Raw genomic sequence first — 144,179 nt, forward strand, 5'->3', positions numbered from 1 at the left:
GGTATGGGTGGGTTGTGCTTCAGTGGGTCGGTGTGGACTTGTTGGGCCAAAGAGCCTGTTTCCACACTGTAAGTAATCTAATCTAATCTCCTCAGAATCTAGGTCCAGATGTAGATGCAAAGAGTATCTAATCTCAATTGACCATTCTCAACTGTTTACCACACTCTAGTTTTACCATACTGCAGGGAGAGTTGTATGGCCATATCTGCAATGGTTTCCTTCTCAAAATCATCATCCTCCACATTCTCATTTTTGTCATAATACAATAAATCAAATTTTCTTCCCTCAGGTTCTGTTCCAGTTGCTAAAGAGGACATAAACTATGAATGGATGAATGCAACATTGTTAAGATTATGTAGATGGAGAAGGATATTATAGTCTATGGCTTTATTCCTGTTCAACAAAGACAATAATAGATGTGCACATGAACGTACCATGTATTCTGCCCCACAAGATTTAATATTTCTCACAGCAAGAGCAGACTGCCTGCCCAGTGACCCTGTAGTCTATTCTATATAGGATTTCAGTTTTCTGATGTGTGGATATGAGTATTTCGAGTAGAGCTGCTCATTTGCCTCCATCATAGAGTAACTATTTATGATGCTAATACAGTGGTTCACCATTATGAATCTTCTATATATCATTTTAACATCTGCTTAACCTTGATTTTTGAGGATGTTTTATTTAAGCAAGAAAACTTACTGAGTATAAAGACATTAGAACTCAAAAGCAGAGGTAACAGTAAGGAACTGTAGTGCACACAAACCTTTGGCATCTTTCACTCTACATTAGAGGAGAGAGTTGATTCTGAATAGTGTGGGATGAGATGAGGAGGCAGCCTCCATGAGATATCACAGCTGGTGCAGGAATCAAAGCCGGGCTTTCGACTTTATCTGCACTAAATCTAGTCATCTAGCTAAACAAACAGAGTGAGAAAGAAAGCATACAAATAAAATTGAACTTTTATTGAGTGTTTCATTTATGTTCAGGAGGGTAAACAAGAGGCATCTTCAAACTAATGGATCATTAAATAGTCATCAGACAGAGAGAGCAAAGGAGAATCAGAGATATTCACATTTATTCAGTCTTACAACAACACAAATTTAAATTTTTATGAAGCCAATGATCCCAAATCCAATACTTATTGTAATGTTGTATTGCCAGGTCCAAAACACTGAAATGTCTTATTCCATTTTCTTTAAACTACATTTTCATAGCAATAATGTACAGGCTTAGATTTATTAGGGAATAACCACATAAAAGTAAATGACTGCAAATTGGGCAAGAATATTTCCAGCATTTAGAAAGACTGCACATAACAAGGAAAAGCAAGACCATTGAAGTTAAATTGAGTCTGTGGCCTTTGGACAACTCACTGCTTCCCGGCTGTTAAAGTAGACGTGCTTGGGTATGAGATGGAGGACAGGATGTATTTCTTGTTGATACCCGGATCACCCTTCTCACAGGATAGCAATGTGTTCAGCCCAGCAGGAATGGCATCCTTGTTTAGTATTGTCCAGTATAGTCTGGGGAAGTGGCAGATTATTAAAACCTAGAAGGTTAAGATCATATGGTGCAAAATTATACACAAAACATTCTTTTTATAAACCTATTCAACATGTACAGGTAAATCACGGAGTAAGACAGCCGTACAGCAATTCATTACATCTCAGATATAATCTCTACTTCAAATCTGCAGCTGACAATTAAAAGCCTTGCCTCAATTACATATTCCTGGAGCTTTATGCATCAAATCATTAGAATGCAAACAAGCATTTGATCATACGCCCCAGGGTGAGCTGCAGATTGGACAAATAGCACCTACTAGTAATCATGTACTTTGGGAAATATATCGTTAAAAATCACACAACACCATGTTATAGTCCAACAGGTTTAATTGGAAGCACATTAGCTTGGAGCGCCGCGGCATCATTAACTTTGTACACCCTAGTCCAACACCGGCATCTCCAAATCATGGTAAATATATCATTATGGTTACATTATGAAACTATTCTACATTAATGCAAAAAATCTAAGAAGACATTTTGCATGCTGACAAATACACCAGTTATTGTTACTATGTATACAAGTATGTAGCCTATTCACCAATTCTATGGTGGCAGCTGGCAATGGACTACGGATGTAACACTTCACAACAGTGCTTACCTTGGCTATTGCTAGCATTATCTCACCATGTTACAAGTTGGCTGCATCTTGTCAATTGCAGCATTTCCCCTCTGGCTGCCTGCTCAAACACGTGTCATTGTGGAGAAAGAAATAATGCACTGAAAGTGCGAGCAACAACAAGTCAGTTGGGAAAATAGGCTGAGATCAGAAAAATGAGATTCTCCGTGTTGAGAAAAATATCTGACTTGGCACCCAAAGCGAATGAGAATCTTGATGGTGAGCGATGAGAAGCCCATGTGCATGCATTCAAATTTCATTATTACCTATTCTTGCCTCATTTACATGCAAATTGCTATTCTCCCAGGTAGGAGAAAGAAACTAAATTCCTGAGATGAAAGTCAGAGCAGCTACCTGGTGCCTCCAGCTCACTGCTTACTCCCCTGGGCCTTCATCTTGAACAGGAGTCCCCAGCATTGTGGACCACACTCTATTGGCAACAACTGTCAGCATCCAGTATCCATGGACACCAGCACAGGACACGCACAAACCCCACCCATATCACTGACTCAGTTAGAATACAGTTCTCCACCTTGAAGCTGCACTTTGGAGCACACTGGCACCTTCACTGGAATCTTTTTGCCAGGACACTTTGTGCACAGGGATGGGCACAATGGACCTGACCAGGATGCATCCCAGAGCTCTTAGTTTGCTCTTTCTATCCTCACTCCCTTTGCACGGACTTTGATGGTCACAACAGCTCTGCTTTGCCTTGTTTGTTTCGTGTGTGTGCTTTGTCTTCTCAGCTGGAGCTTAACAGCTCACAGTACTTCTGTCTTGCCTTGCACTTTGAGGGCAGGGTGCCTCAATGGTTAGCATTGCTGCCTCACAGCGCCAGGGACCCAGGTTCGATTCCCGCCTTGGTAACTGTGTAGAGTTTATATATTCTCCCCGTATCTGTGTGGGTTTCCTCCAGGTGCTCCGGTTTCCTCCCACAATCCAAAGATATGCAAATTAGTTGAATTGGTCATGCCAAATTGCTCATAGTGTTATGGTGCATTAGTCAGAGGGAAATGGGTCTGGGTGGATTACTCTTCTAGACTTGTTTGGCCAGGGCCTGTTTCCACACTGTATGGAATCTAATCTGTTTGCAGCAGACACAAAGTGTGGCAACTTGTCACGGTTGTCAGCAGTTATCTATCAAGGGGATGGACATGTTGCTGTGCAACACCATGCAGTGTCAAGCTCACACCACTAGTACTTCCTCCATTGGTGATAAAGAATATATAATCCAGGAGTGTCATTGAGGCATGGTATATAGCTAGTTGTTATGAAGTTGAAGGCTTTAAGAGAGAGTGAATGCTGAGGGCTTACAAGAGCAGTCTCAGAGTGTACTGGAAAATTGAAAATATGTAACATTTGGTTGTGAAATACATATGAGAAACTGAGGACTACAGATTCTGGAGATCAGAGTCAAAGCGTGTGATGCTGGAAAAGCAGTCAGTCAGGCAGCATCTGAGGTGCAGGAGAATTAGCGTTTCAGGCATAAGCTGTTATGCATACCTAAGTTGGCTGCTGTTTTGACAAAATTCAAATTTAACCAATCATTTAAATTATGCCCCAGGATACTAAAACCCAATCACATTTGAATGTATTGTTTTGCTTACATTGACCCAATGAGACAATCTGATGTTGGGGATATCAAAAAGGCAGGCATTTTGAAAATCAGAGTGGTGCTAGAAAAGCACAGCAGTTCAGACAGCATCCACAGAGCAGGAAAATCGACGTTTCGGGCAAACACCCTTCATCAGGAATACAGGCAGAGTGCCTGAAGGGTGGAGAAATAAATGAGAGGAGGGTGGGGGTGGGGAGGAAGTAGCATAGAGTACAATATGGGATGGCATTTTTGCAGGAGGTAGGGTGGGAAGAGGTGTAATCCAGGTAGCTGTGGGAGTCGGTGGGTTTGTAAAAAATGTCAGTGTCAAGTCGGTCGTCATTAATGGAGATGGAGAGGTCCAGGAAGGGGAGGGAGGTGTCAGAGATGGTCCAGGTTTCCCATCCTACCTCCTGCAAAAATGCCATCCTGTTTTCCCAATTCTTCCGCCGTATCTGCTCCCAGGAGGACCAGTTCCACCACAGAACACACCAAATGGCCTCCTTCTTTAGAGACCGCAATTTCCCTTCCCACGTGGTTAAAGATGCCCTCCAACGCATCTCATCTTCATCCCGCACCTCTGCCCTCAGATCCCACCCCTCCAACCGTAACAAGGACAGAACGCCCCTGGTGCTCACCTTCCACCCTACCAACCTTTGCATAAACCAAATCATCCACCGACATTTCCGCCACCTCCAAACGGACTCCACCACCAGGGATATATTTCACCCCCCACCCTTTCCGCCTTCCGCAAAGACCATTACCTCCGTGACTACCTGGTCAGGTCCATGCTCCCCCCAACAACCCACCCTCCCACCCTGGCACCTTCCCCTGCCACCGCAGGAATAACAAAACCTGCGCCCACACCTCCTCCCTCACCTCCATCCAAGGCCCTAAAGGAGCCTTCCACATCCATCAAAGTTTTACCTGCACATCCACCAATGTCATTTGTTGCATCCGTTGCTCCCAATGCGGTCTCCTCTACATTGGGGAGACTGGACGCATCCTAGCGGAGCACTTTAGGGAACATCTCTGGGACACCTGCACCAATCAATCCCACCGCCCTGTGGCCCAACATTTCAACTCCGCCCTCCCACCCAGCTGAGGACATGGAGGTCCTGGGCCTCCTTCACCACCGCTCCCTCACCACCTGATGCCTGGAGGAAGAACGTCTCATCTTCCGCCTCGGAACACTTCAACCCCAGGGCATCAATGTGGGCTTCACCAGTTTCCTCATTTCCCCTTCCCCCACCTCACACCAGTTCCAAACTTCCAGCTCAGCACTGTCCCCATAACCAGTCCTACCTGCCTATCTTCCTTTCCACCTATCCACTCCACCCTCCTCCCTGACCTATCACCTCCATCCCCACTCCCATTCACCTATTGTACTCTATGCTAATTTCTCCCCACCCCCACCCTCCTCTCATTTATTTCTTCACCCTGCAGGCACTCTGCCCGTATTCCTGATTAAGGGCTTTTGCCCGAAATGTCAATTTTCCTGCTCTTTGGATGTTGTCTGAACTGCTATGTTTTTCCAGCACCACTCTAATCCAGAATCTGGTTTCCAGCATCTGCAGGCATTGTTTTTACCATTTTGAAAATCAGACAGAGCAACTGCCATTGAGAGAGAGAGAGAGAGAGAGACTCACGACATTGTAACACTCTTGATCAAAGGTACCTTTTCGTATGAAACATCTTCACAGCAGCAGCAGTGCTAACCACTGAGCCACAATGCCGCCCTAAGAAAACATGGAGTCCGAGGCAGAGAGGTAAAACATATTAGGGGAATGGGTATACAACAGACAAATTAAATAAATATTCTCTGTGTACCTTGAAACACATATCAGATAGAAAGGAAATCCTCAGGTTAAAAAACTGTGGAATTTACATTAAATTATACCAGATGAGACACAGTATCAGAGAAATGTAATGGTCTCAAAGCTAGCAAGTCCCCAGATCTAAGTGCCTGTTACCTAAAGTTTCTAAAAGATATAGGTGAAGAGAAATTGGATACACTGATTGCAAATTGGAAGCGTACAAATGTAACACTGCTGCTCACGAAAGATAATAGCGCACTACGGATCAATAAGTCTGATGTTAGTAAGCAGTGAAATGTTGGAAGCTGTTATGAAGGAGGGCTTGTCAATATATCAAGAAAATTATAGTATTATCTCCACTGTTGAGGTCCATTTGAGTGCTATAAGCACCAACAATCTGCTTTCTCAGATTTCCTGGAAAGCATAGTAGAAGTGGCCTGTACCAGGAGGACGGATTGCACTTAAATTGGAAGGGGACTAATATACTGGCAGGGACATTTGTGAGAACTGCTTGGGAGGATTTAAACTAGTGAGGGGGGCGGTGGGACCCAGGGAGATAGCGAGGAAAGAGATCAATCTGAGACTGGTACAGTTGAGAACAGAAGCGAGTCAAACAGTCAGGGCAGGCAGGGACAAGGTAGGACTAATAAATTAAACTGCATTTATTTCAATGCAAGGGGCCTAACAGGGAAGGCAGATGAACTCAGGGCATGGTTAGGAACATGGGACTGGGATATCATAGCAATTACAGAAACATGGCTCAGGGATGGGCAGGACTGGCAGCTTAATGTTCCAAATGTTACAGGAAGGATAGAAAGGGAGGCAAGAGAGGAGGGGGAGTGGCATTTTTGATTAGGGATAGCATAACAGCTGTGCTGAGGGAGGATATTCCTGGAAATACATCCAGGGAAGTTATTTGGGTGGAACTGAGAAATACCAAAGGGATGATCACCTTATTGGGATTGTATTATTGACCCCCTAATAGGCAGAGGGAAATTGAGAAACAAACTTGTAAGGAGATCTCACCTATCTGTAAGAATAATAGGGTAGTTATGCGAGGGGATTTTAACTTTCCAAACCTAGACTGGGACTGCCATAGTGTTAAAGGTTTAGATGGAGAGGAATTTCTTAAATGCATACAAGAAACTTTTCTGATTCAGTACGTGGATGTACCTACGAGAGAAGGTGCAAAACTTGACCTACTCTTGGGAAATAAGGCAGGGCAGGTGAATAAGGAGTCAGTTGGGGAGCACTTTGGGGCCAGCGACCGTAATTCTATTAGATTTGAAATAGTGATGGAAAAGGATAGACCAAATCTAAAAGTTGAAGTTCTACATTGGAGAAAGGCCAAATTTGACGGTAGTAGGCAAGAACTTTCGAAAGCTGATTGGAGGCAGATGTTCACAGGTAAAGCTGAAAAATGAGAAGCCTTCAGAAATGAGATAACAAGAATCCAGAAAAAAGTATATTCCTGTCAGGGTGAAAGGGAAGGCTGTTAGGTATAGGGAATGCTGGATGACTAAAGAAATTGAGGGTTTGGTTAAGAAAAAGAAGGAAGCATATGTACATTATGGACAGGATAGATCGAGTGAAACCTCAGATTATAAAGAAAGCAGGAGTATACTTAAGAGGTAAATCAGGAGGGCAAAATGGGGACATGAGATAGCTTTGGCAAATAGAATTAAGGAGAATCCAAAGGGTTTTTACAAATATATTAAGGACAAAAGGGTAACTAGGGAGAGAATAGGGTGCCTCAAAGATCAGCAAGGTGAGCTTTGTGTGGAGCCACAGAAAATAGGGGAGATACTAAACAAATATTTTGCATCAGTATTTACTGTGGAAAAGGATATGGAAAATATAGACTGTAGGGAAATAGATGGTGACATCTTGCAAAATATCCAGATTACAGAGGAGGAAGTGCTGGATGTCTTGAAACGGTTAAAGGTGGATAAATCCCCAGGACCTGATCAGGTGTATCCGAGAACTCTGTGGGAAGCTAGAGAAGTGATTGCTGGGCCTCTTGCTGAGATATTTGTATCATCGATAGTCACAGGTGAGGTGCCGGAAGACTGGAGGTTGGCAAATGTGGTGCCACTGTTTAAGGAGGGCGGTAAAGACAAGCCAGGGAACTTTAGACCGGTGAGCCTGACCCCGGTGGTGGGCAAGTTGTTGGAGGGAATCCTGAGGGACAAGATGTACATGTATTTGGAAAGGCAAGGACTGATTTGGGATAGTCAACATGGCTTTGTGCATAGGAAATCATGTCTCACAAACTTAATTGAGTTTTTTGAAGAAGTAACAAAGAAGATTGATGAGGGCACTGCAATAGATGTGATCTATATGGACTTCAGTAAGGCGTTCGACAAGGTTCCCCATGGGAGACTGATTAGCAAGGTTAGATCTCATGGAATACAGGAAGAACTAGCCATTTGGCTACAGAACTGGTTCAAAGGTAGAAAACAGAGGGTGGTGTTGGAGGGTTGTTTTTCAGACTGGAGGCCTGTGACCAGTGGAGTGCCACAAGGATCGGTGCTGGGTCCTCTACTTTTTTGTCATTTACATAAATGATTTGGATGTGAGCATAAGAGGTACAGTTCGTAAGTTTACAGATGACACCAAAATTGGAGGTGTAGTGGACAGCGAAGATGGGTACCTCAGATTACAACAGAATCTGGACCAGATGGGCCAATGGGCTGAGAAGTGGCAGATGGAGTTTAATTCAGATAGATGCGAGGTGCTGCATTTTGGGAAAGCAAATCCTAGCAGGACTAATGGTAAGGTCCTAGGGAGTGTTGCTGCACAAAGAGACCTTGGAGTACAGGTTCATAGCTCCTTGAAAGTGGAGTGACAGGTAGATAGGATCGTGAAGAAGGCGTTTGGTATGCTTTCCTTAATTGTTCAGAATATTGAGTATAGGAGTTGGAAGGTCATGTTGTGGCTGTACAGGACATTGGTTAGGCCACTGTTGGAATATTGCATGCAATTCTAGTCTCCTTCCTATCAGAAAGGTGTGAAACCTGAAAGGGTTCAGAAAAGATTTGGCCAGGTTTGGAGGATCTGAGCTACAGGGAGAGGCTGGGGCTGTTTTCCCTGGAGCGTCGGAGGCTGAGGGGTGACCTTATAGAGGTTTACAAAATTATGAGGGGCGTGGATAGGATAAATAGACAAAGTCTTTTCCCTGGGGTCAGGGAGTCCAGAACTACAGGGCATAGGTTTAGGGTGAGAGGGGAAAGATATAAAAGAGACCTAAGGGGCAACATTTTCAGGCAGAGGGTGGTACATGTTTGGAATGAGCTGCCAGAGGAAGTGGTGGAGGCTGGTACAATTGTAACATTTAAAGGCATTTGGACGGGTATATGAATAGGAAGGGTTTGAAGGGATATGGGCCGGGTGCTGGCAGGTGGGACTAGATTGGGTTGGGATATCTGGTCAGCATAGACATCTTGGACCGTAGGGTTTTTTTCCATGCTGTACATTCTGTGACTCTATGTCTCTGATTATATGCTTCCTTTGCATATCCATATCACTTGTGAGTTGGAGCCATCGATCATGTTGTCACTGGATGACATTTGTCACCTGGTAGCCAGCCTCTGGTCAGTCTGTGGCAATTGAAATAAAAATTGCAGAGAGGAGTGTACAGAATGAGAGGTCCCTTTTAGTTGAGACACAGAACAAAATTGACAAGAGAATCTTGAAGGTAATGCTTGTGTATTCAATGGCATCATGCTGCATGGATAGGCTTAGGAAAACCCGTAGAAATGCCTACACTTTTTCAATCTGCTTTCCTCTGGCGAAAGTGAATGAAGATGAAATTATCTTCCTTTTGCATCGAGAGTTTCTGGACACTGCATAAGAGATATGCTTATATCCCCAACAGAAACTTGAAAGGAGTCAGGCACATAGAAAATTATTCAGAGTCACCTTGACAGCTAAATTCTGTGCAGTCCTTGTTCGCTTGGCAGTAGCAATTGGTAGAGACTTTAGTGACAGCCTCGTTACTGAAGTGCAGGCATCTCAAGCATTTCCTGTACCTGAGTTTCATATGAGAAACGCTCTGTCATCACGTTTCTGGGAATGGCAATCTGCTGATATCCCTTCTTCCTTTCTCCCCCTTCATGCTATCAACAGCTTGCCTTGTTCTACATGTCCTCTGCTCATTTGTAAAGCCCAAAGACAAGGGGGAGTCTTGTCAGTCCAACCATGTGAGGAAGCATTGGTTTGCACAGAAGACTTAAATCAGTAAAAGAACGGAAGATATTACATTTCCCACGCACTCCCTTTTGACATTTGAGACTTCAGTCAACAATAGAAAACAGCTAAGCCATGCAGAATTGCTACATCCAGATAAAATAAACCAGTAAACAATACTGATGTGTATTTTCATGACAGTTTTTTTTTTCATGTTTACCTGGACCACGGAGCTCAGACTGCTGATAATGTCACCAAGTTAATTGATGCTATAATCTGTCCATTCTCTATGCTTCTGGTCTTTGTCATTTCGTGAAATACTATATACATGGCAATCAGCGAAATATTAAGAAGAAACTGCAAATGCTGGAGATCAGAGTTGAAAAGTGTGGCACTGGAAAAGCACAACAGGTTAGGCAGCATCTAAGGAGTGGGAGAATTGACGTTTCGGTGTGATGTCCTCTCCATTGGAGAGACAGGACGCCAACTCACAGAACATTTCATAGAACGTCTCTGACACACACACCAAACAACCTCACTGCCCTGTGGATGACCACTTCAACTCCGCCAAGTACATGCAAGTTCTGGGCCTGCTCCACTGCCAAATCCTAGCCACCCAATGCCTGAAGGAAGAACGCATCATCTTCCGCCTTACGACCTTCCAACCACACAGCATCATTAATTTCACCACCTTCCCTCCCGCCACCTCATCCCAGATCCAACCCTCCAACTTGGCACCGCCCTCTTGAACTGTCCTACCTGTCCAACTTCCTTCCCAACTATCAGCGCCACCCTCTTCTCTGACCTATCACCATCACCCCTCATCTGCATCTACCTATCGCCTTCCAAACTACCTGTCTCCCCAGCCCCACTTCCCCCTCCTATTTATCTCTCAGCCCCCTTCCCTGCCCCAACATTCCTGATAAATGCCCAAAACGTTGATTCTACTGCTTCTTGGATGCTGCCTGACTTGCTGTGCTTTTCCAGCGCCACACACTTTGTCAGAGAAATATCAAGCTCTAAACTTGCTGTTACATTATTTAAAGACAAGTACATAAATTCCATTGCTTAATGTTATTTGTTCTGCTCCAAATACTTCTTGTATGTGTCTCTCTCTTCCAATCCTATCTAATCCCACCAATTTTGCCACTTATGTCCAATGAGGAGCAATTCTTTTCCATCATTGAAAATTTGCTCCAAGGTCCTAAAGCTCTGAGTACTCACTAGTTCCCTCAACAAACTCCTTAATGAAAATGACATCAAACAGATTTCATGTTAGAAGTGTGCACATGCAGCACTGATGTAATTTTTTGATATTAATTGGTCTTGTAGTTCAAAATAATGAACTCTACAGATTCTAAAATTCCCAGATGCCTGAGTTCAATGACAATAGGAACTTGCACAGTCATCAGGACTTCATTACACTTAGCTCGGAAAACCTGAACTGCAGAGCTGGTTCACTTGTTACCCGGATGAGCCATGCTGCTTAATATGGAAGACAAGCAGCTCTAAAATGATGAAGCTTTCTTTTTCCCAAGGTGTAACATCAGCAGAATAATTCAAAATAGTCCAAAGTAGACATAATACTAATCCCAATCAGCCAGGATATTTACAAGACTTTCAGGCTCAATGTTACCATTGTGTAAGTGGATGGGTTTTGAATGAATTAAAATTTCATTGTTCAAGCTCTGAGCTACAGGGTGTTTTGAATAGTTAGTTTTCCAAGTAAAGAAAATATATGGAAATGTAGTTTGCTTGGAAGTGGAGGACAAATACTGACCTGAGAACATTAACAGAGAATGATTCATATCTTCCTTTTTCTCCAACTGAATTATTTTAACTTTTGTAACCTGTGTCATATCCAAATGCTGAGAACTACAGACTGAAATATTTATTCAGAGGAACACAAGGATTAAAAGTGTTCATTCCTTAATGGACCCAATCTGTAAGTTTCAATCTATGAAGGATATTATGAATTTAAAAGTTGCTGAGAGATGGAATTTTAAATCAGTTGGATTCATTTTGATTACCTTCCTATCATCTCCATGTAAATGCTTTTCAGAGGGATTTTATATGACTGTAATTTCAACTCCATCAGTAGAAATGTATACTAGCTGTAGCAAGAGTAGGACCTCAAGCTGTTCAAAATCTGCTTATCCTTTCATTACCACCATTAATTGTCATTCAAAGTGTGGAGAAAATTAGCAGTGAAGCCTGGAGGCTGAAAGAATTGAAATGTTCATCTCCACAACAGTGTTAATGAATAAAGTGGGTTTTGTAGATCTGCAGATTTATTTAAATGAATGCAACTTTTTGCAGTTTCTCAGCTTAAGAACTACGTTCAAATTCTACTCAGACTGAAAGGATGCCGAGAATTTTCAAAATATTTTTACCCTGCTAGTCATCTATAGTATCAGTCAAACCATCATGGAAACCCTGGGAAAAGAGGCAATTGGCCATTGTTCCCCATTTTTGGGGTTTCAAGATTCTTGACTGAAGTTCTTGCTTGTGAACAAGTAGGAAATATATTGCAGAAACCCTGCCATCACCTCATCTATAAGCTTTGTGGTTTAGGCTTTGGTAACCTGAGTGTCAATGCTGGGAGAAAGGAAATTCTTAATGCCTAATATTAACGTCCATTCCTTACATCCATATCTTGCAAATGACCTAATGGACTTTTCCAAGTTGAAGCCTTTTATTTACCTGTAAATAACTAGTGGTGATACAATTTATATTGTAAATTACAAATACATCTGTGCCAACTTTGATAAAAGACTAATTCTACTTATCCATTTCTTGCCCATGACATCCTAAGCACACATCAAATTTCTTTACAAAAAGTTGTGCTCCTCTATCTTGTCATATAAAATGTTCTGGATCCAGAAAATTGTCAGAGTGAAAACATTTCTCCTCAAGTCCTCTCTCGCTCTTTTGCTGATGATTTTAAATTCTAGCACCACCTAGTTATTGACCATCGTCAAAGTCTATCATTTTTCATCAAAACACTTCATCTTGAAAACTACTATTTGGCCATTTGTTAATTTTTTCTGTTCCAAGGGAGAACAGGAATAACCTTTCCAACTTTTTCTCATAACTCAATAACTTTATTCCTGGAAACATTATGATAAACACCCTCTGTAGCCTTTCTAAGATCTAAACATCTTTCCTGAAGTGTCTTGCCCTTAATTATACACAATCCTCCAAGTAAGGCTGAACTAATATTTGAGAGTATTTATTACAAATACTGCCACATTATTTTATGCTTTTATGGTCAGACATGTTTGTGGGTACAAAGGAGAATTTGAAGAAGCAATCGACTGGCTGTTTGATTTCTCCATAAAGGAACCCTGATTCAACGCTACATTGCAAATCCAGATTAAAAGGTCCCTCATGTCTGAAATTATTTCAACTTATTTTGTGTTGGAAAATGGACACAAAAAAACAAGATGTTATTTGGTGAGGGTAAATTCATTCCAAGCCCCAGTGCCATTAATAGGAGAACTATGTGCATGACGTTATTCAAATATTTGACCATTATATAAGTCTAAGTCCCAAGGACTGGTGCATTGTATTAAGCAGCAACACACTTTGGCTGTTCCCATCAAGCAAGGCTCCTTACTCTACATTTATCCAGTCTGTGCTGGAAGCTCTACTGAAGCACATTTCATTCCATTTTGAAAGATAACAGGAAAAAAGTGTGCTTAGCTTAATTTTGATGCACTTCCTGGAATTGTAACTTTTGGGGATAAAGAAATGTTAGACTGGAGAGATGCACTTTAGCATTCAGCAGATATAAATGTCACTATATCTAAACTTATAGACAACATGTTTTTTTTCCCATTTGCAGTATAACCTTGACTCCAATTCAGTACCAATTAGGAGTCTGTTTGGGGTCCAATAATAATTGCATTGTGGGAATGGAGTGTGGTAAATGAGCTGGGAAGCTTAAACCTTGTAGGTTTCCCCGAGCTCTTGCCAACTTTAACAACTTCAAATTCTTAAATGCCCAGAATAGCCAGCCACATCAAGAAACTAGAATTCCGGATGAGTGATAGGCAGCCAGGGAGTTCAGGTCAATGAGATATGTGGGTCAGGGGTCAGGTAAATGGGGAGGGGCATCAGACATTAGAGGTCAACACTGGTGAACATTGCAAACAGTATGTATATTATAAGGTACTACAGAAATTCAAAATGCGATTTATCACAAAGTTTCTCCATTTCCAGGCACCCAACTATTGCCTGGGAAAGGATTCACAAGCAAACTTTTACAAATCCCTTCAATTAAATGCTGTAATCATCCATTATCCAACTTTTAAAAATTCCTTACACACTGACCTGGCAAGTTAATTTCCAGATGTTTCGTCACCCTACTAGGTAACATCATCTTCAGTGGGCCTCCAGGCAAAGCAGTGTACATGATTCCTGCTTTCTATTTATATGTTTGGGTTTCTTTGGGTTGGTGATATCATTTCCTGTGGTGATATCATTTCCTGTTCTTTTTCTCAGGGGGTGGTAAATGGGATCTAACTCAATGTGTTTGTTGATAGAGTTCCGGTTGGAATGCCATGCTTCTAGGAATTTTCATGCATGTCTCTGTTTGGCTTGTCCTAAGATGGATGTGTTGTCCCAGTCGAAATGTTGTCTTTCCTTATCTGTAAGTAAGGATACTAGTGAGAGAGGGTCATGTCGTTTTCTAGTGGTGGCTAGTTTTCTGCCTGTTTGTCCAATGTAGTATTTGTCATAGTTCTTGCAACAGTATTTTGTAAATGACAATAGTTTTGCTTGTTGTCTGTATAGGGTCTTTCAAGTTCATTAGCTGCTGTTTTAGTGTGTTGATGGGTTTGTGGGCTACTATCCTTACAGGCTTTTTTGTGGTTGAAATTTTAACATAATAAAGGTTATAGGTGGAGAGATTCCAGCACCAGAAAGGCACTTTGACTAGTTAGGGCAGGTGTCTGCAAATGAGTTTTATCCCTGCTGTTATACTTGCCTCCGACAGATTTTCCCAAAGGAATGTCTGTGTGTCACTAGCTGTCCATAATGGGTAGCTATTGAGTTATTTAAAATGGCAGTCAGCCCTTAACTGCACAGCAATGCAATCTGTGTGTCCGGAGTATACTGCAGATGGCCTCCTGATAGGTGTTCAGAAGGATATCCGAAGCTTCCTTCCTTCCTTAGGAAGTCCCATGGCAGCTTTCCATCTCCAGACCTAAGTGTCCTGAGGTGGCTAAACAGTCTGTCAAAGCTACTCAGGATGTTTGGCACCTTTGTGAATGCTGCTTCTCCAACTCGGGCAATCTTGTGAAAAAGATTCCCATCAATCAGTGGGGCTGGTGCATTTCTTCAGGGAGATATTGAGCACATTTTTGAAACATTTCCAGGTTATCACCTATCAGATGAAGCTTAGAGGAAAGACCATGCATTGGAAGTCTTGTGTCAGGCAAGTGGATGGTGTAACCCAGCCAACGCCGCTGATTAGCCCAGTACTGGGGATGTTGACCTAGGTGCTCCCTGACAGAGCACAATACTCATGGAGTGACTAATCTCTCATTGAACGTACATGATTCTGTAGAGGCGTCTCTGGTGATATTTCTCTAGGATTTGAGATGCCTATTGTCTGGACATTGTCTAAGTCTTCTGTGTACAAGGGAGTACAGGTAACAGTACAGACCTATAGACTGAGCTTGGTGCTGGATTAATGGGCTGTCTTATCAAACACTTTGTTGCTCAGACAGCTGAAAGCTGCACGGGAACACTGGAGATTGTGATGTGTTTCACTGTCAATGTCTGCTTTTTCTGAGATGAAGCTCCCAAAGTATTGATACCTTTTTCCTATCCTTTGTGTGTTTTGGTTTTATCTTTTTTGCTGTTTTAGGGATATACTTTATTTTGTCCATTCTTGTTACTCTATCCCCTTTGGCCCTGTAAGACTGACCCATGCATCCTTCAATCACTCCTATCTTTTACCCTATCACAGACCTTCCTTTGACCTTGACCCAACCATCCTTTGAGGAGAAAGTGAGGACTGCAGATGCTGGAGATCAGAGCTGAAAATGTGTTGCTGGAAAAGCGCAGCAGATCAGGCTGCATCCAAGGAACAGGAGAATCGACGTTTCGGGCATAAGCCCTTCTTCAGGAATGAGGACAGTGTGTCCAGCAGGCTAAGATAAAAGGTAGGGAGGAGGGACTTGGAGGAGGGGTGTTGGAAATGCGATAGGTGGAAGGAGGTCAAGGTGAGGGTGATAGGCTGGAGTGGGGGTGGAGGCGGAGAGGTCAGGAAGAAGATTGCAGGTTAGGAAGGCGGTGCTGAGTTTGAGGGATTTGACTGAGACAAGGTGGGGGGAGGGGAAATGAGGAAACTGGAGAAATCTGAGTTCATCCCTTGTGGTTGGAGGGTTCATAGGCGGAAGATGAGGCGCTCTTCCTCCAACCGTCGTGTTGCTATGGTCTCACCTCTGGGATACTTGCGGAACGTTTCAGAGAACACCTCTGGGACACCCAGACCAACCAACCTAACTACCCTGTGGCTCAACACTTCAACTCCCCCTCCCACTCCACCAAGGACATGCAGGTCCTTGGACCCCTCCATCGCCAGACCATAGCAACACGATGGTTGGAGGAAGAGCGCCTCATCTTCCGCCTATGAACCCTCCAACCACAAGGGATGAACTCAGATTTCTCCAGTTTCCTCATTTCCCCTCCCCCCACCTTGTCTCAGTCAAATCCCTCAAACTCAGCACCACCTTCCTAACCTGCAATCTTCTTCCTGACCTCTCCCCCCCCCCCCCTCTCCACTCCGGCCTATCACCCTCACCTTGACCTCCTTCCACCTATCGCATTTCCAACACCCCTCCCCCAAGTCCCTCCTCCCTACCTTTTATCTTAGCCTGCTGGACACACTTTCCTCATTCCTGAAGAAGGGCTTATGCCCGAAACGTCAATTCTCCTGTTCCTTGGATGCTGCCTGACCAACCATCCTTTGCCCAAGAAACATCACAAATATAATTTATTTTGGTTCTGATGAGAGGTCATTGGCCTGAAGAGTTAACTCTGTTTCCCCACAAACATATGCTGTCTACGTTTCTGAGCATTTTCTGCTTTTATTTTTTAAACTCTCAAGGTATCTGGATTGATTCATACTGTCCATTCCAGTAATTTGGGGTGGATCACTGAGGTGGGCCAGAGGGATGGGGATTAGTGCTGGGTGTTGGGTTCAGGCGAGTAGATGACGTTTGATTCCAGATGTTAAGCTTAAGGCCTGTTCTCTCATACACCTCCGTAAATTCATCAACAAAGGTTTGAGGCTCACCCGCTGAGAATGCCCACTTGGGGTGGCATGGTGGCTCAGTGGTTGGCACTGCTACCTCACAACACCAGGGACCTGGGTTCAGTTCCATCCTCGGGTGACTATCTACATGGAGTTTGCACAATCACTCCATGTCTGCTCAGGTTTCCTCTGGGTGGTCCAGTTTTCTCCCACAGTCCAAAGATGTGCAGGTTGGATGGATTGACCACAGGAAATGCAGAGTTAAGAACATAGCACAGTATAGGGCCTTTGGCCCTTGATATTGTGCTGATCTTTTATCCTACTCTAAGATCAGACTAACCTACGTACTTTTCATTTTATTATCATCCATGTGCCTATCCAAGAGTCACTTAAAAGTCCCTAATGTATCTGACTCCACTACCACTGCTGGCAGTGCATTCCACATACCCAACACTCTCTGGATAAAGAACCAACCGCTGACATCTCCCCTAAATCTTACTCCAGTTATGCCCCCTTGTGATAGCCATTTCCACTCTGGGAACAAAGTCTCTGGCTATCCACTCCATCTATGCCGCTCATCATCTTGTACACCTCAATCAAGTCACCTCTCTTCCTTCTTTGCCCCAATGAGAGAAGTGCTAGCTTTCTCAACCTTTTGTCATTAGACATGTTCTTCAGTCCAGGCAGCATCCTGGTAAATCTCCTCTGCACCCTCTCTAAAGTTTCCACATCCTTCCTATAATGAGGCGACCAGAACTGAATACAATATTCCAAGTGTGATTGAACCAGGGCTTTATAGAGCTGCAGCATAGCCTCGCCGCTCTCAACTCAACCTTACTAATGAAGGAGGCAGTGAGGTCTGCAGATGCTGGAGTTCAGAATTGAGAGTGTGTTGCTGGAAAAGCACAGCAGGTCAGGCAGCATCCGAGGAGCAGGAAAATCGACGTTTCAGGCCGGAGCCTGATTCCTGATGAAGGGCTCCAGCCTGAAACGTCGATTTTCCTGCTCCTCAGATACTGACTGATCTGCTGTGCTTTTCCAGCAACACACCCCCTACTAATGAAAGCCAACGCACCATATGCCTTCTTAACAACCCTATCAACTTGGGTTACAGGGGTGGGGTGGTGAGTCTGGGTGGGATGCTGTTCAGAGGGTTAGTGTGGGCTCAACGGGCCAAGTGGCCTGCTTCCACACTATAGGGTCTGGATTAGTGGTGCTGGAAGAGCACAGCAGTTCAGGCAGCATCCAAGTAGCTTGCCTGAACTGCTGTGCTCTTCCAGCACCACTAATCCAGAATCTGGTTTCCAGCATCTGCAGTCATTGTTTTTACCTCCACACTATAGGGATTCTATTCCATATAAAGACTACTCGGCACATTATGGCTCGAAGATGGAGATTATGGTGGTCTTAATAGTGGACTGGAGGTGACACAGGTTGAATAATTTCCTGCAGTGATGTTGATGGAGGAGAAAATTGGTTCATTTTGAGGAGATTGCTCCTGGCTGACAGAATTGAAGGCCTTTGTAAGGCCAAACACCATGTTTAGACATTGCTGCTGCTTTTTGAGTTTTCCTTGGACATACTGGAGGCTAATGCCCATGGCACTATCTGAGGCCACAGCCCATGCCATTCTCATTGTGCCCACAGCTAAAACAGGCACATCCAGAGCCAGAAGCATTTTTTTACAGGCGAGAAATAGAGATGAGGAATACCCTGGCTGATGGCCCTGGCAGTATAGGGCCTTCACATTCCTGAATCACACAGAAACCTTTTGACAGTTCCTCCATTGAGAGGAAACCTTATGTTTACTTTTTTCCTCATTGTTGCTCATCTTTCCGAGGGGAGCTGTTTCACACTGTGTCCTGCCCACTGTCCTTAACTGCACAGCAAATGCTAAAGAAGTCTGGATGCACCTCCAGCGCAAATAGGACTACTAAATGGTCTTGATATCTGGAAATGTTGAGAATGGCATAGAATCGACCTTAAAAAAAAAGCTAATCTTGATGAGAACACTGTTTGATTGTATCTGTGTATGATAATATCTCTCTGCTGAATTATCTCTTGAACTACATTTCCTCACATTTCCTGGACAAGTGGTAGAACTCAAGTTGGTTAAATGCCTTGATGGTATGGTAGTAAATCAATGAGAAATAATGTTGATTTAGATTTAGTTCCACAAATCTAAACAACACATGTTTCTGTACAACGGTAGATGTTCTATTGTCGGACAGATGGTGAGAGATTCGCAATGTCCCCAAAACTAGTCATGCACCTACTTGTGATGAAACTTCTCCACAAATCTCTGCTCTACTCACAAAGACAGTACTTTTTATAGGAATAACACAAAAGATCTATCGTCGATTGCCATTACATTGTTTAAGATGGGCAATTATGATTTTACAAGGCCTGGTGAATGTCGATGTCCTGTGATAATGAGTGAATAGATTACAGGCACTGATTATCATATTCTTCATATCATGTGTTGATGGGAAGAGATTAAAACAGAGGGGTTTTGCCTGTTCTTAGTGGGGGATTCACATACCTATGCTAATATGGAGGGGAAGCAAGATAATGGGAGCAGGAGGCAGTATAACAGGGTTGTGGCCAAGGTTATCAGTCTTGTCTGGGGAGGACAAATACCTTTGCCTGAGGCTGCAGAGGAATCCACATGTGTGGCTCCAATGGATTCCTTCTCTAAGATTCAGTCAGCCTCTTCCCTACTGAAGTGGTCTGTCTATTCTGTAAGAGGACAGACATGCAATCGATACTGTAGCCAGTCTCTTTGGTAGTGCAAAGTTAAAAATCACACAATACCAGGTTATAGTCCAACAGGTTTAATTGGAAGTACACTAGCTTTTGGAGCACTGCTCCTTCATCAGATGGTTTGGGACAGCAGACCAATCAAATACAAAGTAGCCATATTCTGTTAAATTCTGAATAGGTTCGACCCAGGGGATAGCAAAACAGCACTTACTCGTCCCCACATAGGTACCTTTAGAGCGTTTTCCTTCCCGTCTGAAACAAATAGTGTAGTCGATGGTATTGTTGAGAACAACAAGGGAGGAAGGTCGATGCGATTGGTTGTAAATAGGTTGATACCAGTTCCTGAATAAGGTCAGGTTTTACCCTGCGTCATCAGTGTTAGCCGGAAAGGCTTTGACAAAGTAGCATTCAGCCACTTCATGCCAGCAAATAGGTACAGGCCACATAGGGATTCCCCTCCCCCCCCCTCAAATGGGTGGCATTTGGGCATATATGGTGTCTTTCCCTGTTTCACAGGTTGTCTGATAGGTCAGGTGCAAAAGGTATTATGCATAGGAGTGTCAGTTTGAAATCCATCTGTTCCCAAGGCGCCATTTCCCAAAGTCACCATAATTACAAGTATGGAAAATATCTTTGTCCTTCGTTGGTGTCGGTTTCCACGGTGATTCCTTTGCAATCAGTTCTGTGTATCCACTGGGGCTGCCCTTGTATTTGCAGAGCTGTGGGAATGGTCAGCAGCACCTGAAATGGTCCTTTCCATCTCTGTCCCAGCTTCTATCATTCCCAGTCTTTTATCAGGACAAAATCCCCGGCTTGGCAGTGGGGTAGTCCCCTTCAGGCAGAATATCACTCTCTCGGTCAGCCTGGCTTACCTGCGAATGCAAACTTTGGAGAGATTTGGTTAGCCGCTGCAGGTATACCCTCCTCTCCTCTCCTCTCCCAGGGTGTTATATCTAGTCTCTCGGGGAGGGGGTGTCGGACTATCCCAGGTCTCCATGGGGTCCTCATGGCTTCCCATAAACTACCTCAGCAGGGGACAGACCAGTTTTGCTCAAAGGTGTAGCCTTCATGTGGAACAGGTAGGACCTTCCACCAACTTAAGCCTGCTTCTTGTTTCAGCTTTGCCAGCTTATTTTTTAGGGTACCATTTGCTCATTCTAGCCAGGTTTTGGTGGTGAATGCAGTGGAATTGTTGTTCTATTGCTAGTTCCCTGCAGATCCCCTGGTTAATTTTAGCCACAAAGTGTGGCCCATTGTCTGAGCTTATTGTTTCTGGGAGTACATAGCGGGGAATTATTTCTCTCAACAATATTTTTACCATTGTTGCAGCCGTGTTGTCCCTTGTCGGGATTGCCTCAATCCATCCGCTGAAGATATCTACTATTACCAAACATTACTTATAACATTGTACCCTGGGTAGCTCTATGAAATCTCATTGTAGACAGTTGAAAGGCCCACCAGGCAAGGAGGTAGTCCCAGAACTGCAAAGCCTCCCTTTTCCAGCATTTGTCTTTTTGCGGATCACGCATGCTTTGGCTCGTTTCTCAGCCATTGCTTTGGGAATCAGGGTGCCATCAGGTTTGTAGCAAATTGCTGACCATTCCCTCCTTGCCTAGGTGTTTACAGTTATGTACATAATTCACCAAGATTGGTAAACCAAAGAAGGAACGCAGACCTGAGCCACAGTTTGGTATGAACATCAAGGGTACACCCTATCTGTCACCCACAGTCTGTGTTCCTCTGCAGGAGCACCCCCTCTGTAAGTAACGTATCTCACCAAGGTCTGGCATACCTGTCCTCATACCTTTTGTAACGTGGTGTTGCTGTGAGCCCAACGGAACCAGGAAACTGGGGTGTAACGCTGCCTGTTTGGCGGCAGCATCTACTTGTGCGTTGCCCTTGGAGATTCTGTCAGCGGCCCAGTGTGAGCTGAACGTTTGATCACCACTCGGTTGGACGGTAACTGTGAGCCCTGCAAAAGATTATGCACAAAAACAGTGTTACTAATGGGTTAAAAATCCCCTATGCTCCCATAAGGCACCATAGTCATGGGCAACACTGAAAGCATAGCGAGAGTCCATATAAATATTGGCCGCACTCCCTTCCACCAGGATGCAAGCCCGAGTGAGGGCAAACAATTCAGCCTTCTGTGCTGACAGTGGAGCCTCAATGTCTGCACATTCAACCACTTCAGAATCTGTAGCAATCACGTATCCAGAGCATCACTGACCTGTAGGTGAAATAAAGGAGCTGCCATCCACATAGAAAGTGAAGTCCGCATGTTCAAGTGACAGGTCTGTGGTATTCCGCTCCCAATGAAATTCATCAGTACTGGCTGAAGGTGCGTTGTGATAGTGGGGCAGCTGAACAAACTCAGTTGTTGTATGACCTTTAAAGTGCAACTTGGGGTCATTCTGGCCATCCCAGTAATAAATAAGGGCTTTCCTCATCTGTGTCCTGGTGTTCTCAGACCAATCTAATGGATTCCTTCTCTAAGATTCAGTCAGCCTCCTCCCTACTAAGGCGTTCTGTCTATTCTGTAACAGGACAGACATGCAATCAATACTGTAGTTAGTCTCTTTGGTAGTGGAATGTTTAACCCTTGAGTCCCCAGTATGCCTTGAAAGAGAAGTAAAACATGGAACTGATCTCTTTGTGGCTTTCTAACTTCCCCAGTGAATGTAAAGGTTCTGGCAACAGTACATCTTCAATTCCTCTTAGTTATGCAATCTGTTGTTCAAGTGACTTAAAATCGTAACATAAAATGTTCAAAAAGGATAATTTTGATACTTCCAGCAAATCATCCCAGTGTCAATTGTGGAACTATTGTAGAAAGCATTATTGAGGACTTAAAGTGTTTCGCCAGATGAGATAAAGAGATAACGTTTCCATTGACACATGGACTAATATTCAAAAAGAGAATAATTTGCAAAAGAGGAAGCAAAAAGCATGTTCTTCTTTAAATGCAGCAAGTTGTTATCTAGAGTTTTGCCTGTGGGCTGGTAGAAATAGATTTAATCATGAATAGCAGAGAATGGACTAAAGTGGGACTGTAAGGACTGCAGGGGAGACAGCAGATGACTGGGAAGTATTGGATAATTCTTTCAAGCAGCTAGCACAAGCACAAGGGGCTTCTACCTGTAAGCAAAATAGGGAAGATAGAAATCAGAGACAAAATACGCAAAGAAAAGGGGAGTGGGGATATTTTGCATCCTTCCATTCTCAACAATGAATTGAACAATTTCATAAACATAGCCCCACATTTTTTTTTCCTATGCTTTGTGTGTTTTGGTTTTATCTTTTTTGCTGCTTTGGGGATATACTTTATTTTGTCCATCCTTGTCATTCTATCCCCTTTGATCCTGTAAGACTGACCCATGCATCCTTCAATCACTCCTCTCTTTCACCCTATCACAGAGCTTCCATTGACCTTGACCTGACCATCCTTTGACCAAGAAGCTTCACAAATCTAATTTATTCTGGTTCTGATGAGATGTCATTGGGCTGAAGCGTTAACTCTTTTTCCCCACAAACAGATGCTGTCTAATTTCCTGAGTATTTTCTGCTTTTATTTTTCACAAAGAGAATCAATACTGAATTGCTTCATTTGGTCAAAATAGCACAATCAAAAGACCATAAATTAGTTGCTGCACCATAATAGTTTGCTGACAACTTCCTAGAGGTTTTAAAATAAGCTTTCAAAATGTTAATTGAACGTACAATCTAGCTATTGAATTGTGATTACGTATCATGATGCCTGAATTGTATTCTTGAATATTCCAATCCTTGTGTTGGATTCAGGGTTATTTAAAAACATTAACACAAATAAGTTGCAACTTGCAGCCAAATAAGTTTTGTCAAGTTTTGAGAGGCTTTTGTACAAATAGTTCAGCCAAAAATAGTAAAACAAAATAGTTTTTTTTAGATTAGATTACTTACAGTGTGGAAAAAGGCCCTTCAGCCCAACAAGTCCACACCGACCCTCCGAAGAGCAACCCACCCAAACCCATTCCCCTACATTTACCCCTTCACCTAACACTACAGGCAATTTGGCATGGCCAATTTATCTAACCTGCAGATTTTTGGACTTTGGGAGGAAACTGGAGCACCCGGAGGAAACCCACGCAGACACGGGGAGAATGTGCAAACTCCACACAGACAGTTACCTGAGGCGGGAATTGAACCTGGGTCTCTGGTGCTGTGAGGCAGCAGTGCTAACCACTGTGTCACCGTGCTACTGAAATCCAGCCCGCTGAGTGTTTCCTCTTTATTTTTACCTTTTGTAGTCTCCATGCAGCTTCCCTGACCACCCCCAACAACAACCACCCCGCCCCCCCCCCCCACCCCCCGCCTTGCTTACCTTTGCTCTTTGTTGTGTTCAATGGTTTGATTGATCTGTGTTTTATTATGTTAGTCGGGTAACTGATCCTTGTCACTGTACTGTATTGCTTAAACCTGTGGGTGCAGCTAGACAGCCTAGAGAAGCTCTGAGTTGAGGCCATGTCATAGAGTCATACAGCATGGAAACAAACCCTTCAGTCCAACTAGTCCACACCAACCATAATCCCAAACTAAACTAGTTCCACTTGCCTACATTTGGCCCATATCCCTCCAAATCTTTCCTATTCATGTATTTGTATTCATATTTGTGTGTGTGTAGGTGAGTACGTGTGTGAGAAAATCCTGGGAGTTCTGATACATTTTAAAGTGTTTTATAAATAAACCTTTTGCATTGTTGCATTCTACAGTATAGTTCTGCACCCTCCTTTCCACTCTGTTATAATTCTCAACACAATCTCCAATGCTACATCAAACGGAAGAATTTTATAAGAGTCAAAATATCAGCACGCCTTTGCCTTCTGAGCACTATTGTCTGTGTGAAATCCTCTATCCGTTTTTCTAATAAGTGAATGTCTTTGCACAGCTTGATAAAGATTGATGTTAAGCTAATTTCCAAGTTCATAACCAACTTGGTAGATGTTTCATCTGTTCCAGCCACGTCTCTAGTTTTTACCAAGTTAATCACTGCTCCATCTCATTCTCTGCTTTGCTGGTGCAATTAAATCATGCAAACACTGCTTCCTTCCTCAAGCTCCCATTTCAGGTTTTTCATCTTTGCTTTTGTTTCTGCAAAATGCTTGTTCCATCATCTCCTTATTTCATCCAAAACACCTTCTATGCTTTTGATTGCTATTGATTTCAGTACTTAATACCTAGGACATTTAAGCCCTATTGCTTTTGTGTATGTGAGGTCACCCTGTCTATTCGATCCAATTCTTCAAGTATATGACATTGCTGGATCCTTGTGGTGCAGTGGTAGTGTAATAATATCTCCAAACAGGTTAAATAATAATATCTAAACATTGACCTTTTCACATTTTTGTGTGCATTTTATATTTTTCCTTCTTAACTATTTATTTAATTACTTCCCTCCTTCAGTATTGATCTTCTTCCACTGTCTCCAATGCTGCCATCTTTTGCAACATTACAGTTGTAACCCATGGTTTCTTGATCCTTTTTCCTCTTAACCTCTATGTCATTTGCTGTCCCTTCTTTGACATCTTTAGTCTGTATCAATTGTTCATTTGTGTTGTTGCTATCCTTGTCTTTTGGAACCACTCAATGACCATAGGACTGGTATGGCACAGAAAGAGGTCATTCATCCCATTATTTCTGCACCAGCCAAGGTAGAAAAGCTAGCTTTCCGATCTGATCCCACCCTTGCAGCACTTGATCCGTAGCCTTGTAGGTTATAGCACTTCACTTCAGGCTTTCTGACTCAACCAGAAAATCAGGCAACAAATTCCAGACACCCACTACCACAATCAAAGGTTCTTTTTTTACTTATGTCCTCTCTAATTCTTCCCCCAGTCACCTAGCCTTTTGTCTATTTTATTTACAAACTCTTCATTTTTTATTTCAGTCTATCTTGGTACTAATTCTATTTTCTGTGTTCAACCTTGAAACTTCTTCAGCAGGTTTCTCTTTCCACTTTCACACTATTATTGAAATAACTCTACAGAAGCCAGTATCCCATAAGACCATAAGACATAGGAGCAGAAATTAGGCCATCCAGCCCATCAAGTCTGGTCTGCTATTCAATCATGACTGATAAGTTTCTCAGCCTCATTCTCCTGCTTTCTCCCCATAACCCTTGATCCCCTTGATAGTCAGCAAGTCACTCTTCATTACATGTGGAGTCCCTGACACTAATTCAGCTTCCTCAGAGCCAGCTCTCAGAGTGAACAGAACTTCTGACACCCCTGTTTATATCAGTCAGTTAGGACTCCCAGATTGGTGCTCTTAATCTGGTCCAATCAGGGAACTCAGTTGTGGCTGACCTCATTTCAATCACTACAGTTATGATCTGTGTTAGTGTCAACTCCCAAGTGAAACTTCAACTGTAGCAATTGGACAATTATTGAATTGAACACTCCCAAGTGTGCTAAAATATACACTAACAATTAATTTATTACTAACTCTAGGCTTAAATGTTAATAGAACAGAAGTAAAAATAATCATTTAGGTTATAAACATGAGTTAATATTTTAAGTCAGTGACCTCAGTATAACAGTATGCTGTTTTGAGAGGTAGCATAACTGCATACTTGCTGCCACTAATCAGAAAGCTAAAAAGAGAAGCCAGACAACATTAATGACCTCTTACCACAGCTATATCCAGACTAAAAGCCAAGCATTCCTATGGAAAACAGAAATACCAATTCTATAGCAGGTACAGTGGCTCAGTGGTTAGCACTGCTGCCTCACAGCGCCAGGGACCGAGATGTGATTCCAGCCTTGGGTGACTGTCTGTGTGGAGTCTCCCCGTGTCTGCGTGGGTTTCCTCCAGGTGCGCTGGTTTCCTCCCACAGTCCAAAGGTGTGCAGGTCAGGTGAATTGGCCATGCTAAATTGCCCATAGTGTTAGGTGCATTAGTCAGATGGAAAGGGGTCAGGATGGATTACTCTTCGGAGGGTCAGCGTGGATTTGTTGAGCCAAAGGGCCTGTTTTCACACCACAGGGAATCTAATCTAAAGTCTAACCTACTGAAAGACCAACGTTATAGGCATTATGTTGATATTCCTGGTAAATAGATGAATTTGGTAATAGAAAGAATTCTGCCATTGAAGACTTTTACAGTTCTTTGGAAACCTCCTTGGGGAATCAACATCCCCAGATGTAAGTTTTCTTTAAGACGTTCACTTAAAATGTGGCCCATTAAAACATGTTGAAATGGCAGATCTTGAATGAATGCTCCAGGTGCAAATATTTCTGATTTTCTGTTTCCCTCCCTCCAAACCCTCACTGTACTGAGAACACGCAATTACAAAGGAATGGCCAGAGGATAACCTATAGATATTGCAGAAATCATCCTGAGAAATTTCTTTGGAAAGTCTGTCACAGGCAGCACATGGTAGTCTAGCTTCAAACATTTTCAGTTAATTCCTTTGCTGAAAAGCAAGTTGTCAGATATGAAATTAAAGAGCAAAATTACCACTGAAGCAGATGCAAACAATTGAGCAGCTGGTGCATACAATGTCCTCCCTTCAGAGAGAGAACTTAACATTGCATGCCTTTCCCATCTTAATAGGTGCTGTGCACCATAAGGCAAATTAAGGTACACATTAACGGGAGAATTTGCATTTGTACAATGAATTAAATTGCTTAAGTTCACTTGATTGAGATATAAATTTTAGTTGGGAGAGCTCCATTGCTCTTTTCTTAGTAAGATGTGGGATCTTTAATATTAACAGACAGGACCTTGTTTAATAATCAACCAGAATGCAACACTCCTGCACAGTACAAACCTCATTGTGCAAACATTTCATTGAAGTGTGAATTAGTGTTAACTAAATGTTTTAAACTAAAGTGTTTGAAGTTTCTAAAGTAGGGCTTGAACACATAGATTCCGATATTCAAGGCAAAACTGGTGGCAGTTGGATGTAGTGACAGAGATAGAGTGAGTGTGAGCTAGCAGAGAGGAGATATTGCTGCTTACCTTGGCAGAGCGAAGAAATTCATTAACCTTTCTACATTGCTGGATATGACTCCATACCATGGGGACCAAGCGGCCTCAGGTGCTAACCTCAGACCACATAACATTTAAGAAGTATTTAAATGTAATCTTGCAATGCCAATGCATACAAGGCTGGAAAATAGAATTAGAATAGCTAGGTGGTTGGTTTTAACGAGCACAGACTCAAGAGACTGGAGGGCCTTTTGCTATGTAGCAGATCTCTATGCATCAATGCACATTTTGGAGGGAGATTTGCACATGGTGATGTTCCATGTACCTTTTGCCCTTGTCGTTCTAGCTGTGATATCGTGGCCTCCTCTGCCATCCTGAGGGAAGAGGATTTCTCTTCTGTGCACCACCCTGACCACCAGGAGTTCCAAGTCCCTCACTGCAAGGCAGCGCACCAATATTCCCTGGTTTGCCATTTCCAAGGCTTATGATGCAAACTATGAGGGCAGCTGCGGACACTCAGTACTTGACCGGGTGCATGATGACCTTTTAAACATGACAGTGGTGCCAATAGTGTGAGTAACCTGGCAGTGGTGAGTATTTCTGGCTACAGTTAGTGGGAGGAAATGATGCATCATAGGTGCATACGTAATGAAGCAAGTTGGGGAAGGTAGTACAAGGAAACATGCTATGCCTTGCAGAGAGAAGCCTTCCATGAAACACTCCAAGAGGGACACTTAGACAATCTCTGATAAGCTTCAGCCTGTTGATATCTCTTTTGTCATGTGTTGTCTTTTTGGTCCACACCTAAGAGCATGGGGTCAAGACATACCAGGAGAAGAGAAGTCAAGGTCAAGAACTGTTTTCTCTTCAAACTCAATTTAGTTTATTGCATGTGAACATTGTATATAGCTATTCAAGGTAATCTGAGATCTATGAGATGTTGCTGTAATTGTTACATTAGCGTAATTGAATTATCAATTGACTAGTGATCTGGAGTTCCAGACTTAATGTCCTGGACATTGATTCAAATTCCACCATGATAGACCATAAAATGTGAATTCAAATTATGTAACCATTGTTGATTGTCATAAATACCCAGCTGATTCACTAACATCCATTATGGAAGGATATCTACCCGTGGTCTGGCCTTCACATGACTCTAGACAGCAATATGGTTGATCCTTTATTGCCCTCTGAAAGAAATAGCCCACAACCCGGTCAGTTCAAGGGCAATTAGCGATAATTGCAGACCCAGCCACCAATGCTCACATCCCATGAACAAATTTAAAAAAGAGACTGTATCCCAACCTTTAACATTCTCTCATTATTGATCTATTTCTATCTATCTTCTATCTTTATTCTAATTGACTAACTCTGTCCGCACTGTGCTATTTATGTCCTATGGGAAGAAACATTATTACACTGTAAGGTTGCTCCATGCTCCTGAAGCCCTTACATAGCACTCCCCAAGCCTTTCTCCTCCACCTACATTATAAGCATTGATTAATATTGACATACATTCTCAAGTGAGTTTAAGGATTACTTCAGTTTATAACACAGTCCATTTTTGTTTTCTTTCCCTCCCACTTTTGCCCAGATCTTTGACTTGACTCATGTGTGTCAATAGGTGGGTAGAGAAAGTTTATGAAATGGTACAGAAACATCGGAGGGAAATTTGGAGAGTTTTCTTTTTTTCTCTTGGCTTGCATCAGGTCAAAGGTTCAATCATTCTTACAGCCTGACCACATGCTGTGAACAGTTGATAGTCACTAAAGAGTCTTAGATTGATTTCACTGCAAAAGAAGGGGAAGGCAATTTGTTTCATCTTCTCCATCAATAGCATTTGGATGAGGAGATGGTATGACTTCACCAAGAAAGGAGTGTTTTTTTTAACTGTAGCTAGTAGCACCCTACATAAAGACATTTGTCTTGCAGCATTGACCCATTCTTCCAAGTTCTGTTCCAAGGCATGAAAGCGCATGCTGGTGTAGAAATTATTTGATCTGTTGCTTGGTATGTTCTTTAGATGGTAACACCTCTTCAAGAAGTTACCTTTTTTCCTAAATGAACAATTTGTTGGACTAATACTGAGCAGTTTTGTCTTTGCTGACGTTGAGTTTTAGAACCACACGTGTGGCAAAATACTGTAGTATTGGATTGTTTAAAATTTTGCTTTGATGCTGTCACATTCACCAGATTTTTCTGAAGAGTGTTCTATCTTTGGTCAACTGTTCTATTGTGCTTTAAGTAATCAACACACTACCAAAAATTCTGCATTAAGTGGATTGTTTTGCTGTATATTATTTCTTGAACTTTAGCTTCTGTATCTATTGTTATTTAGACTCTTCATTCCACAGTTAGATCCTCTTTTGTTTGAAAAAATATAGTGACTGATTTATCTAGAGACCAACAATGATTCTTTTGCAAATAAGCTCTTGTTGCAACTTTCTATAGGCGCGTGGTTTAGTTGGTACATACAGATAATGAAGCTATCTGCAGTCTCTGCTGGGAGTTGATATCTTCTATTAAAGTGCTATCTTGCTCGAGTTTTATTTATATCCAAAGTGCAATATTGATCAACAGCTTTTATGAGTTTGTCCAAAGTAATTTGCTACTCATAGATCTGTTGTTAACATAACACATGATCTGGCATTTTTCCCATTTAGTAAAGAAGTGTACTAACTTCTTCTGCATTTGACTTGGTGTCCAAAGTTGGACTTAGGGATTGCACTTTCCACACTTGCCTGTTCGCTGACCTATAAAATGCATCTAATGCCTTCAGTTTCTCCAGTAGAAAGATTTGTAGCTAATGAATATTGTGAAATTCACTGATTATTGATAATCACTTAAGATTGCTGATAATTGCCTAAATTTGGATAGTATTGTTAAAGGTTTTGTTCTCTTTGTAGCCTCTTTTCAATCAGGGTTTATCTCATTGGTGTATAGTAAGCTTTTCTTGTTTTGTTTTTTTATTTCCCTTTAAGAGCTTATTTTCCCAAATATTAGCTGGGCAACCCTTCTATTAACATACAGGATTTGTGTTTCCCTGCAGCAGTTTCCTATTCCAAAATGTTTCCTTTACAACTGCTGTTCATCTGTGTGAGTCTTCTCTTTGCTAGCTGGTCTTAAGGTTCTGCTGCTGAGCTTTTAGAAATAAAACTTTGCTTGAGTTCTTCTCCAGAAGAGTTGAGATCTGTTTCTCAATCTTCACCACTGCCACCATTTTCTAGGCAATGGATCAGGGACCCGGGTTCAATTCCACCCTCAGGCCTCTATGTGTGCGGAGTTTGCACATTCTCCCTGTGCTGCATGGGTTTCCTTCGGGTGCTCTGGTTTCCTTCCATCGTCTAAAGATGTGCAGGTCAGGTGGATTGGCCATGTTAAATTGCCTGTAGCATTCACAGATGTGCAAGCTAGGTGGTTAGATATGGGGAATGCAAGTTAACAGGGTTAGTGAAAGTGTTTGGGTCTGAGTGGAATGCTCTTCAGAGGGTCAGTGTTGACTCAGTGGGTTGAATGGCTTCCTTCCACACTGTAGGGATTCTATTCAGTTCCTGTCACAAATTTTGGTCATGTGATTTCAGGGTCACTCTGAAAACTGATCAAGAAAAACCCAAAATCAAGAACTGACTTAAACTTTAGGCTGTTGTAGAACTCTTATTTATTGCATGTTAACACTATACAATTCCAGAGAGTAATCTGAGACACCAGGCTCAGAACTTACTTTTACAATTTAAAAGATGGTTCCCTAAATCTTTCACTTTTGATCTATCTACTTTCTATTTATCTTCTATTTTTGTTCTAACAGACTAACTCTTGCCACATTGTGTTTTTTTATCCCTTTGGAAAACAACAGTGATTTCATCACAATGTTGATCCAGCGTAATAAAGCCCATATGCAACAGCATTTACCCACTGGGCAAATTAGCTGGTTACATGTGGTAAATACTGTGGGAACTGCACATTGAGTAGCATTGCATGACGTAATCTATACCAATGCTTTGGAAATCAAACATGAAGATCTTTTCGAGTAACCTTAGTAAGTTACAATCATATAAAACATAATAGGACTTATCAAACATACTCTTCTGAAACAATATTAATTGAAGAATGCAGAAGAATAAGATATGTACTAAAGAAATAATAACCTGAATCATAAACTGTGAAGTATTATACAAAACCTCTGTTCATCAGCCCGTAAAATAATTTTAACCAGAAACAAAACTACATGAAACCAACAAGTCAATTCTGAGTTCAAACTTCCAAATGGAACTTTTAAATTTCAATCAATGCGTGAACTTTCTGAAACTCAGCATAGAAATGGTAGAGGTTTCAAACCTTTGACATCTATTGATCATATATGTCCACTGTTATTCAATTTGAAGACAATTTGACTTGATAAAATAACTTGACCAGATCTGTGTAGTCCTTGTTGTATATATTGTGAGGGTACTGGTATTGGACTGGGGTGGACAAAGTCAGAAGTCACACGGCACCAGGTTATAGTTCAACAGGTCTATTTAAAAACAGAAACTTTCGTAACGCTGCTCCTTTTGTCAGGTGAAGCCACATCTGACTTTGTTGTATATGGCTTCAATGTGACATCAAGTTGATCCTAATCCATTGTACCAGATCTTCCAAGAGGGCAAAGCTAGTGTGTGAAGAATGGCAGTGTCACTTGTGTTAACTGAGATCAATTTTCTTCATTAGATTATGGTGCAAGACAGAAACAAAACCCTATTTTATTCCCAGCATTATCAATTATTTTTGAAGACTAGCCTGATGTGAAAAAGAAAAGCAGAAGGAAATCTATTCGGCTTTTTAAAATACAGTGCACCATTCCCAGAGGCATTACACAATTACGTATTCATTTTCAATTTAGAATAGAACACTAGGAGAAAATATTTAAAAATTAGTGATGGCCCAAAGAAAGCATGACAATATTTGAAGAGATGGTGAGATGTTTCAATTGTTTGTTTAGAGTTTCAGCATTCAGCACTATTTATTTTTTACCATGATCTCTTGCTAGTTTAATTTTCTGGATACAAATTGAATCTGTTGAGTTCAATTACAAAGCTTTATGATGAAATTACTCTGTCCCAGAAACATAATAAGGATCTTAATTAAAATTTCACAATCCATTTGTGTATGCCCATGGTATCTACAATACAAAATGTTCCTTATTTTAATACTACTGGCATTTCATTGTTAGTCCCCTACTAAGAAGTAATGAGGATGGTTGGAAAGTAAGATGATACACTAGCGCAGTAGAAGATATCATCCTCAAAACACAGCGCGGTTCTCTGTTGGCTGAAAATTTATCCTGTATCCACCTTTTGCTGTTTGATATAGGACTAGTTGATGAGGAAATAGTGTAGCAAACCGAAAGATCAAAGACATTCCATTCTCTGACCTAAACATCACTCACCTTAATAAGCACAAACAGTAGACAAAATATAAGTGAACGTATCTGGATTGCTCTGACACCAGCTAAAGGTCACACAGAAATTCTCCAAGTGGCATTATACTGACTTATAAAAGACCTGCAGCAATCAGAAAATCCATACAGAACTGGAATATTGTTTGTCAGTCACATGGCTGGAACCTCACAGCGCAAGCACAGTCTCTGGATATTAATCTAATCATGCCTTCAGGAGAAATGAAGGAGGATAATATCAAGTGCTGACTTTAATCTGTATTGACCGTCAGCACAAATACAGCGCAGCACATTGCAATCCTCATGTTGAATTAAAGATTTGAACACAACCAAAATGCTCATGAAAAATGTTACAGTATGAAATAATTTGAATTTAATTCCATGTTTCTACAATTTTAATGGAATTGTTAACTTTGTTAACTTAGATTCTGATATTAGTTTGTTCACATCCAGGCATTTTCAAGCTCTTTGTAGCTCCGGGACTCAGCAGAGTAATTTGTTATATTCTGGGTTGTGAGACCCATGAGTTCACTTATTGGAAAAAGCAAATTACTGCCAATGATGAAGATTCGAAACAAGATCATAAAATGTTGGGAGAGTTAACATTTCAAGTCAATAATCTTCCATCAGAAATATCATCAGAACATCAGTATGGGATCTGCTGCAGATGTAGTTGGGTGAAGACTTTTTTGGAGAAGCCCACAGAACAATGTTGATGCATATGTACCAAGGAATGCTTGAAGCTTTGGGGAGCCTGTAAACAATTAAAGGTTTAGAGTCTATCGAGTTATGGGTTCGAATCTCACCAATATCAGAGGCAAGGTTACCCTGGCAGTTTGCTTTCCCTCTGGGTGTATGTCTCTCCCCTGGCTTCTGCTGCTCCCAGTGTTGAAAGGGGTAAAACTGGTGGCAACTTCTGAAAACAGTGAGAGATCCAGCTGTACCACATCTCGTTAGATTCCAGCTGACACCCTGCTTAGAACAGCACCATGGTACACTGGTTAGCACTGCTGCCTCACAGTGCCCAGGGACCTGGGTTTGAGTCCACCTGGGGCAAATGCATTTGTCGAGTTTGCACAGTCTACCCGTGTCTGCATGGGTTTCCTCTGGGAGTTCCAGTTTCTTCCCACAGTCTAAAGATGTGTAGGTTAGGTGAATTGGCCATGCTAAATTGCCAATAGTGTCCAGGAGTGGGCATGCTAGGTGGATTAGTCATGAGAAATGTGGAGTTGCTGCTTTAGGGCAGGGTGGGACCTCGTCAGAGGGTCAGTGTGGACCTGATAGGTTGAATGGCCTGCTTCCACACTAGGGGGATTCTATGAATACCAAGGGAAAAATGGAGGAATTCAACATCAATGCAGCATAGGACTTTGCAAAGACTTGGAGTCCCTTTTTTGCAAGGTAGAAAGGAGATGTCCAATTCCATGCAAATATTTCTGAGCCCAATTATAGTGTAACATGTGATAGTCAATGTTGCAGCTTCTATCAGGCACCCAACACAGTGCTCAGTCTGTTACTGTGCCATCTCAGACTGCTGTTGTCATGGCTGTGTCACAGCAATCCTGCAATTAATTCTCCAACAGATTATTGGGATTGCAGAGGTGCTGTTGAGGGCACTATTAATGGTTCCAAAGAGTAACAATCCTGTTGTCCCTCACAAAGGTAGCATACACCCTGTCACTATAACCATCCCACCTACTTTGTTGCCTGCCTGTTGCCATTCATGTCAAAATGGCACAATCTCAAGCCACAACCTCTCAGCCCAAAGCTGCTCAAGGTCATCCTCCAAGGCCATCTGAATTCTCATCCACTGAAAGTCAGCTGCCTTCAGCCAGCCACAGTGTGTGAAGCGTGAGGAAGCACTAGGTTAGACAAAGGCACTTGGAAGACTTTCATATGATTTATTTGATAAATGTTGTGCTGGTCTTTAATTTTGGGCTGTGGCCAAATTATTGCAAATAATAAAAATTCAAAATGTTGGGAATAATCTGCAGAGATAACATTTCAGGTCAATGACCTTTCATCAGAAATATCACCAGATCATCAGCATGGGATCTGCTGCAAATGCAGCTGAGTGAAGACTTTGTTGGAGAAGCCCACAGAACAATGTTGATGCATACACACCAAGGAATGATTAAAGCATTGGGAAGCCTGTAAACAATTTAAGCTCCAGTGTCTATTGAGTTGTGAGTTTGAATCTCAATAACAAAACTACCAATATCAAAGGTCAAAATTGTGAATAGTTTTGAGGTATCATAGTCAAATTATTTCTTCACAGATAGCATAATCAGGAAAGATCTGTTTAAGTCATCTTTTTTTCATTCTGTTCTTCTTCTTTCTCCTCATGCCTCTCCTCTAATTCTTGATACTCCTGTTCCTAAGCCTCTCACTCCATAAATAGTGGTGCAGTTATCTCCGCTTGATGGCAAAATTATACAGCATGCAGTAGAGTACCAAGGTCTACTAGGTCTTCCTGGGTTCATCCCATGGTCCAGGCTGTTGGTTTAGTTTGGTATTTTAATGATGTGTCAGGTTGGCTTTCATCATATGCACATTTTCTAGTAGCGTGTAGGTTGTACACCGAACTCACCAGCCAAGTTGTCAGGGGCATCAAAATAGCATCCACCATTTGGTCCATGCGAAAGTGAGGACTGCAGATGGTGGAGGTTAGAGTCAAGAGTGTGGTGCTGGAAAAGCACAGCAGGTCAGGCAGCATCCGAGGAGCAGGGAAATCGTTGTTTTGGGCAAAAGCCCTTCCTAATGAAGAGCTTGGCCCAAAATATCGATTTCCTGCTCCTTGGATGCTGCCTGACCTGCTGTGCTTTTCGAGCACCTCACTCTCAACTCCACCATTTGGTCTGCCTATTCCGGTGAATGTAAACATGCACCAACGTGGTATATGAATAGATTTAACTGAAAGTCAATACCTTGCGGCTCTGCTGGCGCTCACAGTGTCCAAACTGCAGGCAAATATTATCCTGAGTTCTCACCCATTCAAGCGTGTGGTTTGTCAACTTCTGGCAGAGTTTACATAATTACCTTGAAGTCTTTTTTTTGCATTGTAATTGTCCTTGTATTAGATGCTTTGTGGATTTACTTTTCATTTATTTTTATAATGTCAGAGATGTCAGATTGTAACTTGAGGACTAATAAAGATGGCAATCATGTGGACAAAGATCATCATCAGTGATCACCAGTGATCAATAGATTTCTAGATATCAAAGGAATCACATGATATGGGGATAGTGTGGAAAAATGGTGTTGAGATGTAAGATCAGCAGCGACAGCCTAGTTAAATGGTAAGGAAGAAGCAGTCGGTATCTTTCCTATATTTCTAGTCATTAATAATGGACAATATAATGAGTGCTAGTAAAGTATTCAAAACTTGGTTTCTACAGCAGATTACCAATATGGAAACAACAATTATTGATATATTGCACCACTTATGATGTATAATGTATACATTTGTCATTCAAGCACTTTCATGATGATTGATACAATAACAGATCAATCTTCAGTAGTTTTATGAATGTGGCATCATAATGTTAATTTTCATTGCCAAAAAATAAATATGTTTTCATAACTTGTCTGTCAATACCTTAATAACTCATTATTAGATTTATATCAAACGCAAGTGCTTCCTCTCATTTGACCTTTTTAAAAAAGCATTCTGGGCAGAGTCAATCTGTGTCCGTTAACTGAATTATCATGTACACTAATCAAATAACAGAAAGAAGTATAGCCCCAACCTTAATGGTGCTGACATTTGCATTGCTTTTTTAATGATTCATACCCCAGAGGAAAAACAATAAAAGTGTGAGCTGATCTTCCAATTACAAGCTGAATGCTGATTACAACAAATGCTACACAAACAGCTGGGCTTGTACTATCCAGCATATTGGAGTCAATTACGGTTCATAATTTAAAATACATTTTGAAACTTCACAAAAGCAATCTAGACCATCACATACACATTGTACGATATGCTGGAGTTTCAGCATGTAACTTTTCAACCAATTCAGTTTTAGCCATGTTAAGCTAAGCTATTACCTGTGTGCAATAAATATTAATGCTGGATCCAGTTCATAAATATACTTCTTTGTCCGTTATTGTATTGTGATGTAAAACTGCTGTGTTGATTGACCTTAGAGATTTTGAACAAATTCTGTTCACTGTGGCATTACCATGGAATTACTTTCTACTTTCCTGATGACTTTCGACAAAAGGGTAAGATCACAAAAATACTTGAGAGTATGCAGATTACCGGGTATACAGAGGAACCTTGATTATCCAGCATTTGATTATCCAAATATCAGATTATCCAGCAAGATCGCAAGTTCCCAATGTTTGGCTAAACTACGTTTTCTGGCATTCGACTATCCAGAATTCGATTAACTGAACAAAATACTCTCCACCCATGTCCTTCAGATAATCGAGATTCCTCTGCATTTGAGAATCAAAGCTTCAAAACAAGAACTAAGTAGCATTGCTGACATTCTAATTCAGATGATCGGAAGATGGATCAAGCTTAAAGAAAATAACAAACATGAAAACAATGCAGTTTAATTTATTTCATGCAATGATTGCTAACTTCAAGTAACTTACCTCCTGACTTCCCAAAGCCTGTCCACCTTCTACAAGACACAAGTCAGGGGTGTGAAGGAATACTCCCCACTTGCCTGAATGGGTGCAGCTCCAACAATGCTCAAGAGGCTTGACATCATCAAGGAATAAGCAGCCCACCTGTTTGGCATCACATCCACAAGGATCCACTCCCTCCAGCACGGACGGTCAGTAGCAGCAGTATGTACCATTTGCATGATGCTCTGCAAAAATTCACCAAAGATCCTTATACAGCACCTTCCAAACCCATAACCATTTCCATCTAGAAGGACAAGGGCAGCAGATACATGGAAAACCACCACTTGCAAGTTCCCCTCCAAGCCACTCACCATCCTGACTTGGAAATATATCGCCATTCTTTCACTGTTGTTGGGTCACAATCCTGGAATTCCCTCTCAATAGACAATAGACAATATAGACAATAGACAATAGATGCAGGAGTAGGCCATTCAGCCCTTCGAGCCTGCACTGCCATTCAATATGATCATGGCTGATCATTCCTAATCAGTATCCTGTTCCAGCCTTATCTCCATACCCCTTGACTCCACTATCTTTAAGAGCTCTATCCAATTCTTTCTTAAATGAATCCAGAGACTGGGCCTCCACTGCCCTCTGGGGCAGAGCATTCCACACAGCCACCACTCTCTGGGTGAAGTAGTTTCTCCTCATCTCTGTCCTAAATGGTCTACCCCGTATTTTTAAGTTGTGTCCTCTGGTTCGGCACTCCCCCATCAACGGAAATATGTTCCCTCCTGCCAGAGTGTCCAGTCCTTTCATAATCCTATACGTTTCAATCAGATCCCCTCTCAGTCTTCTAAACTCAAGGGTATACAAGCCCAGTCGCTTCAGTCTTTCCGTGTAAAGCAATCCTGCCATTCCAGGAATTGACCTCGTGAACCTACGCTGCACTCCCTCAATAGCCAGAATGTCTTTCCTCAAATTTCTCTCTAAGTGCATTGTGAGTCTACCTACAGCACAATGATAACTGTAGAAGACAGCTCACCACCACCTTCTAAAGGGCAACTAGGAATGGGCAATAAATGCTGGTACAGCTGGTGATGCCCAAGTCCCACGAGTGAATTAAAACAAAAGGATTTTGAAAATTGGGTCATGGTCTTGCCTGTTGTTCTGACACAAGAAGTACATACAATCCTCATTTATAGTTTGACATTTTTTTTAGGCATATAGACTATCTGAAATTGATGTTCAATTAATTATTAAGGACTTGTTTTGGACTCAAGTACAACTTTCAACAACTTAAATGAGCTATTTATCAGTTCTGTCAGAGATCAACATATTATGGGAAGGAACAGTTAAAAGCGACACTTTGTGTGCTATTCAAATTGATCATCTGCCACTCTCATAGAAGATCACTGGCTTGTTCATCTTGACTGTTTAGTTTGCTGCTTTTGCCTCTCTGGCTGTGCTGAGATTGACAGTTCGAAGGATTGATCTCCATGAATCAGTATGGTAGTTTTGTCCAGAGGTTCCTTCAGACTGTTGTCCCCAGCGTGATTATTGGAGTGTCATTGAGGTTGGAAGATGAGCACAAAGAGGAGTAAAAGGTGCAGAGAACTGTAGCTGCAGACAGAACAAAAGGGTTATTGAGGGGTAGAGAGGCCTCACCGCTCTCAAATGTACACTACGTGCCACAGCTTAAAGAATAGCAATGCATGAGAAAGCTGTGTTTTATCAGACACGTTCTCCTTGCAACTGCAGACCTATGGCAAGTCACACTATTCTTACCTGTTTCTATGAAAGGAGATGTAGCCCTAACAGCATACAGCAACAGTTGATATCAGTAAAATTAGTCTATCAACTGCACGTGCATCCATCAAGAAAATTCTGGAGTTGCTCTTTGTGAAAACCAATGATGTCATCTCTTTCTTAATGGAGGCCGTGAAGCCAGATTTCAGGTTATACAGTCATACAGTCACAGAGTTGTATAGCACAGAAACAGACCCTTCGGTCCAACTCATCCATGCCGACCAGATATCCCAACCCAATCTAGTCCCATATCCTCTCCTTGGAAAGTCTCCAGAATCTTCCAGGTTCACAGGATTACCATCAAGTCAATGCATTGAGGAAGTGAGCATCACTTTATGTTCTAATGAAAGGACCAGGGGTTGAGATGTGATGATAGCATTACCACTCATTAGGTGTACAGCCCATGTGTGATAACCAAGAGCATTTCATGCAGGTCTGCACCAGCTACCCTGGTGACTGCAATGTTGCCTTCATCCTATACCTGCCTTCAATTTCCCTTTAATTTCATCCAGAACATCAAATTTAAGCAATAACCACCTAGACTTGAGGCTATCAACTGAAAGAGAAAGTGAGGACTGCAAATGCTGGAGATCAGAATCCAAAACGTGTGGCGCTGGAAAAGCACAGCTGGTCAGGAGAGTCGGTGTTTCGAGCATAAGCCCTTCATCGGCTAATGCTCGAAACATCGACTCTCCCGCTCCTCAGATGCTGCCTGACTGGCTGTGCTTTTCCAGTGCCACTTATGATCTATATGGACTTCAGTAAGGCATTCGACAAGGTTCCCCAGGGGAGACTGATTAGCAAGGTTAGATCTCATGGAATACAGGGAGAACTAGCCATTTGGATACAAAACTGGCTTAAAGGTAGAAGACAGAGGGTTGTTTTTCAGACTGGAGGCCAGTGACCAGTGGAATGCCACAAGGATCAGTGCTGGGCCCTCTACTTTTTGTCATTTATATAAATGATTTGGATGCGAGCATAAGAGGTATGGTTAGTAAGTTTGCAGATGACACCAAAATTGGAGGTGTCGTGGATAGCGAAGAAGGTTACCTCAGATTACAACAGGATCTTGATCAGATGGGCCAATGGGCTGAGAAGTGGCAGATGGAGTTTAATTCAGATAACTGCGAGGTGCTGCATTTTGGGAAAGCAAATCTTAGCAGGACTTATATACTTAATGGTAAGGTCCTAGGGAGTTTTGCTGAACAAAGAGACCTTGGAGTGCAGGTTCATAGCTCCTTGAAAGTGGAATTACAGGTAGATAGGATAGTGAAGGTGGTGTTTGGTATGCTTTCTTTTATTGGTCAGAATATTGAGTACAGGAGTTGGGAGGTCATGTTGCGGTTGTATAGGACATTGGTTAGGCCACTGTTAGGATATTGTTGCAATTCTAGTCTCCTTTCTATCAGAAAGATGTTGTGAAACTTGAAAGCATTCAGAAATGATTTACAAGGATGTTACCAGGGTCAGAGGATTTGAACTATAGGGAGAGGCTGAAAGGCTGGGGCTGTTTTCCCTGGAGTGTCGGAGGCTGAGGGGTGACCTTATAGAGGTTTACAAAATTATGAGGGGCATGGATAGCATAAATAGACAAAGTCTTTTCTCTGTGTAGTGGAGTACAGAACTAAAGGGCATAGGTTTAGGGTGAGAGGGAAAAGATATAAAAGAGACTGAAGAGGCAACTTTTTCACGCAGAGGGTGGTACGTGTGCGGAATGAGCTGCCAGAGGAAGTGGTGGAGGCTGTACAATTGCAACATTTAAGAGGCATTTGGATGGGTATATGATTAAGAACAGTTTGGAGGGATATGGGCCAGGTGCTGGCAGGTGGGACTAGATTGGGTTGGGATATCTGTTCGGCATGGACGGGTTGGACCGACAGGTCTGTTTTCATGCTGTACATCTCTATGATTCTATTACTCTATGGCTACCAACTGAAGACCTGACTTATGAGAATTGTCAGAACCCCAAGGCGTGTCTGTGCTCAGATGAAATACAATCAATGCCATATCTCCATCCTGATAAAAGAAAGAATCAACTTCCTCAGGTTCTGTTTGACTTCTGTTATCTCAGACAAGTATGTGGTGCCTGGATGGCTTCAATACGGCCTGCAGTATTGTACTCAAATAATCTTTAGGTTAGCTATTTGCTGCATGTTCCACACCTTTGTTACATGAAGGGCCCAATAACATGGGAGAAGAGGAGCTGGAGGAACAAGAACAAGTAGAGGTTAATAAATAAGAACAAGGCCTGGGGATCCAAGATGGTGGCGACCCAGTAAGTCTGAGTCTATAGTGCTCTTCCCAAGCCTTGGGCAAAGTGGGTCACCCACCCCCACCACACTCACCAAATCATTCATACTAGCTGTTAAATTTAACTAGTTGCTTAGTAGTACATTTAAATAGTCTAATATTTAGTAAAAATGACCAAAGGGAAGGGAGCCCGCAGCTCTCAGCAAGCAGGACCCCCTCCCCCACCCTCTCCCTCTTCAGCTGCAGCAGAGGTGTCCACAGCCGCCCCGGGGGACTTACCTACAGTAACAAGCCTTGTGGAGATGATCTGCAAACTGGACGGGAAGATCGACGCCTTTATCGAGGAGTCCCAAAATCGATCGGACTCACTCTCGGCCGCGCTACAGAAGCACGACCGAGACATCGAGGAAATCGAGCGCCGAGTCGGAGGGGCGGAGTTAAAGGCCGCGACCTCCGAAACTACAGTGCAATTGGCCGTGGATCAGGTCTGGACTCTCGAACAGCAAGTCCGGACCTGAGAGAATTACATTGACGACCTCAATAATCGAGGTTGTCGAAAAAATATTCGTTTGCTGGGCCTTCCCAAACGGGAAGAGGAAGGCCAGCTTACAGCATTCCTGGAGCAGTGGCTGCCACAGCTTTTAAATCTGGAAGCTGGATCAGGCCAGGTAAGGGTAGAATGGGCCTACCGGGTCGCAATACGCGGGCCCAGCTCGAACCAGCGCCCTCACCCGGTCCTGTTCCAGCTGCAGAGCTATAGGGAGAGGCAGATACTCCTAGAAGCTTCTAGATACCTTGGAAAAGACCCCCAAGCTATGATCTATAAAGGATCCAAGATCATGTTATTCCAGGGCTTTTCCCCAGCTCTGGTCCGAAAGAGGAAGGCATTCGATGAGGCAAAGAAGCGTTTAAGGGACTTAAATATTCAGTACTCCTTACGATACCCAGCGACGTTACGCTTTAACCATGAAGGATCCGTATATAACTTCGGATCACCAGAAAAGGCTAAGGAATTCTTGGACTCTCTTAGATAAACTGTAAGAGATAATGGATGTTGGTTTGCCTTTCCCCCCACTTTGGTCTATATCCCCCCTATTTTCTTCTTTTTTGTTACTTTACTGTTTAATATTATCATGGGGGGTGGGGAGAGGGATTTGATTTTCTCCCCCCCCCCCCACCTTGGGGTTGTTTTCTTTTATTACTTTATGTATATATGTGGGTATTTTTGGTTAATGTTGGTGGGGGGAGGTGGTTACCTTATTATATTTTACCTCTGTCTTTAGGAGCCGGGTTGTTTCTCCCTTGTTATTTTTTTAAGATTACTTAGATTAGATTACTTAGATTACTTAGATTACTTACAGTGTGGAAACAGGCCCTTCGGCCCAACAAGTCCACACCGCCCCGCCGAAGCGCAACCCACCCATACCCCTACATCTACCCCTTACCTAACACTACAGGCAATTTAGCATGGCCAATTCACCTGACCTGCACATCTTTGGAGTGTGGGAGGAAACCGGAGCACCCGGAGGAAACCCACGCAGACACGGGGAGAATGTGCAAACTCCACACAGTCAGTCGCCTGAGGCGGGAATTGAACCCGGGTCTCTGGCGCTGTGAGGCAGCAGTGCTAACCACTGTGCCACCGTGCCGCCCGTGTATTATTATATTTTTTGTATTATTATATTTAATTATTATTTCTTGAGGTTGTAATTTTATAGTTATATATTTATATATGGTATTAACATTACCAAATATATCCAGGTGTTGGTGTGGGCGGGGGTAGGGTGCTCACTGTTAACTCTAGCTTTGTATTATATCTGAATTCTCCTCATTTTATTGAGGAGCGTCTGGGTCAAGGGTGGGGCATTGGTTGGGAGAGGATATGATGGACTTTTGGAGAGGAAGTGACACCCCCTGGGAACAAGGGGGAAAATCTCCACTTAGGTACGTTTTATTGTTTTTTATTTAGAAATAGTTTCTTATTATACTGTTGTGAGTGTATTAGAGAGCCTTTATTTTTGTAAATGTTATATGCTCTATGCTCGGGATGTTCTAGATAGGGTTTCCCCTCCCGAGGGGTCTCGGATTTTCCCAGATGATTATGGTTGATCAGTCAGTTAAGTGGTGCACCTGGAATGTCAAGGGGAGTAATTCGCCAGTCAAAAGGAAGAAAATATTATCAAATCTTAAGAAAGAGAGAGTCGATATAGCTCTCCTACAGGAGACACATCTGTCGGATAAAGAACACTTGAAATTACGACAGAGTGGATTTGATCAGGCCTTTTTTTCTTCTTTTAGCTCAAAAAGCAGGGGAGTTGTTATTCTTGTTCGGAAGAATTTCCCTTTCAAAATCCTAAATCAGATAAAAGACGAATCTGGACGATATATTTTGATCAAAGCCCTCATAAATGGAGAGGAATATGGGATTTTAAATTTGTACTGCCCCCCCGGCACACCCCTTTAAATTTATAATGGAAGCTTTTTCAAAATTGATGGCTTTTGGTGCCCGTCATACAATTATAGGGGGAGACTTTAATTGTATTATGGATCTGGAAATAGATAGGATTCCCAAGAGTACTGTAGGAGTATCTCCCAGATCTAGACAATTGGTGGATCTGAACAAAGAATTAGGATTAGTAGATCTATGGAGATGTCTTCATCCACAGGGCAGAGATTTTTCTTTTTATTCCAATCCACATAAATGCCATACCAGAATTGATATGTTTTTTGCCCCCTCGATTTTTTAAAATTCCATATCATCCTGTAAAATAGGTAGTATAGCAATCTCCGACCACGCTGCTGTATATATGGAAACTAAGGCGAGGAACAATGGGACATCCCCTCGGCATTGGCGTATGGACCCCTTCCTAATGAAAGATAGTAAATTTGTAAAGTACTTCTCTCATGAATTTAAAACTTTTTTAGAAATTAATTCAGGTACGGCTAGCAACCCATCAATGATGTGGGAGACCATCAAAGCTTACACGCGAGGTTTGATCATCTCCTATTCAGCGACCCAGAAAAAGATTGAAGGGAGAACAACAGCGTCTGCTCGAAGCTCGCTTAAAAGCAGCTGAAACAGCATACGCTGATAGACCTTCTATTATTAAATTGCAAAGGATTACGGCTCTTAGGACAGCTCTAAACACTACACTTACTCAAACAGCTAAGAGGGAAATATTATTTGCAAAACAAAGGATATATGAATATGGCGACAAACTGGGTAGATACTTAGCATTTCTTGCAAAGAAAAAGAAGGCTCCTCAGTCTATTACGTCTATCAAGGAAAGTACGGGTATTTTGACTCATGTTCATAAAAAGATTAGTGCGATCTTTAGAGAATTTTATTCTGAGTTATATAAATCACAGGATTGTGAAGATAGGACTAGGGGGATGCAGTCATTTTTAAAAAATTTGACCTTTCCGGGCCTAACTCCGGAACAGGTATCGGTCTTAAATGCTCCTCTAACAGTCCAAGAAATACTTGACGCAATCAGGCAACTTCAGAGCGGTAAGGCACTTGGCCCAGATGGTTTTCAAATTGAATTCTATAAAGAATTTACAGGAATATTGGCTGGTCCACTTATGGACATGTATAACTATGCATATAGTCAGGGCTGTCTCCCGCCTTCGCTGAAAGAGGCAAATATCTCTCTTATCCTTAAAAAAGGAAAGGATCCACAAGGTTGTACGTCATACAGACCAATATCTTTGCTAAATGTAGATTTTAAAATCCTTTCAAAAACGTTAGCACTGAGACTAGAAAGGGTACTGCCACATATTATAAAGGAGGATCAGACGGGGTTTATTACGGGCCGTAGATCATCCAATAATATTAGAAGGGTTTTGAATATGATTCATGCCTGTCATCAGGGAAAGATACCAGGAGTAGTAGTTTCATTAGACTTGGAAAAGGCATTTGATAGTGTTGAATGGTCATATTTATTTTACGCATTGGAAAGGTTTGGTGATGGAAAGGTGTTTACCAAATGGGTCTCAACATTGTATAGTGATCCCAAAGCAGTTGTGGTTACCAATGGATTAGGTTCAGATAGCTTCAGTGTGGGTAGGGGCTGCTGTCAGGGATGTCCTCTCTCGCCATTGTTATTTACGCTAATAATTGAACCACTAGCAGAAGCTATACGGGCTGATCCTAATATAACTGCCCCGAGGATTGGTACAGGTAAACATAAAATTACCCTTTATGCAGATGATGTTCTTTTATTCCTCAGTAATCCTCTGATGTCTGTACCTCACCTAATCCAAGTTATTAATACATTCAGTGCATTCTCAGGTTCTAAAATTAATTTTTCAAAATCGGAGGCTATGCCAATGGTTGGCCTTGCTATGACACCCCACTTAGTGGACGGATCCCTTTTTTCCCTTTCGTTGGTCCCTGGAGGGCTTCTTATATTTAGGCATTTTTATTACTCCAGTATTTGGTCAGTTGTATAAGGCTAATTTTGTGCATTTACTGGAAAGGATAAGGCAGGACCTCCAGCGATGGGGAGACCTTCCAATTTCCTGGCTGGGTAGAATAGCACTAATTAAAATGAATGTCCTGCCCCGTCTCCTATATCCTATGAGAATGCTTCCGGTGATGCTGTCGAGGATGGCTCTACGTAAATTATATGGCTGGCTGGGTTCCTTTATCTGGAATCATAGACGGCCCCTCATTAAGCTGAAGAAGCTACAGCTGCCACAGGCAAGGGGAGGATTCGACTTCCCAGATTTTAGGAAATATCAGTTAAGTTCCCTATTAGGTTACATAGCTGATTGGGTCTTGTCTGATCCACAATCAATCTGGTTGGACATCGAGGCTTCTCAAGTAAAATACCCACTTATTAACCTCTTATTTTCAGACAAGAGGAAAATCACTGTAAAAACCCTATAATACTAAACACAATTAAGGCTTGGAATATAATGCGGCAAAATGAGGGTAATTAACATAAAACATCCCTCTATGCACCGATAGTAGGAGCATTGGGATTCCAACCGGAGTTTACAGATGCCACTTTTAAACTCTGGAGATCCAGGGGTATCTCATGTCTAGGGGACCTATTTAAAGAAGGGGTCCTGATGTCTTTTGAACAGCTGCGTCAGAAATTCGGATTACCTAATGGAGACCTCTTTCGATACTTCCAAATTCGAGATTATATACAGAAGAAGACTACGTTATTAGATAGTCTTTATAAATCAGATAGAGAATGTAGTGTCCTACGACCAGTGGGGGTATCTTCCGTCAGCACTATTTATCACCTACTACATGATGAAGTATCGGGAGATATGGACAATCTGCTTAAAACATGGGATCAGGACTTGGGACTAGAAATCTCTATAGAAACGTGGAAAGATATTTGGGAAAATGCTAGAAGAATTACTATCTGTAACAGAACCCAGGCTATCAAGCTGAAGATACTTCATAGGGCTCATATAGCACCGGATCGATTGGCAAAATTTAAGGCAGGAGCATCTCCAATGTGTCCCAAATGTAAAATAGAGGTGGGCACTCTGGTACATTGCCTATGGACCTGTCATAAGATCCAAAGATATTGGACTAAAGTAGCAAGTACCCTGACAGAAATTTTAGGAACGGAAATTAAAGTGGACCCTGTATCTCTCCTTTTGGGATTTTCGAACTTTCCCTCCCTAGACATGTACGGGAAGAGACTATTTTCTATTCTCTCTTTCTGTGCAAGGAAAAATATTTTGGTGAACTGGGTGGCTGAGGGCCCCCCTGGACTTTCAAATTGGTACAGATTAATTATGGAATGTATTCCCCTTGACTTCCTTACAAATATGGTGCACCGAAAGACCAAATTATTTTATAAAATATGGCAACCCTTCTTGAATTACATAAATATAGATATTTCGGCTATCCTAACAAGGGCTTTTATTTATTTGAGATCACAAACCTGGCTGGTCCAGGGCCCCTTAGGAGAGGAATCCCGCACGAATACGGGTTTTATTATATTTGATGTTAACACATTCCGAGCATGTAAGAGACTTAAATATACACTCTGGTTAGTTGTAGGTTAGATTAGTAGAAAGTTAAGTTTTTTTTTTCTTTCTTTTTCGGTATTCTTTTTTCTTTTGTTAAATTTTGGCTATTGTATATTTGATTTAATTGTATATCAATGTTTGTATATGAGAGTTTTGTTTATTTTTGTAAACTTGTAAAAATGTTAAATTTCTAATAAAAATATCTATATTAAAAAAAAAGAACAAGGCCTATTCATCCTGTTGGCTTCAAGTCAATTTGACAAGAAGACATCAAGGAGCATTTTGACTAAAAAGAAATCCCTATTACCTTGTGATGATCTGTATCTCTAAATCAGTCCTATTCATTTCATCATCCTTCAGTGTTTATGTTTGAAACACCAGCATGGGGTTCTGAGTCAATATTGACTGGTCAACAATAACTCACCAAAAATGGTCAACAGAGAGTAAGGTTGTGTGAATACACCATTAATTTCTCAATAAACTGGTTAGAAAAGAAAAACTTGCATTCATGACCACTAGATGTATCAACATGCTTCACAGCCCACATTTTGATGTATAGTCAGATAACGTACATGAAACAAGACAACTGATATCTTCTCAACAACCTCCCACAAAAAGGAATAGGATAATGCCCTTCAGGCAGGAAATCTACTATCCTCATGTGATTCCAAGTCTAGTCTATACACAATTCCATGGTTGACTCTCAACTGAAATGGCCCAACAATCCACTCAGCTGTATCGATCGCTATGAAGTCTCAATAAAGCAGCACCTGGACTACAGTAGTTCAAGAAGGCAGCTCACCACCACCTTCTCAAGAGCAACTATGATGGATAATAAATGCTATCCAGCCTATAATGCTATATCCCATGAATGAATATGAAGTAAATCTGTCTTTTTGATGCTGATTGTGAGCTAAATATTGGCTGGGATACCAGGAACACCTTGTCTCCAAGATAGTGCCATTTGATCTGTTACATCATCCTGATCCGGCAAATGGAAGGTCTTGGTTTAAAATTCCATCCGAGAAATGGCATCTCTGATGAAACAGTGCCCACTCAGTACTGAAATGAAGTCTCAGTCTTGATTTTTGTGCTCACGCCTTGGATTGGGACTTGATCCCAGAGCCTTGATTCAGAGGCAGCTGTGGTATCAACTTAGACATGACTGAGACACAGCTAGGAAAAAATTGCTATTATGTTCCTTGATTCACGTGGAATAAGGAGAGCTGATTTGTTACTAACATCAATGGAGTTTAAAATCAGGCAGCGTGGAGAACTGGTGTCTGAGCCGAACCTGCCCCATCTCCACCAATGGGTGAGCTTGAAACTGGGGTTTAAGGAGAAACATTGTCATTGGCCTTCACTCCCATAGATGAGGTCAAGAACAGATTGTGAGAAAGACCAAAAAGTCCAAGGGAATTCAGGCTGGTTGAATTTAGGGAGGGAGAATTGTTTCAGCCCCCATCTCTCTCTCTCTTGCAAAGCTTACTTTCTCTGATCATATACAGGAGTGACAGTGTAAACCCTTCTTTTCAAACTTAACAATGAGAAGGAACAACTTATCTAATGCAAAGACAATTTCTGCACTGAAGCATTGCCAGCCAAATTCTAATTAGTATGTCATTTATTGATTTAAATTTGTGACATAAAAAAATCAATCTTGTATTTTTCAGATAAAACACCAATAATAAACTCAAATGGTACACATATCTCACATTCTACACAAAGCCAGTGACTGTTTCAGCTCTCAGTTTTGTGCTGTAGAAAATAAGCTGCAAATCAGTAAAGTCAAATGACAAATGAAAACATTGGCTATTTAAATAACATTGGATTTGGACTTCTTATTTTGCAAATCTTTCAGATATCTGAAACCCAAGCAACATAGAGCATAGAATATATAGCAATATAGCACAGGAACAGACCCATGATGTTGTGCCGAATATGACACCAAATCAAACAAATCCTTTCTGCCTGTCCTAGTTCATACACTTCCAGCACTTACATATCCATATGCTTATCTAAAAGTCTCTTAAACACACCTATCGTTTCTGCCTCCACTGCCATCTCTAACGTTCCAGACCCCTACCACTCCCTGTACAACAAAACTTGCCCATCAGATCTCTTTTACCTTGAATGCATGCCCCTAGTATTAGACATTTCAACTCTGGGAAGAAGATTCTGACTGTCAACCCTGTCTATGCATCTCATAACTTTAGAGACTTCAATCAAATTTCCCATCAGCCTCCACCGAATTTTACTAGCTTCTTCTTAAACTCACACCCTGTAATCCAGGCAGTGTCCTGGTGAATCTCTTCTGCACCCTCTCCAAAGCCTCCACATCCTTCCTGTAATATGGCAACCAGAATTGAATGCAATACTCTAATACTCTAAGCCTAACCAAAGTCTTATAAAGGTGCAACATGTCATCCTGACTCTTGTACTCAATTCCCTGACCAATAAAGGCAAGCACGCAAAGTGCCTACTTTATCACCCTATCTATTCGAGTGGCCACTTTCAGAGAGCTTTGGACTTAAACCTCAAGATCCCTCTGTACATCAATGTTGTTCAGGACCATTAATTGTACACTTTCCTTGAACATTTGATCTCCCAAAATGCATCACCTCACAATTGCCCAAAATGAACTCCATCTGCCGTCTCTCCACCCATATCTGCAACTAATCTATATCCCACTGTATCCCTTGACAACCATCTACACTATCCACAACTCCACCGATCTTTGTATCATCTGCCAACTTAGTAACCCATTCGTTGGTATTTTCATCCAAGTCAATTATATATATCACAAACAGCAGAGGTCCAACGTTTGGAAATCTTAAATAAGTATAAGCTTATCTTTCATATTCTCAATTTGTACTTGCATAACTGCTCAAACTGTAACTATCAGCAGACAAACTCGCTTGAGGAAGTTGTAAGTATGCCATAGACCATGAGGAACCACCTTTCTGTTGGAAAAAAAAATACATATCCAGCATGCACTGAAAGAACTATTGGAGTCAATGCTAAACATATGCAAAACAAATAAAATATAAATAATTCCAGATACCACTGTGGGCAAGATTTAGTCAACTCACAGTAGGAGGCAGCGATGTGCTTGGTTACAGAGAGTGAAGTGTAGTCTGGGTGTCTTTCACATTTGGCACCTGTCATAGAGTCATAGAGATGTACAGCACAGAAACAGACCCTTCAGTCTAACTCATGCTGACCTGATATCCTAACCTAATCTCTTCCCATTTGTCAGCACTTGGCCCACACCCCTCTAAACACTTCTTATTCCTACACCCATCCAGATGCATTTTAAATGTTGTCATTGTACCAGCCTCCACCACTTCCTCTGCTTCATTCCACACGTACCACACCCTGTGAAAAAAGTTGCCCCTTAGATCCCTTTTAAATTTTTCCCCTCACCCTAAACCTATGCCCTCTAGGGATGGGGAAAATACTTTGTCTATTTATCATATACGTACCCCTCATGATTTTATAAACCTCTATAAGGTCTCCCCTCAGCCTCTAACACTCCAGGGAAGGCAACCCCAGCCTACTCAGACTCTTCCTGTAGCTCAAATCTTCCAAGCCTGACAACATCCTTGTAAATCTTTTCTGAACCTTTGCAAGTTTCACAACATCCTTCTGATACGAGGGAGACCAGAATTGCACACAATTTTCCAAAAGTGGCCTGACCAATGTTCAATACAGCCACAACATGACCTCCCAACTCCTGTACTCAATGCTCTGTCCAGTAAAGGCAACCACACAAAACGCCTTCTTCACTATCCTATCTACCTGTGACTCCACTTTCAAGGAACAATTAACCTGCACTCCAAGGTCACTTTGTTCAGCAACACTTCCCAGGACCTTACCATTAATTTATAAGTCCTGCTCTGATTTGCCTTTCCAAAATGCAGCACCTCACATTTATCTAAATTAAACTCCACCTACCCATTGGCCCATCTGCCCATTGGAGCCTGGAAGATCCCAGTGGAACTTAGAAGTTCCTTCCCATAAAATTTGGAATTTTACCTGGGCATTTCCGTGCAATGAACTGACAAGAAAGTAGTATGAGAAATCCCAAACAGCCTCTAAGTGGAAGTACTGACTGCTTTAAGGTTCATTCCATGCTGACTCTCAAAGAAAAGCAAGATTCTGTGCCCAGTGACTGAAAGGCACGAGGCAAAAATACTGTGGAAGCCAGAAAGCTTAAGTGAAAACAGAAAATGTTGAAAATACTTAGCAGGTCACTCGACATCTGTTTAGAAAGCAACAAAGCCAAATTACTGAATTTTTTGAGATACCTGGAAGTCTCAGTGCCAGGGTCAAAAGCAAGACTTGACACCATACTGATGGAGAGCAGGACCCAGGAGTGCCATATCACTTGCATACATTGGAGACAAAATAAATCTTAAGCGACCATTAAACAGGGATTGTGGGGAAGTAACATAGAAAACACAAAATAAAGGAGCAGGAATCGGCCATTCAGCCTTTCAAGCCTGTTACACCATTCATATGAACAAGCCTGATTATCCAATTCGGGTCCTCATAAACGCTGTCTCCTCTTTGAACCCCTTAGCCCTGAGAACTACATCCAACTCCTTCTTGAAAACAGTGAATATTTTGGTCTCAACCACTTTCTGAGGCAGAGAATTTTACAGGCTAAGCACTCTGTGGGTAAAGAAATTTCTCTTCTTCTCAGACCTATATGGCCTACTCTATATCCTTAAACTACAACCCTTAGTTTTGGACTCCCTGTTATGGAGAACATCTCTCCTGTGTTTACTAGTCCTGTTCGAATTTGGTAGGTTTTTGCAAGATCCTTCCTCATTCTTCTAAACTTGAATGAATATCGTCTGAACTGATTCAGTCTGTATTCATATTTTCAGTTGTGCCATCCCAGAAATCAGTCTGGCAACCCCTTTGTTAAACTCCCATCAATCAGAAGGGAGATAAGATTCCTCAGATAAGGAGGTCAAAACTGCACACAATACTGCAGGAGAAGAACTGATGGGGTGGACTGTGATAATGAGGAAGGCAGGAATGATGAAACAATGAGGCATTTTTCCTATATTTTCCTTGAACTTCATTAGAACAGTGTAGGATGTCAAGGGCAGAAGGAGATCAATATCAGACAGTGAACTAAATGGTGAGCAAGCCAAAGAATCAGGATCATGCAAGCTGTTTTAACAAAAATGCTTTGCAAGGTCATAAGCCAATTTGCATGGTGAAAATTATTCCTGGTGAATAATTCAGTGCAATTGAGTGATATCTATCCCCTCACAGATATTAAGATGCAGCACTAAAAGGTGCAGTGTCCCGAGGATAACTGATTTACATCAGGCATATTGTTAATTGAACAAATGTAGACTCTGCCAATCTTATCACAATTAGCCTTACGATCTAACAAGCAAACTATCACATATAATTGTAATTGACTTTCAAAAGCATTTACCACGAGGGTCCTGTGGCACTATGTATGAGATGGGTCAAAAGTGAGCTGAATTATTTTCTGAATTAAAATTACATGAACAAACAAATCAAGAGCAGGAGTAGGCCATTCATCCCCTTGAACCTGCCCTACCATTCAATATGACCATAGCTGATCTTCTCTGAATTGCCTCCAATGCATTCACATCCTTCCTTAATATGATGAATAATACAATAACACAGTTTTCCAGAAGCAGTCACACCAGCTGAAGCATAATGTCCCGACCTTTACCTTCAATTTCCCTCGCGTTAAATGATAACATTTAGCTTTCCGAAAAACAAATATTTGCCTTCATTTTCACCACCTTCCCTCTCCTGAACATGGTGAGCCCTTTGGATCTGATTCTATAGCTGTCAAAATATTTTACACCTTCTTCAAGGGGCTGTTTTTCCTGGAGGGTCAGAGGCTGAGGAGGTGTGGCCTTATTGAGGTTTATAAAATCATGAGGAGCATGGATAGGGTGGAATAGGCAAGATCTTTATCCCCAGGGAAAGAGAGTCCAAAACTAGAGAGAATAGGTTTAAGTTGAGAGGGGAAAGATTAAAAAGAGGACCGAAGAGGCAACATTTTCATGCACAGGGTGGTGCGTGTATGGAATGAGCTGCCAGAGGAACTGATGGAGTTTGGTACAATTACAACATTTAAAAGGCATCTGGATGAGTGCATGAATAGGAAGGGTTTAGAGGGATAAGGGCCAAGTGCTGGCAAATAGGACTAGATTAGGTTGGGATATCTGGTCAGCATGGATGAGTTGGACCGAAGGGTTTGTTTCTGCACTGTACATCTCTATGACTCTATAATCCTAAAGAGCCTCTTTTCTCTCATGAGTCTGAACAGTGAATGTTAATAACATTACTCAGTCGTGCAGCTCACTGTAGTCCAGCTTAACCACTCATCATTCACAAATGTCCCCATTTTCCAGAAGCTAGTAGTAGGAGCTCTGGCTGATAGTTGTTCCTTTCCAACCTTTGCTCTAGCTGAAATCATTTAATTGATTGACTGTGCTCAGACACAATAAATGTGATGGTGGTGTGTTGGGTTGGAGAGAATCTTCAAAGAATTTTCGAACTAACAGCATTCGAAAATAAAATTTCCATAACCTTGGCCTGCTTCTTGGAATTCTGTGGGAGATGTTTCTCCAGCAGCAATAGTGGTCATCACTCCCCTCGCTAGTTTTCTGCTGTACGTTTTCTGTAACCCTCAATATATACTGTCCAATGTTATTTGAATGCATTGAAATGATGGGTTTCTTAAAAATGCAGTTGGATTTGGAGAGATACCATTTAAAAACAATGTAGTGAGGCCAAGTTTGCTTTTCTTCCTCGTCAGTGGGAGAAAGTTCCAGGCCTCACTGTGCATCAGTTATTGACTGATTTCATTTTAAAGAGAAAAATTCTGGTATCCAATATATTTTTCAAGAGTTCACTGTTCAGCCAGATAAGGAATAAAATCAGGTAAACCTGAAAACTTCAACACTGTTTGGTACATCTCCAGTATTTTTTGCCATCCTACAAAATTTGCAGGATTTAGATAAAGAATGATAAACTAATGAAAATACCTTAGGCTGGTATCAAGCATTTTTATGATTTTAAGATTAAGGAGCTCATTCCTATTCCTTTGAAAGAATCACTTGGTACAGAGAAAGGAACAGTCTTCACACACGATTCACACGATTATGTTCCCTAAAGGTGCTCCTGAATTATTTGCTGGACTGTTCACAGTTTTGTTGTGAAAGAAGTATGCTCACTTAATTGGAGTGCTAGATTAAATTTAATGAAGGGTCACATTTTATATCAACCCAGACCAATTTAAGTTGACACTGCTCTCCTGAATCTCAATATTCCATTCTTATTTTAATTCAAATCCATGCACAATAATAGGGATGGTGGTGAACTTCGAGTGCACTTGTTTATGGCAGTGTGAACGGAACTCAGGTGATAGCGACACTAAACGCATATTGGGGGCAAGTGTTCACAGGTAAAGGGATGGCTGGAAAATGGGAAGCCTTCAGAAATGGGCGGCACGGTGGCACAGTGGTTAGCACTGCTGCCTCACAGCGCCAGAGACCCGGGTTCAATTCCCGCCTCAGGCGACTGACTGTGTGGAGTTTGCACGTTCTCCCCATGTCTGCGTGGGTTTCCTCCGGGTGCTCCGGTTTCCTCCCACAGTCCAAAAGATGTGCAGGTCAGGTGAATTGGCCATTGCTAAATTGCCCGTAGTGTTAGGTAAGGGGGAGATGTAGTTGTAGGGGTATGGGTGGGTTACGCTTCGGCGGGGCGGTGTGGACTTGTTGGGCCGAAGGGCCTGTTTTCACACTGTAAGTAATCTAATCTAATCTAATCTAAAATGAGATAACAAGAATGCAGAGAATGTATATTCCTGTCAGGGTGAAAGGAAAGACTGGTAGGTGTAGGAAATGCTAGATGAATAGAGAAATTAAGGGTTTAGTTAAGAGAAAGAAGGAAGCATATGTCAGGTATAGACAGGATAGATTGAGTGAATCCTTGGAAGAGTATAAAGGCAGTAGGAGTATATTTAAGTGGAAAATCAGGAGGGCGAAAAGGGGACATGAGATAGCTTTGGCAAATAGGGTTAAGGAGAAACCAAAGGGTTTTTACAAATACATAAAGGACAAAAGGGTAACTAGGAAGAGAATAGGGCCCCTCAAAGATCAGCAAGGCGCACTTTGTGGATTCACAGGAGATGGGAGAGGTACTAAACAAATAGTTTTCATCAGTGTTTACTGTGGAGAAAGACATGGAAGATATAGAATGTAGGAAAATAGATGGTGACATCTTGAAAATTATCATATTACAGAGGAGGAAGTGCTGGATGTCTTGAAACACATAAAAGTGGATAAATCCCCAGGACCTGGATCAGGTGTACCCTAGAAATCCGTGGGAAGTTAGGGAAGTGATTGCTGGGCCCCTTGCTGAGATATTTATATCATCGACATTCACAGGTGAGGTGCCGGAAGACTGGAGGTTGGTTAACGTGGTACCACTATTTAAGAAGGGTGGCAAGGACAGGCCAGGGACCTATAGACCAGTGAGCCTGATGTCGGTGATGGGCAATCCTGTCAGATGGAATCCCTAGGGACAGGATTTACATGTATTTGGAAAGGCAAGGACTGATTAGGGATCGTCAGTATAGCTTTGTGCATGAGAAATAATGTCTCACTAACTTGATTGAGCTTTTTGAAGAAGTAACAAAGAGGATTGATGAGGGCAGAGCAGTAGACATGATCTTTATGTACTTTTGTAAGACGTTCAACAAGGTTCCTCATGGGAGGCTGGTTAGCAAGGTTAGATCTCATTGGATACAGGGAGAACTAGCCATTTGGATAAAGAACTGGCTCAAAGGTAGAAGGCAGAGGGTGGTGGTGGAGGGTTGTTTTTCAGACTGGAGGCCTGTGACCAGTGGAGTGCCACAAGGATCGATGCTGGGTCCTGTACTTTTCATCATTTATATAAATGATGTGGGTGTGAACATGAGAGGTATAGTTCGTAAGTTTGCAGATGATACCAAAATTGGAGGTGTAGTGGACAGCGGAGAAGGTTACCTCAGAGTACAAAGGGATCTTGATCAAATGGGCCAATGGGCTGAGCAGTGGCAGATGGAGGTGCTGCGTTTGTAAAGGCAAATCTTAGCAGGACTTATACATTAACGGTAAAGTCCTAGAGAGTGCTGCTGAACAAAGAGACCTTGGAGTGCAGGTTCATAACTCCTTGAAAGTAGAGTCACAAGTAGATAGGATAGTGAAGGTGGTGTTTGGTATGCTTTCCTTTATTGGTCAGAGTATTGAGTACAGGCGTTGAGAGGTCATGTTGCTGCTGTACAGGACATTGGTTAGGCCACTCTTGGAATATTGCATGTAATTCTGGTCTCCTTCCTTTTGGAAGTATGTTGTGAAACTTGAAAGGGTTCAGGCAAGATTTATAAGGATGTTGCCAGGGTTGGAGGATTTGAGCTATGGGGAGAGGTTGAATAGGCTGGGGCTGTTTTCCCTGGAGTGTCAGAGGCTGAGGGGTGACCTTATAGAGATTTATAAAATTATGAGGTGCATGAATAGAATAAATAGACAAAGTCTCTTACCTGGAGTCCAGAATTAGAGGACATAGGTTTAGGGTGAGACAGGAAAGATATAAAAAGGACCTAAGGGGCAACGTTTTCATGCAGAGGGTGGTACGTATATGGAATGAGCTGCCAGAGGAAGTGGTGGAGGCTGGTACAATTGCAACATTTTAAAGGCATCTGGATGGGTATATGAATAGGAAGGATTTGGAGAGATATGGGCCAGGTGCTGGCAAGCAGGACTACATTAGGTTGGGATATCTGGTTGGCATTGACAAGTTGGACCGAAGAGTCTGTTTCCATGCTGTACATCTGTACGACTCTCTGATGTACCCCTTAATTCCCTTACTGATTAAAAACCTATCTACCTCAGCCTTGAATATTCTTAAAAATCCACCCTCGACATCTCTCTGTGGTAAAGAATTCCATAGCTTCACTACCATCTGAGAGAAGAAATTTTTCCCTATTCACCTAAAATGGATAACTCTTTATTCTGAGATGATGCCCTCTGGTCCTAAGCTCTTTGACATGGGGACACAACCTCCCAGCATCCAATCAGTCCAGAACCCGAAGGACCTTACGTATTTCAATTAGGTTATCTTTTGTTCTCCTCAACTCCAATGAGTTTAGGAGAAGTCTAATCTACTTAACTCCCCTTCATGATAAAATCCTTCCATATCTGGGATCAATCCAGTGATACTTCCTTTGACTGCCTCCAATGCCAATATCTCTCTCCTTAGATAAGGAAACCAAAACTGTTCAGTTTTCTCGGTGTGATCTGAGTAGTGCCTTGTATGGTTATTGCAAGACTTCCTCTTTTTAACACTCCATTTCTTTTGAAATGAAGGCCAACAGTCCATTTGCCTTCCATATTATCCACTGAACGTGTATGCTCACATTTTGCAATTCATGCATGAGAACCCCAAATCCTTCAGTCCTGCAGCTTTCTGCAGTCTTTCTCCATTGAAATGATATTCAGTTTCCCTATTCTCCCTGCCTAAGTGCATAACCTCACATTTTCCCACTTTACATTCCATCCGCCAAAATTTTATCCATTCAATTCACCTGTCTCTATCCCTGTGCAGACTCTTTATGTCATCCTCAGCATTCGTCATCCCATCAATTTTATGCACAAACTTGGCGATAGTACATTCATTTTCCTCATCCCCAGTCATAATTGCAGACCCATCACTGACCCTGTGGAACTCCATTAGTTATAGGGTCACCAGCCTCAAAGTGGCCCTTTTATATCGAGTCACAGACTCATACAACATGGAAACAGACCCCTCTGTCCAACTTGTCCATGCTGACCAGATATCCTAAACTGAACTTGTTCCATTCCCTTAAGTTTGGCCCATTGCCCTCTCAGTGTTTCTTATTCATGTATCTGTCCAAATGTCTTTTAAATATTGTAATTGTTCTTGCCTTAACTACTTCCTCTAGCTGTTTATTCATATACACACCACCCTCAAGTCCCTTATAAATTTTTCCCTCTCACCTTAAACTTATGTCCTCTAGTTTTGGACTCCTTGACTTTGGGGAAAAGACTTTGGCTATTCACCATATCTTTGTCTTCTATTAGCCAGTCCCCTGTCAATGCTAATATGGGCAGGTAGTGGAATAATATTAATGTCGTTGGACTTAAAAATCCTCAATCCATGGGTTTGGATCCCACTATGGTATATGATGAAATTTGAATCCACTAAAAATCTGGAATCAAAAGTTAGTCTGACAATGACCATGTAACTATTGCCAATTATTCTAAAAATCTATCTGGCTGACCAATGTCCTAAGGAAATCTGCCATCATCACCTGCTCTAGTTTATATGCGACTCCAGACCCACAACAGATTGGCTGACTCTTGACTGCCCTCTGAAAATGGCTTAGCTAGCTATTCAGTTCCAGCTTTAATAGAGGTTGGCAATAATTGCTGACCTAGCCAGCAACATCCACATTCCATGAATAAATTAAAGAAAACTACCCACAACAATATAGGCTCTTATTTTAGGCTGACATGTTGGATCATATCAAACACATTTTATGAATCCAGATATTTTACTTCCACCAGTTCCCCTTTTATCTACCCTACATGTCACTTTGTCAAAGAATTCTAAAATGTTTGTAGGCATGATTTCTCCTTCATGAAGCCATGCTAATATTAGCTGACTACATTCTATGTTGCTAAATACTCTGCGATTACATCCTTCCTGATAGATTCTAGTGTTTTTCAACTGATTAATGTTGAGCTACCTGGGCCATAGTTAACTGATTTTTTTGACCCGGGCCCTTTAAGAACAATGGTATTACATTGGAAAGTTTCCAATTAAAAATATTAAGGTTCTTGGAAGATTACTTCATTTAAGATTCTAGGATGCAACCAATCAGGTCCAGCAGACAAATCAGCCTGTAGCCCAATTAGTTCCCCAAGTACTTTGACTCCAGTGATAGTGATTGAGCTTATTTCCTTTCCTCATTTTGTCCTTTGATTGTTTAATGCTTTTGAAATGCTATTAATGAAAACTGATCCAAAGGACCTGCTCATCCATTTCCTGGTTCACCATTATTATTACCCAGCCTGGTTCTCTAAAAGCCTATGCTCATTTTGGCCTCTCTTTTCTTTTCATATGCTTATAGAAGCTCTTTCTGTCTCTTTTTATTTTACTTGCTTGTTTACTCTCAAAGCTGATTTTGTCTCTCTTTTATTTTGGCTTTTAAAACTTTCCCAATGCTCTGGTTCTCTATTAATCCATGGGTTTTTTTTTCCCTTCAGTTTGATACTATCCTTAACTTCCTTAGTTAATTCTGGGTTTATCCCCTCTCCATAAACTGTTTTCCTCACTGGAGGGCAGTCAATCCTGTACCCACCAAAAGGAAAAATGACCCTCTCCCATCTGCAAAGTAAAATTTGACATGGGACAGAGTCAGGTATATTGAAGCAAAGTTCAAGTTGTCCTTCAAACAGCTCCCTTTTACCTCTCACTTGTGTAGCCTGGGCCTAGTGACTTTTGCAACAGAGTCAGGGCTGTTAAGTCTTGATGAGCCTCACTGGGGTATTGCGCTGAAAATTAAGCCCTATTATTTCTGGAATCTTCACAAAAGTTAAAGATGTTTAACATTCACAGAATTCCTCAATTTAACCGATTTTTCAGACTTTGGTTGGCAGAAACCAGATTGCTTTACTAAACACGAATTACTAATTATCAAAAATAAATAGACTCTACCTATAGGCAAACAATCATCACCTGCCAGCATATAACACTATTAGTTAAAACACCCCTTATAAACACCTCCTCAACATACCCATTCAGGCAGACACAGACCAGGGAAAAGAATCGTGCATGTTACAGACAGAGGGGAAAATGTGGGAAAGCAGTTCAGTGATCTCTGTTCACAGGATTGGCTGAGATGATTCTTCAGCTGATCAGAATGCTGCTTCTTGGTCATCATTCTCTGGATACTTTCACTGGATTGCAAGAGTTATAAGGTGACTGGTTCACACTTATGAAAGGTTTTTGACTTATTCATTAAGTCACTGCTTACAGAAAATGCTGAAGGAAAAAATAAACTGGTTTTCTTCAAAACAAAAGTAATTTTTACTGCAGAGAACAGATGCACACCTCTGCTTGAAGAGATCTGATCATTTCTCCCACTCTCATTCACAGCCCCAGTACAGTACTGCTACCTGGGAGCCAATCACATCGTTGTTGGTAGGCAAAAGGCTGTTGTCATTGATAACAGTTCACTAGCCCACATGCCATACACGTTGCCAAATGAATCTCCACTTGTACACAGCTCTGAGCTCCAGCTCATCTGCAAACTTTCTACTGCTGCTTGAGCAAGCAGCATGGAAACAGTACTTACAATGAGAGCCAAGTTACTAGCTTTGAAAAAGTACAGAAATCCCTCAAAATCATTGGCTTTAGCAAAACATTATTTTTCCATTTCAGCTCACAACTAAAAGATACAGAAAATAACAACACAGTCTTTATAGCTGTTTATGGGCATTTGAAATATTGGGCTGGAATTTGATGAAGCATAGCTTTAAAAAAAGGAAAACTAAAAATAATAAGGATGCAGGCCATTATTAATGTGCAAGGTAGACAGGCAGGAGGCTGGAAGAACACAGCAAGCCAGGCAGCATCAGAAGGTGGAGACATCGACATTTCAAGTGTAATCCTTCTTCAGGACTCAGGTTACACCCGAAATGTTGACGTCTTCACCACCTGATGCTGCCTGGCTTGCTGTGTTCTTCCAGCCTCATGTTTGTCTACATTGGGTTTTAGCATCTGCAGTTTTTTTTTGTCTCTAATCATTATTAATATGCAAAACAGCCAGGAGATACAGTGTGCATCACACATTGCCACATTGCTTGGAAATTTGTGCCAATTGATATTAGCATCTTGAAGACAACATTGTGCCCTTCAATGCCCCATGAGTTTCATGAATTTACTGCATTTTTACACTAATTCCTCACTGTGGAAAGCCAAGTCTAATAATGAAATCCATGATGTGCAAGGATCTGGAAGCGAAGGCTGAGAATTTAGTTACAGGTAATTTTTCGGCGGCCTGTTTTCATGGTTATATGATTGTGTTGATTGCAAGTTGTCAATCTCACATATCACTGGCTACTCTTGATCCAATGGATTTCAATCCACAATTACACACATTCAATTTTATAACCTTCTTATGATTAATCCCATTGTTGAGATTCAATGTTGAAGACTGCAACTTCGAAAATCTTTAAGAAATGTAATGATCAAAATTGTGATTCAGCACTGTGTACCCTGTGCTCCTCATGATGTACTATGAAATCATTTCCCACTTTGTAGAGCCAGCCTCAGTGTCAGCCAAGGTCAGTTCACCCAAATGTTCCACCAACAGCCATTTCATTTTTTTTTGCTTAACGTCATTTTTTTTCCCAAGTGGTTTTCATTCTTTCCCACGCATTTTAGTTCCCATGCTTTATAAATTGTTGAAATGACTGTCCCACCAGTCTAGTTCTTAATTTTATCACTTGTCAGTGAAAGATGCAAAACATGTCTAAAGATACGTTGGGAACATAGGCATCAAAGAAATACTGGCCATGCCTTCATTATGGCACCAGCCATAACTATAAACCAGGGTAAAGTGGTCTGGCAAAGAGGGAACATAAACATCATGGGCTCTAGTTCAGTAGAGATGCATTTACAATGGCATTTTATCTCCAAGTACATTTTCCATCAAGTTTGTTTCTTTTAATTTCAACATGAAATGTTAGCATTGCTGGCTATGATTTATTGCCCAAATGGCAGTTAAACGTCAACCACATTGCTGCAGGTCTGAATTCACATGTATCGCAGCATAGAATCGTAGAATCCCTAGGGGGTGAAAGCAGGCCATTTGACTCATCGATTTCGCACCAAGCATCCAACCCACCCACCCTATTCCTGTAATCCTGCATTTCCCTTGGCTAATCTACCTGCCTGCACATCCCTGGACACTGTGGGGCAATTTAGCACAGCCAATCCACCTAATCCGCACATCTGTGGACTGCGGGAGGAAACCAGAGCACCCGGATGAAACCCACACAGACATGGTGAGAACATGATAAACTTCACACAGACAGTCACCCGAGGTTGGAATCAAATCTGGGACACCGGCGCTGTGAGTCAGGAGTGCTAATCACTGAGCCACTGTGCCACTCAGGATGTATGCCCGACCAGGTAAGGATGGCAGATCTCCTTCTCTAAAAGTTCATTAGTTGAACCTGGTGGGTTTTCACAACTAGCTAGTTCTTTTTATTCCAGATTCTTCTCTATTGAACTCGAATTGCACCACCTGCCATGATGGGATCAAACCCATGCCCCACAGATTGGGTTCTGGATTACTATTCCATTGAGATTACCACCATGCTACCTCCCCTAGGATCTTCCCCCTTGAAGCAGTGGTTGAGATACCATTAAGAAAGAAAAATGTGAAACTGGCACCAGCGTTTCGGGGTAAACACAATGGGAGTGACTGCACGCACTCCGTGTGCATGGATCTTGGTACCTGCCATATGCCAGCCTTACTGCATCATGGCATATCACCAATTCACTTTGGCCATACTTCTGTATTTCAGTGCTGCACTTTGGAGAGCACTAGCACTTTGCACGGGATGCTGCCACCCAAACACTTTGCACACGTGAACAAGCATTCAGTTCATACATCAGGGGGTGCACCTCAGGGCTCCATGCTTTCTCTCTCAGCATTCACTCACACTGAGCTCACTTGGATGCTCACAGCATCTCTGCCTCGCACAAAAGTGCTTTGTCCCTCAGCCAGAGCTAACAGGCTCATAGTGATTCATTGTGCCTTGCTGTTTAGCGCAGACAAAAAGCCAGGTAGTTTGTCATGACAGTCAACAATCATAAGTCAAAAGGTTGGGCGTGCAACTTGATGGCACTTGCGCTATGTAAATCACATACCTGCACATTGCCAGCAACATGCACAACAAAGTGACTGCACGTGCTTCAACCAAATGGTCATGTCTCAAATTCCTGACTTAGGTCAAGGGGTAGCTCCATTGGTAAGGGGTCACAGCACTGTAATCCAAGGGCAGTATATGACATCAGACTAGGGGCATGGGTATTGTCAGATTGGAGCTTAGAGCGGTCACAAACAGGATCTTCACCACACGGGTCACTCTCATGACTTATTTTGTGGGCCATTGGAGTGAGACAAAGAGATGTATTGAGCGAGATGGAAGGGACTGGCACAGTTGTTAGTACTGGTGCAGGGAAGATGTGGTGATATTTCCCCAGTGAGTGAGTGAAAGGGCAGAGCGGAAGTCATGCAGAGCAGTAGTGAGAGGTGGTTTGGATAGGTGACAGTCAGTGAGGGAGGATGGTGCAAATAATAGTGAGAGAGGTAGAATATGAGCTTTGGTGGGACATGTGTACAGGAGCAGAGACAGAGTGAGTGTCAGGTGCCAGATAGAAGATGGCAGCACCTACCTTTGTGGAGCTAAGAAAATCCTTGACCTTCTTCCACATTCAGTCAAATGCAACCTTGTCAAGGCTATCGCTTTCCCCTCTTGAATTCAGCTCTTTTGTCCAAGTTTGAACCAAGGCTATAATAAGGTCAGGAGCTGAGTGACCTTGGCAGAATCCAAACTGGGTGTTACTGAATAGGTTATTGCTGAGCAGGTGCTGCTTGACAGCATTGTTGATGACACCTTCCATCACTTTATTTGATGATTGTGTGTAGATTTATGGGGTGGTAATTGGTCAGGCTGGATCTATCCTGCATTTTGTGTACCTATGTATTTTTCTTTTCACATTGCTAAATAAATGCCAGTGCTGTGGCTTAGCTAGGGCCACGGCAAGTTCTGGAGCACAGGTCTTGGAGACTATTGCTGGAATGTTGTCAAGCCCCATAACCTTTGCAGTATCTGATGCCTTCAGCTGTTTCTTGATATCACGTAGATTGAATCAAATTGGCTGAAAACTGGTATCTAGGGACCACTGGTGGAGGCTGAGATGGATATGCCACTTGGTAATTCTGGCTGAAAATTGCCATGAATGCTTCAGCTTTATCTTTTGCTCAGCACTCCCATCATTGAGCATGGGGATATTTTTGGAGCCTCCTCCAGTGAATTGTTTAATTGTCCAGCACCAGTTGTGATTAAATGCGACAGTTCTGTAGAACTTAGATCTGATCAGTCAGTTATAGTACCACTTAGCTGTGTCTATTAGTTGCTGTTTATTCTGTTTGGCTGCAATTGTGTTATTTGGTAGCTTCATCAGATAGGCACGTTATTTTAGATTTGCCTGGTGCTGCTCCTGGCATGCCCTCCTGCACTCTCCATTGAACCAGGATTGATCCCCTGGCTTGATGGGTAATGGTTGAGTGGGGGATATGATGGGCCATGACGTTGCAGATTGTGTTGGAATATGATTGTTTTGCTGTTGATGGCTCACAGTGCCTCCCGAATGACCAGATTTGAGTTGTGAGATCTGCTTACACTCACTTCCACTTACCACGGTGATAGTGTCATATCATGTGATGGAGAAATCTCAATGGGAAGACTGGGCTTTGTCTCGACGAGGACTGTGCAGTTGTCATTTTATCAATACAGTCACAGACTGATGACATTTGTGATAAGCAGATCGGTGACGTGAAGATCAAATATCTTTTTCCCTCTTGTTGGTTCCCTCACAATCTGCTGCAGATGCAATCCAGCAGCTATCACCTTTTGGACTTGGCTAGCTTGATCAGTAGTGCTGGTGCCAAGCCACTCCTAGGTGACAGGCCTTGGAATGCCTCTCCCAGTGTACAACCTGTGCCCTTGCCACTTTCAGTGGTCCCTCTAAGTGGTGTTCAACATAGAAGAGTTGTCATTTATCAGCTGAAGTGTGGGAGTGGGTGCAGTACATAGTAGTTCGTAGGAGACTTCCTTGCCCATGTTTGACCCGATATCATAAGACTAATGGGATCTGGACTTTGGGTCAGGACTCCCAGGGCAACTCCCTCCCAACTATATACCACTGTGCCATCACCTCTGGTGGATCTATCCTGCCAGTGTAACAGGACAAACACACGGATGGTGACAATGGTTACTGGGGCATTATCTGTAGGGTACAGTTCCTTCAGGGTGATTATGTCAGGGTAAATCCCCAGGACCTGATCAGGTATACTCTCAAACTCTGTGGGAAGGTAGGAAGGTGATTTGTTGGGTCCCTTGCTGAGGTATTTGTATCATCGACATTCACAGGTGAGGTGCTGGAAGACTGGAGGTTGGTTAACGTGGTACCACTATTTAAGAAGGGTGGTAAGGACAAGCCAGGGAACTATAGACCAGTGAACCTGATGTCAGTGGTGGGCAATCCTGTCAGATGGAATCCCTAGGGACAGGATTTACATGTATTTGGAAAGGCAAGGACTGATTAGGGATCATCAGTATGGCTTTGTGCATGAGAAATAATGTCTCACTAACTTGATTGAGCTTTTTGAAGAAGTAACAAAGAGGATTGATGAGGGCAGAGCAGTAGACATGATCTTTATGTACTTTTGTAAGACGTTCAACAAGGTTCCTCATGGGAGGCTGGTTAGCAAGGTTAGATCTCATTGGATACAGGGAGAACTAGCCATTTGGATAGAGAACTGGCTCAAAGGTAGAAGGCAGAGTGTGGTGGTGGAGGGTTGTTTTTCAGACTGGAGGCCAGTGACCAGTGGAGTGCCACAAGGATCGATGCTGGGTCCTGTACTTTTCATCGTTTATATAAATGACGTGGGTGTGAACATGAGAGGTATAGTTCATAGGTTTGCAGATGATACCAAAATTGGAGGTGTAGTGGACAGCGGAGAAGGTTACCTCAGAGTACAAAGGGATCTTGATCAAATGGGCCAATGGGCTGAGGAGTGGCAGATGGAGTTTAATTTAGATAAATGCAAGCTGCTGCATTTTGTAAAGGCAAACCTTAGCAGGACTTATACACTTAACGGTAAGGTCCGAGAGAGTACTGCAGAACAAAGAGACCTTGGAGTGCAGGTTCATAACTTCTTGAAAGTAGAGTCACAAGTAGATAGGATAGTGAAGGTGGTGTTTGGTATGCTTTCCTTTATTGGTCAGAGTATTGAGTACAGGCGTTGGGAGGTCATGATGCTGCTGTACATGACATTGGTTCGGCCACTCTTGGAATATTGCGTGCAATTCTGGTCTCCCTGCTATGGGCAGGATGTTGTGAAACTTGAAAGGATTCAGAAAAGATTTACAAGGATGTTGCCAGGCCTGGAGGATTTGAGCTATAGGGAGAGGCTGAATAGGCTGGGGCTGTTTTCCCTGGAGTGTTGGAGGCTGAAGGATGACCTTATAATGGTTTATAAAATCATGAGTGGCATGGATAGGATAAATAGAGAAAGTCTTCCCTGGGGTGAGGGAGGCCAGAACTACAGGGCATGGGTTTAGAGTGAGAGGGGAAAGATATAAAAGGGATCTAAGGGGCAACTTTTTCATGCAGAGGGTGGTACATGTATGGACTTAGCTGCCAGAGGAAGTGGTGGAGGCTGGTTAAATTGCAGCATTTAAAAGGCATCTGGATGGGTACATGAATAGTAAGGGTTTAGATGGATATGGTCCAAGTGCTGGCAAATGGGATGAGACTTGGTTGGTCAGCATGGTCGAGTTGGACTGAAGAATCAGTTTCTGTGCTGTACATTTCAATAACACTATGACTCTATGCTGCTTGACTAGGCTTTGATTCGGTTTTCCTTAGTGTGCCATCATCAACATTGAGCATCTCTCTGTGGGGATCTGTGGGTATACTATCCTCTCAAAGTGCAGTCAAGCAAGGCCGAAGTTGACCTTATAAATCATCTTGTCACATAAAGAGATTATCACACTGAGCAGCTTCACTGAGCAGTTAGTCACTGAAATAAACTGCCTGTGCTCACATGGCCCTATTCCACAGTAAGCTTGATGGCAATATATAGCAGCTTCTTTTTTTCACTGTATTTCTCTTGCAGTTGCTGTAGTGAAAACGTGACGTAAGTTATCGATCTTCCAGTTCTGAAAACATGCTTGGAATTGGGGTGGATGTATTCAGCCAACATTTTCTGCCTGACATTTCCCACAATGCTCACCAGAGAGATGTCTAAATTTCTGCAAGCACTGTGGTCACCCTTTTTCTTATACATGGTCTCCTACGGGCACAATCTTCACATCATTCATATCCTGGGGTACAGCCCCCTCAATCCAGAAGAGATAGAGAAAATTGTTCAAGTGTTGCATCATTATTGATGTGTTCAAGCAGTATATTAATCACCCGGAACTTGGGCCACAGCGAATAAGTCAACAGCTTTGTTGAGCTCTTCTACTCTAGGCTCAATATCCAACAGAGCTGTTGACTCACTTCCAAGGACGTAGCTCTAGATGATGATGCTGTAAAGTTTGGCAGCATCAAGGGATGTAGAATCAGCAAAATGACTTCCTGTCCAATGCTCCAGTGATGTCTGATCCCAAGATCTACTCAATATTGGGTGGATAATGAGAGCAAAATTGACCAGAACTTTTCCCGAGATAGGCTGATTGATAAGTGGAACAGTTGCATTGAGTCTGAGATAACACAATTTAATCATTTTGCTCACTGCCATAATTTTTCAAATGAGTCTTTTGACATGAACTTTCATAATTTTCAACTTTGCAGGATGAATACATAAAACTGACAGATGCTGTAAATATTGACAATTCATACATAAGATGCGACACCCAAAAAGCTATTTGAACTTACTTATCAACCTACCCATACCCTAAAGAGAAAAGTCTCAAAAGAAGGATCAAGCTCATATATTAGTGGTGTTACTTATATTAGTTTGTTTTGGCTACACAGTCAATTCAAATTATGTGAAGCAGCTGTAAAACTTTCTAAATTTTTAAGAAGTTCTAACAATTCCACTTTGGTGTGAGCTTGAGAAGGAGAAGGAGAAGGAGCCATTAATACAGCTACAGTTATCAAGAGAGAAGGATACATGCTGACAAGAAATGCTACCCTGTCAGAGTGTGAGGCAGCATGCAATTTATGTTTCCATTATGCAGGTGATTCTGTTACCTGCATCAACATTTCCCCATGAACAACTGAAAGCAAAATGATAAGATGCTGGGGAATTAAAGTAAAAGATCCATGGAAATAAACATTGGAAAAGCTGTAAAACAGGTTTCCGATTTGCCATAAACCATTTTATACAAAGTCAGCATCTACTCATTGTGTTTTACAAGCTGCTGAAATTAGTACTTCATGTTTTAATGCTTTCTTAGCATTATGTTCAAACATACTAATTTGTTAAGGGAATGACAAAGATTTTTGTATGAGACAATCCATCCCCAATGCAAGGCTGCCCCTGCTATTAGGCTGCAGATTGGCTGATCTGTGGATGAAATAACTCCGTACAGGGTATATCCGATCAGAAAACCACCCTTTATTTACATGTAAGCAGTTTGTATTGTCTCATCCAGAGGCAGGTACCAGAGTTTCAGTATCTCTGATCCTCATCCCTTTTACATGTCAGCCAGGGCTCCCTGATTGGACCAGATTACCAGGGAACTTATATTCTGTGATGTCCAGCCTCATTAAAATCACTACAGAGGAGACTGTTGGATTTATCCAAGGTCCAAACATAATCTCTAACTATTCAATCTCTCAGTCCATCCCAAGTGACTCCAGTATGCACCAATTGTGAGAAATGTTGGTGCAAGCTGCACCTTTTAATAAGATGACCACCATATCCTTTATTGACCATTGATGGCATGCGCCATAAGTTGATAATGAATTCCTCCATATTCTCCACATGTTGAAGGCCTTTCCACCAGGCATTCTAATGCAAGCAATGCAAATAAAACATCTTTATGCTGAAGTCTAGGGTCTTAAAGTCTGCATCTCTGACTTCTTCAGCAGAACAACAAGTTCTCTGACTTCTTCAGCAAACTTGATCTCAGGTGAGCTGTTTATTGGCTGAAGTTTTTCTTAAGTGCTGTTTTTAATTCATTCATGGGATGAAGGCATTGCTGGCTAGTTAAGAGTAAACCACATGTAGTCCACACCAAGAAAGAATGGCAGCTTCTTACCCTAAAGGACATTAGGGTATGAACCCTAGATGGGTTTTTCCAACAATTGACAATGGATTCGTAGATGTTAATTCCAGATTTTTAGTTATTCACCATCTTCCATGGTGAGATGTGAACCCAGGTGCCCAGAACATTACCCGGGTCTCTGGATTAACAGTCCAGAGACAATATCACATATGTACTTGGATAACCACCTTGGGCTGATTCTCTCCACCAATGTAGGATGTTTGTATCAGTGCTAGAGCTTGGAAGAGTGAGAGGAGAAAGATTTACCTCTTCGAGAAGCTTTGTCTCATGTTGTGTGCTTGCACAGTCCAGTTGTATTAAGTGAAAGGATGGGAATTAAAGGGTAAATGCAAAATAGCAGAATATTGAGGAGTGTGCATAACAGTATCAGGCAGTCACATATGTGTGTGGGAAGCAGTAGATATGGATAAATTAGGGAAAAGAGGTTCAAACACCTTGCTCTGTTTGCCATCCAGCGTGGCTATTCCATTATTGTTTTCATGACTTGTGCTCTCACTTCTGTGGTTCAGCTTCTCCTGAATGCTAATGGGGTAATTTGTCCACCATTGAAGAGATATGAAGACATTTGAGCCAGTCTAGCATAGCTTGCACACTGACAATAAGGTGCAGCAAAAACATAATTGGGGAAATAACTTGAGATGAATGTGTGAATAGTTTTTAATAAAGGTGTCTATTTTTGTTTAAAGAGAACCATAGGAGATGGGGGAGAGAGCTTGACAATGCGGTTGATACAGAGTCATAACATAACAAAGCTCACAAAATCTTTTTTTTTCTTCAGTGCATAATACAATCTGGTCTACGCAATATTATAAAATTTATTTGCCCAATACATGCTCTCCATTGTTGCTGACTAACTTAATGAGTTACCATCAATCAAAAAAGGGAACAGAAATGTCCTAGCAATTGTTTACTTAAAGGGTGCAATTATCGCTTTAGGTATGTATTGATTTGGGAGGGTGCAGCAAATTCTCCATATATTGGATACATTCAGTGGGATGTCTCATTGTAGCTGACCTCCAAATTAATCTGTTTTATGATATGTATCTTTTTAAACATTGCACAGAAAGGTCCCTTGAATGCACCTTACTTAGTTCCCACTACATTTTGCCAACATTACTCAGAAAGGCTCTGGTTTTGTACTTGATTTTCCTTCCCCCAAACAAAAGATTAGAAGCTCTACAGCCAGACATCCATCTGATTGGTATTGTAAGAGGAACATTTCTGTATGAATTCAGTGGTAATAATTCAATCCACTGACCTTGTGTAAGGTTGATTGGCTATATAGTGGCAGCTTTTAATTCCCACATGGTACCGATGCTCCAGCTAAAAAGATTGCTGTCAAATCAGACCACTTGGTTTTACACACAAGCCAGTCTTGTTCCAACCTCAGGCACAAAGATTATCACATTAAACAAATAATTGACTCATCAGACAAGCGTGGGTGACAAGTGAATGAAGGAAATGTTTGTAACGGATGTACATCAGAACAGACCATTAGTATCCAGTACTTAAAATAGTAAGTGACTCCTGACATCAATTTCCTCACTGAAGCATTACAATAAATTAAACTACATTGGGAGCAATTGCTGACTTTTAATGTTCTATCGGACAATGTTTTATTCACTTAAGTGGAAATTAAGAAAGGATTCATTAGTCACCTCCTCTCTATAGTTCATGAATAGTAAAATGAGAGGACATTAGCCCCAGCACACTATCGATGCTTAAGAAAAACACAAGGGCTTCATCACTCCTGAGAGACAGCTCCTGACACACAGCAGCCAGCACACACAATGGCTTACAAAACAAGTATCTGGGAGGGTGCAGATATTATATTTGGCCAGGATTTGCAATGGCCCCTGAAGAAGAGAAAAAATATTAGCACTGTTTATCTCTCCGCCGACGCTGCTGGAACTGCAGAGTTGCTTCAGTACTTTGTGTTCGGTTCAGAGCTCCAGCATCTACTTTTGTTGGAAATAGTTTTGAGGAGTTGACACAGATGGGAGCTAAGTGAATTCATGGAAATTCAGAGAATATATTTCTGCTGGGAAGGGGGCAATACATTCTAGAACTCCTATGTCATGGTCATGTGTGAGAATCAACAGAAAAGTCTCATTCGTCTCTTGTTTCAAGCTTCAATTCCTGCCACGGCAGTCCTCCCTCTGTAAGTAGCCTTATGTGAAAGGGAAAAGTGGTGCAGCAAGCAGCAGCATACTATCACAATTCTTAAGATGTTTAGAACACTATAACACAGAATGGTGTCTAATTACACCAAACACGTAATATGTGTTTTCAACTCCAACTTGTGCATGTGTCAGTTTGCAGTCTTAAACCTGTCACTGATGGTGAGTGGGGATGAACCAGGACATCAGAGTGAAACATGGAGCTGACCGAAACTGTCTTGGGAGAAAGACACCCATGGTGGAGAGGGACTGCAGAACTGGTTCAACATGTGACAAATCTCAGTCAGAGTTTCTTTCAGAAAGCAAGTTCTCACAGACATCATTTCCAGTCCTCAGAACATTCCTGTCTGTATTAAGGAGTGGCATGGTGGCTCAGTGGTTAGCACTGTGGCCTCACCGCGTCAGAGACAAGGGAACTGTGTTCAATTCCATCCTCGGGCAATTGCCTTTGTGGAGTTTGCATGTTCTCCCGTGTCTGTGTGAGTTTACTCCGAATGCTCCCGGTTTTCTCCCACATCCCATTAAAAGATGTGAAGGTTAGATAGATTGGCCAAAGGAAATGCAGGGTTCCAAGGATAGGGTAGGGGGGGTGGGTGTGGGTGGGATGCTTTTCACAGGGTCAGTGTGGATTCAATGGGCCAAATGGCCAGCTTCCACACTGTAGCAATTCCATAAGTAACTGATATACAGATTATATGGATTGGACATCTAAATTTCCCCATAGTGTACAGGGATGCACAGGCTAGATGGGTTAGCCACGGTAAATATGGCATTATGGGAATAGGATAGGGAATTCTTTGGAAGGTCAATGCAGACTCGATGGGCCAAATGGCCTCTATTTGTAAAGTAAGGATTCTATGATTTCAGTGTCAATTGGCATAGTCTCTTGCAATTCTTTTTTTCAAGATACAAACATCAAAATTTATCTAAAAATGTAAAGTCAGCCTGGAGTTTCCCACGGACAAACAGTTGTTATAGCAGCATAGGTGGGAGTTGGGCAGAAGGACTCTGCGGAATCCCCACCATAACAGAGCTCAAAGGAAATGCCCCAAAAATGGAAGATTCTGCTGAACAATTGCTCAACGCAGGAAATGTTCCAAAAGTATCCATTTAAATCAGAGAATTCAGAACATTCCAATAAAATTAAGTCAAATAGTATTTATAAACTAATGTTTCCTGAGTAATTAAGTCTGACTCCTTAATAACTATGGAATAGACCCCACTCTTACCTCATACACATCTCAACTCCATCAGACCCTGAACCAACAACCTGACCCCTATCCACACTGGACATCCCTCCCCTTCCACTGGATAACCTCCTCACTTTACCCACACTGCAACCAACGCTATACCATCCCCACTCCATCCCTAACCACCACTACCACACCCAAGCTGTCAGCAATTGAGCCAACGCTTGGCATGCAACCCCACTGCCCCCGAACCTGAACCAACACTGCTCTGGATCCTGTCCAAAGTGGCACAAAGTCAGTTGATGCAGTTAGCAGCTGGTGCTCCTCTACATTTTTGCTTCCATTTTTGAGCTGGATGCTCTAGATTGGTAAAATGTGGCTCCATGCACAGTAAATGTAAAAGTTTCTATGGGTATGTGAAGAGAAAAAAGTCAAAGACAAATATAGGTCCCTTAAGACAAAAACAGGGGAATTTATAATGGGGAACAAAGAAGTGAATGACCAACTAATTGATTCCAGCTATACATCTCACTGCCTTGGACAGGCAGCCAACATAATCAAAGACTGATCCCACCCTGGTTACAATTTCTTCCAACCTCTTCCATTGGACAGAGGATAGAGAACCAACAGAATCAAGAACAGCTTCTTCCCTGCTGTTATTAGACTTCTGAATGAGCTTGTCAAATTTTAAATTTTACATTGATCTCGCTCTTGTGCACCTTCTCTGCAGTCCTAATATTGTATACCTCACTCTGTTCTATTACACTAATGCACTTTGTACAGTATGATCTGCCTGTAGTGGACGCAAATAAAATATTTTCACTGTTGATAGGTATATGTGACAATAATATATCAAACAAAATCAAATCAAACCAAACCAAACATACCTTGGTTCTGTGTTCTCAAAGGAGGATGTAGATAATAAACCAGAAATGCTAGGGAACACAGGGTTTAGTGACAGGAGGAGCTAAAGGAAATCATTTAATAGGGAAATGAAGTTGGGGAAATTGATGGAATTGAGAGCAGATAAACCCCCAGGGCATGATAATCTATATCCTGGAGTACATGGAAGTGATAGTGGATGAATTGCTGGCCACCTTTCACAATTCTATAGATTCTGGAAGTTTCTACAGATTGGAGGGTAACAAAAAAGTGAGGCACCTAGAAAACCAGGAATAATAAACCAGTCAGCCTGACATTGGTAACATGGAAAATGCTGGAGACCATTATAAAAAAAATTAATAGCTGAGCATCACGGAGAACAGTGGCAGAAGTGAACAGAGTCATCGGGATGTTATGGCATAGTGCGACTGACACTGGTTTAGTAATCCAATGTCCCTAATGAGCTGGTGGTGTCATTTCAAATCCCATCACAGCAGATGATGAAATTTAAATTCAATTTGGATGCCCTTGTGGCACAGTGGTAGTGTCCCTAATCCTGAACTGGGAGGCCCAGATTGAAGTCTCACCCAGTCCAGAGGTGTGTAATTAATCTCTGAACAGGGTTATTAGAAAAGTAGTTTGAATAGGGTCAGGATGGGTTTATAAAGGGAAATCACACTTAACAAATCTACTGGAACCTGTGAAAGATGTAACTTGTAGAGTTAATAAGAAGGAGCTGGTAGATGTGATTTACTTGGATTTTCAGAAGGATTTCAATAAGGTTATATATATGAGAGATTAGTGTGTAATATTAAAACAAACGGGTTTGGGAGTAGTATATTAAAATTGATAGACAATCAGTTGGCAGACAGGAAATAAAGAATAGGAATAAATCAGTCAGGCCATTGAGTATAGAAGCTGGGAATTTATGTTGCAGTTGTACAGGACATTGGTGAGGCCGCACATGGAATATTGGCTGGTAGCATGGCCGATTGGTCTAAGGTGCTAGATTAAGACTCCAGTCTCTAAGGAGGTGTGGGTTCAAGTCCCATTGCTGCCATTAGGGCATGACACAGTGGCTCAGTGGTTAGCACTGCTACATCACAGTGCCAGGGACCCGGGTTCAATTCCCGCCTTGGGTGACTATCTGTGTAGAGTTTAAACATTCTTCCCATGTCTGCATAGGGTTTTCTCCAGGCATGCTGGTTTCCTGCCACAATCCAAAGATATGCAGGTCAGGTGAATTGGCCATGCTAAATTGCCAATTTAGGTGCAATAGTCAGGGGTAAATATATGATCGGGGAAATGGGTCTGGGTGGGTTAATCTTCGGAGGGTCAGGATTTGTTGGGCCAAAGGGCCTGTTCCCATACTGTAGAGAATCTAATCTATTGTGTTCAGTTTTGGTCACCTTGCTATAGGAAGGATGTTATTAAACTAGAAAGAGTGCAGAAGAAATTTACGAGGATGTTGCCAAGACTCAATGGCCTGAGTTATAGGGAGAGGTTGGACAAGCTAGGATATTTTTCTTTAGAATTTAGGAGCCTGAGGGGGGATTTTATAGAAGCATAAAAGATCATAAGAGGCATGGATAGGGTGAATGCACTGAGTCTTTTTTCTCATGGTTGGGAAATCAAGGACTAGAGGGCATCAGTTTAAGGTTAGGGGGAAAGAATAAAAGGGAACCTGAGGTGCAATTTTTTTACACAGAGGGTGGTATGCATATGGAATGAGCTGCCAGTGAAAGTGGTTGATGCAGGTCCATTAACAACATTTAAAAGGCATTTGGACAGATTAGAAAGGATTAGAAGGATATGAGCCAAGTGTAGGGAAGTTGAGTTAGTGTTGATGGACATTTTGGTCGGCATGTACCAGTTTGTCTCCATGCTGTAGTACTCAATGACTCTATGCGTCTTTTTTTCAAATAGCAGGCAGTGACTAGCCATTGGGTGGGAGGATGAGCTGTAAGGAGGATGCAGAGATGCTTCAGTGTGATTTGGACAAATTGACCAAGTGGGAAATACATGGTAGATGCAGCAGAACGTGGATATATGTGAGGTTATTCACTTTGGATGCAAAAATGGGAAGACTGATTATTATTCAAATGGCTATAAATTGAGAGAGGGGAACGGGAAATGAGACATGGATTTCCTCATGTACCAGGCACTGAAGGTAGGCTTGCAAAAGGGTTTGAGTACAGGAACAAGGCTGTCTTGTTGCAATTACACAGGGCCTTCGAGTGAGGCCACACTTGGAATAATGTGTACAGTCTTGATCTCTGGAGAAGGACATTTTTACTTTACAGGGAATTCATTGAACATTTACCAGACTTAGCAGGTTTTGAGAAGATTTGTAGCTCAGGTTGAGGTTTTGGATGCATGTTTGCTCGCTGAGCTGAAAGGTTGATTTCCAGACATTTCATTACCTTACTAGGTAACATCTTCAGTGGACTTTATGCAAAGCAATGCTGAAACTTCCTGCTTTCTATTTATATGTTTGGGTTTCTTTGGGTTGGTGATTTCATTTCCTTTGGTGATGTTATTTCTGGTGGGGAAGGCACTTCCTGTTCCTTTTCTCAAGGGGTGGTAGATGGGGTCTAACTTGATGTGTTTGTTGATAGAGTTCTGGTTGGAATGCCATGCTTCTAGGAATTCTCATGCATGTCTTTGTTTGGCTTCTCCTAGGATGGATGTATTGTCCCAGTCGAAGTGGTGTCCTTCCTCATCCATATGTGAGGATACTAGTGAGAGAGGGTCATGTCTTTTTGTGGCTAGTTGGTGTTCATGTATCCTGGTGGCTAGTTTTCTGCCTGTTTGTCCAATGTAGTGTTTGTTACAGTCCTTGCACGGTATTTTGTAAATGATGTTAGTTTTGCTCATTGTCTGTATAGGGTCTTTCAAGTTCATTAGCTGCTGCTTTAGTGTTTTGGTGGGTTTGTGGGCTACCATGATGTCATTTCTGAGATATCTTTGATGTAGAGGAGAGTGGTTAGGGTTTCTGGACGTGTTTTGTCTACTTGTTTGGGTTTGTTGCTGAGAAATCAGCAGACTGTGTTCATTGGGTACCCATTCTTTTTGAACACACGGTATAGGTGATCTTTCTCTGCTCTGCGTGGTTCCTTTGTGTTGCAGTGTGTGTTGGCTCATTGAAATAATGTTCTGATGCAGCTTCGTTCATGGATGTTGGGATGATTGCTTCTGTAGTTCAATATTTGGTCTGTATGTGTTGTTGTTCTGTAGACGCAGGTTTGATATTCCCCATTGGCTGTTCGCTCTACTGTGATATCTAGGAATGGCAGTTTGTTGTTGTTTTCCTTCTCTTTGGTAAATTTTATGCTAGTAATGGTATTATTGATGGTCTTGAAGATTTCCTCTAACTTGCTTCGTTTAGTGATGACAAAGGTGTCATCCACGTAGCGGACCCAGAGTTTGGGTTGAATGGTTGGCAGAGCTGTTTGCTCAAGTCTCTGCATTACTGCTTCTATTAAGAACCCTGATATTGGAGATCCCATGGTGTTCCATTGGTTTGTCTGTAAGTTTTGTTGTTGAAGGTCAAGTGGGTGGTAAGGCATAGGTCCGCTAGCTTGATGATATTCTACTTGTTGATGGAGTTAGTGGTGTTTGGTGTCTGTGTCTTTGGGTCTTCTAATAGTGTAGTCAGTGGTTGATGTTGATTGAGGTAAACAGGGCTGTTACATCAAAGGAGACCATTATTTCATCCTCTTCTATCTTAGTGTCTTTAATGGTCTTCAGGAATTCTTGGGTGGAGTGGATGGAGTGGCATGAGCCTTCTGCTAAGTGTCTTAGTCTTTCATGTGGCTCCTTGGCCATTCTGTAAGTTGCTGTTCCAGGTAGTGAGACTTTGTGAATTTTGGGTAATACCCTTACTGGAATAAAATTCACCAAAGAGAAGGAAAACAACAACAAACTGCCATTCCTAGATGTCACAGTAAAGCGAACAGCCAATGGGGAACTTCAAACCAGCATCTCCAGAAAAACAACACATACAGACCAAATATTGAACTACAGAAGCAATCATCCCAACATCCACGAACGAAGCTGCATCAGAACATTATTTCAATGAGCCAACACACACTGCAACACAAAGGAACCATGCAGAGCAGAGAAAAATCACCTATACCGTGTGTTCAAAAAGAATGGGTACCCAATGAACACAGTCTGCTGATTTCTCAGCAACAAACCCAAACAAGTAGACAAAACAGGTCCAGAAACCCTAGCCACTCTCCCCTACATCAAAGTCATCTCAGAAATGACTGCCAGACTACTCTGACCCCTTGGCATCATGGTAGCTCACAAACCCACCAACACACTAAAACAGCAGCTAATGAACTTGAAAGATCCTATACAGACAATGAGCAAAACTAACATCATTTATAAAACGCTATGTAAGGACTGTAACAAACACAACGTTGGACAAACAGGCAGAAAACTAGCCACCAGGATACATGAACACCAACTAGCCACAAAAAGACATGACCCACTCTCACTAGTATCCTCACATACGGATGAGGAAGGACACCACATCCATCCTAGGAGAAGCCAAACAAAGACATGCATGAGAATTCCTAGAAGCATGGCATTCCAACCAGAACTCTATCAACAAACACATCAAGTTAGACCCCATCTACCACCCCTTGAGAAAAGGAACAGGAAGTGCCTTCCCCACCGGAAATAACATCACCAAAGGAAATGAAATCACCAACCCAAAGAAACCCAAACATATAAATAGAAAGCAGGAAGTTTCAGCATTGCTTTGCATAAAGTCCACTGAAGATGTTACCTAGTAAGGTAATGAAATGTCTGGAAATCAACCTTTCAGCTCAGCGAGCAAACATGCATCCAAAACCTCAACCTGAGCTACAAATCTTCTCAAAACCTGCTAAGTCTGGTAAATGTTCAATGAATTCCCTGTAAAGTAAAAATGTCCTTCTCCAGAGATCAAGACTGTACACATTATTCCAAGTGTGGCCTCACTCGAAGGCCCTGTGTAATTGCAACAAGACAGCCTTGTTCCTGTACTCAAACCCTTTTGCAAGCCTACCTTCAGTGCCTGGTACATGAGGAAATCCATGTCTCATTTCCCGTTCCCCTCTCTCAATTTATAGCCATTTGAATAATAATCAGTCTTCCCATTTTTGCATCCAAAGTGAATAACCTCACATATATCCACGTTCTGCTGCATCTACCATGTATTTCCCACTTGGTCAATTTGTCCAAATCACACTGAAGCATCTCTGCATCCTCCTTACAGCTCATCCTCCCACCCAATGGCTAGTCACTGCCTGCTATTTGAAAAAAAGACGCATAGAGTCATTGAGTACTACAGCATGGAGACAAACTGGTACATGCCGACCAAAATGTCCATCAACACTAACTCAACTTCCCTACACTTGGCTCATATCCTTCTAATCCTTTCTAATCTGTCCAAATGCCTTTTAAATGTTGTTAATGGACCTGCATCAACCACTTTCACTGGCAGCTCATTCCATATGCATACCACCCTCTGTGTAAAAAAATTGCACCTCAGGTTCCCTTTTATTCTTTCCCCCTAACCTTAAACTGATGCCCTCTAGTCCTTGATTTCCCAACCATGAGAAAAAAGACTCAGTGCATTCACCCTATCCATGCCTCTTATGATCTTTTATGCTTCTATAAAATCCCCCCTCAGGCTCCTAAATTCTAAAGAAAAATATCCTAGCTTGTCCAACCTCTCCCTATAACTCAGGCCATTGAGTCTTGGCAACATCCTCGTAAATTTCTTCTGCACTCTTTCTAGTTTAATAACATCCTTCCTATAGCAAGGTGACCAAAACTGAACACAATAGATTAGATTCTCTACAGTATGGGAACAGGCCCTTTGGCCCAACAAATCCTGACCCTCCGAAGATTAACCCACCCAGACCCATTTCCCCGATCATATATTTACCCCTGACTATTGCACCTAAATTGGCAATTTAGCATGGCCAATTCACCTGACCTGCATATCTTTGGATTGTGGCAGGAAACCAGCATGCCTGGAGAAAACCCTATGCAGACATGGGAAGAATGTTTAAACTCTACACAGATAGTCACCCAAGGCGGGAATTGAACCCGGGTCCCTGGCACTGTGATGTAGCAGTGCTAACCACTGAGCCACTGTGTCATGCCCTAATGGCAGCAATGGGACTTGAACCCACACCTCCTTAGAGACTGGAGTCTTAATCTAGCACCTTAGACCAATCGGCCATGCTACCAGCCAATATTCCATGTGCGGCCTCACCAATGTCCTGTACAACTGCAACATAAATTCCCAGCTTCTATACTCAATGGCCTGACTGATTTATTCCTATTCTTTATTTCCTGTCTGCCAACTGATTGTCTATCAATTTTAATATACTACTCCCAAACCCGTTTGTTTTAATATTACACACTAATCTCTCATATATATAACCTTATTGAAATCCTTCTGAAAATCCAAGTAAATCACATCTACCAGCTCCTTCTTATTAACTCTACAAGTTACATCTTTCACAGGTTCCAGTAGATTTGTTAAGTGTGATTTCCCTTTATAAACCCATCCTGACCCTATTCAAACTACTTTTCTAATAACCCTGTTCAGAGATTAATTACACACCTCTGGACTGGGTGAGACTTCAATCTGGGCCTCCCAGTTCAGGAATAGGGACACTACCACTGTGCCACAAGGGCATCCAAATTGAATTTAAATTTCATCATCTGCTGTGATGGGATTTGAAATATCCATTTCCATTTACCTATATCCATTTACCAGACTGATTCCTGATTTGGAGGAATTAAATATGAGGAGAGTTTGAATCAGTTGGGATTATATTAGAGGGAGTTTTGAAGAGTGAGAGGATCTTATTGAAACCTAGAAAATTCTAACAGGACTAGACAGAGTAAATGCAGGAAGAATGTTCTTGTTGGCAGGGATATCAAGAACTAGGGGTCACAATCTAAGGATACAGTGTAAGCTTTTTAGGATGGAGATGAGAAATTTCTTCACCCAGAGATTAGTGATCTGATGAAATTCACTGGCACAGAAAGCAGTTGAGGTCAAAACATTGTATGATTTCAAGAAGGAATTAGATATAGTACTTGGGGCTAAAGGGATCAAAGAATATGGGGGAAAACAGAAAGAGGTTATTGGGTTGGATGATCAGCCATGATCATAATGAATGGTGCTGCAGGCCCGAACGGTTCAATAGCCAACTCCTACTCCTATTTTCTATTTCTATGGTTAGATCATAAGGCATAGTATAAAAATTGGCATGGTCATCATGAGACCTGGAGATGAGGTTTGAAGTGCAATAATCAAACTTTAAATTGATAGTCACTAAACAAGAAGAATGCATGGCTGAGGAGCTGGTGTATGGGAGAAGGATTGAGATTTTTGGATCATTGGAATCTCTTTTGGTACATGAGTGACCTGAACAAGAAGGACAGATTGCACCTAAACTAGAAGGGGATTAATATACTGGCAGGGAAATTTGCTGGAGCTGCTCGGGTGGATTTAAACTAGTAAGGTGGGGGGGGGGGGGGAACGGGGGGGGGTGGGGGGAGGTGGTGGGACCAAGGGAGATAGTGAGGAAAGAGGTCAAGCTGAGACTGTTATAGTTGAGAACAGAAGTGAGTCAAACAGTCAGGGCAGGCAGGGACAAGGTAGGACTAATAAATTAAACTGCATTTATTTCAATGCAAGGGGCCTAACAGGGAAGGCAGATGAACTCAGGGCATGGTTAGGAACATGGGACTGGGATATCAGCAATTACAGAAACATGGCTCAGGGATGGGCAGGACTGGCAGCTTAATGTTCCAGGATACAAATGCTACAGGAAGGATACAAAGGGAGACAAGAAAGGAGAGGGAGTGGCATTTTTGATAAGGGATGCTATTACAGCTGTGCTGAGGGAGGATATTCCCAGAAGTACATCCAGGGAAGTTATTTTGGTGGAACTGAGGGAAATTGAGAAACAAACTCATAAGGAGATCGCAGCTATCTGTAAGAATAGTAGGGTAGTTATGGTAGGGGATTTTAACTTTCCAAAAGTAGATTGGGACTGCCATAGTGTTAAAGGTTTAGATGGAGAGGAATTTGTTAAGTGCACTCAAGACAATTTTCTGATTCAATATGTGGATGTACCTACTAGAGAAGGTGAAAAACTTGACCAACTCTTGAGAAATAAGGCAGGGCAGGTAACTGAGGTGTCAGTGGGGGAGCACTTTGGGGCCAGCGACCATAATTCTATTCGGTTTAAAATAGTGATGGAAAAGGATAGACCAGATCTAAAAGTTGAAGTTCTAAACTGGAGAACATGTATTTGGAAAGGCAAAGACTGATTCAGGATAGTCAACATGGCTTTGTGTGCGAGAAATTATGTCTCACTAACTTGATTGAGTTTTTTGATGAAGTAACAAAGAAGATTGATGAGGGCAGAGCAGTAGATGTGATCTATATGGACTTCAGTAAGGCGTTTGACAAGGTTCCCCATGGGAAACTGATGAGCAAGGTTAGATCTCATGGAATACAGGGAGAACTAGCCATTTGGATACAGAACTGGCTTAAAGGTAGAAAGCAGAGGGTGGTGGTGGAGGGTTGTTTTTCAGACTGTAGGCCTGTAACCAGTGGAGTGCCACAAGGATCGGTGCTGGGTCCTCTACTTTTTGTCATTTACGTAAATGATTTGGATGCGAGCATAAGAGGTACAGTTCGTAAGTTTGCAGATGACACCAAAATTGGAGGTGTAATGGACAGCGAAGAGGGTTACCTCAGATTACAACAGGATCTTGACCAGATGTGCCAATGGGCTGAGACGTGGCAGATGGAGTTTAATACAGATAAATGCAAGGTGCTGCATTTTGGGAAAGCAAATCTTAGCAGGTCTTATAAACTTAATGGTAAGAAAGAGACCTTGGAGTACAGGTTCATAGCTCCTTGAAAGTGGAGTCGCAGGTAGATAGGATAGTGAAGAAGGTGTTTGGTATTCTTTCCTTTATTGGTCAGAGTATTCAGTACAGGAGTTGAGAGGTCATGTTGTGGCTGTACAGGACATTGGTTAGGCCACTGTTGGAATATTGTGTGCAATTCTGGTCTCCTTCCTATCGGAAAGATGTTGTGAAACTTGAAAGGGTTCAGAAAAGATTTACAAGGATGTTGCCAGGGTTGGAGGATCTGAGCTACAGGAAGAGGCTGAACAGGCTGGGGCTGTTTTCCCTGGTGCGTCGGAGGCTGAGGGGTGACATTATAGAAGTTTACAAAATCATGAGGGGCATGGATAGGATAAATAGACAAAGTCTTTTCCCTGGGGTGGGGGAGTCCAGAACTAGAGGGCACAGGTTTAGGGTGAGAGGGGAAAGATATAAAAGAGACCTAAGGGGCAACTTTTTCACGCAGAGGGTGGTACATGTATGGAATGGGCTGCCAGAGGATGTGGTGGAGGCTGGTACAATTGCAACATTTAAAAGGCATTTGGATGGGTATATGAATAGGAAGGGTTTGGAGGGATATGGGCTGAGTGCTGGCAGGTGGAACTAGATTGGGTTGGGATATCTGGTCGGCATGGACGGGTTGGACCGAAGGGTCCGTTTCCATGCTGTACATTTCTATGACTCTATGACTTTAACTTTCAAAAGTTGATTGGAGGCAGATGTTCGCAGGTAAAGGGAAAATGGGAAGCCTTTGAAAATGAGATAATGAGAATCCAGAGAAAGTATATTCCTGTCAGGGTTAATGGAAAGGCTGGTAGGTATAGGGAATGCTGGATGGCTAAAGAAATTGACGGTTTTGTTAAGAAAAAGAAGGAAGCATATGTACAGTATAGACAGGATAGATCGAGTGAACCCTTAGAGTATAAAGGCAGTAGGAGTATACTTAAGAGGAAAATCAGGAGGGCAAAAAGGGGACATGAGATAGCTTTGGCAAATAGAATTAAGGAGAATCCAAAGGGTTTTTACAAATTCATTAAGGAGAAAAAGGTAACTAGGGAGAGAATAGGGCCCCTCAAAGATCAGCAAGGTGGCCTTTATGTGAAGCCACAAAAAATGACTATTTTGCATCAGTATTTACTGTTAAAAGAATAGGGAAGATATAGACTGTAGTGAAATAGATGGTGACATCTTGCAAAATGTCCAGATTACAGAGGAGGAAGTGCTGGATGTCTTGAAATGGGTAAAGGTGGATAAATCCCCAGGACCTGATCAGGTGTACCCGAGAACACTGTGGGAAGCTAGAGAAGTGATTGCTGGGCCTCTTGCTGAGATATTTGTATCATCAATACTTACAGGTGAGGTGCCGGAAGACTGGAGGTTGGCAAACATGGTGCCACTGTTTAAGAAGGGTGGTAAGGACAAGCCAGGGAACTATAGACCAGTGAGCCTGACATCGGCGTTGGGCAAGTTGTTGGAGGGAATCCTGAGGGACAGGATGTTCATGTATTTGGAAAGGCAAGAACTGATTAGGGATAGTCAACATGGTTTAGTGTGTGGGGGAAATCATGTCTCACAAACTTGACTGAGTTTTTGAAGAAGTAACAAAGAGGATTGATGAGGGCAGAGTGGTAGATGTGATCTATATGGATTTCAGTAAGGCATTCAACAAGGTTCCCCATGGGAGACAGATTAACAAGGTTAGATCTCATGGAATACAGGGAGAACTAACCATTTGGATACAGAACTGGCTTAAAGGTAGAAGACAGAAGGTAGTGGTGGAGGGGTGTCTTTCAGACTGGAGGCCTGTGACCAGTGGAGTGCCACAAGGATCGGTGCTGGGCCCTCTACTTTTTGTTATTTACTTAAATGATTTGGATGTGAGCATAAGAGGTACAGTTAGTAAGTTTGCAGATGACACCACAATTGGAGGTGTAGTGGACAGCGAAGAGGGTTACAACAGGATTACAACAGGATCTTGATCAGATGGGCCAATGGGCTGAGAAGTGGCAGATGGAGCTTAATTCAGATAAATGTGAGGTGTTGCATTTTGGGAAAGCAAATCTTAGCAGGACTTATACACTTAATGGTAAGGTCCTTGGGAGTATTGCTGAACAAAGAGACCTTGGAGTGCAGGTTCATAGCTCCTTGAAAGTGGAGTTGCAGGTAGATGGGATAGTGAAGAAGGCATTTGATATGCTTTCTTTTATTGGTCAGAGCATTGAGTACAGGAGTTGGGAGGTCATGTTGCAGCTGTACAGGACATTGGTTAGGTCACTGTTGAAATATTGCATGCAATTCTGGTCTCCTTCCTATCGGAAAGGTGTTGTGAAACTTGAAACGGTTCAGAAAAGATTTGCAAGGATGTTGCCAGGGTTGGAGGATCTGAGCTACAGGGAGAGGTTGAATAGGCTGGGCTGTTTCCCCTGGAGTGTCGGAGGCCGAGGGGTGACCTTATAGAGGTTACAAAATTATGAGGGGCATGGATAGGGTAAATAGGCAAAGTCTTTTTCCTGGGGTTTGGGTAGTCCAGAACTAGAGGGCATAGGTTTAGGGTGAGAGAGGAAAGATATAAAAAAAGAGACCTAAGGGGCAACTTTTTCACACAGAGGATGGTACGTGTATGGAATGAGCTGCCAGAGGAAGTGATGGAAGCTGGTACAATTGCAACATTTAAGAGGCATTTGGCTGGGTATATGAATAGGAAGGGTTTGGAGGGATATGGGCCGGGTGCAGGTAGGTGGGAGTAGATTGGGTTAAGATATCTGGTCGGCATAGACGGGTTGGACCAAAGGGTCTTTTTCCATGCTGTACATCTCTATGACTCTATAATTAATGGAACTGGTATCCAATTGCTAGAGCACTTGAACCTCTCCATTAAAAGACAAGGGTTTAAAGAATTAGAACAACAAACCAGGTCATTTGTCCTCTTTGTTCCTTTCATTAAGTGTAGATTGCCAATTTTGTTTTTCTAAAATATTGCAAATTAAGAATGCTAAAACGTGCATCTGATACAATTTGGACAAATTAAAATTGGTTCTTTGTGATTCTAGAAATGAAAAGGGTCTCAAGGAAGCCCAAGGAGACTTGGAGAAATCTCCATGTTTAAGACAGTACAGGCATATTTACTTTTACTACCTTTGATAGAAAATAAATACAATAATGATCATTTCAAACTTATTATTCTAGTGAATGATATCAACAACATAAATGACATGCCATTTGTTTGTCAGGAAAATATCAAACGAGTCACCTAAACATCCAGCCTGGATAAATTCAGCTGTTACATTTGATTTAAAATTCACTACTTCAGGTTTACCGGTCTTTATCGTTCATTCATTGTTGTCAATAGCTTCCTCAGGTTACTTCCCTTAGTCTACCTTAAGATTGGAATTTTATCCCTACATCTCTATGTCCTTCAACCTTATTTTCCTCCTTTAAGATGCTCCTTGAGCCTCATGTCCTACACCAAGCTTTGTTTATCTGTCCTAGTGTCTCCTTAGATAGCTTGCTGTCACTTTTTGTTTGGTAATCCCTCTTTGACATGTCATTAATTTTTTATTATGTTAAGTTCACCAGATAAATAAAAGTTGTTGTTGTTAATCAATTTTTCCAATATCTAATACCCAGGCAAATCTATTTGCATTTTTCATTGACAGCACTTATTACGGAGTAATTCCCTGGAGATTGCATTCATTAAAATGTGTGAATACTGCTTTCTTGTTTTCTCTCAGCTTGAGTGAGCTATTGAATTTATACAGCTAATTAAATGAGGCAGGGAAAAGAGGTTTTGTTGTTTCTGACATTGCACTGACTACTTTAAAGCTTCTTCGATCACTGAGAAGCGTTTTAGGGCAATGTGTTTGTGAGAGATTCAAAATAAGTATAGAAGCCGTGAGACCTAACAACACTCCTGCTGTGTAACAGGCACAATGAGTCCAAAGCATCCATTACAACAAGTAGCAGCACAAGCATATTCTAAGCCAGGAAAACACCATTCTCCCAATTAGCTCAGAAGAGGTAACGAGGATCCATTTGTCAACAGACATTGAACCATTTGACAGATATATATAAAATGTTTGTTGACGTTTTCTTAACCAATTGGTTTTCCTCAAATATAGATTAGAGTTGTGCTGGAAAAGCACAGCAGGTGCTGAGGAGCAGGAAAATCGACATTTCGGGCAAAAGCCCTTCATCACAAATAGAGGCAAGGTGCCTGCAGAGTGGAGAGATAAATGGGGGTGGGGGTGGGGAGAAGGTAGCTTTTCATTTTCATTCCAGGTCATTTTCATTCCAGTCTCCCATTATCAAACTTGTAATCCATATTCTTAGAAGAATTTGTATTGTATTTAGTCTCATGATCAGTATGTTAATATAACTAAAATAGGCACAATATGCGAGCATATCTTTAACAGACATACTCATGACAGTTTACTGTAACCTAGCATGTAACTTGAGAGTACAAGAATCTCATTAGTTTCTATAAGTACAGAGTGATGTACTGATCTGCAGATGGAGCATTAACCAAAAAGAAAATGGAGTAAATTTCTTTTGACTGGAATGTCAGCTTTTTGAAGATAAAATTAATGTCTAACATTTCCTCAGTCAAACATTAAAATGCTGCTGTTTATTTTTGAGCTAAGACACAGTGATGTTCAATTCAAAGAACTGTAAGTCTAGTGAGCTCTGCTCCTCACAGTTGTTACATCAGTAGCAATGTTTCCGAACAAAATAGTGCATAATCTTTGTAACTAAGTGAAGAGTATTTTTAATTTACACTGACTTATCATCTTTAAGGATGAATCCTCGATAGCTAATACCTCACTATGGAACTAGCATGTAGTTACACCTTTACTGAATTATACCTATTTAAACAAAATGTGTATTACATTTTACAGATCAAGCCATAAATGATCATGGGAAAAGAGCTCAAAAAATCTTGCTTGCCTTTGACAAGAAGGAGCTTCAAAGAATTAATATGTCTAACAGAACTAGAGAACATCTGGAATATTTTCAAAAACCAACTCAGGATTAGCAGACTCCAACTCATGTTATATGGACAGCAACTGCAAGAGTCTATCGACCAGTGTGTTGGAAAATTCTGCAGTAGAGGGCATAAGTATAAATTTTCTGAAGAGGAACCATTGGAAAGGCTTATTGAGTTAGTCATTGCCTCCAAGTCAATTCAAGCCTGTAGAAAAGATCTCTTGGACAAGGTAAAGAAGTGATTTACTTGAAGGTGAACACAAGTATTATACCATTGTCACAGGCCAACAACCAACAATATTTCTACAAAGCATTCCAAATCAACAAAATTTGTAACAGATGTGATTGTTACACATATCCAATAGCTATCCAACATTTTTTGGTATTGATAAAGCATGAGTCACCAAGGGACATGCATGTGCAGAAAATCTGAATCTGAAGACCAAGCCGGACTCCAGAATAAATGCAGATGATTAACAGGATGGTATAACACTACAATATCTTAAATAAGCAACATTTTAAAAAGTCAAGGCCAAATGCAAACACATCAGTGAAGGTCAGCTAAAAGCCGAAGTCAACATAGAAATTAGCATAACACATTACTGCTCTGCATTCAAAAAGACACATACCTCAATAAGTGGTACTCCATGGTACAGCTTATGGGAGGTCATCATATAGTCTCGGATAACTAATTCCATGCATTCAAGCAATCTCATGGCTGAGCCAATGTGCAAACTCATCTTGGTTTCCTGTAATCCTCTACCTGGTGGTTATCAATGAACCAGAACTGACAGGATTATCAATGTGCAGAGAAAGTGCTATAGTCACAATTCAAGAGATTCAAACCATACTATGGTGGAACAGACCAACCTTGATGGAAATGGATTGGACAATGAGCTCAAACACCCAAACCCACATTAATTTGTCACAATCAGTTATCTTAAGGTATTACAATATTGCATCTTATTGCCCTCCAAGAAAGGGCAGCTTGCACGTACACCGCTGAAGCTTCCAACAAAAGTGATCGAGGCGGAGTGAAATGGTATAATTCAGAAGGTTGAACACCAAATAGACTCCATCTCATGTGTTTCAAAGGAAGATGACACTATAAGGGTAAATCCGAGCTGCTTCAACTTCTCATTTAAAAGGTGTCCACACTAAATACTAATGCTGGAAAAGTTAAATCCTACATTTTCTAGAGAAAAATTATTTACCAAGCTGGATGTAAAGCATGGATACAGGTCTGGAGGAGAAAGTGAGGACTGCAGATGCTGGAGATCAGAGTCGAGAGTGTGGTACTAGAAAAGCACAGCAGGTCAGGCAGCATCCAAGGAGCAGGAGAATCAACATTTCAGGCATAAGCCCTTCATCAGGAATCCTTCATCAGGAACCTATCATCAGGAATCCTCAAAACGTTGATTCTCCGACTCCTCAGATGCTGCCTGACCTGCTGTATTTTTCCATCACCATACTCTCGACATGGATACAAGTCTGTTCTTTTTCACAGAAGAATCCCAAGAGCTTAAAATATTTAGGGTGCCATTTGAACCATATTGTTTCTGTTGGGCTATTGTCAGTCAAGGCCGATTCTAACAGCAGAGTCAAGATTATTGTGAATGTGCCTGACATTTTATTACATAACTCCTGATAACATTGTCATGGGTAAGATAAAGGCAAAACACGATCACAACCTTCACCTATTGATGAGAGTAGAGTATTGGCATTTAACAGTATGAAATGCCAGGTCAATGTCATTAATCATTAAATACTAGAAAAACTTCTTTGGGTCCTTTTACTCCAACACCATCCAGGTAAGCTTGATGATGTTAAAAGAAAATTACCAAGCCCACAGGATAACACGGATCTGCCGCATTTCCTTGAATTTTTTAAATTACCTCTCATACATATTCCAAACTTCACAAACAGATTATGCCCAGTGAGAAATCTACACAAGAAGGACTGATGTGTCAAAGTGATCATCAACAGGTTTTCCAATCTCTCATGCAGGTTCTTTCAGGAAAGTAGTGAAAGCTGACAAAAGGCACGATTCTTGAAGTCGATACATCACAAAAATGCCTAGGCACTTGTTTTTTCCTTCCATGATGCTAAATCTATTGCTTGTAGTTTGATCCCTGTTAGTTACATAAGTCAGCAACTCCAAAACAGAGCACAAAACATTAGCTCTGGTATGTAGTTTCACATGTACTTATCTGTTAAGAAAATGACCACTGAAACAGATCATAAGTCATTGGAAGTGATCTGCTGCAAGTCACTAATGAGTGGACCACTATGTTTGCAACCTCTACTTGGCAAGGTGCAAAGATATAACTCTGAAATGAGGTGCGAGGCAGGTACCAGCTGATTATACCTGACACACCGAGCAGATTGCCCAACTCACACAAGATTTTTCTTGAGATACAGTTTGATGCTTTTGACTACAACTTTGAAGATATTCTCAAGGTTGATCTGTTTCAACTTGGGCAGAGCCAGTCTGAACAGTTGCAACCTACAACTGCTGAAAATGAGTAACTATAAGAATTGTAAACCTCATCATCCAGGGATGACCTGACACCAATAAATAAGTACCTGAGAAAAGTTTCATTTTTTGGCCTTATAGAGAGGACATTATTATGTTTGCAAGGTCAAACAAGTCCCAGTACAAAAGCCATGATGTGGAGGGGCTGATGTTGGAGTGGGTAAAAAAAATCATACAATGCCAGGTTAAAAATCACACAACACCAGGTTACAGCAGCGTTCCGAAAGCGTGCACTTCCAAACAAATCTGTTGGAATATAACCTGATGTTGTGTAATTTTTAATCTGATACAAAGGGATAACATCAAGAGATCATGTCCATGTTACAGCAGAGACACGTGGATACTGAATATACTAGGTAGCTGACACATTAATCTATGGACTGGAATACTGTGGATATTGTTCCAAAGAAGCTACAAACCTATGAATTAGAAGTAGGAGAAAGCCACTAGTCCCCTGAGCCTACCCTGCCAATTTGAGACAGTCCTGGTTGATCTAATAGTGGACTCCACGCCATTCAAACTAGCTTGAGGAACAGAATGTCATCTTTTGATTTGATATTTTAGAGTTTTCTTGACACAATATTTTAAATATTTCAGATCACAGACTCTCTTCCTTTTCTCCTTTTTCAAGGAACATTGTTAGGTATGTTACTCTTTCCACAGTTGCACCTCCTCTTTACCTACCTGTCTTTTACTTGCCCCAATACCATTTCCTTTGCCAGATACCATCATCCCTTACACCGCCATTTAATCTTTCCTATCTTTCATCCTACCATGATCTTCGCTTCTGTTCTCTTCTCCATTTCCTTGCTTCCACACTTGCTAGAATCCTGTAACATCATTTTTTTTCCCCAGACCTGATCTGATCTCATCTATTTAACCTACTGAGCTAAAATGATAACACTTCTGTCTCCTTCCATGGATACGCTCACACCTTCTCAATATTTTCAACATTTTTTGCCTTTATCACAAAAGCAGCATTTTGTAAAACTGCAGTTAAGAATTTATTGTGTAATAAAAGCAATATTTTTTTCTTAGGACAATTCTGATACTTCCAGTACATTTCATTATCAAACTATTCAAATGGCTCCAAACATTAGCCATTGTCCATTCCTTAGTGAAAAAGATGGTAAGTGATATGTACAACTCTACCTTAGATGCACTTAAGGACAATGATAGATAAGCACAGATTACTGTCAGGTGAACAGTGGTATGGGGACACTTTTGCACAGTACCTACACCAGCACAGCCTGGTTGGGGTTAAATGGCTGTTCCCATATTGTTAGTCCAACAGCTTGGGAGGACTATTGGTGGACACAGCTGGTTACATAAGAAACTGTATCCCAACAACAGAAGAGAACAGGGAAAAAAAGTTTTAAGAGAACCAATTCTTTTTTAATGCTCTTGAAGAAAGTTCACTGCTGTTGTTGACAAAAATCCAAAACCACAGCAAATCTCCACTCCTTTCCGCACAAGTGTGAATAAATTATATTGAAGTGGGCAAATTCCATGGTTCGCGTGATGCACTAGGAAAGGTCATGCATCTCAGAAGAAAGTTTGTTGTTGGAAAATACTATGTACAAAGCAAAATGAATTTTTAATTGCTATATTTTCAGTTAGAAAAGTAAGTGAAATCAGTTCTAAATTGATACACAAGAGTGCAATGTTATTCTGGATACAAGAGCTGCTGGAGTAGCTTTTATCTTATTTATTCATAAGATGTGAGCATCACTGGCCAGCCTAGCATTTATTGCCCAACCCTAATCAGAGGCAGTTAAAAGTCAACATGCAGGCCAGACCAGGAGTTTCTATATGGTTGCTATTAGGCCAGCTCATTATTTCACATTTTATCAAATCCAAATGTCGCCATCTGCCATCATGGGGTTTGAACCATGCCCTGAAGTTCTGGATTGCTGTTCTAGTGATAGTAGCATTAGGCCACTGCTTCCCCTATTTCAGAGAACAGAAGATAAGGCAGTTTGCAGGATGTGAGGTTGTTGCTGGTAGGAGACATTAGTCAGGAAAGCCAAGAATCTCTTTCTTGGATCTTGGTTGAGATTGTGCTTCATCAGACAGGTTTTCTCAAACCTCTGCATCATCCTGAATAAGGACCTGCTAGTCTATTGGATCCAGGACTAAGATTTGTCAGTGACTCTAAACATAACTGCACAGTCCTTAACAACAGATCTCTTTAGCATGCTACAAGGGACATTAGCTGCCAGCCACAGACTGCATTAAACAGCTGCTTTAAACAGATGACTGGCATCCTGTTTACCAGGATGGAGCAGAATGCCCCCATTGCTTATAACTGTCAACATGATAAAACTTGGAAATACCCATGACAGGTTGATTTTCTTCAGGGAGTCCTCATTTGGCCATGATGCTCCAGAGCACCAAACATCAGCCAACAGCATTCACCAATAACAAAAAGGTGTGCACACAATTGCCAGCTACAGCTAAATGTAGATAATTACTCCACTATGTGATTTTCTGCAAGTTACCTAAATAGTTACCATATCACACTTATCTCCAGACAGTCTATCAGCCCACTGATATTTGACCATCGGATGGATCCAGTTGGACGGTGGCTAGGAGAACCAGGGATTAATCCCACTAAATGCTCCCTTCATGACTTAGCGACTCCCCTTCCATCTTGCCCTACAAACCTTTGAAAACTCAGAACGCCTTCAAATCTGGCTTCTTGCAAATCCTCAATTTCCTTTGGTGGAGATATCTTCAGCTGCCTAGGCCCAAGATCTAGAATTCCTTCCCCAAAACTCTCTCTCCCTCTCTCAACTGTTTTAAAACATTACTTCAAACCCACCTCTTTGTCCAAGCTTCAAGCAACCTAACCTAATATTTCCTTACGTAGCTCATATTTTGTCTGACAACTGCTTATGTAAAGTAACAGGAATTTTTATTATCTTAAAGACACTATATAAAAGTAAGTTTTTGTGTGTATAGACGTGGCAAATTATTCACCTGGCAACTCCCATGGTGCCCAAGCTGCATTGACATCATAAAGCCAGAGTCAACAAAGATGTTGATTATTATCTCAGGCATTTCAGTCAGGCAGGCTCCCTACTCTATTCCTCAAATTGCATAATGAAGAGAGACACCCTGTTACTTGATGGGTTGTGGTGGCAGCTCAGTGATAATTATGTACTTTGATATGTAGTCAAAGGGATCACTCCTGCTCCTTTCAGTTGTTTGTTCTATTAAGCTAATCACCTTTGCCATTTGCAATTGATCCCTGGGCTTTATTTGTCTGAATGTATTCAAAAATGTGACTAGCTGCATCACAGCAAACCACGTGTATGATTTGGGACCTGAAATAGGCAATAGACCTCTTATTGTGGACGTCAAGGGACTCAAGGCTGTTTTAGCTCTGAAAAAAGGATGCCTCTTGCTTGAAGAGTCACTGGACTCGAAACATTAACTCTGCTTTCACTCCTGAAATGCAATCAGACCTGCTGAGTTTTTTCAAGCACTTTCTGTTTTTGTTTGTCTTTTGCTTTGTCCTTACTCAATAGAAATGTTGAAAAATTTCAGAGCTTCAGTTGGCCATGACATACTTAAAAATAAGGCCCAAGTAGCCCACTTTGTAGGTCACAGAATTTTCCAGCACACACAGAAACTGTTCATCTCAACAATGTCTGAATTTGTTCTCCAAAAGACTTGAAGAATTAAAAGAAAGGGAAAGTGTAAGAAAATTGAACTTATTGATTCAGCGCCAATTTTAAAACCTATTAGAGACTTTGATTTCAGCACTGATTGTAGAATATATTCCTTGATCAATCAAACATTCCTCCAAAGGAACTAAATTCTCCCAGCTTCATCTTTCACTTTAGTGCTGATTCCGTATTTATGCCAGATCAGTGCACTGGAAGTTGAATTGGGTTAAAATTATGTTTTAACCATTCTCATGTTTAAATGCAGGGAACACATAATACCAGGACAGAGTGAATCATTTCCAAGTCAAACTTGCCATTGGATAAATGGTAATGTCCAATTTTTTTTGTATGAGTTGCAATTCTGTGATTCTATTCATGTCTCTGAGCTTGAGAGGATAGAGATGTGTTGTGCAGGAGAACATTTTAATAAACAATTTCACAGTTGCTGGATTATTGTGCCACTAAATCATACATCATTCAAGCTCATTTTTCATGTTGCTTGAGTATGTTTTATAGAAAATACATCCACCACCACCAGATGTTACAACAGATCAGCTCCAATATAAAGATGGCCAAAGAAAGTGGTATGCATTCAATTATGCATTTTCCATTGTTCCTAAGAATTAAATGGCAATTTAATGGCACAGTACAGGAGGGTGTTGATGCCTAAGAAGAATGACAATCTGTGCTTTTTGTTAATCAGCAGAAAAAACCTGGACAGGCAATATCCAAAAAAGGTACAGTTATATAACAATCCCTTCGGTTACTGAATTACAAAGCATGCATCTTTTCTTAAACTTTGTTCGATACAACAAAATTGTGCACTGTACAGTTCTATTGTCATAATTTTGAGCAGATTCAGGCAAATACACGCAACTCTCCAATGGAGAACAACAATATTGCCTATCTATCAAACACCATAATCAAACTTTGTTGATTTTTGAGTTAGCTGAATTGTGTAAATAAACACTTATGTTCATTTGCAACAGCGGCATGTTTTATTTGTACGATAACTGTGGGTCCAGTGCCCGATTCCACCCACCCTGCTCCCCACCGGGATATATGGTATTTAATAATTCCTAAGTGTACTTCAAAGCTGAAATTCAGATCATTTTGAAATGCTCTGGCCTTAACCTGCAAAACCATATTGTGTAAGCTGTTGATATTGTTGATGGGGCTTGCTGCCTTATGAACACTTGGCCACTGAGGGAACCTGGTGCATTCCATTCCAATCAAGCAACAGATTTCCAGAGGAGATGTAAACCCAATGCCCTCGTAATTTCTGGCTTCTGACCCCTTCTGCAACATTATTTTAAAATCAAGTGCTGTAATATGGCCAAAGTGAGCCCAATTAGCCTGTTCCCCAACTAGTGGAACCAGGAATCTCCAAAAAGTGACAGCTCCCTTGTGGAGTCGGAGTGGCTGAAGAAGACAGCGCTCATGATGTGGTTGACCTTTGGTCTTGCGAAAAGGAGTAGATAGCTCCTTGCAAAATCAGCAGCATAAATGCTCAGACAAGTGGACATAACAGCAAATGATGGGGAATGCATATGATTTAACATAAGATCCCAACTTATGCACCTTTCAGTGCATAAAAGAAACTTACGTTTCTCCCTGCTTCAAACCTAAACAGCTGTGCACCAAACTGGGCACTGCGTTAAGATTTTCAAATTTCATTTCACCTTCCCAGCCTGGTTAACAAGCTCCTGAAGGAGGTTAAACGCTTTTAATTTGAAATGAGAAGATACCTTTTCCCATCCCTCTTACCTTCTCTTTGAACATCCAAGAGAATCTCAGAGGTGTGACGGTCCAGAGATACATTCCCAGAAGACAGTTTTTAAAATCACATCCCCACCTCTTTCTGATTCACTAGAAATTGAATAATCAGCTATTAAGTACAATAGGAAATACACTTATTCTGGTGTTTACAATTCATGCATAGGATTTATATGAAAGAATTCTATTACTAATAACAACCTTTAATGCAAGTTAAGTTTAAATCATGCAGTCAACAATATATGGCAGTATTCCTTACCTCAGTGAGCTTGGAACATTTAATAAGAATATAAAGATATTTAAGGATAAAATAAAACTTCCAACTAAATGAAGCATATCAATTCTGGTTTAATTATTTTCAATAGAACTATACCTATTTCCCATTTTAACTAGTCTTGAATAGTATAATTTTATTATGTGGTGGTAGTCAATAAAGTACTTTTGAATAGTGTTATTTTTATAACATAGGAAAGACAGAGCAAGATTCCAACCAGCGATGCCAGATAATACCTCTTTGTAAAAACCAATTGAAGGACAAATAGTGGCCAAGGCAGTGGGGGTACATCCCCTGCCCTGGTTGGAATAGTGTCCTGGATCATTTACATCTACCTACAGGGAAGTCACAGGTTTTAATGTCTTATGTAGCACTTTTAAACCATTTATTTGTGGGATGTGGGCATCGCTGGCCAGAATTTTTGAACACTCCTCATTACACTTAAGATGATGATGTCGAGCTGCCTTCTTTGTCTGCTGCAGTCCATCTGCTCTTGGTTGACCCACAATGCCATTAGGGAGTGAATTTAATCTGACAACAGTGAAGGAACAACGATATACTTCCAAGTCAGGATAGTGACTGTCTTGGAGGGGAACTTGAAGATGGTGGTCTTCCCATGTATCTGCTGCCTTTGTCTTTCTAGGTGGAAGTGGTCATGTGTTTGGAAGGTACTGACTGAGAATCTTTGGTGAATATCTGCAGTGCATCTTGTAAATAGTACACGCTGCTGCTACTGAGCATCAGTGGTGGTGGGATTGGATGTTTGTGGATCTAGTGCCAACCAAGAGTACTGCTTTGTTCTGGATGGTGTCAAGCTTCTTGAGTGATGTTGGAGCTGCACTCATCCAGGCAAGTGGGGAGTGTTCCATCACACTCCTGATTGTACTTTTTAGATGGAGGACACACTATGGGGAGTCAGGAGATGAGTTACTCACTGCAATATTCCTCGCCTCTGATCTGCTGTTGTAGCCACTGTGTTATGAGATGAGTCCAGTTGAGTTTCTGGTTAATGATAACCCTGAGGATGTTGATAGTCAGGTTTCAGTGATAGTAACACCATTGAATGTCAAGGGGTAGTGGTTAGATTGTCTCTTATTAGTGATGGTCATTACCTGTCATTTGTGTGGCACGAATGTTACTTGCCACTTGCCAGCTCAAGCCCAGATATTGTCCAGATCTTGTTGCATTTTAACATGGACTGCTTCAGTATCTGAGGAGAGGCAAACGGTGCTAAACACTGTGCAATCGTCAGCAAACATCCCCACTTCTGACCTTATGATGGAGGGAAGGTCATTGAGGGAAGCAGCTGAAGATGGTTGGGCTTCAGCACATCGGTGCAAAAGGTAAGGCGAAGGAACTCCTGCAGAGATTTCCTGGAGCTGAGGTAACTGACCTCCAAAGACAACAATCATCTTCTTATGTGCAAGGTATGACTCCAACCTGTGGAGAGTTTGCCCCATGATACTCATTAATTCAGTTGTGCTAGGGCTCTTCGATGCCACACTCAGTCAAATGTGACCTATATGTCAAAGGCTGTCACTCTCACCTCACCTCTGGAATTTAGCTCTTTTGTCCATTTTGAGACAAGGCTGTAATGAGGTCAGGAGCTGAGTGGCCCAAGCAGAATCCATACTGGGCATCACGGAGCAAATTATTGCTGAGCAGGTGCTGCTTGATAGCACTATTGATGATGCCTTCCATCACTTTACTGATGATAAAGAGTAGTCTGATAGGGCAATAATTAGTTGGGTTAGATTTGTCCTGTTTTTTGTGTACAGGACACACGTGGGCTATTTCCCACATTGTTGGGTAGATACCAGTGTTGTATCTGTACTGGAAGAGCTTGGCTAGGGGAGCAGCAAGTTCTGGAGCACAAGGCAGAATCTTGTCAGGCCTATAGCGTTTGCAGTATCCAGTGTCTCCATCTATGTCTTGATATCACAGAGTGAATTGAATTGGCTGAAGACTGGTATCTGTAATGCTGAGGACCACTGGAGGAGGCCGAGATAAATCATCTACTCGGCACTCCTGGCTGAAGATTGCTAAATGTTTCAACCTTACTTTTTTCACAGAGGTGCTGGTTTCTTCCATCACTGAGAATGGGGATATTTGTGGAGCATCCTCCTCCAATGAGTTGTTTAATTATCCACCATTCTCAACTTGATGTAGCAGGATTGCAGAGCTTTGATTTATTTGTTGTGGGATTGCTTAGTTCTGTCTGTCACTTGCTGCTTCTGGTGTTTGGCATGTAAGTAGTCCTGTTTGGTAGTTTCACCAGGTTGACACCTCATTTTCAGGTGTGCCTGGTGCTGCTCCTGCCATACCCTCCTGCAATCTCTATTTAACCAGGGTTGATCCACTGGCTTAATGGTAATGGTTATGCTGGGCCATAAGGTTCCAGATTGTGCTGGAATACAATTCTGCTGCTGTTGATAGTCCACAGCACATCATGGATGCCCAGTCTGGAGTTGCTAGATCTGTTTGAAGTCTGTCCCATTTAGCATGGTGATAGTGGCAAGCAACACGATGGAGGTTATTTTCAATGTGAAGATGGGACTTCATCTTCAATAGGACTGTTGTGGTGGTCATTCTTACCAACAGTGTCATGAACAGATGCATCTACAGTTGGCAGATTGGTAAGGATGAGGTCAAATATGTTTTTCCTTCTTCTTGTTTCCTTGCCACAGACCCAGTCTGGCAAATATGTCCTTTAGGACCTGACCAGCTCAATCAGTAGTACTTGGTGAACATTAAAATCCCCCAGCCAGAGTACACTTTGTGCCCTTTCCATCCTTAGTGTTTCCTCCATGTATTTTAAACATGGAGGAGAATTAATTCATCAGTCGAGTGAGGACTGTACACTGTTCTCGGCAGGATGTTTCCTTGCCCATGTTTAACCTAAAGCCATGAGACTTCAAGAGGAACAGAGTCAATGTTGATGTCTTCCAGGGCAACTCTCTCTTGACTGTACTCCACTGTGCTGCCACCTCTGCCTGGTCTCTCCTGCCGATGGAACAAGACCTATCCAGGGATGGTGATGGTGGTGTCTGGGACATTGTCTGTAAGGTATGATTCTGTTAGTATGACTATGTCAGACTGTTGCTTAACTGACCTGTGAGACAGCTCTCCCAATTTTGGCAAGAGACCCCAGATGTTAGTGAGGAGGGCTTTGCAGTGCTGACAGGGTTATTTTTGCTGTTGGTTTTGCTGGTGCCTAGGTTGATGCCAGGTGATCCATGCAGTTTCATTCGTGGCTGGTACAGCTGAATGGCTTGCTAGTCCATTTCAGAAGGAAATTGAGAGTGATCCTCATCACTGTGGATCTGGTGTCACATGTAGGCCGGACCATGTGAGGATGACAGATTTCCTTCCTCAAAGGACATTAGTAAGCCAGATGGGGGTTTTCCAACAATCAACAATGGTTTTATGGTCATTAGCAGATCCTTAATTCCAGATTTTTAAAATTGAACTCAAATTCCACCATCTGCCGTGGCAGGATTTGAACACAGATCGCCATAAATTAGCTGAATTTCTGGATTAATAGTCTAGCGATACTATCACTAGGCCATTGCCTCCCCTTTCATCACACTGAAGAGTCAGCCTAGAAGAATGCACTCCAGTCTCTGAAGTGCAACTTGAACCTGCAACATCCTCAGTTAAAGCCAGGAGTGTTATCATTGACTCACAGCTACCTGTAATTTGACAGAAACACTATTGTCATTGGAAGACAGTAGGAAAGTGGAGAATAGATCATTAGCTCCAGCATAGAAAATCTACTCCGAGCATATTGCAGTACTGTTCTCCAACTTCACACTGTAAACTACCATCCCACACAGGCCAAGAGAAGTGTTCACTGTTCCTCTATACATTGTAAGACCCTTAAAAAGTTTCTTCATTCACACTAGTTTCAAAGGACTTTTAGATCTGAACCAAAGTTCCAGTATCAAAGTGCAGTGGAGGGATTACATGCAATAATTTGTAAAATGTCATTCAGACTGTCCCAGGAGCAGAATGCTCATTCACATGAAAAACCAATATTTTAAATTTTCCAAATAATGATATTCTGTGAAAAACAATGTTCCTGCCACTATCAATAATATCATTTATCACATTTGCTGGCTCTGAAGCAACAACCAATATAATCACAGCAAAAGGCAATAAATGATTGAGCAAGTCAGCACAATATCTCCTCAATGCTAGCTGTGAAACCCAGCATAGACATTTGGCCAAAATTGTGGTCTAAGCTCTGACAGGGTTTATTCTGAAAAGTGCCAGAGGCACCACTCATGGCAAGGATGTCAACGGACTAATGAACATCGTAGGATTGGGAAGGAGTGATACCGAATGACTGATCCTCCTCAAAGGTCCCTCTTACAGTGTCTATCACATCAATGTAACCTAGTTGCTAACATGCAGTGAACCAAATCTTGTTAATGACAAGAGAACCTTCTAGTTAGACCAGGGAGTGGTTTTCCTCAACCTCATTGGACCAAAGAGGCCCTGTAATTTCCTATGCTTAAGGAGGATGGTTAAGAAGAACCTTCATCATGAATAGCAGCTCAGACATCATCATGAGCTGGCCTGCCCATGTGACAAAAATGTTTCTTCCTTTAATGTTTGTTAAACATCCTGAGTAAACTAATCTTGGAAATTCCTAACCTATATCTGGCAAACCTGGTGTAGTGGACATTGCAGAACTGACCATTATTCAGGAGGCATTAAGAAGGAAACAAAACAAAAAAATCAAAACATATGGAGGAAACTCATTGCTTCATCATATCAGAGCAACAAACTTTCTGCATGATAGACCAGACAGATGTACTGGCAAACCAAACTATTTTGTAGAATGGGACATATTTGCTATTATTGTACGTTGTGTGAGAAGGTGATTTTGTGGCACACAATTGTATTTTAGGCTCAGGAAGTCAATTAGAGTAACATCATTGTTTTAGAGGACAATAAACATATCAATGTGAAACAGATTTCTCAAATGGTCCAAAAGCTGGGCATGGTTTTGTCATGAAAATAGTGAATGATCCAGAAAGGCTATTTTTCAAAGCCTACATTACAAATAATTGTGGAGGAAAAACAGTCTTCCTGTATATCATTGCACTGTAATTCATTCAAGTTATTAAACAGCAATTTAATGCAAAGACAGTAAACACTAAAAGGCAAACTTCACATATAAAGTACTTTCATTTATATAGTACCTGGAAGCAATTCAGTGGAAGACTGGCTCTTTTTGCTGTTTTGAAAACATCAGGCAGGATTCTAGGCTTGGATCAGGACTTCTAAAAGAATTATACAAGCAAGTTGGTAATGTTATTTTGTTTAGAGCAGAATTTGTTTTCCGATCAGGTATGCAATTATCTCAGGGAACCGTATTGCATTTACATTCTTTGAAAAGTTCATCAGTTTGCGCATGCTTGACACCTTCAGCACATAATGCAATCTTTGGCCATTGAAAACAGTGTTAGGAAAAGCAGAGCAAAGTTAGCAGTGCAATGATCTCCTTCACATATGCAGACACTTGAGAGAGCTTGATTAGAAACAGACACAATGTGTTCAGATTCAAGTCACATTTACACTGCAAGAAAACTGAAATGATATTAATATGAAGTAGACGCTACAGAGATTTGATTTTCAAACTGCATTATATAGGCTTTTGGCAGGCTAGAGTAGGAGGACAATGAACTTGTAAAATTGGAATGAAAAATGTATACCAATAAAATTAATTTACTCCTTCTGCTTCTGACTCCAATTTAAGTGATTTAAGTGGATTGAAACTGGAAGGAGCGCTGCAAATAAGGTGATGATGGTGTTGTGGTAGTGAGACTTCATTAGCAATCCAGTAAATTGAGGTCAATGATCTCAGGGTATAGGTTCAAGCCTCATAAGGCAGTTGGTGAATTTTGAATTAAATTAACAATTCTGGAATGGATAGTTAAATTTAATAATGGTGACTATAAAGCTATCATCAATTGGTAGGTTATATTGTTTAGTTTAGAAAGAGTTCCTTTTCAAGTCAGGTATGCAACTATCTCAGTATTGCAATTACATTCTTTATCAGGTTTACCAGGTACACTGTGCACTTAGAGTCACAGAGATGCACTGCACAGAAACAAACCCTTTGGTCCAACTCGTCCATGCCAACCAGATATCCTAAATTAATCTTGTCCCATTTGCCAGCACTTGGCCCACATCCCTCTAAATCCTCCCTATTTATATACCCACACAGATGTCTTCTTAAAGTTGTGATTGTACCAGCCTCCACCACTTCCTCTGGCAGCTCATTCCATATATGCACCACCCTCTGCGTGAAAAAGTTGCCCCTTACATCCCTTTTATATCTTTCCCCTCTCACCCTAAACCTATGCCCTCTGGTTCTGGACTCCCCCACTCCAGGGAAAAGACCTTATCTACTTACTCTATCCATGCCCCTTATGATTTTATAAACCTCGATAAGGCCACCCCTCAGCCTCCAATGCTCCAGGGAAAACAGCCCTAGCCTATTCAACCTTTCCCTGTAGCTCAAACCCTCTGACCCCGGCAACATCCTTTCGGGCAACCCTGGCAAAAATCTTTTCTGAATTCTTCCAAGTTTCACAACATCCTTCCAATAGGAGGGAGACCGGAGTTACATGCAGTATTCCAAAAGTGGTGTAACCAATATCGTATACAGCTGACTTAAAAATTATGTAGCTAGCTTCTGCTGTGCTGTGAGCTCTCCCCCACAGGTTTCTCTAAGGTCACCGGTGAATTTCACTGTTTGTTCATTTTGCTTAGACGCGCTTCAATGTCCAGAGATACATGAACTCAAACAGCAAAGGCAGTAACTGGGCAAATTCACTGCTGTGTCTTTTTCTGACCATCTGGTTTCTACCATTGTCTCTCTTCCCCCTTTTTAAAGTGCCGTTGTCTTCTCTGAAGAACTCAGGAGATGCAAGGGTTTTTGTCCCCTCTCATTCTCATAGTCTCTTCTTTTACGTGTCATGTTGTACTGTAAAAGAGAGAACTAAATGCCAGTTGCTGCGTTTGGGTGATGTGCCAGCTAATGTTGAATAGGTGTCGGTATGTGAAGCAAGAGAAAGTTAGACATAAGGCTTGCTGTACTGATGGGTCTGTGGGTGAAGGTAAGCTGCATTATCTGGATGTTAGGCCTGAGTCCTGAGTTTCAGGGAGTGCGACTGAGTGAGTGATTGGAGTGTAGTGAAGAGGGCAGCATAAGAGACTGGTGTTATGGTCAGTAAGAGATAGCAGGAGAATCATTGATGATAGCAACCCATGTGAGGTTGTTCAGACATTTTTTGTGGCACTGCTGCCCGAACATCAGATTCAGACCCGGCGAGTTGACCTCCCGATCACCTGCTCTCACACCCTGAGAAGAAGGTTCCTCACAAGCCTCTTGTACCCCGGGCAGCCCCAAGGGAGTTTTCCCATTGCTCACATGGACAAATGATGCCTTCAGTTTTGTGGCTATCACTCTGACACCTTGTCTTTGCCCTGCCATCTGTTCAGATTAATATGCACTACAGCCATATTTTCTTTTAACTTCAACGTGAAGGAAGGTGCAGAACCAATGCAGAGCTTAGAAGAAGGATGGATAATAGCCAGAGGGAATTAGGTGAAGATGAATCAGGTGTTAACAACAAGAATGAGGGGAAAAAAAACTCAAGATGCTGCATTCTACTCACTCTTATGTAGCTTCAGAAACATAGGCAATAAATAAAGATCAACGGAAGAAAATAGATGGATCACAGATGTTGAGAGACATGCCAGAAACGAGCTGAAAATGTGTTGCTGGAAAAGCACAGCAGGTCAGGCAGCATCCAAGGAGCAGGAGAATCGACATTTCGGGCATCAGCCCTTCTTCTTGATTCCTGAAGAAGGGCTGATGCCCGAAACGTCGATTCTCCTGCTCCTTGGATGCTGCCTGACCTGCTGTGCTTTTCCAGCAACACATTTTCAGCTCTGATCTCCAGCATCTGCAGTCCTCACTTTCTCCTCAAAGACATGCCAGAAAATCCACTTATACCTTCAAGAAATAAAGAGGCTCTTGATATTGTGAAAGCAATATAAACTCTAAAATGTGATATCTATTGCATAATGACATAGGGGTCCAAAGGGACTAATGGTAGGAATGTTTTAATCACCATACAATACGATTGCATCCTAAGTGCTCAGAGCAGGGGGTTTGATGAGGACTGGGAGAAAGTGAGATGCTGGAGATCAGAGTCAAAGAGTGGTGCTGGAAAAGCACAGCCAGTCAGGCAGCATCCGAGAAGCAGGAATATCAATGTTTCAATCATAAACTCTTCATCAGGAATGAGGGGGTGGCCCAAGGGGGCTGCGAAATAAATAAGAGGGAGTGGGGCTTGAGGAAGGGAGCTGGGAATGCAATAGGTAGGCGAAGTAGGTGAGGACTAACAACTTTGGACCTGAAAGGAGTAACATCAGGGTCCCCCTCATAGTTACAGTAACAATGACTATCAGGTCAGTATAATTTGTACCTAGTTGCTGACATACAATAAAGTACAAGAACCTCTTCTCATTTAATTACCAGGTAGCTTTCTTTGTACAGAGCTGAAAATGTGTTGCTGGAAAAACGCAGCAGGTCAGGCAGCATCCAAGGAGCAGGAGAATCGACGTTTCGGGCATAAGCCCTTCTTCAGGAATGAGGAAAGTGTGTCCAGCAGGCTAAGATAAAAGGTAGGGAGGAGGGACTTGGGGGAGGGGCGTTGGAAATATGATAGGTGGAAGGAGGTCAAGGTGAGGGTGATAGGCCGGAGTGGGGGTGGGGGCGGAGAGGTCAGGAAGAAGATTGCAGGTTAGGAAGGTGGTGCTGAGTTTGAGGGATTTGACTGAGACAAGGTGGGGGGAGGGGAAATGAGGAAACTGGAGAAATCTGAGTTCATCCCTTGTGGTTGGAGGGTTCCTAGGCAGAAGATAGCAACCGTCGTGTTGCTATGGTCTGGTGATCGAGGGGTCCAAGGACCTGCATGTCCTTGGTGGAGTGGGAGGGGGAGTTGAAGTGTTGAGCCACAGGGTAGTTGGGTTGGTTGGTCCGGGTGTCCCAGAGGTGTTCTCTGAAACGTTCCGCAAGTAGGCGGCCTGTCTCCCCAATATAGAGGAGGCCACATCGGGTGCAATAAATGATGTGTGTGGAGGTGCAGGTGAATTTGTGGTGGATATGGAAGGATCCCTTGGGGCCTTGGAGGGAAGTAAGGGGGGAGGTGTGGGCGCAAGTTTTGCATTTCTTGCGGTTGCAGGGGAAGGTGCCGGGAGTGGAGGTTGGGTTGGTGGGGGGTGTGGACCTGATGAGGGAGTCACGGAGGGAGTGGTTTTTTCAGAACGCTGATAGGGGAGGGGAGGGAAATATATCCTTGGTGGTGGGGTCTGTTTGGAGGTGGTGGAAATGACAACGGATGATACGATGTATATGGAGGTTGGTGGGGTGGTAGATGAGGACCAGTGGGGTTCTGTCCTGGTGGCGATTGGAGGGGCGGGGCTCAAGGGCGGAGGAGTGGAAAGTGGAGGAGATGCAATGGAGGGCATCGTCGATCACGTCTGGGGGGGAATTGTGGTCTTTGAAGAAGGAGGCCATCTGGGTTGTACGGTATTGGAACTGGTCCTCCTGGGAGCAGATGTAGTGGAGACGAAGGAATTGGGAATATGGGATGGCGTTTTTACAGGGGGCAGGGTGGGAGGAGGTGTAGTCTAGGTAGCTGTGGGAGTCGGTCGGTTTATAGTCAATGTCCGTGTCGATTCGGTCGCCCAAGATAGAAATGGAGAGGTCTAGGAAGGGGAGGGAGGAGTCTGAGACGGTCCAGGTGAATTTGAGGTCAGGGTGGAAGGTGTTGGTAAAGTGGATGAACTGTTCAACCTCCTCGTGGGAGCACGAGGCAGCGCCAATACAGTCATCGATGTAGCGGAGGAAAAGGTGTGGGGTGGTGCCAGTGTAGCTGCGGAAGATGGACTGTTCCACATATCCGACGAAGAGGCAGGCATAGATGGGGCCCATGCAGGTGCCCATGGCTACTCCTTTGGTTTGGAGGAAGTGGGAGGATTGGAAAGAGAAGTTGTTCAGGATGAGGACCAGTTCAGTCAGTCGAAGGAGGGTGTCAGTGGAAGGGTACTGGTTGGTTCGGCGGAAAGGAAGAAGTGGAGGGCTTTGAGTCCTTCGTGATGGGGGATGGAGGTGTACAGGGACTGGATGTCCATGGTGAAGATAAGGCGTTGGGGACCAGGGAAGTGAAAATCATGGAGGAGGTGGAGGGCGTGGGTGGTGTCCCAAACGTAGGTGGGGAGTTCTTGGAGGGGGACAGGACTGTGTCGAGGTATGCAGAGATGAGTTCGGTGGGGCAGGAGCAGGCTGAGACAATGGGTCGGCCGGGGCAGTCAGGTTTGTGGATTTTGGGCAGGAGGTAGAAATGGGTGGTGCGGGGTTGTGGGTCTATGAGGTTGGAGGCGGTGGATGGGAGATCCCCTGAGGTGATGAGGTTATGGATGGTCTGGGAGATGATGGTTTGGTGGTGGGAGGTGGGGTCATGGTCAAGGGGGCAGTAGGAGGAGGTGTCTGCGAGCTGGCGTTTAGCCTCAGCGGTGGAAAGGTCAGTGCGGCAAACTACTAGCGCGCCTCCCTTGTCTGCCGGTTTGATAGTGAGGTTGGAGTTGGAACGGAGGAAGTGGAGGGCTGCACGTTCCGAGGGTGAGAGTTTGGAGTGGGTGAGAGGGGTGGAGGCGGTTAATGTCGCAGCGGCAGTTGGCTATGAAGAGATCGAGGGCAGGTAAGAGGCCAGCACTGGGTGTCCAGGTGGATGGGGTGTGTTGGAAGTGGGAGAAGGGGTCGTCAGAGGGTGGGCGAGAATCCTGGTTGAAGAAGTAGGCGCGGAGGCGAAGGCGGCGGAAGAATTGTTCGATGTCACGCTGCGTGTTGAACTCGTTAATCCGAGAGCGTAGGGGAATGAAGGTGAGGCCTCTGCCGAGGACTGATCTTTCATCCTCAGAGAAGGGTAGTCTGGAGGGATGGTGAAAACACGGCAGGGCTAGGAGCTAGGACCTGGTGTGGGGCTGGAGCTGGGAGTGGGGGCGGGGTTAGGCGTGGGGGCGGGAATCAGGGCAGGGATGGAGATCGGCGTGGGGGTGGGGTTAGGCGTGGTGACGGAGATCTGCATGGGGGTGGGGTTAGGCGTGGTGACGGAGATCAGCGTAGGGGCGGAGTTAGGTGTGGTGACAGAGATCGGCGTGGGGCAGAGATGCATGCACCGTGGTCATTGTGCAGGTTAGTGATGTCACTGGGGGCGGAAGTGGCTGCGGCGATGGCAACCAAGGGGGCAGAAGTGGCTGTGGCGACGACAGAAACAATGTTATTTCTGATAGCCGCGGAGGCCCCAAATCCATCGGCGATGGTCTTCCTTGCGATCGTGGAGGCTGCAAGGTTGGTGGGGGCGGAAGTGACGTCATGGTTCGCGGTGGTGGTTGTTGCCGCGGGCGCTGTAGCAGCCGCGTGGTTAATGGCGCCGGAGTGATTTCGGAGGCCGATGGAAGCTTTCTTTGTACATGCAAGACTGATCTGGTCCTGTCAGGAAAGAAAACGTTAGCAGAAAAAGGTGGTTGCTCAGTGGGCTGTGATGAGGATCCATCATGCACCAATATCCAGAGAAAAGAAGGCAGTATTTCAGCCATTTGATTGAAGGTGAAAGGTTACACAGATCACCTCTTGAGGGCAAGGTGGGGTGCAGCAGGATGAGGGTTTGACTGAGATGTGCTGGGATAATGCAGACCACAGAGTGTGCTTCCAGCTGGGTTAGAGTGAATGTGTAATAATTGTGACAAGATTGGTCAGCATGGTATACCTTGCAGAGGTTCTCCTGGTGCAAATACCTACAATCAGCACAACAACCGTAACATTTTGATGTAGCTTGCCTTCAAGAAGAGTCAACTGGCTATTCCAGATGCTTGCAAATAAAACCACCCTCTTCCCCTCACTTATATCAACCCCAACTGTATACAGTGGTCACAGGCAGCTCAAAGATATAGAAATTCTATGACGTGCTCACTTTAGACCACTGAACATATGATGTAGGAGCAGAAGTGGGCCATTCGGCCCATTGAGTCCACTTCACCCTAATACGTTCATGGTTGCCCAAGTCATTCTCAACTCCACTTCCCTGTCATTTTCTCTTAACGTATGATTCCCTTATTGTTTAAAAATCTGTCTAACTCAGCCTTGAATATACTCAATGACCTAGCCTCAACAGCTGTCTGTAGTAAAGATTTCCACCTCAATCTGCATAAGCAGATCACAAATTTTGAACCACCCTCCCCCCTCAAAACAAAGGCTACCCAAATTTGTCCAAGGTATCTGAAGTTGCAGAAATCTGGTTTGAAAATTTACATTGTTTCTAATGTTTGTTTTACATTGTTCTTTGCTGTTGTAATACAAGATTTAAGTGTACAGAGTTCCCAAAGATTATGAAGTAGGAATCTTTTATTTCACTGACATCAAGTTTTTACAAACATGACAGGAAATTAAGGAGCAACTCAAAAAACAGCAGTTCACATCTGGTTGAGTAAATATTTTGTTTCTACCTCCTTCTCTCCATGAAGCTTATGTCTCCAAAGACACCATTTCTTCTAGAAAGGGTCAGCTTATCTACTTAAGCTCCCCTGCTCGGTGCCCTCTTTCACTGCTGCCATCTGCTACTAGAGGCCCCTTTATGCTATGGACTTTGTATTTGCTGGTGTGCTAAATTAAAATCATTTTCCATTGTGCACACTAGCAAGAGGAGTTAGAGAATGGGTAAAAGCAAAAGCATAGCCATTCAAAAAATCTGCAATATTTTCCTTAAATTCAAACAAAAATAACTTTTCTTTTGCTGTGCAAAACTAGTTTTAGTGGTTAATGTAGCCATCAAACTCTCTCTTTAAGACACATTTACCTCCAATAAGTAAATACCCATTTTAATTGGCTGCTTCTAAATATAGCAGGCTGAGTGTCCGATTATGCATGTTTGGAAACTTTTAAGCATCCAAATCTTGACACAGTTACAACATTTCAAAGATTCCAGAAAGAAACCAAGCTGTTATTGGCTTGTGACTATTATAATCACATTCGAGAGCAATGTTTCCTGTGATTCAAATATTTATTTCCATCATATTCCACATCGCTTTTCAGCAAATAAGTATGTGCTGATATGTAGGCACCTGCTCTGAAAAACTGGGAAAATTTGTAATCTGTCCAATGCACTATTTATAGCAGTTGGATGCTCAAGAATTACGAGTATTAGTCTTTCCTGATTTGGAGATGCCGGTGATGGACTGGGGTGTACAAAGTTAAAAATCACACAACCCCAGGTTATAGTCCAAGAGGTTTAATTGGAAGCACTAGCTTTCAGTGTGCTGCTCCTTCATCAGGTGGTTGTGTGATACAAAAACCTGATGAAGATGCAGGGCTCCGAAAGCTAGTGCTTCCAATTAAACCTATTGGACTATAACCTGGGGTTGTGTGATTTTTAAGTCTCTCCTGGGGTTGCTGTCACAACAGCTCAGCTGCCATTTTACATTTATCGGGAAGTAAATTCCAAAATTCTTTGAAGAATTGCACACATAATGGCACAGCTTATTGGAGCTTCACAGAGCATGCAAGACAAAATTGTTGATGAGCCTAACCATGCTGTAACATCTTCATGAGCAGTTTTCCATCAGGGACGTTTAATCTCTTCTAGCAGGTTAACATGTCAATAAAAGTTTGTCTTGCATATTATTGTAAATAATCATGGCCTGGTTACCTAACTGTGTTAAAATGAAACACAGAAGAACATTACAAGACCATATTTGCCAATTAGTTAATTTTCCTCACTCACAAAAGGAAGTAAAATTTAAATAGGATCGTTCACATCCTCTGTACATCTCAAAGTACTTTACAGCCTATTAAGTAGATTTGAAGTGCAGTCACTGTTATGCAAGAAGGCAAGAGTTAATCTGCATGCAGCAAAGTCCCACCAATCGCAATATGGTAACCATTAGAGGTTTTGTGTTTAAGCATGGGTCAAGGAGAAATATTGACCAGGATTCCAGGAAGGCTTCCCTACTCTCTGAAATAGCACCACTGGAGCTCTTACATCTCCTTGAGAGGCCAGACAGGTCCTCAGCCAATCCTCTTCCCCAAACGATAAGCTGCCATTGTCCCAGAAGTCATGATTTGGAGATGCTGATGTTGGACTTGGGTGTACAAAGTTAAAAATCACACAACACCAGGTTATAGTCCAACAGGTTTAATTGGAAACACGCTAGCTTTCGGAGCGTCACTCCTTCATTAGGTGGTTGATGAAGGAGCAATGCTCCGAAAGCTAGTGTGCTTCCAATTAAATCTGTTGGACTATAACCTGGTGTTGTGTGATTTTTAACATTACCCCAGAAGGCTGCTCTTCCATTTCAGAGAGATGACTGGTGCTGAATTTAACCTGAGTGTCACCTGAGTGAGGTTGAGAAGGTCAGGCCTTCATAGTGATATCAGTCAGTACGGGAATTGAACCCACGCTGTTGGCATCACGCTGCATCACAAACTAGACAACTGAGCTAGCCAGTCACAAAAGGCAGCACCTCCAAAGACACAATGGTCTCTCAGTACTGAAATGAAGTGGCATTTTAGATGATATGCTTAAGTCTCTTGAACTCACAAGTTTCCATGCACTGTGTCTCAGATAGGCAGGGAGGGTGGGGGTTGTTTGTTGAAGCAAGTTGAATGAGCTATCAAAAGTGCCAATTAAAAATAGAAGTATAATTATTGCCAAAAAAACAATAATTGCAACACTTTTTTCCATACAAACCATTTGGATGATTCATGTCTCATTTTGGATAAATGATACATGAGAATATGATAGCCTGTATTGCACATTACAGCAAAAAAAGGTCACAATTTTCACTATAACTTCAATTAGACATGTTCCTTTGGTCTATATTGGACTTAACCATTTTGTATTGAGCACTTTATTTTGATAAAGAACATATTAAACTTGCATTAGCTGAAACCTTTCAGCTTAAAACTAATTTCTACAGAGGTCTTCCTAGATTTGTTTTAATAGTGAATCAGTAAGAACTAATTTCATCCCAAATTTAATGCCGAAAAATTAGATTTCTTACTGGTCAAGTGTTGGCAATGCACAGGTATCACATCTGTAGTATTAAGGACATAAAGAGCCCTTGCATCTATTCTGTGGCTATTAGGACTTCAGTACATTCCAATATGATACACAGTGAATTTGTTTTGAAGGATGGGCATTGATGAAACATAGAGGATACAATGGACTGGATTTTCTCTGTGAGGTAGAAAACAGAAGTAAGGATGTTTTCCACATCCTGAATCTGCCTTTGAAAGGAAGAAGTCACATATTGGTATTTTCACCATGGAGATAGGTTCTCTGCCCAATTAATAGCAGTGGGCAGGCTTTCAAAGCTGGAGCAACAATCAGAGATCTGCTAGCTTGAGAGGAGCAGCAGGTGATGAGGATAAGTTAATTTGGATTGTGGTCTTCAAATGTTTAATACTTTGATTCTAAAATGGTTCTTGCAGCCTGGTTGTGGATGTGAAGGGCGAGATGCCATATCTTTCCAGAAGATGGACCCTGCTGCTCTTGCCCCAGGACAGGCAGGAAAATGCATTACTCCAGCAACCACTCCCCTCATTTGCATTCACACACAAAGGTTAGTACAAATCTAGAACTTGCTGTCCCAGAAGGGTCTGGATGCAAGGGTATTTGACATTTTCAAACATGAACTTACTAGTTGTCTTGTGTGACAGCATCAAGTAATATAAAGAAGAGGCGAATAAATGGAGTTGAGGTACAAGTCAGCTGTGATCTAGCTGCATAGCAGAACGGCTCATGGCACTGAATGGACTGCTTGTTGTCTAATGTGTTACCCACACTACTTATCTTCCCATCTATTATTTTATGTTATGTGGAAGCTTGGAGACAGTACATTCATTTTCTTCATCCAAGCCATTAATATAGATTGCAAATAAGTCTGTCTCCGTGTGATCATTCTACTAGAACACAGGTTGCCATCCTGAAAATGCCCTCTTATCCCACCTCTCTGTCTTTTACTAGTTAGCCAATCCTCTATCTACAGTAAAACAAAAGGTCATCATGGTGCAACATGGCAGTAAGCACTAGTAATTGTTTATAAAATATTTCTCACTGAAGATTAAACAGTCCTGGATTCAGGAAAAAAAAATCTACAGTGCATTTACATGAGTATAGACATCCAATTTAAATGGCCAAGAAGTAGTCTTATCTTCTTTCTCCTTAAAATTCAAGAGCTATCTATTTCACAAAAATAAAAAAAACACAAAGCATCAGCCTGTTTCCTGACATTAATGTTAAAGTATGGCAGCTATAACTTTTTATAGATTTAAAAGAAAACTCCAGAGCTAAAAGCCCCCAATAGACTTAAACTTCATATTGGTTGTCAAAGGATACTTTCAGTTTAATGATAAAGCCATTGTATTCTTTTTAAAAAAGCATCGTAAGCACTACAAGTGATGGTCTAGCCTATCGAATCTGACCTGTGTGCAGTTATTGGTTGGTTCTGTGATTTTGTTACTTTATATACAACACCCAAGCTGGTCTGATTTCATCATTCCTTATTTGGTGGCCAACCCCTTCTAGTGGCTGCAACCTGCTACTACATGAATTTATTGTTTGATGCCACTGACCCAATCAGCAAATTATCTTAAAGAGGCTGCAACTATGTAAAACAAGGTAAAATTGAAATAAATAAATGCAAAGTAAGCAGACAGAACAGGAAACCATATAAAACAAAGAAACAAACAAGACACACACTCTACTTCAATGAAACAAAAAGCCATAGACTTCAACAAATAATGGAAGGCAAACATTTGATTATGAATTGTGCAGCTAGTGAAGCAACATATACATCTTCATTTTACAGGTCAAGCCATAAATGATCCTGAATGGAGATATCAGAACATAGTACCTGCAATCGCAAGAAGTGACTTCACAGAATAAATAAATACATTTGCCCCTTTTGCAAATGGTAAGAAAGATCTACAGAAAATCTGGAATGACTTGAAGATAAGCTCAAGATGCAAATCAGCTTCCAGGTTAATAGACTTTGCCTTGTGTCACACAGACAGAAACATCAAGAGTGCATTGATGACTTTGCCACCAGATGAGTGTGATTTCATTGAAGAGGACATAGTGTTAAAGGTTTAGATGGAGAGGAATTTATGAAGTGTGTACAAGAAAGTTTTCTGATTCAGTATGTGGATGTACCTACTAGGGAAGGTGCAAAACTTGACCTACTCTTGGGAAATAAGGCAGGGCAGGTGACTGAGGTGTCAGTGGGGGAGCACTTTGGGGCCAGCGACCATAATTCTATTCGTTTTAAAATAGTGATGGAAAAGGATAAACCAGATCTAAAAGTTGAAGTTCTAAATTGGAGAAAGGCCAATTTTGACGGTATTAGGCAAGAACTTTCAAATCCTGATTGGAGGCAGATGTTCGCAGGTAAAGTGATGACTGGAAAATGGGAGCCTTCAGAAATGAGATAACAAGAATCCAGAGAAAGTATATTCCTGTCAGGGTGAAAGGGAAGGCTGGTAGTATAGGGAATGCTGGATGACTAAAGAAATTGAGGGTTTGGTTAAGAAAAAGAAGGAAGCATATGTACATTATAGACAGGATAGATCGAGTGAAACCTCAGATTATAAAGAAAGCAGGAGTATACTTAAGAGGCAAATCAGGAGGGCAAAATGGGGACATGAGATAGCTTTGGCAAATAGAATTAAGGAGAATCCAAAGGGTTTTTACAAATATATTAAGGACAAAAGGGTAACTAGGGAGAGAATAGGGGCCCTCAAAGATCAGCAAGGCATACTAAATGAATATTTTGCATCAGTATTTACTGTGGAAAAGGATATGGAAGATGTAGACTGTACGGAAATAGATGGTGATATAATGCAAAATGTCCTGATTACACAGGAGGAAGTGCTAGATGTCTTGAAATGGTTAAAAGTGGATAAATCCCCAGGACCTGATCAGGTATACCCGAGAACTCTGTGGGAAGCTAGAGAAGTGATTACTGGGCCTCTTGCTGAGATATTTGTATCATCGATAGTCACAGGTGAGGTGCCAGAAGACTGGAGGTTGGCAAACATGGTGCCACTGTTTAAAAACAGCGGTAAAGACAAGCCAGGGAACTATAGACCGGTGGGCCTGACCTCGGTTGTGGGCAAGTTGTTGGAGGGAATCCTGAGGGACAAGATGTACATGTATTTGAAAAGTCAAGGACTGATTCGGGATAGTCAACATGGCTTTGTGCATGGCAAATCATGTCTCACAAACTTGACTGAGTTTTTTGAAGAAATAACAAAGAGGATTGATGAGGGCAAAGCAGTAGATGTGATCTATATGGATTTCAGTAAGGCATTCAACAAGGTTCCCCATGGGAGACTGATTAGCAAGGTTAGATCTCATGGAATACAGGGAGAACTAGCCATTTGGATACAGAACTGGCTCAAAGGTAGAAGACAGAGGGTGATGGTAGAGGGTTGTTTTTCAGACTGGAGGCCTGTGACCAGTGGAGTGCCACAAGGATCGGTGCTCAACCCTCTACTTTTTGTCATTTACATAAATGATTTGGATGCGAGCATAAGAGGCACAGTTAGTAAGTTTGCAGATGACACCAAAATTGGAGGTGTAGTGGACAGCGAAGAAGGTTAACTCAGATTACAACAGGATCTGGACCAGATGGGCCAATGGGCTGAGAAGTGGCAGATGGAGTTTAATACAGATAAATGCGAGGTGCTGCATTTTGGGAAAGCAAATCTTAGCAGGACTTATAAACTTAATGGTAAGGTCCTAGGGAGTGTTGCTGAACAAAGAGACCTTGGAGTGCAGGATCATAGCTCCTTAAAAGTGGAGTCGCAGGTAGATAGGATAGTGAAGAAGGTGTTTGGTATGCTTTCCTTTATTGGTCGGAGTATTGAGTACAGGAGTTGGGAGGTCATGTTGCGGCTGTACAGGACATCGGTTAGGCCACTGTTGGGATATTGCGTGCAATTCTGGTCTCCTTCCTATCGGAAAGATGCTGTGAAACTTGAAAGGGTTCAGAAAAGATTTACAAGGATGTTGCCAGGGTTGGAGGATCTGAGCTACAGGGAGAGGCTGAACAGGCTGGGACTGTTTTCCCTGGAGTGTCGGAGGCTGAGGAGTGACCGTATAGAGGTTTACAAAATTATGAGTGGCATGAATAGGATAAATAGGCAAAGTCTTTTCCCTGGGGTTGGGGAGTCCAGAACTAGAGGGCATAGGTTTAGGGTGAGAGGGGAAAGATATAAAAGAGACCCAAGGGGCAACATTTTCACGCAGAGGGTGGTACATGTATGGAATGAGCTCCCAGAGGATATGGTGGAGGCTGGTACAATTGCAACATTTAAGAGGCATTTGGATGGGTATATGAATAGGAAGGGTTTGGAGGGATATGGGCCGGGTGCTGGCAGGTGGGACTAGATTAGGTTGGGATATCTGGTCGGCATAGACTGGATGGACCGAAGGGTCTGTTTCCATGCTGTACATCTCTATGATTCTAACTCACTGGGAGACTAACTGAGTTAGTAATCGCCTCTATTGCAACCAAAACACTCAGGATGGTCTGGTTAAGATAAAAGACCAGACTATTGATGCCTTGTTTGAAGACAGACATCAAGATGAGGCTGCATTAGCAGGCCAATATCAATTATATGCTTTAGGTGCTGTTAACACTATTGCCTCAGTCAGTGAAATGCAGTCAACCAATAAGATGAGTCATAGATGTGATTGTCACCTCACCTCTGAAGTTATGATTTGGAGATGCCGGTGTTGGACAGGGGTGTACAAAGTTAAAAATCACACAATACCAGGTTATAGTCCAACAGGCTTAATTGGAAGCGCTAGCTTTTGGACCGCTGCTCCTTCACAACTATCTGATGAAGGAGCAGCGCTCCAAAAGTTAGTGCTTCCAATTCAACCTGTTGAAATATAACCTGGTATTGTGTGATTTTTAACTTTGTACACCCCTGAAACTGACTGTCATTTCCTTGTTTCTGCAATGCAGATAGAACTTGAGGACATTGGAATCCATATGCAAGATGGATGGCTTCAAAAACCAAACCAGACCCTGGAACAAGAGCCAGGAGATCAACAAGGTAGTACAACACAAACTTGACATCACAGAAAAACATGCAAACATACACAAACATGTCAACAAAGTGACCAGCCAACTAACTGAACAGCAATGACGAGTTCTTCATATTGTCAAGTTCATGCACTAACTCAATGACATAAGACTGTCAGAAGATTTTATGACCATCAACACTGCATGTCCCCAAAAGCAGGTCCACAAACCCTAAAAGGCAAAAACGATCCAGGACCAAAGTCAACTTATTACCTTTACTCATCCAATATAAAACATGTAAACTCAATAAGTGGTCCTGTAGGGTACACCCCATAAAGATAATCTCACAGCATGAAGATTAGATTACTCACAGTGTGGAAACAAGCCCTTCAGCCCAACAAGTCCACACCGACCCTCCAAAATGCAACCCACCCAGACCCATTCCACTACATTTACCCTTTCACCTCACACTACAGGCAATTTAGCATGACCAATTCACCTAACCTGCACATCTTTGGACTGTGGGAGGAAACCGGAGCACCTGGAGGAAACCAATGCAGACACGGGGAGAATGTGCAAACTCCACACAGACAATTGCCCGAGGTGGGAATTGAACTTGGTTCTCTGGCGCTGTGAGGCAGCAGTGCTAACCATGTGCCACCCCATAAAATGGGTCCTCATTCTGTAGTGCCAATGTGCAAGTTCAGCTGTTAGATACTCATGTCCAGCAGTGAAGGGACAACCTTTATGCATAGGTTTCAGCATTATACCATTCATGAAATTCAAAGCATACTTACAATAATGAACATGGAGGAAGCGTGGAACATTCCTCTTCAAAGACAGAGAGAAACATCACAGATACACCAACAGTGAGCACGTAGAGAACCACCACAAGTATGCATTGGACAAGAGTGAGAGCAAGTCAGAAATCCAAGTGCAAATAGTTGGATAATAGCATGGGTTTCTAAGATATGTAATCAGCCCAGGACACATAAAGCCAATATAGATCACAGCACTACACTGCAAAGAGTATATCACACACCAGTCAGACACACAGAGTGTGAGGAAGGAAACTCCAATGCTGATAATGATCATGTGATAATGCAACATCAACCAGGAGCTAGACCATAATGCTGGGAGCCAAGGTCAATTGTAAATAACACACATAGCTATCTGGATGGGTATGCAATCACCAGACTGAGATGAACTGTCAAAACATCAAAATATTATGTTGAAGTTTGAATGATTCATCTTGCTAACTTTATCTTGATATGGCAATGTAATTGTTGGTTCAGACAACATGTGCTGATGTGCAATGATGTATATCTGTTTGGGATTTCTTTTTGGAAAATGGGGGTGTTGTATTATGTCGAGCAGCAAATATGTGATATCCCATGAAGGGACCTGCCCATGATGTCATTATCACAGCATGTGAGGTCATCAGTTTCTGTGTTCTCTGGTAGCTTCTTGCTACAATACATCCACATTGCATTGCTGGATCCTAGACAGTTCCTGTGATCATAATGTACATATCTAGATACAGGTCATTCTGTCATGATACGTTTCATTAACACGAATTGTCTATCACGTGACTGACAAATTGTGAACATTGTTTGGATGACGTAAACTTTCTACTGAGGGATTCAATAACGAGAGGTCACATGTTCAAGGTGAAAGGAGAAAAGTTTAAGAGGGATACACGCAGAAAGTAATTTACGCAGAGGGTGGTAGATGCCTGGAATGCGATGCCAGCAAAGGTCATAGAGGCAGGCACAGTAGATTCATTTAAGGTGTGTCTGGACAGATACATGAGGAGGTGGAGAGCAGAGGGATACAGATCTGAACGGGTATAGTAATTTTTTATTAGCCATCCTCAACAGTGTGATTTTCCATAGCAGTTTTCCATAGCGTGATTTTCTATAGTGCAAGGTTGAAAAGGAACATAGCTGTCACATTATAGCAGAATGACCTGCATGCATATATGATTAGGTGCTATCATAATGTTCATTGAATTTTTACCTTGATCAGCCTCCAATGTTTCAATTACTAGGTATATAATTTAACCCGCCAAGCCCCCTGTAATATTCTGGTAACCTGCATTGCAATTTCCTCAAAAAGTCAACATATTTTTTTCCTGTCATGCATTACCCAGCACTGAACACAATGGTCCAACCGACATATGACAAAGGCTCTATACAGCTGAAGCATTACTCCCTCATGTTTAAAGGCTATTTCCCTTGAGAAAAAGTCAAACATTTAATTAGCTGTCTCAATTACATTTTGCATGTGTGCACTCAATTTTCTGCAGTAATCATGGAAGGTACATTTCATTACTATCTTGTGAAAAGTAGAATTGAATGCATATCGATAAGATGAATTCTCCCTTTCATGTACCATGTTCATTGGCACACATCTGAAAGCATTGGATAATTTTTAAAAGTACAATCTCATTACAATATTTGTAAAATATGACAACAATCCACTTACAAAAATCTAGCTGTATTAAAATGTCTTTGACACGAAATACACTTCGCAAGTTAAATCTACTCAAGATAGATGTTTGGAAAATAAGATAAACAGGACAGGATTCTTCATCTCGTTGGGTGGAAACATTGTTTCTTTAAATTATACTGTGTGAACTTCTATACCAAATGTGACAATTCACTGCTTTTTTTAATTTCATGGTGCTTAGTCCCATATTAAGTGTTCAGTTTGTGAATTCCTTGACAATTGAAGAGAGAGTTAATATTCCAGTTTTGAACTGGTTAATGATGAAAATGAATCTGGGGGACAATTTTGAGGTTTCATTAATTTGCAAGCAGAAATTAAAATATTAATAATATCAATCACAGACACTGACATGAAGATTTAAACAGTTATGCAACCATCGCATGTCAATTTACAGCAAAGCACAAAGTCACCTCAACAATTAACAGGCTTGTCAAACTATTTGCACCTGATTTGATTCAATAAAAAAGAATCAGATAATAATAAAAGAACAAACAAAGAAAATTTACAGCCCAGGAACAGGCCCTTCGGCCCTCGAAGCCTGTGCTGATCCAAGTCCATTGTCTAAACCTTTCGCTCAATTCCTAAGGATCTGTATCCCTCTGCTCTCCACCTACTCATGCATTTATCCAGACATACCTTAAATGAATCTACCATGCCTGCCTCTACCACCTCTGCTGGCAATGCGTTCCAGGCATCTACCACCCTCTGTGTAAAGTACTTTCCACGTGTATCGCCCTTAAACTTTTCTCCTCTCACCTTGAACACATGACCTCTTGTTATTGAATCCCTCACCCTGGGAAAAAGCTTATCTCTATCCATCCTGTCTATACCCTTCATGATTTTGTAGACCTCAATCAGGTCCCCCCTCAATCTCTTTTTTTTCTATTGAAAAGAATCCTAACCCACTCAACCTCTCCTCATAGGTAGCCCCTTCCATACCAGGCAACATCCTCATAAACCTTCTCTGCACCTTCTTCAAAGCATCCACATCCTTTTGGTAATTAGATTAGATTAGATTACTTACAGTGTGGAAACAGGCCCTTCGGCCCAACAAGTCCACACCGCCCCGCCGAAGCGTAACCCACCCATACCCCTACATCTACATCTATATCTACACCTACCCCTTACCTAACACTACGGGCAATTTAGCATGGCCAATTCACCTGACCTGCACATTTTTGGACTGTGGGAGGAAACCGGAGCACCCGGACGAAACCCACGCAGACACGGGGAGAACGTGCAAACTCCACACAGTCAGTCGCCTGAGGCGGGAATTGAACTCGGGTCTCCAGCGCTGTGAGGCAGCAGTGCTAAACACTGTGCCACCGTGCCGCCCACTCTTATATTTACTTCTGACTAATCCACCTAACACTGCGGGCAATTTAGCCTGGCCAATTCACCTAACCTGCACATCTTTGGAAGGTGAGGGGAAACCGGAGCACCCAGAGGAAACCCACGCAGACACGGGGAGAATATGCAAACTCCACACAGACAGTTGCCAAGGACAGGAATCGAACCCGGGTCTCTGGCACTGTGAGGCAGCAGTGCTAACCACTGAGCCACCATATGAGTCAATATGAGCCATAATGTGGCGAGCAGAACTATACACAGTTTTCTAAATGTGGCCGAACCAAAGTCTTGTACAATTTTAACATGACCTGCCAGGTCTTATACTCAATATCCTGTCCGATGAAGGCAAGCATACCATATGCCTTCTTGACCACTCTATCCACCTGTGCAGTCGCCTACAGGGTACAATGGACATGAACTCCCAGACCTCTCTGCTCCTCAACTTTTCCCAAGACTCTTCCATTTATAGTATAGTTCACTCTGGAATTAAACCTTCCAAAATGCATCATCTCACATTTGCCCAGATTGAACTCCATCTGCCACTTCTCCGCCCAACTCTCGTCTATCTCCATTCTCCTGTATTCTTTGACAGTGCCCTATGCTTTCTGTTACTCTACCAATCTTCGTGTCATCTGCAAACTTAGTGATCAGACCAGCAATGCCCTCTTCTAGATTATTTATGTATATCATAGTCAAATAATAATAAAAGAGAACTATGAATAGCTCAGAGATGCTTCAAAATTGCATGTTAAACAATAGAATGGCCCAGCAGTACAAGATAGTTATACGAAATTATACTTCAGCACAGTTTTGTTTCTTTGACTATTTCATTTTCTACCTTTCTCCTGTGTGTTCAGTTGTTAGGTTCAATAAATATTAAAAAGTACATGGTACAACATGTGGACTAGAATACTGAGTTTCATAGCAGAGCAGGCTATTTAGCTCACCATGCCTGTCACAGGTTTATGAAAAACCTAACCACTCTGTCACATTTGACCAACATTTTCCCAAAGTACTTTAAATGTTTACTTTTCAAAAATGTGTCCACTTCCCTTTGTTGTACAGAAATACTTTTTATGTCACCAGCTTTACTACCATTTTAAAAAGATATATGCAAAGGATCCAGGAACCAGGACGTAAAGTAGTTTGTGATCAGTTATAGGAATTTCAGACCTCACTGTAAGTGACATTTGCTAATGGCAGGAGTGAGCTTACTTAAGCCATTTGATAACATGTCAGTTGAAGCATTCGAATAAATCAAATCTTTATAGTTTATAAATCTTGTGCATGAGATTGGTGAGTTTGCAATTTATTTAGAGTTGCTTTTAAATCTATAATGTCTGTTTACAGTGGCAATAGACATTTCTGTTGGAACTTAAAATGGTCAATTCAGTAAGCCATTTTGGACTTGGGACTCATATGTCTATACCAGCTGATACAAATGAAATGAAACGTTAGCCTCCTTTCTCTGCTTTGTGAAAACACTTGGCTTCTGTTCTATATAATGGAAATATCATGACTCAAAACTTCCAATCATCAGTAGAACCACTGTTTCCAACATTGCTCAGACAGAAAACTTACAAAAATAGATTTTCTCTGGCCAAATTTTCTGATGCAGAAACCTACTGAAAACTCACCAGTATGGAACTAGATGGAGAAACCAGCAAAGAAGCCACTGGGATGTGTAGACTAGGGCTCCCAAATCCCTCTGCACTTCGGATTTCCAAAGCCTTTCCATGTTTAGAAAATAGTCTGTATCCCTGTTCTTACCAGCAAAGAGCATAATCTCACTGTTTCCCACATTGTATTCCATCGCCCACTGTCCTAGCTTGTCCAAGTCCTTCTTCAGTCTCCCCACTTGCTCAAAACTATCTGTCCCTCCATCTCTCTTTGCGTCATCTGTAAACGTAGCAAAAATGCCGTAAGTTAGAACATAAAACAATACAGCGCAGTACAAACCCTTTGGGCCTCGATGTTGCGCTGACCTGTGAACTAATCTAAGCCCATCCCCGTACACTACCCCATCATCATCCATATGCTTTGCAAAGAACTGTTTAAATGCCCTTAGTGTGACTGAGTTAACCTCATTGGCAGGCAGGGAATTCCATGCCCTTACCACTCTCTGAGTAAAGAACCTGCCTCTGATATCTGACATAAATTTATCACCCTTCAATTTGCAGATATGCCCCCTCGTACAAGCCGATGTCATCATCTTAGGAAAAAGACTTTCTCTGTCTACCCTATCTAATCCTTTGATGATCTTCTTGTATGTCTCTATTAAATCCCTTCTTAGCCTTCTTCTCTCAATGAGAACAAACCAAAGTGCCTCAGCCTTTCCTCCCAAGACCTTCCCTCCAGACCAGGCAACATCCTGGTAAATCTCCTCTGCACCTTTTCCAATGCTTCCACATCCTTCCTGTAATGAGGAGACCAGAACTGAAAACACAAGATTCCAAGTGTGGCTGCACTAGGGTTTTGTACAATTGCAGCATGACTTCATGGGTCTGGAACTCAATCCCGCTACCAATATAACGTAACACACCAAATGCCTTCTTAACAGCAATATCAAACCTGGGTGGCAACTTTCAGGGATCTATGTACATGGACACCAAGATCCCTCTGCACATCCACAATCTTTCTATTGACCCAGTATTCTGCCTTCCTGTTATTCTTCCCAAAGTGAATCATCTCACATTTATCTGCATTGAACTCCATTTGCCACCTCTCAGCCCAATTCTGCAGTTTATCCAAGTCCCCCTGCAACCTGCAACCTTGTTCCACACTATCCACTACTCCACCAACTTTAGTGTCATCTGCCAACTTACTAACCCATCCACCTATGCCTACATCTAAGTCATTTATAAAAATGACAAACAGCAGTGGTCCCAAAACAGATCCATGTCATGCACCACTAGTAACCAGACTCCAGGCTGAATATTTTCCATCAACCACCACTCGCTGCCTTCTTACAGAAAGCCAGTTTCTAATCCAAACTGCGAAATCACCCTCAATCCCATGCCTCTGCATTTTCTCCAACAGCCTACCATGTGGAACCTTATCAAAGACTTTACTGAAGTCCATGTACACCACGTTAACTGTCCTATCCTCATCCACATGCTTGGTGACTTTCTCAAAAAACACAATGAGGTTTATGAGACATGACCTGCCCTTGACAAAACCATGCTGACTACCTCCAATCAAATTGTTACTTGCTAGATGAATATAAATCCTATCTCTTATAATCCTTTGCAAACCTTTTCCTACAACAGATATTAAGCTCGCTGGTCTATACTGTCCTTCTTGAACAAGGGCACAACATTTGCAATCCTCCAGTCCTCTGGTACTAAACCAGTAGATAATGACAACTCAAAGATCAAAGCCAAAGGCTCCACCATCTCCTCCCTAGCTTCCCAGAGAATCCTCAGATAAATCCCATCCAGCCCAGGGGACTTATCTACTTTAACATCTCCTCCATACTAACCTCAATCCTTTTTAGTCTAATAGCCCGTATCTCAGTCATCTCATCCACAATATTCTCCTTGTTCTGAGTGAAAACAGAGGGAAATATTCATTTAGCACCTCTCTGATCTCTACAGAGTCCACACACAACTTCCCATTTCTGCCGTATTCCTACCCTAGTCATCGGTTTATTTCTTACATACCTATAGAAAGCTTTAGAGTTCTCCTTTATTCCACCTGCTAAAGACTGCTCCTTTCCTCTCTTTACTCTTCTTAACTCTCTCTTTAAATCCTTCCTAACTAATCTGTAACTCTCCACCACTTCATCTGAACCATCTCGTCTCATCGTCACATAAGCCTCCTTCTTCCACTTAACAATAAACGCAGTTTCTCCACTAAACCATAGTTCCCTTCTTATCACTTCCTCCCTGCCTGACAGGGACATACCTATCAAGGACACACAATATCTGTTCCTTTAACCAGCTCCACATTCCAATTGTCCCCATCCCCTGCATTTTGCTACCCCTTTCTATGCCTCCTAAGTCTTGCCGAATCGCATTATAATTGCCCTTCCCCCATCGATAACTCTTGCCCTAAGGTATGTACTTACCCCTTTCCATTGCTAAACTAAATATTACCGAATTATGGTCACTCTCTCCAAAGTTTTCACCTACCACTAAATCAAACACCTGGCCTGGTTCATTACCAAGTACCAGATTCAGTATGGCCTCCCTTCTTGTCGGCCCTTCGACATACTGTGTCAGGAAACCCTCCTGCACACATTGGACAAAAACTGATCCATCCAACGTACTAGAGTTATTGCATTTCCAGTCAATGTTGGGGAAGGTAAAGTCCCCATAATTACCACCCTATTCTTTTCACTCCTACCCAGAATCATTTTGCAAATCCTTTCCTCCACTTCCCTGGAACTTTGCAGAGGCCTATAAAAAACTCCCAGCAGTGCGACATCTCCTCTCCTGTTTCTAACGTCAGCCCATATCACCTTAGTAGACAAGTCCTTGTCAAAAGTTCTTTCAGCCACCACTGTCCTTGACTAACAAAGCCATACCTCCTCCTCTTTTACCACCTTCCCTGATCATAATGAAAGTTCTAAACCCTGGAACCTGCAACATCCATTCCTGACCCTGCTCTATCCATGTCTCCGAAATGGCCACAACATCGAAGTCCCAGGTACCTATCCATGCTGCAAGCTCACCTACCTTATTCCAGATACTCCTGGTGTTGAAGTAGACACATCTCAAACCAGTTTGCTGTCTGCCAGCACACTCCTGTGACTCTGAAATCCTGCCCACGCCCTCCCTACTCTCACCCTCTTGTGCACTGGAACTACAGCTCAGGTTCCCATCCCCCTGCTGAGCGAGTTTAAACCCACCTGAATAGCACTATCAAATTTCCCACCCAGGATATCAGTACCCCTCTGGTTCAAGTGAAGGCTGTCCTGTTTGTAGAGGTCCCACCTTCCCCAGAATGAGGCCCAATTATCCAAATACCTGAAACCCTCCCTCCTGCGCCATCCCTGCAGCCATGTGTTCAGATGATATCTCTTTCTGTTCCTCACCTTACTATCATGTGGCACGGGCAACAAACCAAAGATAATAACTCTGTTTGTTCTAGCTCTTAGTTTCTATCCTAGCATCCTGAATCCTGTCTTACATCCCTATCCCACTTTCCACCTATGCCATTTGTATGTGGACCACGACTTGGGGCTGGTCATCCTCTCCCTTCAGGACCCCAAAGACACAATCTGAGACATCATGGATCCTGGAACCTGAAGGCAACACACCAACCATCAGTCTCAAACCTTCTACCTGACCTTCTAACTATTGAGACCCCAATGACTAACACTCTCCTCCTTCCACCCACCCCCCCCCCCCCCCCATCCCTTCTGTGCAACAAGGACAGGCTCTGTGCCAGAAATCTGCACCCAAATGCATGCCCCTGGTAAGTTGTCCCCCTCAACAGTATCCAAAACGGTATACTTGTTTTTCAGGAAAACGACCACAGGGGAACCCTGCACTGTTTGTTTTTCCCCCTTCAAACAGTTACCCAGCTTTCTTCATGCCTAGGAGTAACTCTTATCTAACACAGTCTCTGCCTCCCGAATGATTCGAAGTTCATCCAGTTCCCACTCCAGTTCCCTAACACGGTCTTGGAGGAGCGAGAGTTGGGTGCATTTCCTGCAGATGTACTTGGATGGAACACCAATGATGTCCCTCACCACAAACATCATGCAGGAGGAACATGACTCTCCCTGCACGGCCATCCCTGCTAGTCCCCTGATCAGAAAGTAAAAAAGAAAAGCTTATCTGCTGTGTCCCTGGTGTTTAAGGTTATTGGAGGTGGATGGGTGGGAGGCCCTACAAGGGTAGGGTCTCAGGTTTAGAAAACATTCACTTACATAGCTGAGGGAAAGAAAAGTCCCTCCTTTCCCAGAAACCTCTGCTCTCCAATGTCAGATGAAAAGATTTAAATTAGTGACTTACCTTTCCCGGCAAGCTCCTGGTCCAAGCTCCCACTCTTCCTGTTGCTGAAAGCAGAAATGTTCCTTTGTCCAGATCGTTAATACATAACGTGAATAGCTGTGGTCCCAATGCAGACTCCTGAAGAACTCCATGAGTCACCAGCTGCCATCTAATCCCCATTTTCTGCCTTCTACCAGTGAGCCAATCCTTTATCCTTGCCAGTACCTTGCCCCTAAAACCATGGGCTCTTATAGCAGCCTCTTGTGTGGCACTATGTCAAAGAACCTTTGGACATCCAAATAGATCACACTCACTGGCTCTCCTTTGTCTAACTTGCTTGTTACCTCCTCAAAGAATTCTAACAGAGTTGTCAGGCATGACCTCCCCTTGAAGAAGCCATGCTAACTCAGCCCTATTTTACCAAGTACTCTGCAATCTTATCCTGAATAATGGACTCTAAAATCCTACCAACAACTGGGGTCAGGCTAACCAGCCTATAATTTCTTGTCTTCGGCCTCCCTTCCTTCTTAAACAGAGATACTACATTAGCCATTTTCCAGTCCTCTGGGATCTTCCCTGACTCCATTGATTCCTGAAAGATCACCACCAAAGTCTCTACAATCTCCCTGGCTATGTCCTTCAGAGTGCAGTCCATCTGGTCCGGGTGATTGATCCACCTTCAGATTTTTCAGCTTCCCCAGCACTTTCCCCCTAGTGATGACGACTGCACTCACCTCTGCCCGCTGACTCTCCTGAAGTTCTGGTCTGCTGCTGGTGTATTTCACTATGATAATTGATGCAAAAGAGCTATTCAGTTCCTCTGTCATTTCTTTCATCCCCATTCTCCAGCCACATTTTCGAGCAGTCCAATGTCCATTCTTGCTTCTTACTTACCATTTAGGTACGTAATAAAATCTCTTGTAATCTTAATTTATATTGCTAGTAGGTATACTCTCATATTTCATCTTCTCCTTCCTTATTGTGTTACTAGATATCATCTGCTAGTTTTTAAAGGCTTCTCAATTCTCTGACTTCCTACTAATCTTCACCATATTGTATGCTTTTCTTTTACTTTTATGCTGTGCCTGACTTCTCTTGTCAGCCATGGTTGCCTCACCCTCCCCTTAGTATGTTTCTTCTTCCTTGGGCTGAATTTCTGCTCTGCCTTCCAAATTATGCCCAGAAACTCCTGCCATTACTGCTTCATGGTCTTCCAATCAACTCTAGCCAGCTCCTTCCTCATGTCTTTGTAGTTACCTTTACTCAATTGTAATTGATTCCAGCTTCTCCTTCTCAGACTTCAAACTCTCTCTTCTTCCTCATTAGAACCATTGTTTTGTTCGATTCTCAACTTATGACAGAATTTTCCAATGACACCCTCAAAAAGTAGTAACACTCCCGAAGGAATATTCCCTTATGCTGAAAAATGTTACTGCCTGACTGTGGTGTTTCTACTGAGACACACAATCAGGATTTGTCAAGTCCAATCATTTGTTGCGATGGTGATTGTTGGAGAATTCGATGCTGTAAGAGTAGTTATTTATCCTGCTAACAATATCCCAAACATGACAACTCAAATCATTTTCTAGATTCTTCTCAGAAATCAAGGGTATGGAGTTAAAACAGTATGTGCCAGGCTGCATCCGGCAGGGAGGAACAGAGTTAATGTTTGAAGACATTTTTTTTGTCAAAACTGAGAACAAAAGGTTATTGACCTGAAAAGTTAACTGTTTCTCCATTGGAAGATGTTGCCTGAGCTATTGAGTATTTGCAGCATTTCAATCTTTTGTTTCAGATTTTCTGCAAATATAGCATTGTGTTGTGGAGCCAAAGGAATGATATAATATTTCCTGGAAATAGCAATGGGGAAAAACTTCCTGATCATTTTATGATGATATAAATGGTGATCTGAAAAATCTCCATACAGTACAAATGCTCATGAAGTCATTTTTCTGAATGAATAGATAAAGGAAACAATTGCAATTGGACGTCATATTGCTATTACTTCTATTAATCTCTTCTTCACACGTGCCACCTACATCAGCAATGACACTTCAGTTGAAAGCAAGAGAGCTGACAGACATATTAACAGCAGACCCCTGCAGCTTCCGAAGTCTCTGCTACATCATAATTTAGCTCATAGCATTCAAGGCAGGCAGGCCTGTCAGTTTCTCTGTGGCCAACAATACTATTCACTCTGGGGCTGCTGAGCTGACACGGCCCATTACACACATGTGGACTGATACATTAAAATCTCTGACGCAGGTTGGTAGAGGAGTAAAGATAGGTTTCAGAGCCTAAGAACATAACAGACAGGAGTGATCTACATGCCACCTTCATTCAATATAATCATAATTCTTCTCCACTTCCACAACTACTCTCCATATCATTTGATTCTCTGGGAGACCAAAGATCTGTCTGTAACACCCTTGAATAAATTCAATGTTGACCCATCCAGAATCCTCTGAGGTCGAGAATTCCAATGATTCAAAAAAACTTCTTACTGAAGAAATTTCTCCTTATCTCCATCCTAAAACTTTCATTCTGACCCTGTGTCCCTTCCACCCCTGCCAACTTCCAGATCATAGAATCCTTACAGCGTGGAAACAGGCCATTTGGCCCATAGAGCCGACACCAACTCTCTGAAAACCATCTTAGCTAGAACCATCCCCCACTATCCTATCCATATAACCCTGCATTTCCCACAGCTAACCCACCTAGCCTGCACACCCCTTGTCACTGTGGGCAACTTAGCCAATCCACCTGACCTGCACATCTTTATACTGTGGGAGAAAACCAGAGCACCCGGAGGAAACCCACACAGACACAGGGAGAATATGCAAATGCCACACAGCTTGGTATTGAACCCGGCTCCCTGGCATTGTGAGGCAGCAGTGCTCATCACTGAGCCACTGTGCCACCCCAAATCTCTCAACTAAGAGAAGAAAAATCCTCAGCAACTACCCTATCAAGCCCTTTTGATGCTTGAATGAGATCAACTCATCCTTTCAAACTCTAAACAACGTAGGTCTAATTTTCTCCACTTCTCATCAATCCAGGAATCAACCTTTATTAGTATGTTTCCACAGAAAGTATGTGCCTCCTTAGATATGGAGCCACAGCTGAATCTTTCTTGCTGTGGTTTTGTTTTCTAATAGAATTTAGTTATGTGGAAAATTTTGAATAATTTATTGCAATATTTTTCACTGTTTTACTTACCTCTGTCCTGAACAAGGATTACAACCAAAACATTGACTTCTCTCCCTCTTGATGCTGCCTGGTTTGTTGTGTACTTCAGCATCCTGCTTGTCGTACTTACCACTTTATCTTTCGGTTTATTTACCCAAGCAACCTTATCTCCCTCACCCCTTATAACTATGTAAGATGAGGCAGATTGTCCAGGACATCATGTACCTGAGGTATGGCATCAAAGAGCACCAGCAAAATGGAAATCAATGGGAATCATGGACCAAACTCAGCACAGGTTCGGGTTATTCCCAGCACAAAAGGAAATAGAGTGTCTGTAGGAGGCTAACATCTTAGACCCAGAACATTACTGCAGGGGTTTGGCAGGGGAGTGAGCTAGGCCTCTTCATCAATGACCTTCCCAACATTGTAAAGTTAGATGGGGATATGTTCTCTGATGATTGTACAGTCACAACTCTTCAGATATGGAAGACCATAAGACCATAAGACATAGGAGTGGAAGTAAGGCCATTTGGCCCATCGAAACCACTCCGCCATTCAATCATGGCTGATGGGCACTTCAACTCCACTTACCCGCATTCTCCACGTAGCCCTTAATTCCCCGAGACAACAAGAATCTATCAATCTCTGCCTTGAAGACATTTAGCATCCCGGCCTCCACTGCACTCTGTGGCAATGAATTCCACAGGCCCACCAGTCTCTGGCTGAAGAAATGTCTCCGCATTTCTGTTCTGAATTTACCCCCTCTAATTCTAAGGCTGTGTCCACGGGTCCTAGTCTCCTCACCTAACGGAAACAATTTCCTAGCATCCACCCTTTCCAAGCCATGTATTATCTTGTACGTCTCTATTAAGTCTCCCCTTAATCTTCTAAACTCCAATGAATACAATCCCAGGATCCTCAGCCGTTCCTCATATGTTAGACCTACCATTCCAAGGATCATCCATGTGAATCTCCGCTGGACACGTTCCAGTGCTAGTATGTCCTTCCTGAGGTGTGGGGACCAAAACTGGACACAGTACTCCAAATGGGGCCCAACCAGAGCTTTATAAAGTCTCAGTAGCACAACGGTGCTTTTATATTCCGACCCTCTTGAGATAAGTGACAACATTGCATTCGCTTTCTTAATCACAGACTCAACCTGCATGTTTACCTTTAGAGAATCCTCGACTAGCACTCCCAGATCACTTTGTACTTTGGCTTTACGAATTTTCTCACCATTTAGAAAATAGTCTGTGCTTTTATTCTTTTTGCCAAAGTGCAAGACCTCGCATTTGTTTACGTTGAATTCCATCAGCCATTTCCTGGACCACTCTCCCAAACTGTCTAGATCCTTCTGCAGCCTCCCCACTTCCTCAGTACTACCTGCCTGTCCACCTAACTTCGTATCATCTGCAAACTTTGCGAGAATTTCCCCAGTCCCTTCATCCAGATCATTAATATATAATGCGAACAGCTGTGGCCCCAACACTGAACCCTGCGGGACACCGCTCATCACCGGCTGCCATTCTGAAAAGAACCTTTTATCCCAACTCTCTGCCTTCTGTTAGATAGCCAATCCTCAATCCATACCAGTAGCTCACCTCGAACACCATGGGCCCTCACCTTGCTCAGCAGCCTCCGTGTGGCACCTTATCAAAGGCCTTTTGGAAGTCTAGATAGACCACATCCACTGGGTTTCCCTGGTCTAACCTACTTGTCACCTCTTCAAAGAATACCAACAGGTTTGTCAGGCACGATCTCCCCTTACTAAATCCATGTTGACTTGTTCTAATCCGACCCTGCTCTTCTAAGAATTTAGAAACCTCATCCTTAATGACGGATTCTAGAATTTTACCAACAACCGAGGTTAGGCTAATTGGCCTATAATTTTCCATCTTTTGTCTTGATCCTTTCTCGAACAATGGGGTTACAACCGCGATCTTCCAATCATCCGGGACTTTCCGTGACTCCAGTGACACTTGAAAGATCTCAACCAATGCCTCCGCTATTTCCTCAGCCACCTCTCTCAGAACTCTAGGATGTATCCCATCGGGGCCAGGAGATTTATCAATTTTAAGACTTTTTAGCTTTTCTAGCACTATCTCTTTTGTAATGACAATCATACTCAACTCAGCCTCCTAACTCCCTTTAATTGTTGGGATATTACTCGTGTCTTCCACTGTGAAAACTGATGCAAAGTACTCAATAAGTTCTCCTGCTATTTCCTTATCTCCCATCACTAGGCTTCCAGCATCAGTTTGAAGTGGCCCAATGTCTACTTTTGTCTGTCGTTTGTTTCTTATGTATTGAAAGAAACTTTTACTATCATTTCTAATATTACTGGCTAGCCTACCTTCATATTCATCCTCTCTTTTCTTATTACTCTCTTTGTTATCCTCTGTTTGTTTTTGTAGCCATCCCAATCTTCTGATTTCCCACTGCTCTTGGCCACTTTATAGGATCTCTCTTTTTCTTTAATACATTTCCTGACTTCCTTTGTCAGCCATGGCTGTCTAATCCCTCCCTGGATAATCTTTCTTTTCTTGGGGATGACCCTCTGTACAGTGTCCTTAATTATACCTACAAACTCCTGCCATTTTTGCTCTACTGTCTTACCCGCAAGCCTCTGCTTCCAGTCTATTTTCGTCAGTTCCTCTCTCATGCCCTCATAATTACCTTTATTTAACTGTAACACCATTACATCCGATTTTGCCTTCTCTCTTTCAAACTCCAGACTGAACTCTACCATATTATGATCGCTGCTTCCTAAGGGTTCCCTTACTTTAAGATCTTTTATAAAGTCTGGTTCATTGCAAAGCACTAGGTCCAGAATAGCCTGCTCCTTTGTGGGCTCCATGACAAGCTGTTCCAAAAAGCCATCCTGTAAGCATTCCATGAATTCCCTTTCTTTGGATCCATTGGCAACATTATTTACCCAGTCCACCTGCATATTGAAGTCTCCCATGATCACTGTGACCTTGCCTTTCTGACATGCCTTCTCTATTTCCCGGTACATGTTGCGTCCCTGGTCCTGACCACTGTTAGGAGGTCTGTACACAACTCCAATTATGGTTTTTTTGCCTTTGTGGTTCTTCAATTCCAGCCACAGACTCCACATCATCTGACACTATGTCATTCAGTGCCATAGATTTAATATTGTTCTTAACTAACAAGGCAACCCCACCCCCTCTGCCAACCTCCCTGTCTTTTCGATGTTGAAAATCCTTGGAGGTTTAACTGCCAGTCCTGACCCCCCTGTAACCAAGTCTCTGTGATGCCTACCACAACATAATAATTCACTATGATCTGTGCCTTTGTGGAGCAAGATCTGATCAACACTTGGCTTGGGCTGATAGTGGCAAGGAACATTCACACTACACAAATGATAAGCAGTGACCATCTCGAACAAAAGAGTAAGCTAACCATCTTCAATAGAGGTTCTATGGCTTTATTATCATGGAACTCCCCCACTATCAACATCCAAGGGGTTACAACTGACCAGCACTGGCTGGTTTTGTTATCAGATGCATAGTCTTTAAGGCCCATGTGTGGCAACAATGTTCTAAGCTGGTAGTCGCTGCCATGGTGGGCATACTGGCACTGATAGCCAAGCATGGACCATTGGAGTGGCTGCACAGCTTAGACTGAAGATTGCTACTGACCAAAAATCCAGTGATCAACCAAAAAATATTGTGGGCACAGGAACATGTTAGAGGCTAAGAACCCTGTGACGAGTAACTCGCCTGCTGACTCTCCAAACTGTTACCACATTTGCAAGCAACAAGTCAGGCGTGCAATAGAATACTCTCCACTCACCTGGCTGATTGCAGTTCCAACAACACTCCAATCCTGACAGCATCTCCAAAAATGTGGGCACTTGATCGGCGCCCCTTCCACCACTTTCAATGCTCACTTTCTCCACACAGCAGCAGCAGAAGACACACATTAGAAAGTCAAAGCTCCTTCAACAGCACTTTCCAAATCTGAGACCTTTACCATTTATAATGTGGTACATAGGAACATCTCCTCCTGCAAATTCTCCTCAAAATCACAGTTGCAACTATTTGTCATTCTTTCTCTGTCGCTGGTTCTAAAACCTGAAATTACCTTCCTAACAGCACTGTGGGTGTACAACATCACATAAGACCATCACACATAGGAGTAGCATTCAGCCATTCATCCCATGGAGTCTGCTCGAGCAGTCGATCATGGCTGAAATGTTTCTCAACCACATTCTTCTGCCTTTTCCCTGTAACCGTTAATCTTTCCTATCAATCGAGAACCGATCTATCTCTGCCTTACATACTCTCAATGACTTGGCCTGCACAGCCCTCTGCGGCAATGAGTTCCAAAGATTCACTACACTCTGGCTGAAGAAATTCCTCCTCGCCTTTGTTCTAAAGAACTCTCCCTTCATTCTGAGGCTGTGCACCCAAGCTCTTGTCTCTCCTACTGGTGGAAATGTATTCTTTCTCTGCATTCAGTCCATCTCGGTCTTTCAGGATTCTGTAACTTTCAATCAGATCCCTTATTGTCCTTCTAAGCTCTATTGAGTACAGACCCAGACTCTTCAAAACTGCTCCTCATTTGATAAGTACTTTTTCTCTGAGATCATTCGTGTGAACCTCCTCTGGAACCCCTCCAAGGCCAGTACATCCTTCCTTAGCTTAGGGGTGCAAAACTCCTCACGATGTTCCAAATGCAGTCTGACCAGAGACTTATACAGCCTCAACATAATAAGTCTGCTCTTGTATTCTAGCCTTCTCAAAATGAATGCCCATATTGCATTTGTCTTCCTAACTCCCCGACTGAACCTGCACGTTAACCTGAACCAGGACTCCCAAGTCGCTTTGTGCTTCAAGTTCGTGGATAACACACATAAGGAGAAACAAAATTGACTATTTTAGTGATTAAATAAGGCCTGGAAACCCACGTGGTGGATGGTGTTGCATTTCTGAGGGAATTAGGACATTACTGATTTTAAAACCAAGTGAGATTGGTAAGGTGAAGGTTCAGCTGTTGGACTGGGGTAGACAAGGTCAGAAGTCACATGACATCAGGTTATAGTCCAACAGGTCTCTTTTAAATCACAAGCTTTCTGAGCGTAGGCCCTTTGTCAGGTGATTGTGAGGGTGTGTATGATATGTGTCAGAAGTGCAACTAATTAACTATGTTGTCCTTTTAAGGCATTAAAGTTATGAGGCAACATGCTTTCAGACATGTATTCTGATTCAGGTGGGACATGTGAGCCAGTGCAGATTCGATGCTGGTTGGAAATCTCAGTCTCCAAGTCAAAACCATGGAAATGGTTATTTTTTCACGCAGTCCATTCCATTACTTACCTCCCAGTTTATGTGCCCCTTCAATCCTTCCTTTCCCCCATCGATCTGATCTCTTCTTTGTGGAACCAATAAACCTCGATGTGCATTCCAGAGCCTCCCAATTCATTCCAAGAGGTATTTGCTCTTATTCTCTGCCTTAAGTCTCGAGTATTCTCTTCTCCCTGTCTATTTATCGAGACTCTACATGTGCTCTGAACAGTCTGCTTTGACCCAATGTACTCCGCCCCTTGATTTTGAACGGATCTATCATTTCACTCTCCCATTTATGTTGTTTGGACAAAAAGCAAACTCTGAGTCATTGCCAGTGAAGGTGCTGGGATTAGTCTGTTGGACCATCTAGCTTTTTGAAAATGGGCACTCAGTCTGTGAAGGGAAAAGGTTGAGCCCTAGGACTGCAAGACAGAATGAAGAGGAATGATTGAAGTGACGTATGATGACTCAACTTGATGGGGACGATGGTCACGCCTTTGTGACTTTTATTGATCTGAACATGAAAACCAGTTGTGTTAATGAAGTGAGGGCATGGATTGTACCAGTTGTTCTTGTGTCTGTCTGACCTGAATGCACAACAAGGCAGCTTGCGTTTCCCAAGTGAACGTTCCCTCCTCCTGTCAACTTTTGAGATGTTACAGTTATTTATGTGGAAGCCATGGGTGCCTCCTCCTGATGGCCAGGAGATGATTGTCAACAGTGGCTCAGTCACCTTGCCTGAGTTCCACACCAGAAACCTGAACTCAAATATCCGGCTACGGCCCCCATCGGAGTTGCTGTGGGAATGCTGCACTGTCCTCTGGATGAAATGCTGCATTGAGGTTCCAAAGGTTCCACAGCATTCTGCTGTCAGAGGAACTGGGGAGTATGTCCCATTTGTCCCAATCACTATACATCCTTCAGTTATCTGGTCATTATCACATTGCTGTCAGTGGGATCTTGCAGTGTGCAAATTGGCTGTACGTTCGGACTACATACTCGGCTGTACTTATACTGAGGCTCAATAGGTACTTTTGTACCCATCACAGTGGCTTCAAGTCCCACTTTGGGATTGGTTGACCATGGAAGGAGCATTAGTGATACATTGCAGCAGCAGCCTAGCAACCCTTCCTTGCTATCACCCCCGAGATAGATTACTGATGCATGAAGGTATGGAATAAACAAAGGTTGGTATAAAGCACTTACTGTTGGGCTGCTGTGAAAGGCTCTCTATAAATATGGAATATGTTTGCTAGTACATGTGGATTGAGATAGTGTCATTCAATCTGATTTCCATTGACTGACTGTAATTTTATAGTTTGGGTGAAACCTGTATTCTAGTAAGGTCAGTGCTAAACTGAGTACCATGAGCAAAATTCACAGTTGTGATATAGGTGGGAATGCAACAACAATTGTATGAAGTTGATTGATAGACAGAGAAGGATGATTTGAGATAAATTCTTGTTCCCAAGTTGGACAAGGGTTGGAATTGCTTCAGCCTGGGATCAGAGTTAATTCCACAAACCCAGCACATTCATCAATATTAATATCTATATCCTTGGCTCATTCCAAAACACTGGCCACGTCTGCTTGATGCCTTTATTTGACAAAGTAACTTATTTTTGTGATGTCAGGAAGATTTGAGATTGAGTTCCCTTATACTCAAGTTTGAATCCAATGCATATGGTTTTGGATTTAGAAAGCATAATTTTGAAATTTGCTTACAATATCAGATGGATGGGCTTGACAGATTTCAAGGGGAGTGGTGTTATGGAAAAGATTTTGGGGGGAGTGAGCAGGTGTTAGGTAAGTTGGAGGTAATGCATTTGGGAAGGAGAATGAAAGGTTGCAGAGGAAAGATTCTGAAGGATGTGTATAGGGTGGTGGTTGCTGAACAGACATCCACATGTTCTCTCCAACAATTTTTAAGAAATGTGAGTACAGATAAAGGATAAAGAAAAATGACAATAAACTTGCAGATTTTGTAAAACAGGGATTTGGGTAGAAGAAGGATATCGTGAAACCTGAAAGGGTTCAGAAAGGATTTACAAGGATTTGCAAGGGTTGGAGGGTTTGAGCTATAGGGAGAGGCCGAATAGGCTGGGGCTGTTTTCCCTGGAGCATCGGAGGCTGAGGGGTGACCTTATAGAGGTTTATAAAATCATGAGGGGCATGGATAGGATAAATAGACAAGGTCTTTTCATTGGGGTCGGGAAGTCCAGAACTCGAGGGCATATGTTTAGGGTGAACAGGAAAGACTTAAAAGGAGCCTAAAGGACAACTTTTTCACATAGAAAGTGGTGCATGCATGCAATGAGCTGCCAGAGGATATGTTGGAGGCTGGTATAATTACAACATTTAAAAGTCATCTGGATGGGTTTATGAATAGGAAGGGTTAAGAGGGATATGGGCCAAGTGATGGTAAATGAGATTAGATTAAGTTGGAATATTTGGTTGGCATGGATGAGTTGGGCTGAAGGGTCTGTTTCCATGCTGTATGTCCCTCTGATTCTATGTTCCTCCTGAGACTCCTCTTCATCCATGCTCTGTACGTCCAGCTCCTAAATAAGGGAGGACTAGAAATAGCAATGCTGGTATCAAATCGCACAATATCCTGACTAATCTAAAGGACTGCATACTTTCAGTGCAAGCTTTTAAGAACTATACAAATATGCTTCCTAGGTTGGCATTTTGTACTTGCCACATTGTAAGTATGGATAGCTGTAAGTAAGTACACATAATGTGGATGCAATTTTAATACTAAAATAGAACTCATAATGCCCAAACTATGGGCACTCCTGAACTTATCTTTGAGGTCATGCAGTCTATAGACTTAATAAAGTAGTCTTTGAAAGCATTGTAACTATCATCGATGGCAATGACTGCTGATAATCTCTGGCTTATTATCTTAGTCTAAACACCAGCAACCTTGCTGTGCTACATGCAGTTCTCCTAACCATTTGTGGAGGGTATGACGGGCACAGGAGAATGGCAAATTGTATTTTATACCATATATAAGATTGGACATATTTGGTTGATTTACTATTGCTAAACTTGCTGTGGAATCCAAAGAGCAATCTAATGATAATGATGTCTACCAGAACAGAGACATCACTTCAAGTCATATCTCCGGGCAATTCTGAAGTACAATCTCTCAGCTTTGCTGTTGTGAAGATATAGAATTACATAAACAGAGCTAAAAGCTGTCTGCTTCTTCATAAGTGATAGGAAACTGAAAATAAATTGAAGAAAATTAAGATATGTGACTAATACTAGACCATTTTGCTTCACACATATTTTCGGAGTGTAAGAAGCAAAATCAAATTATTTCATTACTCCTTGTAAATAAGCCTTTCCAAACACCATGACAAGCCTTGGGAGAATCATTTCATCCACATCATACAAAACACTTTAAAGTGACTGGACTTTCTTCTCAGTTTGCATCACAGTGACAGACATTAAGACCAGTTAAGTCAAAAAATAATGCACGAAGGGAAATGAAAGTAATTTCTGATTCAGCAAAGCAATATTCTCCAAAGTACAATATGCATGTGGAACAGCTGCAATAGCAAAATCTTTTTCTGCATCAATGGACAGTAGAGAAGAATCCTGAATCACTGCAGAAAAAAAAAGTTGGATTGATCACACTGCACCAGTAGATAAAATAGTTCAGTCATCAGAAAATTTAACAAGTATTTAGTTGTTCTATATTTTAACTGATGGTTGAGGGGTGTCTTTCTGACTGGAAGTCGGTGTCCAGTGGGGTCCCACAAGGGTCAGTGTTAGGCCCCTTGCTGTTTGTGCTTTATATCAATCATTTAGTCTTGAATGCAGGAAGATTGATCAATAAGTTCACAGACGTTAGAAAAAATTGATGAGGTAGTAAATGATGTGCAGGATAGCCATAGATTACAGGAGGATATAGGCAGGTAAAATTGGATAAATTCCCAGGACTTAATCAGGTGTAGCCTAGAACTCTGTAGGAAGCTGGGGAAGTGATTACTGGGCCTCTTACTGAGATATTTGTATCATCAATAGTCACAGGGGCGGTGCTGGAAGACTGGAGGTTGGCAAACGTGGTGCCACTGTTTCAAAAAGGTGGTAAGGAAAAGCCAGGGAACTATAGATCAGTTAGCCTGACATTGGTGGTGGGCAAGTTGTTGGAGGGAATCCTGATGGACAGGATTTACATGTACTTGGATTAGGGATAGTCAGCATGGCTTTGTGTGTGGGAGGTCACTTGAGTGAATTTTTTGAAGAAGTAACAAAGAGAATTGATGAGGGCAGAGCAGTGGACGTGATCTATATGGACTTCAGTAAAGCGTTCGACAAGGTTCCTCATGGGAGACTGGTTTGCAAGATTAGATCTCATGGAACACAAGGAGAACTAGCCACTTGGATACAGAACTGGCTCGAAGGTAGTAGACATAGGGTGGTGGTGGAGGGCTGTTTTTCAGACTGGAGGCCTGTGACCAGTGAAGTGCCACAAGGGTCAGTGCTGGGTCCTCTACTTTTTGTCATTTATATAAATGATTTGGATGTGAGCATAAGAGGTATGGTTAGTAGGTTTGCAAATGACACCAAAATTGGAGGTGTAGTGGACAGCAAAGAAGTTTGCCTCAGACTACAACGGGATATTGATCACATGGGCCTATGAGGAGTGGCAGATAGAGTTTAATTTAGATAAATGTAAGGTGCTGCATTTTGGAAAAGCAAATCAGAGCAGAACTTATGCACTTAATGGTAAGGTCCTATGGAGTGTTGCTGAACAAAGAGATCTGGGAGTGCAGGTTCATAGTTCCTTGAAAGTAGAGTCACAGAACTCTGGTGGAGTAGCAGAAAGCATAAGAGACTGTCAAAGAATACAGGAGAATTCGTGAGAGGTCACGCTTTCAAGGTGAGAGGTGAAATGTTTAAGGGGGATACACGTGCAAGTACTTTACACAGAGGGTGGTGAGTGTCTGGAACATGTTGCCAGCAGAGGTGGTAGAGGCAGGCACAGTAGATTCATCTAAGATGCGTCTGGACAGATGCATGAGGAGGTGGGGAGCAGAGGGACACAGATGCTTAGGAAATGGGCAACAGGTTTAGAAAGTATATTTGGATCAGCTCAGGCTTGGAGGGCCTAAGGGTTTGTTCCTTGGCTGCAAATTTTATTTGTTCTTTTTTCCTTGTTCTAGGTCAATAGGACAGTGAAGAAGGCATTTGGTATGCTTTCCTTTATTGGTCAGAGTATTGAGTACAGGAGTTGGGAGGTCATGTTGCAGCTGTACAGGACATTGGTTAGGCCACTTTTGGAATATTGCATGCAATTCTGGTCTCCATCTTGTCGGAAGGATGTTGTGAAACTTGAAAGGGTCTAGGAAAGATTTACAAGGATATTGCCAGGGTTGAAGGATTTAAGCTGTAGGGAGAGGCTGAATAGACTGGAGCTGTTTTCCCTGGAGCGTCAGGGGCTGAGGGGTGACCGTATAGAGATTTATAAAATCATGAGGGGCCTAGATATGATAAATAGACAAGGTATTTTCCCCGTGGTGGGGGAGTCCAGAACGAGAGGGCATAGGTTTAGGGTGAGAGGGAAAGATATAAAAGGGACCTTAGAGCAACTTTTTCACGCAGCGGTGGTACATGTATGGAATGAGCTGCCAGAGGAAGTGGTGGAGGCTAGTACAATTACAGCATTTAAAAGGCATCGGGATGGGTATATGACTAGGAAAAGTTTAAAGGGATATGGACCAAGTGCTGGCAAATGGGACTAGATTAGGTTAGGATATTTGGTCGGCACGGACGAGTTGGACCGAAAGGTTTCCATGCTGTACGTCTCTATGACTCTATTTAAGGGAAAGGGCAGGAGGTTTATAAGGTTTGTGAGGAAAATGTCTTTCACCCAGAGAGCAGTGCAATCTGGAACTCACTGCCTGTAAGGGTGATAGAGGCACAAACCCTCAAAACTTTGAAGAAGTATTTAGATGTACACTTGCAACACCAAGGCATACAAGGCTATGGGCAAAGGGCTGGAAAATGGGATTAGCGTAGTTAGCTGGCTGTTTTTGAGTGGCGCAGATACAATGTGCATGGTTCCTCTATGACTCGAACTCACAAAGTACCAGTTTTGAGCAAATAGAGAGGGCATGACCCTAGTTCGTGCTTTTCTAACTCAAACTGATCGTATTGCAATTGCTTTGCAGCAGTAATTCATACATCCACATAACGTACTTTTCTATTAGAAGCATTATGCCAAGTCCTTAACAATCCCAAAATGTACTGACGGTCGCTTGATAAATGGAATCTAACATAGTAGAAGATTTCATTATTAGGAAACATCACTACTCAGTTTTTAAAAACTTGAGGCTAAAAGCTTGTTTGACCCCATTAGCCCGCATAGTGCTGGTGAAACAGTCATTAGCTTGTGTCCAGTTAAGGTAATGCAGTCAGCATGTCAATATCACACCATCTGCTTTGCACTGGGATTGCAGCCTGCAGCCCAATGTGAAACTTACAGCTGACCAGCTGCTTGCTCAGCAGTGGCCAACGATGTGGGTGTAGTCAGTATGGCTTATAGTTAGCTGGCATTTCTTCAGGCAGAAGCACATTCAGACGAGATCAGCTGCTGGAATTGCCTGTGTATGCCTTTCATGGAAGGAATAAAATCACCTTAGGAGCCACAGACTAGAAGGTGGACTCCCAGATTTGCTGTTGCTGATAGGTTTGGAGGTCAAAAAGAGGAGAACAGTTATCTTTCAGCAGGGACAAGAAGGGCTTCAACACAGAGAAGGGAATGGGTCTCGGTGGTCAGGGATCGGAATTTTCCACTGACATCTCCAACGTGTTGCATCACTTGATCCATCAAGACTGTTCAATACACCACAATACACCACAGCCCTGTCACTCACCAAACAACAAGATTCCTAATCTTCCAATACTGCACCTCACCCACACACACAATCTGCCATTGCTGCAAGCCTCACAGCCAATCTTGCGCATAATTACAGCTATTCGACTACCATAAGCATCACCCAAATACAGCGCAACACAATTACTGGCAATCTTGTCCTTTCTTTTAAAAAGTTGTGTGACACAATAGGACAGGGCAGCAGAAAGGTATCTCCTTAGCCCTTGGAAGACACACTGCTCTCCATCATAAGGCCAACAGTGATTAAAGCCATTATATTGAGCATGGCTTTGAACATTCAAGATTAATTTCCTACCATACATATCTTCTGATAATCTACTCTACCCCTATCCTGCTCTGAAGCATAAAGTGCAAGCTGCAAAGGATGTAAGGATGGGCCACCTATTTCCCATCTCAATCCCTTCCAACACCCCTGCTTACTTTTCTGACTTCAGACCTGCTACCCGACCAGCTAATGTAGTGTCACCTTGTTGGACACGAACAATAGTAGCTGCCTGTTGAAAAAGCATGGTTACTTGATCTGGTACATGTAATCACCAGCTCCAATACTGGAAGGCAGGCATTTTGGAGGGTACTGTAGATGCAGTATCAAAATGTGGTGAGTCAAAATATTGTCGCTACAACCAGGGCACGGGAAAAGGATAGGCAGTACTTTTTCTCTTCTTTTCTATGTATTTATTGTGGGCCTTCTTTTTCATATTCTATTTCATCCATATCTCCTTATTCATCCATGTCTGTCTTATTCCTGGCTACTTTGTTCTTGTTTTTAACTGTATATTTAGATATTTCTTCTGAATTCTACTGTTTGCATTGTTAAATATTTCCCACATTACTTTTTATCTCTATCATTTTTCTCCTGGATGTATCTGCCTTAGTTCTGTTTTCATCTATTTCAAAATTACTTTGGTCTTTGACTCATGAATGTTTCACTCACAATCAGTTTTCAATCTTACACTATGATTGTATTGCCAGTGTCAAATGATCTCAGACATTACTGAACTTGTGCCTCCATCCAGAGCTACAAATTGCCTGTATACACTTAATATTCTAATTCCATTAATACGAAAGGAGGAGGGCCAGTTGGCAGAAACGGCTCTTATGAGGATCAGAATAACAGCACAGAACTCAATTCCCTTTCCAGCTAAACTAGATCTGGGGCATGCCTCCTCACCTTATGCCACGCGCCACAGTAATATGGTGCAGCAATGCACAAAACCAGGCCTGCTCTGTCAAAGAAAAAGATTGCAAATGTGCAAATTACAATACATAAGTTTAACACAATGGTCAACACAGTTGTACTGCAGTATTTATCACTCAGGGCTGTTCATTGGAGCACAGTGATTGAGAACAGCATGAGTTATGAACTGTTTTGTTACAAATTGATTTCATCCAATTGCTGATGAAAAATCGCAGAACTAAACTGTAACAAATCTTGTGAGACCCCTCTGGCAATTCAGGGAACTCTGCTACGTTTGCACACAAAGCTAAGCCATTTACTTTTGTGACATTCAATTGGAAACCCGCTGCCAGTTAAAATATTCAGGACACATTTGCAACATAGATACCCAAGTAAGTTTTGAGGAAGGGTAGCAGACCAAACTGTTAGTATTGCACTTGGCACAGAGCAAGCCTCTCTCACCAATTTCACCTTAATCTAGACTTACAAATTCATCATTTTGACCTAAATCTACTATTAATGACGAAGTACCACTCGAATACTGATGAGTCTGTCCAATTTGACATTTCTGAGGAATATTTTCAGATTGAACAAAGTTTAAGAATGAGGAGGAGTTATTTGCCTCCAGCAACAAACTTACTTCACTCCATTTTATTAAATGCCATTCTCACCCTGTGGAGGCACTTTTCCCCTTACTTTCTGAACTGCAATCTATTTTCAAATAAACACTGCTCTTGTCAGGATATCCTCATGGCCAGCAAGTCAGTTGGAGCAATGTAGACTGGAGTTGCACATTGGAACAATGCAGAACTCCCTAACTCAGTTAACATGATGGGCTTGACTGGCACCGCACCCATAAGCATCCATTACTGACACTCAGGAGCAGCACTGTGTGCTATCTCCAAGATGCACTGCAGAACGATAGCACCTTCCAAACCCACAACCACTTTCATCTAGCAGATACATGGGAACACAGCCAATTGGTGAGTTCCCCTCAAAGCCACTCACCATCCTGACTTGGAAACATATCACCATTCCTTCACTGTTGCTGGATCAAAATCCTGGAATTCCTCCCTTAAGGACATTGTGGGTCAATCCACAGCACATGGGCGGCAGCAGTTCAAGAAGGC

General features: G+C 42.1%; 1 long non-coding RNA gene across 2 annotated transcripts; it reads right to left on the reverse strand.

Moving 5' to 3' along the window:
- Window positions 1–19,906: 19,906 nt before the first annotated feature.
- LOC140485887 (uncharacterized) lies at window positions 19,907–96,242 on the reverse strand. 2 transcript variants are annotated; one of them, XR_011962466.1, is made up of 3 exons: window positions 96,195–96,242; window positions 21,618–21,785; window positions 19,907–20,698 (listed from the first exon to the last, which is right to left on the reverse strand). It is a non-coding gene; the product is annotated as an uncharacterized lncRNA (long non-coding RNA). The 2 variants fall into 2 exon arrangements; XR_011962465.1 differs by lacking the exon at window positions 96,195–96,242 and adding an exon at window positions 22,044–22,196.
- Window positions 96,243–144,179: the final 47,937 nt, after the last annotated feature.

The sequence above is a fragment of the Chiloscyllium punctatum genome, chromosome 15, assembly GCF_047496795.1.
Source record: "Chiloscyllium punctatum isolate Juve2018m chromosome 15, sChiPun1.3, whole genome shotgun sequence".
In the NCBI taxonomy this organism is placed as follows: domain Eukaryota; kingdom Metazoa; phylum Chordata; class Chondrichthyes; order Orectolobiformes; family Hemiscylliidae; genus Chiloscyllium; species Chiloscyllium punctatum.